Below are 141,292 nucleotides of genomic sequence, written 5' to 3' on the forward strand. Positions count from 1 at the left end.
CTGGCCTGGGATGACAGAGCTATAGAATATATATACAGAGAATATAAATCCATAATTTTGTAGCATGCATGTGGTCCATATCCCCTGGTATTCCCTTTGCGCTGTATTTCCTCAGCTTTCCCATTCTTCAAGAACAAGTAAGTTTGGGCCAGACATTCCCCGATTCAAGCTGTGTGATAATTGAAGTTTGGGAAGGTTCTGGGACCTTAGAGGTATAACATTCTACCTTATTCCTCTTCTACCCCCAGGGAGAAGGGGGATAGCGGACAGAATGAGGGCAATCTCCATTATGGAGCTCAGAAAGAAGTTCCCGGGTTTTGTGGGCGGGAGTGCTTATGTGAAAGGGGTCCATGAATGATTTCTTTCCCTTCTCATTAGGTAGGGAGGGGGAGGAGTAGAGAAGGGGCCAGAAACAGAAAAGAGAACTGCTGTGTGTAGCTTGTGAGGGGGGAGCTCTGGGGGCCCTAATAGTGACAGGCAAGGTATAAATAGCCTGGGCCCTGCGGCTCATGTTCTGTCGGCTGCCTGTGACGAGGTGCTCAGGAATTCCACTCTCCTACTGGCACCCCCCTTCCCTATCTCCAGAATTCTCATTGCCCCATGCCACCTTTGTCCCACGGCCAAAACCAACCACCAGGCATCAGTGTTGACCGTCTACTTTAGAGGCTGAGCTCTCCTGTGGAGAGATGCCCAGCTCCTGGGGACACATGACACATAGCTGGGTCTCACAAGGGAAGTGTGTGTGTTTGTGAGTGTGTGTGTGTGTGTGTGTGTGTGTGTGTAAAAATGGCAGACTTCTGACACCTAACCTGAGGTGCCAGCTCAGGATTCAGCGATGTCTCTGAAGCCCTGATGAAGAAACTGAGGTACAGATCTGAGAAAGGATAGGTTCCTCTCTCTGAGCTGCTAGGGAGAAGAGAAAGGGGTAAAATGGGTTTCCTTGGAGCCAACAGCCCCTTTACAAATCCTAGTGGCTCATAGTCCTGTTTTGGGGCATTACTTGGTGTGTCCCCCAGTCAGTTAAGGTCCTCCATTGAGGTGGGAGGGTTCAGAGGGAGGCCAGTGAGTGGAGAAAGAAGTCTCCTCTCTCCCCCCTCTCATTCCCTCTCTCCAAGAGAGGTCCGTAAGAGGCCCCTGAGGAGTAAGTGAATGGTCTCAGTAGAGCAGGGTACCCAGTGCCAAGGATGGTTCCCAGCACCCTTCTTACCCCCCTTCCCCAGAAACCTGAGCCTGTTGCTCTCCAGGATAAATCGGGGCCTGACTCAGGCCCCAGCCAGCCAGTCCCAGCAGCCTGACCCAGGCGCAGGCTGGTGACTCAGCTCTCAATATAGCCCATGAGCCCAGGCCTCAGGCCTGGCCATGAGGGCTGGAACAGACCGTGCGCAATGCTGGTCCTACGGCCTGCCAAGTGGGGCCGCCTCCCTGAGGAAGGGCCAAGCCAGGCAGGGGCACATAGAGGGGCTTACAGGGGGTTTCATCAGCTGAGCATTTGGGGTAACGCTGGCTGGGGCCATAGGCTGTTTATAGCCCCCTGACTCACCACCCGCTGACCTGTCTCAGAGGACCAGGTTGCCTTTCACTTGGCCCTACTTCTCCCATCAAGGGGCTCATCAGCCACGGACAGTGGCCATAATTAACTTGGGCTAAACAGAGTCAGAGTGAGCGGGTCCAATGGGCCATGTTTGAGAATCCTGTTTTTCTGGAGCCAGGGACATTTCCACAGTCACCCGTTATGAGAGGAGACTGGCCAGGCTCACAGCAGGTCCTTGGATCAATCGGTGATACTGACTGTGGCCCTGACCTGGGTGCCAGGGACGGTGGGGTCGGATGGAAAGATCCATAGACTTTATAACCTTGGGCAGGTAATGTAACTCCTTTGGGTTTCAGTTTTCTCATCTGTGAAATGGAGTTAATGTTGTCATGGCGATTTTTTATGTATGAAGATGAAAGGAGGGAACATGTAAAATGAGCGTGGTGCCTGGCAGCTAATAGGTGATCAGAAAAAAAGTTCGTCTGCTTTCTCTGCTGGTATCTCGGGGACCATCTGGGGTCTGGTGAGTGAGGCCTTCCTCCCAGCTCTGTTTCTATCCCTTGTAGAATCCACCGCCAGGATCTTCACACTCCTCCAGTCTTCCCTTCCGTGATCCCCGAATCCACCTGCCAGAATCAGAACCAGGGTACCTCTGATCTTTAGAACCACCCACCCTGCTCCTTAATAGCAGTTGGTCCTTGACAGGAGTGGCAGGTGGTGTGCTCTAGCACGTGGCCTGGGAAGAGAAAGCCGAGGGGGGCTGTTGTGCTGGGAGAGAGCAGAAAAGCAGCAGTGACGCAGAGGGCAGTAGAGCGGGAGAGGGAGGCCCCTGAAGCTGTTTTGAGTCCTTGGTTCTATCTGTACTCCAGCCTGGGTGCGTGCCTGCCTGGGGCTTCTAGGAGACACCCCTGTAGACTTAAAACAAGCTCAAGTGACTGTTTCACATTCAACCCGGAGAGACCTCTTTGATCTACTCTGGTAACAGTGTATGAATAAGGCTAGGAGTCAAAGCCTAAAGGGATGAAGAGGAGAGCACTCTAAAATGAGCCAACAGGAGCCAAGTGTCCTAAAGGGAAGAGCTCTGTATGCTAAGCAAAAAGGCTAGGGAAAAACGGGACCATTTTCCTAGCTTTGCCCAGGCTCTAGATTTGGGCCTGGGAAGGATCTGATAAAGTCCCGACTGGGGGCCCACTGCCTACCAGACCGTGACCTCCACCTTGACTTCTCATTCCAAGTTAAATCAGTGATCTTTGATGGTAGGTAATCCTCCACTCTTTTTTTTTTTATTTTATTAAAATTTATTGGGGTGACAATGGTTCAGTCTTTTCCAGCCAACTGGTGGCCGGAGTAAAGGGAATAAAAAGCAGGGTTTCACTACACTCACCAGCGAGGGGCCAGTCGCCCCAGGTGAGTTGTGAAAGAATTTCTTCCGTTAGGTTACGACTGAGAACACACAATCTAATTGAGGGCAGTGCTTCTCAAATGTTATTGTGCCTAATAACTGGGGATCTTGTTAAAAGGCGGACTCTGCGTCAGCAGGTCGGAGGTAGGGGCTGAGCTTCTGCCCTGCCGATGCCGATGCTGCTGGTCTCTGGACCCGTGGGAGTAGCTGGGGGGCTACGCACCCCGAGGTCAGCACTGTCGTCACAGAGTAGTCACTTGGAGGCAGAAGGGATGCATGTCACTGCCCTCGATCTGGCTGGGTGCGGCCCTGTTTATAGCACTGGCCCAGGCCTGCCAGGGTGGACTCCCAGTCCAGCCTTGTCACTCCTCTGGGCTGCACACAACTTAAAAATCTCCTAATTCGGGGTGGCCGGTTAGCTCAGTTGGTTAGAGTGCGGTGCTGGTAACACCAAGGTTGCCAGTTCGATCCCTGCATGGGCCACGGTGAGCTGAGCTCTCCTCAAGGGGGAAAAAAAAATTCTCCTAATTCTAAATGTTGTTGCTACTCTCGCTAGGAAAGGCCGGGGAAGAAATGAATTCATTTAGTGCTGTGCAGTGCCCACCACTCTACATGCTCTATAGGTTGTTTTGGATTATTTGGATGAATGAAATAGACTCCTGGTATCAGGGGGAAAGGAGACAGAGGTCCCAGGAAACCAGCCACTGGTCACGGGGGCCATTCTGTCCACTGCGGTGTATGAACACACTTGGGGCCTTTTATATGGAAACATTCATGATCAGAACAACCAATCACAAGGACACTCATAAATTATCCTCATCATTCTGCTTGTCCCCACTGAGACTCACTCTCCATCCTTTGTCCTGCTCTGAACTCCAGGAGGCTGACCTTGAAATGGCACCTGGGCACCTCTGCTCTCTGGCTCCTAATGGGATCAGCCAATGAGAGATACCAACAGGAACCTGGCAGGTGGGAAGAGGGTGGGGGAATACATAAACTCACTTCGCAGAGGCTTTGCCCAGAGCTGCAACCCCCTGTGCCACTGTGTGTGTCTGGGCCGCTTTTCGGGCCTCCAACTCCTGCTTCCTCCCCTTTCCCATCAGGCCTGGTGTGGTGGCCACTCTCCACCGGTGCCTGGGGACTTTGCTATTCCTTACTGGTTCCCCTAGCTGCCTTCTGTACATTGTCCCTTCATTAAACTTTTCAGTTAAAGCTTTTGAGTGTGCCACTGTTTACTGCCAGGACTAAGTGACTGATAAGTCATCTCTGAGAGCGAATCCCTGGAGAAGTCAGGACTAAGCCATGAAGGCTCACACACTGACCTTCTCAGGGCATCCTTTCCACAGGAGACAGGTGTGGGCACAGAGCTTAAGGCAGGTCATTGGGCCCCCCTCGCATAAAGTACCTGGTTCGTTCCGTTTCTCTGTGCTCAGACGAGGTCCTTGAGACAGGGTTAACAGGCCAGACCAATCCGCCTGCGGTTCAGCGGGCAGCACAAGGAGCCAGGCTCATTTCATTTGTAGGGTGAGAAATCGTATTTGGGAGCCAGACCCTTCTGTGAGGGCTTAAGGGGAACCGCTCCGTTCTGCTTGTGTTGTGAGGTATTTGACAAATAAAAAGCCACACAGTTTCACGTAATTAGGTTGAGATTTAATGACAAGGAACCCAGGTTTTTAACAAGGCAGGAGATGGGAGCCAGCCGCTCCCCATAAGCCTTTCCAGCCTGGGTGACTGAGGCTAAGAAGATGGGGACACAGGGGACATCTGGGTGGCTGAGGGCTCTGGCACAGGGTGTTCTGTCCAAAGCTGAGGGTAGTGGCCACTGGGGATCTGCCCCTGCGGCGGGCCCAGGTCTGCCATCACTCCATGAGGCAGAACTCTGTCTCCTGCTGTCGCATGTTGGGTAACACATACAGAGCCACAGCGGCAAGAGCCAAGAACACCATAGGCTTCCACATCCCAAACATGTTCTGTGGGGACCAAAGACAAAGGGTGAGTGCCTTGCTTCCCAAACCCTTCCCTACGCCAGAGAGCCCTGCCTACTGGTGCCAGAGGCTCCTCAGGGCCATCACGGTCCGGTCCCTCTTACCTCAGGGAACCGCCGCGTCTCAGCACCACTAGATACCTGGAGCACCAAGTGCATCACCTGAGGTGAGTGCCTGTTTGCGTGTCCCACAGGACAAGAATGCCCGTTCCTGTGAGCCACACTTCAGAGGATCCAAATGGGTGCAGTGAGGAAGGGCCAGAGGCCATGGCAGAAAAAGGTCAATGTGGGCCTTTGGGGAAAGCAGCAGCACCTCGTTAGCTTCCCGGGGGAGAATGAACTGAGTCAAGAGGATGTGAAGACAGAGGGGGAAGTGAAGAAAGGACACGGCAGAGTGCAGGCAAATACGAGGATCAAGGCAGCCCAGAGCCTTTGCGGAGACCGATGTCGTCGGCTCACGGAAATTCAAGGAAGCTGGACACTGGCCCTGGGAGGCAAATGCCAGGGTCACTGAAACACCCCCAGTCGGTGGGTGTGTTCACTGGCTTCCTGAGCAAGTGCTAATGTGCGCGGAAGCTTCCAGACTCTGCTGACCAGAGCAAACCCTGCTCATTCGGGAGACAACAAAAAGCATCATTTAGGGAACATGAAATCTTGGACAAAAAAATACATGCTTGGGGAAATAGTTCCTTTTTTTTTTGTTTTTGTTACTGTATTACTGGAAAGACAGAATTTGGGTTTTGAGGCGTAAGCTCTGGCATAAAGTAACAAAAGGATGGTTTTAGGTTAGGACAAACAGCCCATTAATGCTAAGAATGCATTTGCTCAGAGAATAATGGATCTAAAAAGAGGATTTTAAGCCAACTAGAAAGAGCAAAGAAAACCTCCCACACTTGTAGAAAGAGTTACTAAAAAGAATATAAGCTATGAAATGGTAAGCAAAACAATGTTGGAGGTGGGTATACAGAGCGATTCATGTAAGAAAATAACAGAAAAGGGAGCTAGAAACAATATTTACATGCTCAGATGCTTCTATCCTAACGTGCCCTACTAAAAATGTCAGGCTGATGCTCCTGAAGGAGGAAAGAGCTGAAACCCATCAATGTGAACTGACTGATGCCCTTTACACAAGGCAGAGGCAAGATTCTAGGGCCGGGCCGGCGTGGGCGTCACAAAGTGGTAAGACGCGGCAGATGCTCCTTTCAGACTGGGTGACTAGCTCAGGAAAATCATGGCTTAGACTTCATCAAGGTGTTTGAAACAGAAACAGACTCACAGATACAGAGAACAAACTGACGGCTGCCAGACGGGAGGGAGGCTGAGGGGAACGGGTGAGAAAGGGGCAGGGATTGGGAAACACACACTGGTAGGTACAAAATAGTCACAGGGATGTAAAGTACAGCACAGAGAATAGTCAGTAATGTCGTAATAACTGTATGGGGCCAGGTGGGTACTAGACTTACTGGGGCAGAAGATCACTTGGCAAGTTAACTGTAAATGTCTAACCACTGTACTGTACACCTGAAACTAATACTGAATATTAACTGTAACTGAAAAAAAAATTTTTTTTCTTGAATCAATATTCTGCCAAATAAACAAAAGAGATGGTTGACTTTTTTTTCCATGATATCATTGGAGAGACTATTAGGAAATAAGAGTAGGATGACAGCACAGTTTGTTGTATGACCGATGAGCTGGATAGAAGAGCCTGGAGAGACGACACTCGAGGCGTGGCCCTCACCTGTAACGTGGATGAAGATATGAAGGTGGGCTTTCCCCCCAAGCATGTGAAGCTGGTAGGGAAAGGGAATAGTTTGAAACTAGAGTCAAGATTTAAAAAACAAAACCACTTCACGGGTTAGATCAATAGTTTATCTCTAATAGGGATGAATGGGAAGTTCTGCCGTGGACCCAAAAAATCAGCTGCAGGTAGAGAATGGGGAGGGGACGCTTAGCAGATGCAATGTGCAACGGGGTTTTATCAACAATCCATGAAATAAGTTAACAATGTGATATTAGTTATCAAAAGAGCTAATGTGAGCTGCAGCTGCATAAAGGCACGTATGGTGTCTTCCTAATTACTGCGAAGCAACCAGGGAAAATTGCCCAAAATGAGGAGAAGGGGAAGCAGGATTGAAACGCTATCTGTTGTCCTCAGACTCCGATTCACAATCTCCTGGCTCTATCACTTAACCTCTGTGCCTTAGTTTTATCACATATCAAATGATAATAATAATAGCTACCTCACAGGGTTGTGGCAAGAATTAAATGAGTCAATATACATATGGCGAATAGAACAGTGCGTGGCACACAGTGTGCTTTATGTAAGTGTACGCTTTGTATTATTTGCAAAGTACTTTTATATACATGAACTTATCTGATCCTCGATGAGGAAGGCAGAGGTTTTATCATCCTTTGCTTACATTCGAAGGAATTAAAGTTCACATTATGCATTTTTCCCAGTGGGACTAAGCTATGAGAAGAAGAGACACACTCAACCAAATTCTCTGAATTTGTCAGCCAGTTTCTACTGTACTACATTGCCTTGATTCCTGGCTGGGGAGCTGCATATTGGGGCGCAGCCAGGCTCTGGGTATAACAGGCTCCCCCGAGAGGACCCTTATCCCGGAGTTCCTTCCTTTCGCTCTGCTTGGGCCTGGCTGAGTTTGAGTTGGTGAAAGGTTATGGCTGAATGCTTTGGGTGCCATTCCAAAGGGACTTAGAATTCTGGAAGTGTACAGGGCAGGAACAGGTACAGGGACAGACTCTTGTCACTAAAGGAGTTAAAGACTGTCTGTGGGGCGTACCTGGAATGCCTGAAAGAAATGAAACAAGAGAAGCATGGAAGAGGAAAAAAAAAGTGAGAAGGGAATAAAGGAAGGAGAGAGGAGGAAATGGTGATAATTTCTGGTGATAAATGCTTCAGCTGCCACTCTGAACCTCTGCATCAGGCCACACTCCATTTACAGGAACATGAGGAGAGGGTGGGGGAGAGGAAATGGCAGGGGGAGCATGAGAAAGGAGCCAAAACAGGCCAAGAGAGGACAGCTTGTGGGTTCTGGAAGGCAGGCAGAACCCTATCTCGGGCCATAAGACCACATTCTGCCTCCTGCATTTGGGACCCTGGTGACAAACCAGATCACACGACGGGCCGACTGGAAGGCGCCCTGCACATCCCGGCATTGGTTCCCCGAGAACACTTGCATCTCTGCTTGGAAGGAACATTTCACCAATACCACACTCTCCCCAGAAAGCCCAGCTTGGGAAGCCAATTACCATAGAATCCAGCCCCCAAAAGGGATAAACACAGAACTGGAAACTATTCCCTGGCATTCTTACTCTGATTTTTCTGGAGACCAGAAGCCCCAAATCAGAGTTCTCAGTAGAAAGTATATAATATAGTAGGGGTTTCAGTTCCATTTCCCCCAAGGTTGAAGGACAAATTGAGGTTGCCCTCATACATATGAGTTTGGGGCGGGGTGGAGGGGTGGGGGGTGTCACAGCTCTCCAGATGTCCTTTCTCACCCAGCAGTGGGGACAGTGATTCCTTGTTTGGCCATCCTGGTTAGTGACAACAGTAAGAGCTTGGCTCTGAGGTTAAACAAAGACAAAGAGTGCCCAGGCCAGCCTTGCAGGCAGCCATCAGTAGTCAGGCCGCTTCAAAAGTAGCAACAGTGCTGGGATCATCCACCTCTTTCTCAGGCAGAAGACAGAAACTCTAATCATGTCAGCGGGAAGCATGGCAACTCCCTGTGTGTTATGAAGACATGCTCCGAGATGTCCCGGGCTTTGCAGCAGCCCAAGGAAAAGCCAGGGCTAAAACTCAGACCCGAGTAGTGGCTGTTAAAAAACGGCAAAAGCAAGAAGCAGCTGAGAGAAAAGGGAAAGAGAAGAGGCCAGGGCAACCTGCACCCTCCCTCTATCCCTCAGAAGGAGAGGACGCAATACCAGTACCTGCGTTAGGACGACGTCTCGGCCCACCAGCACCAGAGCAAAGCCAGTATGACCACCAGGCCTACGAGAGGCAAGGAGAAGATGGGGGCGTTGGGGGCAGGGGATGGCTGCAACATATCAAATGACAAAGAAGCACAAGGAGAGACCAGGAGATGAGAGGGGGCAAAAAAACAGATATAAACACACGAATCCAACAGATAATGAAGATGAGGAAACAAAGGGAAAAGAGAGAGAGATCGAGAGGTTAAACAATTGGTCAGCGAGAGCAGAAGTATTTCTTCTCTGCTCCGTGGGCCTGGGTTTTCCCACTGGTAGCCTCCAGAAGATGCGAAATGGAACGGGTTTAATAGCAGCTTAGGTCCCAGTCAGGTGGTGCGTCCATCTTCCTGGCTCGTCACATCTTGTCGAATCGAGGTGATTTGCACCTAGACCTTTCCCGTAGGTCAGTAACTGAGAAAGTGAGGCGCTGGCGAGTAAAGCTGGGCTCTCCAGATGAGTAGGATGTATACTTTGCCTGGGTCACCCGAGGAAGCGCCAGTCTTCTGCCAGGGCCCCCTGTCCCCTTGTTAGCCCCTCGTTCTGGCTGCTTCCCCCCCAAGTCTCTCAGTGTTCGGCGCTCCGGTCTCTCCAGTTCCCTAGGAGTGTGACGCTGTCGTTGTGAGACAAAGTGAACTAAGACAAGCTAACAGTGGAGAAGGGCTCGTTCTTTCACTGCAATAATCTTCAAGAAGGAAACTGAGTTTGCAGATGGTAGCACATATGCCAGTGGCTTGCTCCCACTTTGCACACCCCCAGTAATGGGCTGCCACAAGGTTAAGAGAGCACTGCATGCTGGATCCTCAGCCAGTGCTGCGACTGAACTGCCAGAAAATTCCAGATACTCTTACAGTCGACTGGGACATCCCACCACAAGACACATATTTTCGTCCCGTGTTTAGAAGGACAGAAAGAACCTGTACTGTAAACTGAGGATTCATTCAGAAAATACTCAAACTCTTCAGGGAACCAGAGCCCCCTGTTAACCTCAACCAGAGCAGGAATTCAGCTGCTACGTACCTGGACAGATGCACCGGTTGTTAAAATACGGAAATATGTTTGTACAGTTGGTAAATTACCCAGGAAACTCCCATCCCAACCTCTCAAGAACCAGCAACTAAAGGGTTAGGGCTCCGGCTGGTGTCCCTGGACTGGTCAATACCCCTGATGTACAGACTGAACTGTTCTATAACTTCTGATCCCCTCAGGCCCCTACGCTCATGCCCTGTAATATACAGAACTCAGTGGGTGACACCAGGCCCCCTCCCCCAACTCCTCACAGCAACAACAAAGGTCAAACTTTACAGGGTACCTTGGGAAAGGAGGACTGAGTGACTGGCCCTGGCTGATGGAAGGTCTCGTATTGCCAGCATCCTTTGTGCAGGGGGAGGGGGAGCGCCCCCTTAGGGAGGGGGAGCGCCCTCCTGACATAGGTAACAAGGGCTACCACATCCATGAAACTAACGACCCCATCTTGGTTTCCAGCATAGCTGGTCTTTGTGAGACAGTTCCCTATTGGTCTAAGCCTGCCATTGCCCAGAGAGAGACCACTCTCCTTATTTCCACCTCCATGTGCTTTCCCCAAGTGATATGCCTCAGAGCTCGCTGGACTCTACTCCTGTACAAGTCCATCCTGGGGCTGCGTCACCCTGAATACTGGGGCACCAAAGCCCAAGAACCCGTTTCCCATCTTGGTCCAACCTTTGGCTGCAGTTACCTTTTTGCTCTCAGAAACTTGGAGGGGGTTGTTTTCCCCTGAAGCTTCGTCCTCCTCATCTTGGCTGTCTTCTTCCTTACCCTCCTGGTCTTCAGACTCTTCAAGTCCCTCCTGGTCTTCGAACTCTTCAAATCCCTCCTCCTCCTCATCTTCTGTAGGCTTCATGTCTATAAGATCTGAGGGCTCAGAAACTAGTTCATCCCTGGACTCTTTCTTCGGTTCCTCTTCAACTTCTTCCCTCTTTTCCTCCTCCATTTCCTCTTTCTTTTCCTCCGTTGTTAGAACATCTAACTCCCCGGGGCTGGCCTTGTAGTACAGCACAACCTCCAGACTCTGTGGGGCGGAGGTGGGGCAAGATGGGCGATGCTACCTGCGATGACCCCGACCCCCGACAATGCTGACATAGCTCAAGAACCTCCCAGGGTGCGGGCAGCATGTCCTTGGGACCAAGTGGGCCCCCTGCACAATGCGAGGGCAGTCACACCCAGACAGAATGATGGCCCACAGTCTGTCTGGACATCAGCCATTCCAGACAGCTCCAGGTTCTCGAGCTCTGCACCTCAACTGCTCTCCCTACTCCTACATAAGTGAGTCTTCCTTCAAGTATGTATACACAGCTGCTTTGAATAAAGTCCTCTTTTCATCGATTTGGTCCTTCTCTTGGGTGTGGGACCCAGGAAGAACAGGGGCCCCAGAAAAGTGGGCTGGGTTAACTGAAGCAGTCATCCAGCCTAGAGGCTGTGGTCCTTTGGGGCTGTAGCTCCAGATGTGAGCATTCTGTATCCCACTCTCCCCTTCACTTCACAGGGAAAGGGAGGACCAGATTGGTACGAAGATGGGACTACTCTAGATACCTCAGAGACCCCAGAAACTTCTCTACAAATCTCTCACCTGGTCGGAGCGGTGGCAGAGATGATTTTTCTTCCCAGGATCTCCTCTACCTTTCTGCTTCTCTGGTTACACAGGTTACTACTCACCTTTCTGGTCTCGCAGTTGCTCTCAGAACTCTCCAGGCTTGGTGTGGTCGACTTTTTAACCCCAATGGCATTCTTGTTCATGTTCTTACTGCCATCCTCTCCCTTGATGTCTTTGGTAACAGAGGACCTCTTCTCTCTGAGCTGGCTGAGCTCTTCCTGGCAGCACTGCAGCTTCCCCTCCAACTGCTCCTGCACGGCCAGGAGCCGGCCCTGCTCATCCATGCTGGCCTGGTACTGCAGCTGCAGCTCCCGCAGCCTGGTCTGCAGTTCTCTGATCTGTTGGCAGTGGAGGGCCCATTACCCACTGGGGCCTGAGCGGTCCGCCTGGGCCCTGCCTGGCACTCACTGCCGCGGCAATTGCCCTGCGAAAGCCCATGAGGGAGTAGATAATAAAGAAAACACAGAACTGTGGAATATGAGCCTCTAAAGCAGGTTTACAAACAGCGCCTGCCTGACTGGAGGCACCTGATCATTTATATCTAATAGGATCACAAAAGGAGGAATTAAATTACGTTTTTACTGTGACCTGTCTGGGGAACGACCACATGGCTGCTCCTTCTGAACCTCAGGCTGTATTCTAATGTGATGTTTGATGAGAACTCTGACTTCCCCAAGCTACTGCTCCACAAGGTACACTCACCTGAGGAACTGTGTTGGACAGATCTGGGAGTGTACCCAGGCACCCGCGACTCCCTGGAAACAGTGGCAAGTCCCAACCCTGCTTCCTAATCCCTGGATCTGTCTCTCCTGACTTCTGGCAGCACATCAGGCTCTCCTTGGTAGGACCCAGTACTAGGCCCTAGGCCCGTGTGCCTACCGCGGTCTAAGCCTCGCCCGTGCACACAGTGACCCCCACTGGACCGTGGACTACTCTGGGCCCCGGACAAGGCCGTCTGTCCCATTGCTAGTAAATGCGGAACCCTCTTCTCGGCTTTAGGAGAGAGCCAAGAGGAGACATGGCCCTGTCCCGGAGGTGCTTACAATCTAGCTGAAGACACAAGATAAATACACAGAAAATAACTAAAGAAAATTGGCAGGTGAGAAAACACAACTCTACAGAAGTGCTTTAGGACACAGAGCAAAAGGGAGACCAGAAGTCGCAAAGGGAAAAAAAAAAAAAAAGAAAAACTATTCAGAGTCTTGATGATTAATGAATGCCAGCACCGTGGGAACCTGAGAAATGTCCATCTCTGCTGCAGCAGACTGCCCGGCCTCCTGAAACGCAGCCCCTGCTCTGTCCGTCTGACCAGGAAGGGGCAGCCATACTGAGTGGGCAGTGAGCTCTCTCCGGAGCCGCTCTGAAATGGCTACGACCTCCTCTGGTCCAGGGACTCCTACAAGGAACCCTGCCTCCCTGATAGTAGTTACCTCCGTGTCGCTTTGGGAGTCAGCAGGGTTCTCACAGCCCTCCATGCACTCCCTGAATTCCTTTTCGCAGGCATCCAGCTCTTCCTTCAGTTCCTTCTGCTTGTCCAGCAGCTTCCCCATCCGCTCGTGCAGCAGGTCGTGTTCCTCCTGGCTGAGCTGGTACATGGCCTGCATGCCTTGCAACTTGACCACCAGCTGGGCGACCATGTCCTCCAAGTGCTGTGGAGGGTGGGGGGAGTAATGGCGGCACCCTGGGGAGCACCTGCCCTCCACCCCACTCTCTTTGCTAGGGCCCTTCCTTGGGGAGGAAAGAATGGCCACAGGATCTGAAGCTGCCCAGGGGGAATACTGTATTCCTCCCCAGCGACGGCACCGTGACTGCGCTGATGAAAAGTCCTGAGTCTCAGACCTCCATCCAGACAGAAGCACCTCCACATTACGTGGGCAGCGTGCCTCATTTATGGCCAGTGAGCTCCCCAGCTCAGCCCTGACCCCACTGCCCACCTCACTTCTGTGACTTCTCTCTTAATAAGCTAAGAACCTTCTTTCCCGGTCTGACCTGTCAGCTGGCTGCTTTTACCTCTATATCTTCAAGCTCAGCCAGTTCATCAGTGCTGCTGGTGACGTAACTCTTGTAAGAGGTGTCAGAGCTACTGCTGCTGCCATAACTCTTCTTATAGGTGACGCTGCTGGCGCTGGTGGTGTGGTCACTCTTCACACAGGTCTCATTGGTAGTGGTGCTGTCATAGCTCCTGAGAAAGTTCTCGTCACTGGCCTGGGTGCTCCTGTAACTCTTGTGGTAGCTCTCGCTGCCGTCAGTGCTGCCATTGTAACTCTTTTGATAGTTCTCGCTGCTGGTGGCCGTGCTACCATAACTCTTGTTGTAGGACTCAAGGCTCATTTTCAGAGAAGGGGACTGGGCTTGGAGCAACTGCATTTCTTCCAGGCAGAGCTGCAAGTCGGCCTGCAGCCTCTTCTGTTCCTCGAGGAGCTGCTTCTGCGCCTGCTGCAGTAGCTCCTGCTTGGTCTGGCTGGCCTCATACATCTCCTGCAGAACCTGCACCTGGGCGATGATCACCTTGGAATGCCGGGAGGGGTGGGGACAGTATGGTTACTTGAACCCCGCCGTCCTCCTAGCCGCACCCCTGCTGGTGCGGACGCCTGAGAGCACACGTTAGAGAACTGCTCATCTGCACTCCAGTCTCACCACAGCCTAGGTCCACGACTTGGCCTGCAGGTAACTGGTGTGTGTCAGTTTCTTGCTCATTGGGGAGAACCTCACCCGGGCAGATAACTCCCAAGATTTCTGGACTCCCATTTCTGCACTCAGGTACATCTCTCTCCTTGGAGCAGTGCTGAGTGGGTCTGGAGAACACTCCGGCTCCCCTACCCTACCCTCTTCTCAGGCAGGTGTACCCATTATCCTCACCTTTCAGACTCAGTCCCCTCCCTCACCCCCAATTCTAAAATCAGCCCTGGCCTTGAATGTGAGCATACAAAGAATTCCTTCCTCAGAAGATGGGGACTTGTCACTACGAGTCTCTGTCCCTCCTGCCCCAGTGGCGAACCTGGCCTCTGGGCACGTTTCCCAGGCCCTCTGGGACTGGTTTCTTGGCTGGTGATGCCCAGGATGAGATCTGATTGGTTAAGGAAATATTTTATACCTGGTTCCGGTCTCTGTGTCATCCAGGCTGAAATCGGATGCCCCTGGAATCTGACCAAATCTCAGTTTGGACTCCTGCTAGTCCCTGGATCTCCCTGTCCAGGCTAACATCTGAATGAATCGATTTTGTCTAAATTGAAACTGTCCACCTGCTTTTCCTTGCTCCCACCGAGACGTCACACCAAATTCATCCCCCAAACCTGAAAGACTTCTGCGGAAATCTCCGCCAGTGAGACCTCAAAGGCATCACCCCCTGGCTAGTGTCTAACCTCCCTGACCGGCTGTGATTGTTGCCAATGTCCCAGTGAAGACAGTGGTGAGTACCAAGAATCCCACATGCTAGCACCTCTGCCCTTGGAAATAAATGGCTCCATATTGGCCTCATGTAGAATTCCAAACGGTTATAGAGTTTGATCACTGAAAAGCATACATCTCAATTATCAACCAGCTCAGGAGAAAAGAATGACGCCTTTAGAGTCAGGTCCAAGGAATCCAAACGAACATGAAAATGACATTATACATCTGGAAAATGAGATGTCGAAGGGATTGAGTCAAACTATCAGGCACTACAGACTTCCGGGTCATCCCGGTTCTAAGTGTTCACAGGGCTTCGGCTGGGCATGCATGTGGGTGAGGTCCTCAGGCCATATCTAAAGCCTCATCTTAACTGAGCCCATGAGTGGTCATGGCTTCAGTCCCATCCTTACTCCTGGCCAAACAGGCCTTCCTCACTCTGACCCTCTGTGCAGCCCCTTTCCCTGCCGTCCTGCTGTCCCCATAACCTTCTCCCTGCCTCTTGCTACAGTTACCTTGTTTCGACCTTTTGAGGATTTAGGCGCTTTGGAACCTTCCAAATTCTCCAACACTTCCCGGAAATGAGAGTCTTTGAAAAGATGCAGCTTTTCATGCAGCTCTAATTGTTCTTTTAATATACTTTCTTGACTCTGTACCAGTTTTTCTTGCTCCTCCTGTATGGCTTGGTAGAACAGCTGCAGTTCACACAGGTCTTGTAACTTTGAAAGCAGCTCCTGACTCTGTGTGGTAGAGTGGAAGGAAGGGGGCAGGAACTGTGGAGGTCACATGGGAAGTCCTCTGCCTACCTCCTGCTAGGGACCCTTCCTTTAGAAATCTGCAGGGTGGGAGGAGGCCTTCTGTGGAGACCTGCTAGTTGACAGTAATGAACTCATAAGTTTGACGGTATTTCGTAGTTTACAGAGTGCTTTCAAGTATATTTTCTCTAGATGGACTAACGAGCTAAATACAAAATGTTGGACAGATTCCAAGGTATAAAATGTATTTTAAGATGCACAACCCTAATCAGCTATATTCCACTTTTTGGTTTGAGGAGCTTGGTGAGAAAGTAAGAAGTGGTTGGTAGATCCCCACCCTTTTCCTTTTTCCCAAGGACAGTCACACCTGGGAAGCTTCTGAAAGCAGCCTGTCCAGGTGGCAGCCACTCCCTGCCTGTGGTTACCTTCTGGAGGAGACCAGATTTGGGTAGCGGGATGGTGAGTCTGTGCAGCTCGTCTTGCAGCTGGCCCTGCTCCTCCTGCATTCTCCTCTGCTCTTCTAGGAGCTCGCACTGCTCCGTCTGCAGCTGCTCCATCTCCTTCTGGCTGGCCTCGTACTTTTCCTGCAGTTCTGTCAGTCTGGACAGCAGTCCATCACACTGTGGGTGGGGTGGAGCATGAGGGGTGATCACCCTGTCAGGTAGTTCTCTGCCTGTGCGGCTGGCAGAGCACTTCCGGGTCCCCTGCTTCTTGCGATTGACCAGGGTCTCCGGCCCTGCACTGGTCATCTCGAGCCACATGGCACCCATACAGGTTGAGACGCTGAGTAGGGGACCCCAGCAGGCTGGTAAGGACTGCTTTTTGGCTGCGCTCTAAATTTCTTCCACTCGTCTCTTCGGAGAGCATTCTGAGTGGGAATGTTATCAATGCCCCTCCCTTCTTCCCCGCCTCCCTTTCCTCTTTTATATACCACTTTCCTACCCTGCTGGGAATTCTAGGTCCTGTTACTCTCATTAGCCTCCATTTGTTTTTATACCTAAGTATGCTCCTTACCAATAAAGACTTAATTTCAATAAAGACTAATTTTTTCCCATTTTTGGTTTTCATCATCATTTTTTAAAAATCTTTAGAAAAGCATGTGCTATTGCTAAATTTGGGTTGAGAAGACTAAATCATCCCATGATTCCAAAAACCCAAATCTTCTAATAGCAGACTAATTTCAGTGTTGTTTGATGACCAGAGAAAAAGCTGGCTCTGGATGCCCGTATGCTCTTCCTCTTCCACTAGGACGAGTTATGAGGAGGAAGCCATGGACCCCCGAGCTCCTACGCTGAACTCCAGCCTAAAACTGACAAGTGGACTGTTGGGGCGGCCCAAATAACACCCCCAAATTCTGTGTCTCCTGAAGGCCTTTCCCTGAGGACACAGCCTGCTGTTGGCTGTGGCAGGAGCTACTGAGTATTCTGGCAGAATGTGGCTTGTTCCACTGTTTTTTGAGAATCTTGTGCCTGTTCTCTATCATGCTTCAACACCTTTCCATTTCCTATCTGCGATCCTGAAAGTGCTCAACACAGGGTCACTGATAACGACTTGCATTTTACACATTATGGAAAAAAGAGAAAATGAGTAAGGAAGGCTTTATTTATCACTACCAGGATTTATCACTAAAAGGAAGTGAGATAAGAGTAGTCTTCTGTTCAGTGAAAAGAGGGTACCATTCAAGCTTAAAGGACTTAACTACTCTGAAGTCACCAAATAAATCCCGGAAGAGCCTAGGTCCTTCTAACACCCAATCAGTGTTCTGGGCACAAGACCATGCCATCTGACAAGAGCATCTGCAGTCTGCCTCAGAAAACTGGACCTTCTCTTTCTAGTTCTAACAATAAAAATTACATATATGGGCCTATGTGCACATTCTTCTCCACGAATGACAAGATATCACTACACATGCAATCATGTGCAAAACTTTCAGGTGTTCAGACTGGCTCCAGATGTACTGATCCTACAAAGCTGTGGCTTGGGTCAAAGTCAAGGCAAACTGTTATAATGTTAACAGCATGGGCTCTGCCTCTGTTTCCTGCCTTGCCACACGCAGCTGTGATTGGACAAGAGCCCACCATTGGGTGGATAGATGACTTTATCACTTGCCCTCTCCTCCTTCCTCCAGAGAAAGTGCCCAGGAGATCTCACCTCTCTTAATCACAATTACCTTATCAGCACATTTTCCCTTGTCCTCTGGGATGGGCGTGGTGGTCTTGAGCTGCTCCAGCTCCTGCTGGCAGAGCAGGAAGTCCTGCTCCAGCTGGTCGTACATGTGCTTCTGCAGCTCCAGCTTATCCTGGCTGCTCTGGTACAGCTGCTTCATCTCCTGAAGCTGGGACTGCATCTCTGTGTTCTGGGGCAGGGGAGGCAGGCCCCACCGTCATCCCAGGAGCCCTGGTGGCTGCACTCTCCTCTCAGATGGGGACTAAGGGGACTCTACCCTGTTCTTTCCAGTGTCAATTTCATCCCATTGGAGGCTCCCTGAGATGGACCAGTCCCTAGCAGGCTCTACACAGGGCCTTCTTGGGCTTCCATTTCTGGGAGTGGGGAAGGGAAAGGGCTTCCTTTTTATAGACTGACTTCCTGATTTAAAATCAAAGGAAGGTGAGAGCATCGTGAGTTTCTGAGGCCACCGTTCTACTTTATATCCCCCTCTCACCAGCAGCTACTCCACAGAACTCCTATCATTCCCACTCGTCCTCTGTACCGGTTCTGTCACAGAAGCTTCTGCCTTGCCACCTTCTCCCTCACCTGAAGCTTCTTTTACCTTCTCACTGCTCTCTTGGAAGCAGTTCGCGATGCCCCTGAGGCGTTGTACCTCTGCGTCGTGGTACTGCAGATTCTCTCGCAGTTGCCGCTGCACGTCCAGCAGCTTATCCTTCTCACACGTGACGGTATGGTACTGGAGCTGGAGCTTATGCAGCCGACACAGTAACTCCTATGATGGAGGGGGGCCTCGGGCAGTACCTTTGGGATCCTCAAGCCACTCACTCTTCCACCTGAGTCATCACAGACACGGACAGTCTAAGAACTGCCTTCTCCCTGCCCTTCACTCACTGGTTGTCCTCTGATCTACCGTAGTGCTCGAGGGCGGCTGGAGGTCACCTGTGGTGCCGCACAGGTGGTGGCCGGAATCATTTTAACTCTCTACTCTTACCCAGTTTCCCAAAGCCTCTTAACACCTACGCTGCCCCTCACCTCTGGTTGCTGTTACCTTCTCACTTTGCGTTTCTACAACTGCGGATTTCATGACTTTGAGCTGCCGGAGCTCGGCCTGAAGTTGGAGTTGCGCCTTCAAGAGCTCAGTCTGCTCATCCTGGCTAGCATCATACTTTTGCTGCAGGGCACAGAGTCTGGTCTTCAGCTCCTCGTTCTGTGGTGGGGAGGATGTGGGTAGAACAAGTTACTCCCAAGAAGCAGCAGACGCCTCTACAGACGAGTTTGGTTCTTTTCCAGACACAGACATCTTGAGGTTCTCCCACAGGTCACTGGTCTGGTTTCTTCTCTAAGGCAGACACTCCATGATGACTACCATTTCTAGAATGCAATGCTATGCGACTTCTCCAGTGGGTCTCCAGGAGACTGTACCCCTGGTTGCAGGGCAAGAGTCAGCAGAGCACAGCCTTACTCTGCGCTCATCCTCCCCGGAAGCTGCGACTCCTCGGAGTCCCTTCTGCCCTCCCCAAACTCCCTTCCCATCAGTGTTTACCTGGGTGGCATGGTGGGAAGTCTGAAACCGAAGCACCTCATTCTGTGCGCACTTGAGCTCCCTCTGCAGCCGCTTCTGCTCCTCCTCACTGGCCTGGCGATGATGCTGTAGCTCTTGCAACTCACAACACAATTGCTTACACTGTGCGGGAAACGGAATGGGAAGGTGGCTCGCCACAGGTACCCCATGCACTCCAAGAACAGGCTTGGGAGAATATTTACATCAGACAACCAAGCAAGACCCCAGAGTCCTATCTCCTGCCACGGCCAATGCCTCTTTCATCAGCCCCGTGTCAAAGGAGATGTTTCTCCCACAGGCCAGAAGGTAAGAGACAAGGAAAGGGGCTGCTTCCCCCTACCTGGTTCCGCATGTCATGCATCTGCTCCTCAGCTCCTTGCAGCTGCTGCCGCAACAGGTGAGTTTCCGAATCAGGCTCTAGGAAATCCATTTCTGAAGTCTGAGACTCAGCTGACAGCATATTCTTTAGTGTTTGGGAGTCCAACCACTTTTCTGTTGCTCTTCGTGTCCTGTAATGCAGAACCCCAGAGCCACGTTTGGGAGAGGGCACTGCCTGGCATCACCCACCACGTGTGCGTGGTCCTGATGCCTTCATTTCAGGCAAAAGACGGTAAGGAGCCTTCTGTTGTGATTTACCTCGCAAAGAAACACGCTTAGAAGAGTACAGAACAAGTCCCAGCTCCTCAGTCTGCAAAGGCCTGCTGGGCTATAAGAGACCCTAACAGTGCTAGTCCAGTGGGTTCGAGGCTGGGCCTGTGTCAAACCAGCTCTACTCTGGAGGCCATTAGACTGAATCAAGTCTGTACGGACAACAAAGGAATCACTTCTGATCTACTTTAGGGCAGAGCAAAGCTGACCTTAATGCCTACAATGGAAGAAAACTAATTTCAGAACTCACGCAAGTCCTACACAACTGGGCTGGATCCCCATGCCTGTTTCTAGGCGGTAGCCCTGTCCTCGGGACACCCTGGGAAGGACCGGTTCTCCAGGAGCGGGACGACGCTCCGCAGCCTGGCATCTGCCTTCACCAGCTCTACTCAGGGCAAAGCCCAGTCTTACAGAGCCCCACCAGCCTCCTGGCTGTACCTCTCACTCTCCAGATCTGCAAGCTGCCCTGTGAGGCTGCTGTTACTCTCCTGCAGAGTCCGGTACTCCTCGTTCAGGAAGTGGTAGCGTTCCCGCAGTTGCTGTAATTCTTCTGCAGAGGACAACAGAGAGAGAGGAGGTCCCAGGGAGGAAGCACTGATGACCAGTCCCCAATATTCCTGCCTAGAAATCTGAGAGCAGAAGGCTGAATAGTTCTGCTTTTACTAAAGACTGAAGGGACCCCACATGCAGAGGCTTGGAAGACAAGGCCCAGAAGATTCCACACTGCAGTGGGTCTTCGTCCTCTTTCGGGAGGCTGCCCTCCTTTTCATCTTCTCAGAAGATCTGCCCTTGTGCCTATCTGCAAAACCCCAACCAAGGCAGAGTCTTGGGATTTTAGGAGATTGTGAGGGTTTAATTGTTTGGTTTATTATATTTAAAGTTTTCATCCAACTGTTTGATTACCTTCCTATTACACTTTTAGTACAAAAAGCTGAGAGATGTGAACTGCCAGGTATCACACCGCCAGTCCTGGCCTTTCAGAGACAACCCAGGCATCCTGAATGTCCATTTACTTCCTTTATCGCCCCACCAAATACACTGGCCTGCAGGTGGTCAAGAAGTCTTTCTGATGATCTTTTATCTGCTGACAGAAGGGCCCATTCTAATCAGACCCACATATCTTCCTCAGGCATCGGCAGAGATCTGGTTGAAATGCCCCAGCACGGGTCCCTAAGTACCAGGTACCAATACTTTTTAATGCTGTGATAGTACAAACAGCCATATCTGTTTTGTTTCTTCAGGATTAAGAATTAGTTCTCTTAGAATACTAATTCTACTGATATTTAAAGGACCCTAACTTGCTCTAATTAGAACACAAGGCCTATCTTACCTGCTGTCAGCTTCAACACCCTGAAATTCACTGCTAATGTTTATTCCAATCAGAAGTCCTTGGAAGACTGCAGATTACCATAGAGGGAAGGAAGGAAACTAATCTTTAATGAAAACCAGCCATGTGCTAAACCTGAGACTTGATGGTTTCAGCCTCGGATTCAGTTAGTGTGTGCGTGCTTTCAACACGCTACGTATTCCATTTAATCCCCTAAATAGCCCTGTAGGGTTTTCTTTTCTTTCTTTCTTTAACATAAACTTTCAATTTTACAATAGTTTTAGATTTACAGAGACGTTGCAAAGATAGTGGAGAATTTTCTGGGAGAGTTCCCACCTAGTTTCCCCTGTTGCTAACATCCGACAATGGGTATTTTTGTCACGTCTAAGGAATCATTTTCCTGTGCCAGGATCTCATCTGGCTGTAAAGTTTTATTAACCAATTTTTACAGCTATGGAAACTGAGGTACAGAGAGATCATAACAAGACTAAGTTCATGCTGCTACTCAGTGGAGCTGAGACACTGAACGAGGTCTATGTAACACAAGTCCAGGCCTCTGCACTGGGCTGGCTGCCCTCTCCCGGCACCACCAGTCCAAAGGCTCTTCTGAGAAGCTTCTTACAGCTGGGAAAACCTGCAGTTCTTTGATTCCTTGTTGATTTACCTCGGCTTGACCTTGCCTAATGTAGGGCCTCCCATTATACCCAGATCATCAATCTAGCCTCAGAATAAAAGCATACTCTCTGATGTCATGAATCCTAGCAACTAGCTGGGAGACGCACTGTCTGAAAGCAGAGTTCTGAGCTTTTGAATACCTCATGTATTACTAGAAATAACCTCCCTTCCTCTCCAGCTGTCTTGTGCTCTGATTTGTTGCCCCCTAAAGCTTCTACTTTGGGGAGGGCTAAAGGAGCCTAAGCATTAGCATGCTGGGGCCTGGGAGCAGCACTGGAAGGGTCCCCCCACCCCACTCCAAAAGCAGTCTAGGCAAAGCGCCATGATGCCAGAGCAGCAAGAAGAGTTTCCCAAGGTGACAGGCCCCTGTACACCCATCTCAGAACTGGAGATCTCTAGTCTTTCCCAGGAAGGGCTTTAGCAGAATCAAATCCACTAATGCCGAAGGCTCTCTGAGGAAGAATTCTCAGGGTACATCTCCTTGGTGCTTTTCCTTACACCACGATTGACTGGTTGTGTGATATCTGGGTAAGTTTTTCTCCCTTATAGTCTTGAGTTCAACCGGGAGGTTTTTCCTAGAGGTTCCTAATTCATGATTTAAGACCCCTTTCCACCATCTTCTTGCACACCATCTCCCTCTGCTTGACTTTACTGACAGACCAGGAAGAGGGCCTGTGCTCATACCTTGCATCTCAGAGAAATCGGAGAGACTGGATGGGTCAGAGTTCTTCATTTCCATTTCTGCACGGAGGGAGGTGATCTCCAACTCGTACTCGCCCCGAATGCGCTCCATGTCATCGAGTTCATTCTGCAGCCGGCAGAGGTCCTCCTGCAGAGATGCTAAATCACTGTCGTGTTCAGTCGCAGAATCCTCCGCTGCTTGTCGCAGAGTGTGGATCTCCGTCCGGGCCAAATGCAGCTCCTGTTCCATTGCCTTAAGTTCACTTTCTTTCTCACGTTCTAACAGGGAAATCTCCTCCCGTAGAGACCGCAGCTCACCTGCAAAGCGCAAAGGTTGGGATGGTTAAAAGGATTAAGTGAAGTAATGTACCATGTTCTAGAGGCACAAAGGTAAAGGCAGACTTATTTCTCATCTGGAAACTCCGAACAACCTAGTCTCTACCCCACCAGAGAAGTATAGCTTCACTTGGTATGGAATAAAGGGAAGAAATATCTAAGAAGGGAACAGAGAGTGAATCTGTGTAGTAAGGTAAGTAAAAATGTAGATTTTGCGACTTGGCACCAAAAGCAACAAGTTAGGTTACTGCAAACAAAAGTATTAAATGTTTGTAAGGAATCGCCTGACAGTTAAAGACCAAATTTAACTTACAGTATTTTACTAATGCCCCAGCCCCAAGTCTTTCCAAAAACTACCTCGCTAAAAAAATTTACAGTCGGTCTGCGAGGTGAGAAATTATAGAACCTCAAAACTTCCATGAACTGCCTAAGGTTAAGTACTGGCCCCCAAACAATGTATATTTAGAGTTCACAGCTGAAATTCAAATGTAGGTTCATCGCATTATAACCAAACATGGCAAAATAAACGTCGATCAATGAGGGATTGTTTAAATTGATGAGTTAAGTGGAACATCAGCATTCATTTAAACGAAAGTGGCAGATTTATAGAGAAGACATGAAAAAGTTTCCATAACATAATAACTAGAAAGAAAAATGAGGAGCGGCTCAGTTGGTTAGAGCGCAGTGCTCAAAACACCAATGTCACTGGTTTGATTCCCACATGGGCCAGTGAGCTGCGCCCTCCACAACTACAGTGAAAATAACAGCTTGACTTGGAACTGATGGGTCCTGGAAAAACACATTGTTCCCCAAGAAAAATTTAAAAGAAAAAAGAGAAAGAAAAGAAAAAGAAAAATGAGCTATAAAATGTATGGTATTATCTTATATTTGCAAAAAAAAAAATTATATACATAACACAAATATGCAAAGACATAGAAAAAAGATCTGGAAAGATCCATGTGCCAAACCATAAAGAGCAGTTAGTTCCTTCTGAGGAGCAAGATAGCATGAGATGGGAGAACATCACATATACCGGTGCTCTTTGAATTTTCACAAGCCTATATTTTATAATAGATTTTAATTTACAAAAGAAATGTTTCAGGGCTCTCACTATCTGTGGAGCATCTCAGGGTTTCTGAATATGGGTAGCCATCTGGGATCAGGAGAACCTAAAAGTGGAAAGAGAGTAAAAGGCACTGACACCAACAGAGAATTCAAAATTTGGAAGCCAGGATTAGGGAATTAATGAGGATTGGACTGGGTCAGGACCTTCCACCGAACCCTTTGCAAGTCACACTGTCCTTATCTCTCTCCCAGAACTCCTGCTCGTTCTGCTCACCATTCAGAATTCAACTTTCCCTAGTCGACCCCCGACCCCCTCCTCAAAAAACCAAGCACGTCTTCTATTAAATGCTCTCAAAGCACCTTGTAGTTTGCACTGCAGGCGTGTGTGCGTATGTGTGTGTGTGTAAAACATTGGTCTCTACCTCACTTGGTTATAAGCTCCATGAACGCAGGGAACGTGTCTGTTTTGCTCACTTTATAGCTCCAGGATTTGTCAATACCTGGCATAATGCAGGTTGATAAATATCTGCTGTATTCGTAAATGAGGCAGGGGTTTATGTATTCAACAAACTTTTATTGAGTACTATGGATACAGAATCACGTGTTTGGGTATTTTAAAAAAATTAGAACAGAACACAGATGTTTGAGAGAGAAAAATCTGGACGTACTGCAGATATAAATGCTGAGTGGGCAGGGTGTCTCGGGGAGGCAGAGGGGAAGGTCTCCTGCCCTACTTTCCCAAGGGCACATGTGCAGCTCCGGGCGTCTTTTGCCAGTCTTTCCTTCTCTAGAATGACCCCAGCTGTCTCCTCTCTGGTCTACTCAACAGTATTCATTGATCATCACCTCTATGCCAAGCCCCAAGCATCGCCTCACTTAGATTCTCTGACTTCTTTCCTATTTGCAAGGAACAAAGTCCTTGCTCAATCCACTACTGAACAGCACAGAAGTGGTCTGCTTCTTGGAGCTTACAGTCCTGTTGGGGAGACACAGAGGTCGTATCACATTAAGATAAAGGCCCTAGGGTTTTTGTGGGGGGCTGACCATTCTCCACTTCCCTAATATGCCTTTGTTGTTCTGGTTCAAATCTCCCTTTGGTTGTCCTCTGGGGTCTAGCCCTAAAAAAATGACACGCTCAGATCCTTTGGGGAATGGAGAAAGGTCTCTCTCCTCCGAAAAAAACTCTTAATTAGGATCACAGAGGGGCAGGACCCGCCGAGGGGCGGGGCTTGGAGACCTGAGGGCGGGGCTTATCCCGAAACTGAGCCCGGTGGACAGTGGCTGGGAGTTAGTAGGGCGGGTTCCGAAGAGCTGGCGCCGGTTGAGTGGGGCTGGGACCGTCGGGGCGAGTCCAAGGGCCCAGGAATCGGGCTGGAGGGCAGAAGAGTCGGTTCTCACTTACAGGTTATGGCCTCCATCTCGTCGGCCCCCCGTAAGCTCTCAATGGGGGGGCCTCCCTCCTCCGGCCGGTCCGGCCCCGGAGGGGCTGTGGCGGCCCGAACCGCCTCGCAACACCAGCTGCCTCTGGGGCCGCGCGCGCTCCGTCTTGGCGGAAACGGGCAACGCGCGTGCGTGTTTATTCCCGCGAGATGGGGAATTGGGGGAACCTTCACCATACCTTCAGCCTGGATGAGATCTAATGCTAGAAACAATCCTACTGAGTAGGGAATCGCTCTAGAATTTTTTTTTCCCACGCTGTTGCCTACCTGCATCTCTACTTAAAGTCCCCGACTTCCCTCTTATTTGAAAGGAAGCATGTCCCTTCTCCAAGTAAAAGCCTTTTTCTGTTCTAACTGGATCATTCCCTTTATCATACAAACATGATCTAGTGTATCCTATCCCCCAAAAACCCAACCCCCCAAAAAACTTATTCCTTGACTTTATTTCCTTCCTTTTCCCTTATTTCTCTGTTTCTCTTCAAAACATGACTGCTGGAATTATCTGTACTCACCCCCTGTCACCTCCCCTTTCCTTTTCAATCCCAACCCAATCAGGCTTCTATCTTCACTGAAATAGCCCTCCATCTTGCCAAATCCAATGGCCTTCTTACTTGACTTAGCAACTTTTGACACAGTTGATCATTATCTCCTTGAAGCACTTTCTGTTCTTGGCTTCCATGGCCTTAAATGCGTCAGTAGTTCCTCCTATCTCAGTCTCTTTTGTTCATTTCTTCTTCTATACTGGACCTTTAAATACTGGAGTGACCCCTGGGCTGGACCCTTTTCTCTCCTCCATGTGATTTCATGGTGATCTCCCATAGATTCAAACTCCATCTATGCTAATGACTCCCAAATTTACATCTCCAATTTCTCCGCTGGTTCTAGATTCATTATGTCCAACTTAACATATTTACTTGGATGTCAATGACCATTTCAAACTCGACATGTAGAAAACATGTCTTAAATGCTTCCCCTAGCTCCCAAACTTGTTCATTGCCATGTCTTCCCCATCCCAGTAAATGACACCACCAACCATCCAGTGTCCCAAGGCATTCATCTTTCATGTCTCTCTTATCCCCCATCCAATTCATCAGAAATCCTGAGGGCTCAACCTTCAAAAAACCTAGTGTGAATCATCTCCATTTCCACTGCTCTAATCCAAGCAACTATCACCTCTTCACTGAACTGTTACAATAACTTGCTGACCAGACTCACTGTGTTGACTCTGTTCCCTCCATCCAATTTCCACACAGTGGCCAAAGTGCTCTTTTTAAACATGTGAAGCAGATCACATCACCCCAGCCCTGGCTAAGACCCTCCCATGTCTTTGCACTATACTTAAAATAAAAACCAAACCTCTCAGGCCTGCCAAGACCTTTGTCCTGGCTTCTGCCTGCCTCTCAGAACTCTCTCCTACCAGGTCCTCCACATGCACTTTGCTTCAGCCACAAGGGCCTCTGTTCTGTCCTTCAAATACAGTGGTACCTCAGTTTTCAAACGTAATCCGTTCCGGAAGACCATTCGAGTTCTGAAACGTTCGAAAACAGCTGACAGCTAGGCCTCAGGATCTTGCACTCAGCAGAAGCTGCATGACATGTTCAACTTCCGAGGCATGTTCAAACACCGAAGCATTTACTTCCGGGTTTACGACATTTGTAAACCAAAATGTTCATCAATGGAGATGTTGGAAAACCGAGATACTACTCTACATGAAACTCATTCTTGCCTCTGAGGTTTTGCAGTTGCTATTCCTTCTGCCTGATGTGTTCTTCCCTCAGATCTTTCTCATTATTCAGGTCTTAGTGCAAATGTTATCTTCTCAAAGAGGATTTTTGTAACTACCCTATCAAAAATAAACTCCCATCTCAGCCTATCTCTCTAGCATCTTGTTATATTGTATTTATTGTCACCTGAATTTGTGTTGTTAATTTTCTGCCTCTCCTCATTAGAAAGTGTCCTTTCTTAGGATCTGGTCTCTTGTTCATAGCTGGTCCTCCATAAATGGTTAATAAACAAATAAATGAGTTCCATTTTACAGATAAGGAACGAAGTCTCGGAAAGCTAAAAGTGACTTGCCCAAGAACAGAAGCTTGTTACGTGGCAGAGCTGGGCCCAAGAGTCTAGATTTTCTGCGGCCAATGCTCACACACTTTGCCCTGTGCAACACCTCTCCTCCATTTGTGCTCACCCTACCCCCTGTCTACTTCTGCATCTACCTTTGTGTACATCTTCTTTCCCTCTTTTTCCCTTCCCCTCCTCGACCTTTGCTTGTTCCTCTACAGACCTGCTTCCTGGCCTTCCTTTTTTCTCCATTTAGACTTTTCTTTTGGCTTGATCTCTGTTCTCCCTGGAGAGTCCCTGCTGTTTTCTAGGACAGCTCCCCTAAACCGTCCGGAAGCCCACAGAAGTAACAAAAGCTGTCTCTTTATTTGGTGGTGCAGTGGAATGTGGGACGCATGCCTTGATGCTTCCCAGAGACAAAGGGAATGTGGGCGTTAGAAGAAAGGGATTTGGGGGCCACAAGCTCAGTCCTAGGGAGCAAGAGAAGTGTTCTCATCTGCCTCACTTAAAAGATGCAGAGTCCCCTCCAGTCACTTCTCATTGGCTCACCGCTTTTCCCATGGTGACCTTGGAGGGACAGGAAAAAGCAATCTGGTTTGGAATTCAGTCCTGATCACCTACCCCTGGCACTGACCAGGAGAACCAAGGAAAAGGGATGCAAGTGTGAAGGGAGGCAGCTGAAGGAGAGAAAAAGGAGAGACTTAATCACGGAGAGAAGAGGTGAAATGAGAGGGCAAGAAAGGGAAAGGGAGGACAGAAGAGCCAGGCAGAGATGCAAAAAGAAAGGAAATTAGGTTAAGAGGAGAATAGAGAGACAAGGAGAAAGGGCAAGAACAGAAGAGAAAAAAAGAGGAGAAAGAACTGAATTAGGTTATGTTTGCTATGCTTCAGCCAAACCATCAGGACAGAAGTAGTTGGATGGCCATCGCCTCTCCAGCTTGAAGGCTGGGATTTACCTTGGAGTTGCTGGATCTGCTTGGTGAACACTTCTGCCTGCTGGGCGCTGGCCAGCCGTTCATCCTCCAAGAGCCCTGCATGGAGAGAGGGCCAGCATCAGGCCTGGGATGGTGAGCATAGAGCATTTGGGCGCAGCCCTCAGGCCCCAGCATGGACACTCACCCTGCAGCTCCAGGGAGTCGTCCTCATGCTGCCCTGCCAGTTCCCGGGTCTCCTCCAGCTCTGTCACCAGCTGCAGCACCTGAGCCCTCAGCTCCTCCAGCTCTGTCTCCGTGAGGCTCAGGCCCCGGTGCTTCCCAACTGATAGGGAACCTACACTGCCACCTTTCTGAACTTGATCTTCTTCTTCTTCCACCTCTTCCTCCTCCTCCTCCTCCTCCTCTTCCTCCTCATAGAGAGCTGGGAGTAACACTTCCCCTAGGAGAGACACCCATCCCGCCAGGGGGTCAGAGCCAACTTCCTTTCCACAGTCCTCCGAGGGCCCTCAAACTCACTGTCCCCGGGCAGAGATGGCATACTAGTGCCACCTGGTGTCCCCCAAAGAGCCCCTGGGGAGGACCTGCACTCCTGAGTCCTCAGGTGTGAGGGTCATATTTGGAGGTAGCCCATTCCCCCGCCCAGGCCCTTTCTGGACCAGTGCTGCACCTGGTGGCCTCCTATTACTGCCTTTGGGGAAACTGAGCAGCTCAGTGCTGGCTCAGCCATGTGAAGTTTGCATAAGAATACCCACTCCTTCCAGTCCTGGTCTCTGGGGCGTGGGACAAGTAGTCAAGAAAAGATTCAGACACTGGACGTGTCTTTAGGCCAAATGGGGCAAGAGTTACAGTCGGGGTCTTTGTAGAGAGTTCAAAAACTGTCCAGGTAGCTTGTGAGAAATTAGCCTTTCCGTAATAAGATCGCATTGCCTGTCAGTAGGCAAACAAAGAAAACAGCTAAATGAAGCGAGTCTCAATGTTTTACTGGACAAACGGGGGCCCTTTTAAATGTGCTCTATCGAATAGCCTTTTTGAAATTTTCCACAAGGCCCACCTTCCTTTTCCCTGCTGAGTGTGTGTGTGTGGGGGGGGGGGGGCGCGGGTTTCCTCTCCCCTCCCTGAGTGTTATGAGGCCTTTCCCGCGGCTGATCAATGTACAGAGTAGTTTTCAGGGCGGAAGTCTGAGGTACTTGTGCGTAAAGTCTGAGGTACTTGTGTGCCATTTTAATGCATTAAGAAACTGGGGTGTGCTGGTCCCCAGCCTCTGGTTGGCAAGCACCCCCTCCTTTGCTGCAATGCAGTTCCTCCAAATAGCAAAAATCTTGTCTGGGTGGTGATTGTTGGCTTTGTTTTAAAATTCTGAATCCCTGGTCTTACTTTCTCCGATAACAGCAGCCTAAGGTTCATCTGGGACCCCTTGCATTTTCTGTTCCCTTTGGGGGAACAGGGTTGCCCACACTGAGGGTGCACAGGGGTCTGAGGACACTTCACAGGAAGTCATGGAAAAACGGACCAGCATCCTTTTAGGGGCCTGGTGTTGGCAACAACTACCAAGGTGCATGGGTGTGGTGGGGTCACAGGAGTGTTGGGAGGTTGGCCTTCTCACCTGTCCCCCTCCCAGGCAATCTCTCTCAGGCAGTATGCGACCCTAGAGCACCAAAGGCACAAGGCTTGCATATAAAGTTAGTGGTGGTGACACCAGGAAGACAATTCACATGCTCACTTCTCTGCTTTTCAAAAGAAGAGACAGGTTGGGATCTGGGTCGAGAGGCAGTGAGAACAAACCCCCTGCAGAAAGGCTGCTTCAAAGCTCTGTCCAACCAGGCCTTTCTCTGTCTGGCAGCTTCCCCAGGACACAACCTGGTTAGCTTGTGATTAAGGCCCCAAAGGGAGGCGCTGGGCACCTCCCTCAAATCCTCAACCCTGAGGAGGGGTGGAGGGGCCTCAGGTGAACTGGGGAAAGGGCCCAGAGTTCTGGGGATCAGAGGGAGGAGGGAAGAGGGGGAGAGAAAGAAAGCTTTCTGGGAAAACTCACCCTCCATAGCTTGCATCCCCCGCCTCTCCAAGGACCCCCAGCGTTGGCCTTTCTTCCTCTCACAGCCCTCGGATACCTCGTAGGAGCCCAGAGTGGTTACTGTGGGTCCTGTGAGCAGGGAGAGAGGAGGGATTGTGGGATGCCAGGGGCGGCTGGGGGCTGGCATGCCTTCTAGCCCTTTGGAGCCCTGAGGGTTTCAATCCTGGTGGACGTGCTCGGCTCACTCCGCCCAGCACCGCGACTCTGCTCCTTCAGCCGCCCCTCGCGCTGGGCCTGCGGGGACCCCGCCCTGCGCGGCCCAACCTCCTCAGCAGCCTCCGTTCAAGGCTCCTCTCCCTTGCACAGACGGAAGGGGCGTGTGTCTCTTTAGCCTAGAGGGGACAGGAGGAGAGGGGAAAGGATGGGAGAGAGGGCAGAAGCTAGTAAAGAAGCGGCTGAAAGGGTGAGGTGGTGCGTGGAAGGGGAGGCAGGTGGCGATGGGCAGGAGGCGCCGTGGGAAGGGGTCTGGGCCAGAGCCGCTCCCCTCCCCTCCATTCTCTCCCTGGACCTCGCCCGCCCCACCCTCGCCCTGCGCTAAGAAGCCTTCGGGGGTGCAGGGGCTGGAGCCCCCTGGGCTGGAGAGACGTGATGGAGAGGGCTCAGGGAAAGAACTGCCAGAGAGGATGCTGCCGGTGGCGGAAGACTCAGCGGGAAAGATGGAGACCGGGCCCGGGTGAGGGGCGGGACGGAGGGAGGGAGATTTAGGAGGGGAAGGTGGGCGCAGCGGAGGGAGGGAAGACGTGGGGGTCTGCAGGGAGGAAAGATGGAGAAGAGGAAGGCGCGGCGGGGGAGAGGTGAGGGAGGGGCGGCTCTGACCTGGGCAGCTCCAGCCCTCGGCTCCCGCGCCGGCCTCGGCGCCCGCCTCCATGGCCTCTCGCGCTGCCGCCGCCGCCGCCGCCGGGAGCAGACGCCGCAGCAGCGAGGCCGGGACCCGGAGCCTGGCGCGCAGGGCTGGGGGGGCGGGCCGAGGGGGCGGGGCCTGGCCGGGCCACCTGACGCCGCCGCCGCCCGCGGTCCGCCGCCGCCTGGAAGCCCGCTCCGCTGCGCGACCGGGTGCGGGCAGGCGGGAGCGGGAAGGGTGAGGGAGCGCGTCCCAGGACGCTCGTGGCCTCGCCGAGCGAGTGGGGCGAGCGGGCCGAGGCTCGTCGGGACTTGAGGTCTCCCCAAGAGGTAGACACAAGATCCCTTGCTCTGGTGATGGGTCCTTCCTGGAGTCGACTGCGCACGAGGACCCGTCTGCGCCATTTGTCAGGTCCCCGTCCCTCTCAGTGGTGGAAGAAAAGGTCAAAGATGGACAAATGCTCCCGGCCTGTTCCTTCCAAACGCGTAGACACGCTCACATCACTCAAGACCCATGCCCCCACCTCCGTTGTTAGCGCTGACCCCCTTTCGCCGCCCCAGCGCGGCGCAGTGGCCTCTCGCTCCCCAGAGCTGCATGAGAAATGGACCAGGGAAGCCAAGGCCGGAATACATGAAATGCGGGTCCTTGATCTCTCTGCTTTCCTGACGCCTCCACCAAGCCAGAACCAGGGACCCTCAGGAGCGCCCGCTCCATGGCCCCACGCAGCCTTGGCTGCCTGGAGACCTCCTCACTCCACCACTCGGCCTTCCCAACTGGCCCTACACCCCGTGGGCTGCAAGCCACGACCCCCACCCACCCTGCCGGTGCAGCCGTCTCAGAGTGCGTACTGCTGATTTTCACTCTGGCAAAAGGGAGAGGTGGAAGCCCAGAGAGCTGGTTTCACTTATTCAGTCATTCACTCAAGGAATGTCTACCAGGAGCCCAAGGCAGTTGTTCTCACATCTTTGCAGGAAAGAAGTGGTGACACACTTGGGAACCTGGGCATCCCAGCAGATGCAGAAAAGTACCAGGAGATTCCCAAGCCAGGGACACACACCAATTCCTTCTCTTGCATACCTACTCACAAAGTCATGGGTACCTATTATCTGTGTCCACCCCCCATCTCCCACCTTCACAAGCCCCCCATAATACTCAGGAAAGAAGTCCTCCTTTGGCTGGGCATCCCCTACTTATCCTTCACCCCTTCATCGGGGTCACCTGTGGGCAGCCTTCTCTGACATCCCTGTGAGATGCCCCTGCTCGCTCCACCCTGCCCTCCTGCCCTCTAGGGCAGTGCCAGTCACTCTGGGTTGTCAAGGTCAGGTGTTTACTCTTCTGTTTGCCCACTTTCTGGAAGGTTGGGGAGTATCTTAGTCATTTTTTTCTTTTTATCTCTAGCATCTGGCAAAGTACCTGACACATAGAATAAATGAGTAAAGGTAAATCTCCCAACTATGCAGTTAATAGTGTCTTATCATTTAACATGATTTCACACTTAGGGAGTTAAATGTTACCTAATAATGATGATGTTGCCCTATAAGTCTCTCTCTCTCTCTCTCTCTCTCTCTCTCTCTCTCTCTCTCTCTCTCTCTCTCTCTCTCCCTCTCTTTCTCCTCTCCTTTTTTTCTCCCCCTCATACCTCCAGCCTGGTGTGCTCTGAGAGATGACGAGCACAGGTCAAGGAGGTTTCATTTGCTCCCCAGATGACAGGATTTCACTCCCGGTCCTGTGGTCAAGGTGACCCAGTCATGGGGAAAGGCTGTTGAACAAGACCACTCAGACCCGTTCCAGAGGGTCTGCTGCATCTATCAGGCTTGTCTAGACTTGGTGAGCAGGGCAATTGTCAGAGATGGTGGAAAGAGGCTGGCATTGGGAGGGTGGGGGTGCAGAGAGCTCTGGGGACTGATAGAGCCTAATGCTGGAAGCTCAGTGGCTATTTGTTCTGCCACAGCACAGCTGTGGTTCTGGCTCAGCCAGTATGGTCAGTGAGCAGTTGACCTTGATTGCTAACTTTTTGGCTGATGGAGGGAGGGGCAGGGGAGGACATTGTCAACTGTGACGTCCGGGGGTCCAACCTGTCCTCGGGGAGCTCTGATCCTGGGCATTAAGACTAATCTCTCCTTGGCTTCCGGGGTGCAGGTCACTATTCACCCTTCATTGGGTAAGTATTCAGGGGAGACCTGAGCCAATCTATTCTCAAGACCCAAATTTGGGCCATCCCTGGCCAGACCAGCACTGGGTTGAGGGTGGGGTGAAGTTAGGAGGCAGGAGGAAAGGGCACAGCAGGTGTAGGTAAGTGGCCTGGGGCCCTGGGCTGCAGCTCAGAAGGGGCGGAAGTGGTTGGAATGCCAGCCAGGTAATCAGCTTAGGGGGATGATGTGCACTAATCCTCAAAATCCCTGGACTCAGGACTCAGCCTCCCTCCTAATCCCTTCCCACAGATCATCCTCTCTGAGGATTGATGTGGCCATTTATCCCCATTTACCCTTATTTCTAACTGCCTAGATCCCTTCATTAAAAAGAAAGAAAATGTGGAGCTTTTAAACATGCAGAAAAGTACAGGACAGAGAATAACATAACAAATACCCATGCACACACTGCTGAAATCCAACAACTGTTCATGTTTTGCCACATCTGGTTCAGAGATAGCCTTTCGATTTATGGTTTTACAGTTTTGCTCCATATGTACGCATCCACAAGCAATACGGAAGATTGATTTGTGTGCTTAAAAACCTATCTAAATGGTGTTCTTTCGTATACATTTTTATGTAAACTTTCTTTTTTCTCAACTTTTTTTTTTTTTTTTTCATGTATCCATGTTGTTTCATGTAGCTCCTCCAATTTGTGAATTTTAACTACGGAATACTATTTCATTGTTTGAATATACCACAATTTATTTATCCATTCTTCTGCTGATGGGCATTTACAATGTTTCCAGTTTTCTGTATTATAAACAATGCTGCCACAGACAGTGATATGCATGCCTCTTTGGCATATATGTAAGCACTTCTCTAAGGTGGATACCTAGAAATAGCATTTTTTGGTCATAGAATATGTGTTTAACATTGCTAGGTAAACTGTACTAGTTATTGCCAAATTGCTGTATCAGGAAGCTGGACCAATTTACACTCTACTTACAGTGGCTTTCGATGCTTGTTTAGATTCACTAACACATTTATAAATTTCTCTTTTCACCATTGTTCTTGGAGTCCACGCCTTCCTTCTTATGAAGTATATCCTTCGGTGGCATTTCAGTGAAACTGTTTGAGTGGTAAACAGTCTCAGTCTTTGTGTTAATCTGTCCTTATGTCACGCCATTTAAATGGAAATTTAGTGGGCATAGAATTTGTGGTTGACAGTTTTTTTCTTGGTCTTTTGAAAATGTTTTATTTTTTTGTATAAAATTTTGTGGCTAATACGAAGTCCGCTTCCAATATAATTGTTAACTTTGTAGGCAATGATGACTTTTTCTTTTTTTTCTGGTTGCTTTTAAGAGTTTTCTCTTCCTCTTCAGTAGTCTACAGTTTCACCACAATGTATTTATAAACTCAGGACTCTTCAACCTGAGGACTCTGTCTTTCTTCCATTTTGGAAAATCCTCAACCATTATCTGTTAGAATATTATGTTCCCCCATTCTTCAGGAACTCCTATTTTATATATATATATAATGGTATGAAAGGCAAAATACACACACACACACACACACATATATATATACACATTATTCTTTCTCTCATGTTTTTAAATTATTCTTTCATATTTTCTATTTCATCACTTTCCCCTCACCACCCCCGTTTTGAATGATTTTTATTACCGCTGTCTTCCAAGTCACTAATTCTCTTTCCAGTTGGGTCTAGTCTACTGTTTAATGGATCACTGAGTCTTTAATTTCAATGGTATGTTTTTCATTTCTTAATGTTTTATAGCCCTCCAATAAACTGCTTTTTTCATCATACAATATTTTTATTATGGTATATTTTCTTATCTTTAGTCTTTAATGCTTTTAAGTATTCTTATATACTTGTTTTTCACATTGTTCTATTATGCACAGTTTTTGGAGTGTTAAGTCTCCTGTTTGCTGTATCTGCTGACTCCTCCTTACGGTGGATTGCTTCCTTGTCTAGTTTATAATATTTCATTGTGAGCTCTTCTTCAGCAGGTGTTTTCGTTTGTGTTTCTGTTTTTTAGTGAGAATCGCATATACCCTTGGTTATGAAAACATTCTTACAGAACACTTCTTTGCTTCTGTGGGGGCTGTGTGATATTTTCCTAGGGATTTCAAGGGTCCTAAACCAGGATTATATTTAATTTCTCTGCTCGAGGAGCAGCACCATGCAAAAAATATCAATCCAGATGCAGTACAAGCTTTGTTCAGACTTGGCACTTCAGTCTCTCAGGGTTGACTTGTATTTCTTTCCTTTTTCTCGGCTTCCTTGGACTGTGTGTGTCATTTTTCGTTTTCTTTCCACGGACAAGGTAGATCTTTGATGTTCTGAGCTTTATGCAGGAAGTTCAGCTCCTTGTCTCTGGTGGGCTGAAGCCACATATCCTATAACCAGAAGCATTAAAATACAGCTCTAGGTTCCTGGGCATATATCTGCATCTGAAACCCACCATGGGCCACTGTGACAGCCTCTTCTTTTCCTTTTGGCTTTGTAGTCCTTCTTTCATGACATCTGGGAATTTTTCTTTTTTTTTTTTTTAAATCAACGCTCCCATTATTTTGTTTAACCCTTCCATTTTTTTGTTTTTAAGATTTTGTTTTTTTATTGGGGAAGGGGAACAGGACTTTATTGGGGAAGGGAACAGTGTGTATTTTCCAGGGCTTTTTTGTTATTGTTGGGGAATAGTAGTGTGTTTTTCCCAGGACTCATCAGCTCCATCCAAGTCAAGTTGTTGTCCTTTCAATCTTAGTTGTGGAGGGCGCAGCTCAGCTCCAGGTCCAGTTGCCGTTGCTAGTTGCAGGGGACGTAGCCCACCATACCTTGTGGGAGTCAAACCGGCAAACTTGTGGTTGAGAGGACGCTCTCCAAACAACTGAGCCATCTGGCCACCTGGAAGCTGAGCGGCAGTTCGTTGACTTCATTCTAGTTGCAGAGGGTGCAGCTCGCTGGCCCATGTGGAAATCGAACCTGCAGCCCCGTTGCCCAGAGCTCGCGCTCTAACCAACTGAGCCACCCATCCACCCAATTTCCTTTTTTAAAATAAATTTTTGCTATTGTCTATATTTTAATGTTTAAATTCTATTTTGTGCACCATTTCTGTGTGTGTTTTCCCCAGTGCCGGGTGAGATGATAGCTACATTAGTTCAGTCCTTCATGTTGTCAGGAGCTCTTCTCTACATTCTCTGTCTTTAGTATTATTCCTAACAACGCCTATGTCTGTAAGGTGCATAAAGGCTTGCAAAGGGCTTTCACATAGTTCCTGACTTAATCCTCTCAACAAATCTGAGAAATACATATCATTGTTCCCATTTCACTGAGAGGAAAACTGTCACTCAGAATTGTAACTTTAATCCTAGCATTTGAATTTTGAATCCAGCCCATTTCATAGCTTGGTTTTTAGGTGGAGAGCTTGTCTTCTCCTGACCTTCAGCTCAGACCTACCCCCACTCCAAATTGACCTGATCTCTTGGTGTTTATCTGAGTCCCTCTGAGAGGCTCTTTGTGCCTAACACAATGCAACCTTGGGTTCAGCTCCTGATACTATGCCAGTCTCCTCCTCCTGCTTGGTTTGGCTTCAGTGGAAATAATGGGATATACACAGGCTACAGGCAATTTGTTCCCAGGGTCCTTTATTGACTCACCTCTAGGCCATCTCTTTGCTTCTATTCTAGAAAGGGCAGGCAGTGTATATGTGCTAATGGGAACAGAAAGAAAAAATCCAGCAAAAGCAGGGCTCGTCCGGGATTTGAACCCGGGACCTCTCGCACCCTAAGCGAGAATCATACCCCTAGACCAACGAGCCAGTTATAGCTATGCATTTCCAGATGTGCCTTCCCTACCACATCAGCTTCAGCCATAGTATGCGGTTTCTAGAGGCAGCCTCTCTTCTCTTTCCAGGCTGGCTCCCCGCCCAGGCTGGCTGCACTCCCTAGGCCTCGCCCCTCCCCTCGGCTCTCTCCTGCTCCTCCCCCGTCTACTGCGGGAGCCAGATACCCTGTGTTTCAGGCAGGGCCCCTTCTTTCTCTGGATGAACCAGTTCTCCCCCAGGGCTACCACGCAGAATTCCTGAGGATGCTGCTGGGGAAAGGTGGAAGGCAAGCCAGTTTCCAGCAGCCTCCACTTTCCAGGGGAACCCCAGGGCTGAGGGAGGCTGTCTGGCAGATATCTCCTGCACCCAGTGAAGAACCCCACTTCTTTCTTACCTCATGATCAGGTCACCAGAAAAAAATCCTCCAGATCCATAAGCCTCCCACGTGTGGATGTACAAGGCTCTCCCAGATCCCTTTCACCAGGAGACATTTGCTAAATTACTCAGTTTCTTCATCTGTCAGTTGGAGAAGTAACACCTAACGTGTCTGCTTTACTGGGTAATTTGAGGATCCCGTGAGACAATGTGAAAACACTCTGCAAACTGTAAAGTGCTGTGCAAAGGAAGGGGGTTATTATGATGGCCACATGAGGGCAGGGGAAATCCACAGGAAACCTGTCACTTATTGCTCGCTATGTGTGGGTCAATGTGTTGTGCTTTAGAGTTTATTTAACCTTATAAAAGCCTTGTGAGATAGGTGTCATCCCCATTATAGGAAAAAGAAATGTGCCTATATTCAGCTCATAAAAGGAGCATTTATCTGACTGCAAAGCCTGTTTTAAATGCAGTGCACACTGCTACTCAGACTTTCTAGAAAATCAGAAATAGAAATACATCCTGTAAATCCCTTCACTCCCTCCCCGACCCCAGCCTGCACTGTTCCACCTGCCCAGGGAGGCCACAGGGGAAAACTTGCCAACAGGCTAAGGGTGGCCTGGGTAGAGTTTCCTTGGGTTGGGAGTTTCCCAAATGAAAGTGACAGGGGAGGTCACGCCTCAGAAACTGGGGCCTTGTAGGAGGCCCCTTGGAGGGCCCATGGGCGGGCCAGGCTCTCTCTTTTGTGCTTTCACTGTACCACATCCATCACACCCCAGGGACCCTTGCTTGCTTCCAGGAAAAACACCGTCCATAAGCCTGGGAGACCCAGAGGGCAGAGACCTGTTTTATTGACCTTTGGGTCCTGCCCTGTGTCCAGCACTTGGCAGTCCTGTTGACAATATAAACAATTTCCAAACATTTCTGTGTACCGGGCCTTGTGTTAGCGTTTTACCAGACGAAATCTCATTTCATCCTCACAACTGTGGGTGTAGACACCACTTAGCAAATGTTGGTGGAATGAATGAATGAGACAAAGAAAGTCAGGAGTGTGCACAACATATTGCTAGTGCAACAGATATTCAGGTGAGTCCTCGTCGCCTGGCTTGAGGTAGAAACCAGAAAGCCTGAAGAAACCCTCCCATCCTCTGTCCTTCTAAGCAGGCTTCCTAATGAAGCAATCCCTGTCTTGGATGAGCAGGAAGAATGTCCCCACTTTAGAGAATGAATTGGCCAGCATTCCTTTGTACCCACGGGATAAAATTTCATTATCTCCACCCAGCAGCATCTAGACCAGACAATTGGCTCTGCGAACAAATCGAGGCCAGAGAGAAAGGCAATAGCTCATCTAGTCTAAAGCCAGAGAGACTTTTTTGGGTAGCTGTCCTGCAGCTCTGAACTGGCTTATAAATAAAAGCACACTCGAGGCGTCATTCCATTACCTCAGCAGACATTCCCTAAATTGTTCCTCTTGGTGGGTGTGCCAGGAGTGAGGTTGCTCCCAGCGAGGGCTCCTAGGGGGATTTTGCTGAGAATGTTTCAGGGCTGAGGCTGAGGCTGGGCCCCAGCCAGTGCTTCACTCTGGGGGTGCTGTAGGAATTTGAGGCAGGATCATTCTTCTCTGTTCGGCCTGTCTGGAGCAGTGCCCTGCCCACCAAATACCAGTAATCCTTCCTCTGCTAATGAATGTGTCAGCCATACATCCCCTGCAACCGCCACCACCACCATCACCACACTTCCAAATGTCTCCAGGATGGTGGGGTCAAGGAAGGGGAGTACTGCCCTGGTGGAAATCCATTGGCACCTACCATGCATTTTTTCCCCCAGGCTAAAATTACTGTGGCCTTCCTCTAGACAGTAGGGTTCAGGCTCGCAATGGCTCATTTGTTTCTGTGTTTAAAAAGCCACAGATGGAATTCTCTGGGGAGAATCGTGGCTCTACGTCTGAGACTCTCTTCTCTTCCTTCTCAGGCAGGAAGGTGGTTTTCAGTTGGTCAAATTCTTGAATGATTCCTCATTTTCACAAGAGCATCTCAACCTTTCCCTTATCTCATCACTTATAGGGAAACCATTACAGGTCAGTATTTAACAGACAACTTGTCATAACGTATTCATCTCACGCTCGCTGTCAGCATGTTAACATAGACGATGAAGAGACTGAACTTGTTAAAGGTTTTGCTTACCTTCCTTCAGTCATCAGTTGAAATGGAGACTGCAGCCAAGAAATCAAGAGAAGGCTGAGACTCAGAGGGGATGCAAGAGTCTCAAGAGCAAAGGAAAGATCAAGAGCAAAGATGTGTCATTAGCGACCAAGGCTAAGTTCATCCACACCCTCGTAGTCCCAATGACTATGCTTGGATGTGAAAGCTGCACAGTGAAGAGGGCTGATAGGGAAAAAATGATTTATTTGAAATATGGTGTTGGAGGAGAGCTCTACCGATACCCTGGACCGCCAGAAAACAGTGTTCTAGAGCAAATTAAGCCTGAAGCATTGCTGGAGGCAAGAATGACAAAACTGAAACTGTCTTACTTTGGGCACATTGTGAAAAGGCTGGGTTCTTTGGAAAAGACCCCGATGCTGGGAAAAACAGAAGGCAGCAGGAAAAGAGAAGGACCACGTATGAGATGCATTGACTCCGGAAAAGAAGCCACAGGTATGAGTCTATGAGCAGGGCTGTGAGGACGGGACGTTGAGGATGTCACTCATTTGTAGGGTCACCAGGAGTCGGAGCCGACTCAAGGGCACGTACCACACACATACACCAAAAACACAGCAAAAAAATGAACTCTGGTTGCCTCTGGAGAAGAAAACTGGGTGGCTGGGGAAGAAACTTATCTTTCACTGTATATTCATTTGTACTCTTTAAATTTTGAGCCCTGGGTATGTATACATATGTATATAATCTACTCAAAAACAGAAATTAAATATTAAAAAAAAAAAAACAAGCAGAGGGAAGCACTGATTAGAGAGGATAAGGGCAAATGCATGTCAAGCCTCCAGAGAGCTGAAATGTCCTCTGGATCAGAGCAGCCCGGCACAGCTCGTATTGGCCCCCAATCCTGGTGGCTCTGTTATGTCCATATTGAGGGGTAACAGACAGTTGTAGACCCAGTCTTGTGAAACTGGTTGTGTCTACTCAGGAAAGTTGTTGAAGACATTGTTTATTATGTCACACCAATGTCTCCTTTATGAAGTCCCTGGGGAGGCATTATTGTTTGTCATAATCCCAACAACAGTTGGTTTGCGTTCACTTTCTGGACACTGAATTATGTACATGACTAGATGCTAGAAAGCACGAATGTATGGTCCATCCATAGTGACCTCACAGGGTGGTCCTATTTCAGTGTCATTCCTGACTCTTGAACTGTTGTTCCTCTTTCTTCTTTTGCTCCTACATTTGATGCATACTTTCCTGTTGTGTCCCTTATATTCCTACAAGCCTCCTTTAAGCTATTTCTGGAAAAGGTGGGGGCTTAAATGAATGAACACCTAGAAAATGGGGAGGAGGGACCAGAAACTCTTCAGAAAATATCCTTTTTCTAGGACTTTCCTTTTTTTCTGGGCAATTAGAATGACTGGAAAAACAACTTTTATCTCCACTGTTTTCCATTCAGCTCTGGGCATTTATAAACTTAAATCAAAATCAATGTTCTCAACCAGAGGGTTAGGAGAGCAGCGGGAGATTTTGTCTCTCAGGGGACTTTTGTGTCTGGAGACATTTTTGGTTATGACGACTGGGGTAGGTGGTGCTATTGGCATCTAGAGGGTAGAAAGACCAGGGATCTTGTTAGACATCCTACACTGCACAGGACAGCACCTACAACAAACAGTTGTCCAATCCAGTATGTCAATAGTGCCGAGGTTCGGAAGCCCTGGTCTCAATACACCTGACGTGATCTTCCATAAAGCCTTAGTGTATTATCATGTTCCTGATTAATAAAGTGACTTTAAATCTGAAACGGGCACTATATGTATTACATGTACTTAAAATGTCTCCTGTTTTTCTATCATTACTTTCCTCCTTCATTCCATGCTCCCGTCCCCCTACTCCATGGCTTCAATGACTCTGGAAATCTTTTGTCCCTTTGCTGAGGTGCCAGTGAGACTCTCTACTTGGGTCAGGCTGTTTTCGGCATCTGCCCCCTCTCAGCTGGGGCTGGTTGCCCCTAACCTGGGCCCATTGCCCCTACTTCCGAAGTGGGGTGGAATTGGGTGAGAAGGGACAGTCTGGGAAGGGGTCAAGACAGTGCTGGCAGAGGCCAAAGATGCAGCCACTCGGCCTGGATAGTGGAGTAAGATGGCCTGGGGTATCTTTTACCCACAGCGGTTGGGATGGGAGCCCAAGCCCAGGAGCTGCCCTTGCAGGCTCCTGTCAGAACCATTGGCAGAGGTGGGCACCTCAGCAGAGCCCTGCAGACAGCTGAGGCTGACTCACTGCGCTCAGCCCAGGCTAAGCCCTGCCCAGGGGTAAGTACTTTAAACACTGCCTTCGGGGGTGGCCCCTGGTCCTGGTCGCTAAGGGCCTGCCCAGGGCAAGGGATGAACTGACCCCCGCAATCTAGGGGAGGCCAAGTGGCTTCGTCATTCCTGGACCCTCCGCTGGATCTCACCAGGAATCTCTGCCCAGAATCCTACCTGTGGGTGAGTGTCTGTGTGGAGTGTGTGCGTGTGTGCATGTGTGTGTGTAAATGTCAGTCTTTCAGAAACAGCTGACAACTCTCCATCTAGCGTTTGTAGCTCAGGATTCAAGGGATATAGATTTTAGTCCTAAGGTGTGGCCTTTTGGGAGGTTACAATGAAAAGCCTGAATTGTTTGCCCAGCTCCTTTCCCTTGGTGGGATTGAACTCAAACCCCTTCTTTGCTGCTGAGGGCATCAGCCCATCTCTCCAGCTTTCCCACCTCCCATTCTTGCCTCCTGTCAGGTTCCTTGGAGATCCCTGCCTGCATAGCTCAGCAGTCAGCCTAGGATTTGAGGGGAGTTTATATGCAGATTTGAAGACTTCCCCCTTCTGCAGCCCACTCTTTCATTCCGGGAAGACCACCTTCGAGTTTCAGCTCCTCTGGAGTCCCAGGCTGTTCCCTGACTTCAAGCCAATAAAGGCTGGGGCATTCTGCTCGAGTTCCTTCTAGCTGTCCCTTGTCATTCAGGCTGAAGCGTGCAGTCTGGAAGAAATCCATTTTAACGTAGACGGTTCCTTTCATCCCAGGGTTGAGTCATTTCGGTTTCTGCCTGCTTTGGGGTACTTCATAGTGCTTTCAAGTAGTTCCCCCCACCCCCATGTTTTGTCCAGAGTTTATCATTTCTACCTGTTTGATACACACTCCTTACCCTGTCACTACTGGGCCATCCTCTCACTTTTAACTTATCTATATTTAAAGTGTCACTTTATATATTTACAGCCTAGTGAGGTGGGGAAGAAGATACGGCCATAGGGTGAAGTGTCGTGTGGAGTGTAAGTGCAGGTGGACCCTCCAGCCGAGCTGGCATCTCTGCGGTGAGCTTCATAGAGGGGTCTTGGCAGGTTAGGCTGCGAATCTGGGCAGCTTGGATGAGCAGACAGGAGGAAGACCATGGCAGCTTGGGTGCTGCTGAGCTAAGGGCAGGGACTAGCACAAACATGGTGTGAGGGCTGGCCCGGTGGCTCAGGCGGTTAGAGCTCCATGCTCCTAACTCCGAAGACTGCCGGTTCAATTCCCACATGGGCCAGTGGGCTCTCAACCACAAGGTTGCCAGTTCGACTCCCCCAAGGGATGGTGGTCTGTGCCCTTTCCACAAAGGGGTAGATGGGGTGCAGACACCTGTAGGGATGGAGTGGTGCCAGAAGCCAGACGGAGATGAGTGCCCTCGGAAGCTCCATTGAAAGGGGAAATAAAACAGTGGTGGAAGCATCTTTATTAAATACGAATAAGCCTTTCCCAGGCCCCAGTGAGTGGACTCGTTCATTCCAGCACCAGTATTTCACACCCAGATTCTCTGAGCCCAATCTTTTATCCTCTGAAGAACATAACAATTCATTTTGGGGGACATAAAAGGAGGTTTACGTGGGGGCTAGGGGATCTTTAATCCCAAACTTTGGTCTTAGGAGGTTTAGGATTAAGAAGCCCCAAAGTGGCTTTGAAGGAGGTGCTCTTGGTGGGGTGGGAGAGTGGTGGGGGGAGGATAATCTCTAAGAGGGATCAAAGGGGCGGGGGACATCCATAAGCAACCTGTCAGGGGAGGAGGAGTTTTATCTGCTCAAGAACATCTCAGTGGGGCCGTGGGCTGGGCCTTCCGCCTCCAGGCAGCCTTCGTGGGTTTTGTCTTCATTGCAGGAATGCCACTCAATGCCACGCTGCACTACAGAAAGTTGCGGCAGCCACTCAACTACATTCTGGTCAACGTGTCCCGGGGGGGTTCCTCTTCTGCGTCTTCTGGCTTCACTGTCTTCATGGCCAGCTATCAGGGATGCATTTTTGGCCGCTGTGTCTGTGCTTTGGGAGACTTCCTGGGCTCTACGGCAGGTACTGCAGGAGAAGGGAGTTGGGGGCAGAAAAAGGACAGTGTGCCAGGATTGGAACCAGGGACCTGGCTGTTGGGTTAGAGTGGGTCCCGAAAGAGGAATATGGGGGAAAGAAGTGTGGTGCTCTTTTACATATTGGGGAGCAAAGCAGCCCAGACTACAAGTTTGACCAGCTGAGTCTCAAACTCTACTCCGTCAGTCCAACCTGCCCTCCTGTGCTTGTCTATACTCCACTCCACCTGCCCAACTAGTGGGCTGTCTACCCCATCACCCTCATATTTCACCGCTGGTCTGGTGAAAGGCTGGTCCCTGGCTTTCCTGGCCTTTGAGCTTTACACTGTCATCTGTAAACCCTTCGGCAGCTTCCGCTTCAGCTCCAAGCACGCACGGATGGTGGTCCTGGCCGCCTGGACCATTGGTATCGGCGTCTCCATCCCACCCTTCTCTGGCTAGAGCCGGCTGAGAGCACAGGCAATGGTACTGACTTAGCTAAGAGCTCAGGTTGGCGTGGGTGGAGAGTTGGGTATAAACTTTTAGTCTTTGATCTCTACTTTTTAAAGAGCTGGTGGAGTAGGTGAGGGAGAGGGCTGTGGGTGACGAGTGCAGAAGTTTACTCTGTAGTTGGAATTGCTCTAACCTTGGCTGGTGAGGACAGAAAACGCTCGCTGCCCACTCGTTGGGCATCCTCTGGGTTCCAGGAATCTCAGCCCCCATTCCACTAATCCTTGAGGTGAGCCCCGCAGCGAGCAGGTGCTTGTCCAGTGGGTGAGTCCCCGGTCCCTCCCAGGTTTGCCCCTGAGGGCCTGCAGTGTTCCGGTGGCCCCGATTGGTACACCATGAGCACCAAATATGGCAGCGAGGACTGTACCTGGTTCCTCTTCATCTTCTGCGTCACTGCGCCCCTCCCTCCTCTGCTGCTCCTACTGTCAGCTACTGGGGACCCTCAGAGCTGTGAGTGGCTTTTGTGAGGGTCGGAGAGGCGGGGTCAGGGGGCTATAGGTGAGACAGACGAGTGTGTGAGTGTTGTAGAACATGACATCTGGAAATGCCATAGACAGGTAGAGGGATCTAAAAGCAAAGGAGGAAGTGGAGGCTGGGAGAACAGTGAAATGGAATGAAGAAGAAGGTGGAGTCATCCCTGCTCAAGTATGGGTGCCAGGAGATGCATATGACTCCTTCCAATGTCGCAGACGAGAAGGACGCCTCCATCCTGCCTTCCTCAAGGAGGGAGAGCCAGGGGGACTAGGCCAGAAGCTGGGGCAGAAGAGAGGCCATTGGAGCAGATGCCGCCAGGTAGAAAAGCGTCCAGAGATCTGAGAGTCAGGGCCAAGAAGAAGAGGACATGTTTTCTGTGCTCCGCCCAGGTTGCCGCCGAGCAGCAGCAGTAACTTTGACCCAGAAGGCTGAGCAGGTGAGCCACATGGGGGTGGGGACAGTGGGATCCTTTTGTCTCTGGTATGTGCCCTATGCTGCCCTGACCATGTCTATGGTCAATAGCCATCCCCACGGGCTGGACTTACGGCTTGTCACCATTCCTGCCTCTTCTCCAAGAGTGCTTGCGTCTACAATGCCATCATCTACTGCTTCATGAACAAGCAGGTGAAGCTCCTGTTTACATTCCTATGAGACCCTAGTCCATGAGACCTGGTTCTTCTCACCAGTGACGTGTAACTCGGAACACCCTGAACTCTACTTAAAGGGTTAGGGGTGAACAAGGGAAGCCACAGAAACTCTCAGTAGGTGGGAAGCTGAGCACAGGGAGGAGGGTGTGGCCGAGACAAGACAGAACTCAGGGAGGACAGAACTCGAGCCATAAATATTGAGTTGCTCCAAAGGGCCAGATGAGAAGTGGAAAGGTTTTGTTTTGTTGAAAAACTTGAAGATCAATTGTTCCCGTATGTCTAGTCCTTCCAATTCCGGAGTTCTTAGTCCTTTCCTGTCCAACTTCTAGCCTGCAGCAAACACCAAGCACGGAAATCTCATCACATTCATAAATCTCTAAAGCAGCTTATGAGGGTACCAGGTGGCCTCCTACCCCACATCCTGAATCTGAGCTAAAAAAAAAAACACACACACACACACAAAAACCTCAGACAAATCTAGGCGAGTTCCTCTATTTTAGGGCAAACACTCTGCTTTGAGAATTATTTTGTTTCTTCAATTCCCGAGATGGATTCAAAATCAGTGGGGAATCTGGATGGAAACAGAATTTGCAGTGCTCTTCCCACTGGGAGCACTGTCCAGGAACGGGGGTAGGTGGGCGGGCAGGCCTACTTTGGGGCTGCCTGCTGGGCTCCCAGGGGACAGGCTGCTTTGTGAGATTTCCGCACAGTGACGCCTCTAAGGTAGCCAGATGTGCAGGGATTAGGAATATAGACCAGAAGCAAGTAGTCCTAGACTGGAATCTAGCTCTTGCTCAGGATTGGGAAGGTATACTTAACAGAACCTGAGATCCTGAGTATTAGGCATCATTTGAGACTTTGGGGATACAAAACATGAGATTTTTTCCCCCCACACTTCCTGATGTTATCTCCTCTGTACTGTCCCACCAAAGGGGCTGTCTTCACTTCTGCCCTTTCCCTCCAGTTCCCAGCTTGCATCACAGAGATGGCGTGTGGGGAGTTCATGACCGATGAGCCTGACATGTCCAGCTCCCAGAAAACAGAAGTTTCTACTCTCTCTTCGAGCCAGTTTTGGCCGATTTGCAGCAACTAGGATTTTACATTTAAGGAAATTTCTACCTTCTCTGCTAACAATGCAGAAAACAGATGGGGAGTGATGGCAATTTGGGGAGTCAATTTTCCATTTTCCTATTATTCCCTCCCTACCCACAAAGCTCCTGTTCCAGCTGGGTCCAGCTGGACACCCTAAACCCATTTCAACAACCACCAGTTTCCACTCCTAAGTGGCATGGTTCACAGCACTTGGAAAACTCATCTCTACATACAGGGCAAACCTAAACACTGAGTTTTCAGTGTATGGATAGCAATTATTTTCTTTTTTGGTAACATTTTTTTTTTCCTACTAGGGATCTCTTCTGAGACGATACATTCTAAATTAGGACAAACTTACAAAAATACCTTAGAAAGGGGAGACATAAAGAAAGAAACAAATAAAATCTTCAGTAGGATCCAAATGAGTTTGAAATTTTACGCTATTTCTGCCAAGACTCGCGGTGGCTTTGGCAGGGAGACCCGTCTGTGAGCCCCTGCACCAGCACGACTGATTCCAGGTGTGTCCTCTCCCCCTCCTCTCCTATTTGCCTAAACCCATGTACGTCTTATGCTGTGCATTTACTGAAGTTAACAGTTTAATTCCCTTCATGTTCTCAAAATGAAATCGCACATCTTAATACCATTTATAAACTACAGTCAAAGTGTTCAAAAACTTGTTTTACCTCCCACTTTATATTCCTCTCTCTACCCCATGAAAGAGAGCCTTTTTGAAATAAAAACTAAGATAAATGTTGTGTGTACGTTCAGCAGTGGCTTGTTTTTGGTATCAGATAATTATGTAATGTGGAGTTAGTACACATGGCCCAAGGAAAGAGAAAAGGGTTACAGCTGTAGTGAGGATGCTGAAAGATTTCAAGAACAGGAAGAAAAGAGTAACCAATTTGGGAGAAGGCTGCAACGTCTCCGGGTTGGGGAGGGGGTACGGTAAACCATCTAGGAAAGCTCCTTTTGACATTTTATAGCACCCATAATTCTAAGCAGGAGTTCCATTTCTTAAGAGAATAAAAGCCGTACATACCCCACAACGAATGTAAACAGTTTTATTTAGAAACAGATAGGTACCTGTTTGCATTATAGAATATAAAACTTGGTTTACACTCTATAAAAAATACCCAATATCCAAATTCCAGAGAGCTCGTGTTCACAGGACACACGATGTGGCTGAGCAGTTACTGTCCACCAGCCCCAACCTTAAGTTAAACGAAAAACACAACCCAGGGGGATCATCAGAGATTAGAGTACAATGCTTGCTGCGGAACACCGAGCGTCCAGAGGTTGCTGTTTTAGCAGATGAAGGTTTGCTTTCTAAGTGTGTGGCGTTAGCATAAGGCCTGGGTTCTCTGCCCCTAGTAAGCTGGGACGCTCTCCTGCTGCAGTCACTAACAAAGCCAGGGTTGGTGGCATTATTAGCTACCTCTGGTCTCCTTAATGATAAAAATGGGGAATCTGGAGGGCAGAGCATTTCCGTCCCCCTGTACTGGGGTTAAACATAAGAGTGTATCTACTCTCAAGAGCTCACTGTGAAGGCTGGGGTGAAGTTACACAGCATCTGGCCACGTAGCCCACCTCAACGACCATGGAAGACCAAAGGGTACACCTAGGTTCAGATTATAATCATCACCCAGCACCACCTGAATAGTATCCAGAAAGATATATGAAATACTAAAGGTTAGATATACATATATTTATCTTAGTAACCTGAGGGCTAAAAAAAATTAGAATATGATAAATTCTCTCAAAAGAGGTCCATATGTAAGAAAGGGACCAAAAAAGACAGAGTTTGTGTTATGTAAAATATGGGTAAAGTGAGTTGGGAACAGAGGGTGGTTTCTTCAGCTCTTTCGACAATGTCCCTTTCTTTGATAAGGATTAGCAATCTGTTGATCCAAGATGAGAAGCTTTTATTTTGGCAGTGGGGAGAGGGGGCGGTGGGGGAATAGGGCGTGACAGGTCAAAGGCAGGAAGGGTGAGCAATGGTCCTCAAACCCAAGAGCCCTCTCCGCAGGCCCTCCAATGTCTGAGTCTGAGCTCAGGCTCTCCAGCTGGCACGGACACAGGCCTGGTAGTAAGTGGTTAGCATTCTGAGGTATGAGGATCCCTGGTAAATTCAGCAGCACGTGGTTTTTGGAAACCAGCCCACAAAAGAAGAACACTGCAACCAAGCTCCTAACTAATACTGCTATTTAACCACTGTCTGAAAGAGAAAGAGAAAAATTAAATCCCCACTAATTGGGAGGTTCTAAGTGTTCATATGAGGTGGGCCAAGCAATCTTCTCTTTATTTTATCTTAGGGTTTCTTAAGAAAATCCTCCCTCAGTGATCAGCTCTCTCGTTAAAGGCACTTTCAATGACACGATTGTAAAGGAGTACATTTTAACTGCAGTGAAACCAAAATTAACTCCTCCAACACCTGGGGCGACGGGAGCCAAATGGGGCACGTACAGTGAGTGACTCAACAGGCAAGACAGTCCTGAGCACTTCAGCAGACGCACACCCCACAAAAAGCGAGTGCCCTGAAAACACTTGTATTTTCCCTTTCATTTTCCGGCTGTTTCTATGTATAGCTCTGTGAAAAGATCACACTCACGACTTGATTTTCAAGACACTGGCCCTAACTCTTCCTACCACAGCTGTGCTTGACAAAATTAGCAAACAGCTAGTCCTACAGGGAAGGGGAAAAGGATGAATGAAATCAAGCTGAGCCACGCTTTCTCAGGGCGCACGGGCCTGCCCTTGCCCGGGCAACGCCAATGTCAGTCGCTGGCACCAGAGCAACTGAAAGGAGGCTATGGCCCCTACCCCACCATCGCCGAAATGTACTTTTCAACAGGCAAGGTTAAGTGTTTTCTCTCTAGATATAAATTGTGGGGTATTTTGCTTTTTCCTTTTTTTCTCTCCTGAACATTTCTTACGGATCTCAGTCTTAAAAAAATGAGTTCAGTCAGAATGATAAAAACTACATGGTAAGGGTCGAGAAAGAGTGAAGGGCGAACTTTCGCCTCCAAGTATGAGTTGAGGACCTCGATCCTTCATATCATACTCCCAACCAGAGAACAAATACAAAAATAAACACACCATGTTATACATAATACAAAGTGTAAATCTACAAACACAAGTGTACTAATTAGAGTTGTTCCTCAGAAGCACGGTTCTCCTCCAGTCCCTCAGAGAGGAGAAGGATGGGGACGGGATGGTTCTCGTTACGCCTTTTCACGGTTTAAAAAGTTTGTAAGAACAGTCTCAGTAGCGCAAACAATTTCATGTGAAACCAGAGGCTGTAAAAATAAATTACTTTCGAGAAACGTGGGTTCCTCTGTCTGCAGCTCAGAACTCATCATGTCGTACTAAGGCCTCACCAAAATCTGTGGCCTGGCTGCCCACAAATAAATCATACTTGTCAACAATCTCCTCCTTGGTAAGTTTGCCATCCTGAAATAGAAAGAACAGCGAATTGAGGCAAAATATATTTCCCATTCCAAATTCAGAAACACTGCTCTAGAATAACACTGGTTAGTCAAGATCTAAGGTTCTAATTCCCAAGCAGTTAAATGTGAACTCAACCTTCTCCTCCACACCCCCCACCTCGCACACACACACACACAGAGGGGCAAAAAATAGCATTTAATACCGTTTTCTTATCAAGAAAGTTAAAAGTGGAAGGATGGGAATAATATAGATTAACTCAATGCTAGAGATAACAGGTTTATTCTTGAGGAGAAAATGCCCCCTTTCAAGCAAAATGTGGGGCGTCTCCTAAATGTGGATAGAGAAAGTCAACAAGAACTGGGTAAAATACTCCGTCGTGAATCAAGTCATTGCCTGACAGGGACGACAAAATCTGCTAATACGAAACGTGGTCCTCACTGCCACAATGCCCTAGCTAGTAATCAGATTCCAGACACAACCCCAGATGAAGGCTCAGACACTCGGCTCAAAAACTATCCAGGCCAGGTTCCCAAGGGACTACATGCGTTTCCTTTTCTCACCTCAGGACACAGCACCTGGCTACCGTAGCGACTGCGCAAGAACTCACAACCGACTGACTCTTAAAAAGGCTCCATAAGAAACTGCTTTTGAAACCGAAGATTAGCCTGGTAAAAGAATGCTCAGAATACTACAAATCTCCAAATTTAGACTGATATTCAGACTATTCTAAGCAAAGCATTCAAATCTCTGAAAAAGATGACAGGGCTTAGGGCTAACACGACTTTTTTAATGAAACAAATGCCTCAGATAATTGATGAAGGACAATTTTAACAGGTTCCAGAGAAAAGTTGATTTATAACCTACTATAAAGGACATAAATTTTAAAAAGCCTATTTAAGGAGGAAACCACCATCTTTGAGTAGGCAAAATGAGCTTGTAACAGATAAAAGAACCAAGAAATTAACAAAGAAAAAAAGGACAAAATTTCTTGGGGATCTAAACACATAACAGGACGCACGCAGGGCACAGGCTGCACACACAGGCTCTTTTCGGAAGCCTAAGTTCCTCCAGTGCCATGTGCACTGGGCGAAGGAATGAGATCACACAGTTAGTGCTGCCCTCTAAGTTTTCAACTGCCAACTTTTGGTCCGTGCAGAACTTAAGACTAATTAAGACCTTAAATGTCCATGTACCGTACTAGGAATTAGGCAATGCCCTAGAGTGATTGCCATCACTGCTGGGTTGTTTGGGCCTGGCCAGACTTACCTTGTTTTGGTCTGACTCATACACTAGGTGCCTGGCTTCCGCCTCTGCGTGATCATAGTCTGAGGGGAGGATCCAGTCTTTGGTCTCTTCTTTGTCCATCTTCCCATCACGGTTCTTATCTCGAAACTCAACAAACTGTTCTCTCTCTGTCTTGACCCAATCTGGCTCATCAGCATTTCCATCATGGCTATACATGTCACCTGTGTGCACAGACATACATAGGAAAGATGGGTTTGCCTTTTTCCAAAGACTGCCTCATGCTCAGCTGACCTAATCTTCTTTCCTCATCCATCTGTTTGGAACCCAATAGCAGTTACAAGGATAATTTAGGTCAGAGAGATCTTAGAAAGCAACAGATTTTTTCTAAAACTTATTGATCTTGCAACAATATTTCCAGATGTTGATTTTGAGTGATACGAGAGCTGAGAGTGCTTATCTCTTAAAAAAAAAAAAAGTGGAGAAATTAAGGGAGATGAGAAGCATCAAGTGAGATACAGACTAACTTTTATAAGATAGATGTTCCCTACGTTCCATTGGTTTTAGAAAGGTGGTGCTTTAAATTCTCAAGGAAGCTTGAGAAGTGTATGTTAGAAGCCAAAACTGTCTACCAACAAATTACTTAAGTATATTTTAGACTGTATCTCTAAAAATGATGGGTATTTTCTATATAGCCATACATAAACCCATTACTGTATTTTACAAAGTCAACTTTTTTAGGGTATTATCTAATATCCAGTCCAAATTTGAATTTCCTAACGTTGGTTTGTTAAAATTATTTATATGAATGATGGTGGGTAAGAAGTTACATTATAGCATTGCAATTTTACGAGATTTATTTAAGAGTTAATGTACTTTAAAATATTTACAGATTATTCTACATAACTGTTTAAATTTCTATTTAAGTAGTTTAGATGCCAACTTTAAAATGTGTAAGGGAATACTGCTGGTCAAAATTTTTCAAGGAATTACATGAGTGAAAAAGTCTGAAAACTTCCAAGTTATACTACATCTAAGTGTAGGTACATTTCATGTAAGGTATGGGAACACACCTAATATAAGCCTAAATAGTTACTAAGTAAAAGTAGTTCTTCAGTTGTGAGAAAGGTCATTTGTATGTCTGGACCCACAAAATGAAGGCCACCCCAGTGGCCCAGCCCATGCCACACATCTAAACCTAAATCAGCCCACACCTAACTGCCAAGGAATCACAATCCTCCAGCTTACCTGACCCTACAAAATAAGACCTGCTAACCTCATGAACAATTCCCACCCTCTTAGCCAACCTTGCCCTGTTTTCATGTTGCCTCTTCCAACACTCTGTAAAACTCGCTCTTGCCCAAAATCCCTTGGGAAAAGGCTCCCCTGCTTGTGAAGCTCTGCACTCCCCCAATATGAGGACTGTTTTCCCTTGAATAAAGGACATCAAACTGTTCATTAATTTATTTTTGTCATCTGACAGATGGGCCTGTCATTTTTCTGAATTTAAGGGTTACGAGTAGAAATAGTCCTTCTGCCTTAAACATAAAAGTTCCTCAGAGTAGGACTTGATAATGTTTTCCCCCACGATACACCACATTCAGAAAATGTAGTATCTGTACGATCCATTGGGCCAGCACCTTGCCCCAGTTGTCCCAAGGGTCAAGGAGACCTTTCACAGAGAATGAACAAATGTGTGCTGAAGTGATTAAAAGACATACTTTTAATAGAAGCGAGACCGTACAACCTAATGTAAATGCATTTGAAAGCTAGATGAGTAGAGAGGATAAGAACAATACAATGTAATTTTCTATTTAAAAAAGATTCAATCTATATCATGATATTAAAGAATTATTAATATTTTTGAGATTGTTAAAAGTTTTTAGAGATACATATGTACCTTAAGAGATACATACTCAAATGTTTACAGATGAAATGAAATGATGATTGGGATTTACTTTAAAATAACAGAAGTGGCAAGGACGTGGATGCGAATTTACAAGGATTGACGAAGGGCTGAAGGCTGATGGGACTGGGCACAGGAACCTGGGGATTCACTACATGTTTCTACATAATTTTGCGTATGCTTGTGATGCTCTATAATAAATTTAGAGAATAAAAAAAATTCAACAGTAGAAGTCTGGGAACTTCTTATTAATGCTGAATGTGAGAGGCAAAGACCATTTGTTTCTTTAGGATCTTTCCTGAAAAGGACGGAAACTACTGTGTTTCCCCGAAAATAAGACCTAACCGGAAAATAAGCCCTAGCATGATTTTTCAGGATGACATCCCCTGAACATAAGCCCTAATGCATCTTTTGGAGCAAAAATTAATATAAGACCCAGTCTTATTTTTGGGGAAACACGGCAGCACATCCATCCTTAGCAACTGGAAGCTGCTGGGAGATTTTTAGTTTTACAAAGCCCAGCATCCAGGTGTGAAAGTGTTTGCATTAGTTATGATTTGCAAAAGTAAGCAACACATACAGTTAACAGTTTCAGTAGTTTCAAGATACAATTCCTCAGCCCTTGCATTTTTGGGATGTGGAGGGAGACAGAAATATCTCCTTATTTGGCCTCAATGCTTGGTAAATGATGGTACTTACCAGTTATAAAACTTAATTCCTCTCCTCAGGAGGTTCAAATGAGTCCCTCCGTTTTAGCAGCGGTGATAAAATGGCAAAAGCCAAGAACGAACGATAAAAAAATATTTAAAAGTAGAAAATGTCAACTATGAAATGTGCTCAGTATATGCACCCAGGCATTTATTTCCACTGTGCTGATGAATTCCACTGAAAAAAAGTAATTCTGGAAAAAAACCTTATATTCCATTACTCACCCCACTTTCTTTAAAAAAATTCAAAGTACATCACTGAGTCAGAAAAAAGTTAAATTTTCAAGGAGTAATTCAACTGGAATAACTCTTGAAAATAGCAGGTATAATTAGACAAAATCTGAGTAATAGAATGATTTGTTCAATGCAGTTTAAGTGATAAGTGATAAAAGCTGGGTTTAAGACTCTCTTTCATGCTTAAACATTTTAGGTAAAGGTCAGAGGACTGAAAACAAACTGGCTTATGAAACACAAAACCAGTGGTGTAGTAGAATTAAGTTACTATGAGTAAATATAAGAATGTGAAATATAAAATTATCTGGCATCTTTCAGATGGAATGACATATAATTATCTTCTACCTCTTCTTTACTTATTTTTAGTTTCCATCACAGTAATTGTGAAGCAATTTGCTGAACTACTCGGTAGAGAGCTCATTTTTTTAAGGCAATGGAGAAATCGTGAAACTATTCTGATAATAAAAACATCTTTACTTGGGGAAAAACTAGCCTTGAAGGTGCAGTGCCCAAATAAATTGTTTAAACAAGACAACTACAAGGAAAAATGGCAGAAAAGGAGAGACTTAAAAAAACAAAAACAAGAGAAAACTAGTCAGAGAACCCAGATGGAAAATACAAATAGAACATACCAAGTTTCCCCAAACATAAGACCTAGCCGGACCATCAGCTCTAATGTGTCTTTTGGAGCAAAAATTAATACAAGACCCGGTATTATATTATTTATATATTATATTATACCTGGTCTTATATTATAGTAAAATAAGACCAGGTCTTATACTAATTTTTGCTCCAAAATACGCATTAGGGCTGATAGTCTGGGTAAGTCTTATTTTCGGGGAAACACGGTAGTGATAAGGCTGTAAGGGGAATCAAATCCTGGTCACTTATTCACACTCACCTTGCTCTTTTATTCTAGCCCCTATCTTCTTCTCCTGGGTTTCCTAATGCCAGTGTAGGCTCCCTGCAAATTTTACTTTCGCTTCCATAGGGCATGCGAGATGCACTATATCAGTGCTGTCCAATATGGTAGCCACTGGCCACATGTGGCTACTGAGGACTTAACATGTGGCTGGTCTGAACTGAGATACGCTATAAGTGTAAAATACCCTTTTAAAGACAGTATGAAAAACAAAAACTCTTAAGAATTTGTAGTAACATTGAAATTATAGTATCGTATAGATATTAGGTTAAATATACATTGTTGAAATTAATTTCATCTGTTTCTTTTTATTTACTTTTTGATGTGGCTATTAAAAAGTTAAAATGACATGTGGCTCACATTTATATTTTGAATGGACAGTGCAGCTACAGATACTTTCTCACAACCCGCTTATTCCTCACACTGGCCTGGCTTACTGATGTGTTTGTTGAGAGCTGACCCATGAGGTAAATTGTTTCTATGGATAAACGTATCTTTCAAAGCTTCTTAGCCTCTTTTAAGAAAAATGCTAGAAACAAACTTACCAATATACTCTTCTAGATCAATGAAACCATCAGAATTCTTATCTATATCCTCCATTGTTTCCTAGACAGAAGAGAATAAGAGGAGACTGGTAAGGTTAGCATCTGGATGAATTAGTTTTGACAATTATTTAGCATCATTAAAACACACACACACACACACACGCACACCCCTGTATATGTATTTATGTGCATGTGTGTACGTATGGTTAAACCATAGGAAATTGTTTTCATAGTTGAAAAATGGTAAAATATTATCAGTGTTTTATGCTCCAACCTAAAATAACTATGTATCTTCTTGGAGGAATATGACCACTGCTTCATCGCGGCACCAAGCCCATGATTACCTGGTACTCCCAGTCACGCTGGCGTCATACCAGCAGATGAGACCAGTGACCGCGAGTACGTCTACAGCTGCCTGTGTGGTATCAGTAACTGCCTTCTGTGAGAATTCTTCAATATCACTGTTATTATTCAGCGTCTGATTACTGGTCATGGGATATTTTAAAAAGTAGGATTTTCTCTCATGTTACAATCTGAAGCCATTAGTGAAATGGCAAAATACATTATCTGATGGTAAATACTATCATACTAAAAAGAAAGCCTAAGACCCCTAAGATAAGTGACTTGATCAAAGTCACAGAAAAACAGAGTGACACAGCCTAGACTCAACCTGGACAGCAAATCATTCTTCCAAATGCAGAGGAAAGGCTAAAGAGGAAAGACAGCATAAACAACAAAGAGAGAACCTGAGGCTCTGTTGAGAACCTTTGCTCTCGCCCACCTGTACTACTATGTCCTTCATGTAGTCGTATTCCTCAGGGTGTAGGAAAGCTGTGAATTCCTCCTTTGTGGCAATGAGGTCTCCGTCCTTGTCCGCCATTTTAAACCTCCGCTCATCTCTAACCATCATCTGTTTATAGTTAAATCCATCATCAGGGTCTGGATCATCTAGAAAACAAAAATTCAGGTTAAATCTTAACAGACTTCCAGAAAATATGAAAATGTGTAGGCCAGGAAATCAATTTGTAAGAAAGATAAACCAAGAAATGAAGAAATAACTTTTGATTACACAGGTAAAATTGCAGCAGTACAGACATTCCATTTTGGTAATCAATGACCCCAAAGTCAGGTCCAAGTTGAATGCAAATGTTTACCATTCAACATGGAACCCTGGTTCCTGCACTATGAAACCCATTACGTAATGCTTCATTGGTACTGGTGTTAAGGGTGCTTGAGGGCTCAAGTTTCCAGTTATATCTGAGGGGCAGCAGTGTTTCTAAAGGCATACTGTATGGGTTTGAACCCAAACTCTACCCCTTTCTACCTGTGTAACCTCGGGCAAGTGCTTCATTTGTCAAATGGAGATGACAACACTGCCTGCCTCAAAGGACTGTTACGAGGTTTAAATGATCAGGCAAATCTAAGTATTAAATGATCAGGCAAATCTAAGTATTAAATGATCAGGCAAATCTAAGGTTTAAATGATCAGGTAAATCTAAGTACCAGTGCCTGGTATATAGTTGGCCTTCAATAAAGGTTAACTATTGCTATTTTTATTAAACATTAGGCTCCCATTAAGAAGCTAGATATCAAAAGGCTTCTATCCTATTACAGGCCACTTGGATTCAAGCAGCAGAACATCACCACTTTGAAAGTAAGACACTACGTTAAAGGTAAGGAATAACTGTTCCTGTGATATACTGACCAAATGAAAAAAAGATACGGTACTAGTTTTATAAAAAGACCCAGAGGATCCCTTTAACAACATCACACTGCTGACTTTTGACACTGTAGTTCAACCTTTGTATACTTTAAGCAGAGTTTAAAAAAAAAGAACTATGCTCTGAGAGTTGAGCAGCTCGAAGCTTCACTCTTTGTTGAGTATCAAAATTCAGTAAGACAGTTAAAAAAAAAATTTCAGTAAGACAGCTTATTGAATCAGGAGGCTTTGAGAACCCTACGTGTGTATATTCAAAGCATAGTAGGTTGAAGATAGAAACTAATGTCTCAGTACCAACTACGTAACATATACAAGAAAGGTAAGAGAAGACCACTTATACATTAAGACTGGATTCTTAGCTAAAAGCCCTTCTCTCCTCCTTAGGGCAAAACATGGTGCCTGGAATCAAGGAGCCTGCTAGCATGCACATACATATGTATAAGGATGGAAAAGGGAGCTGTAAGCTTTATCTTCCGTGACCAGCTCACGTGCCTACCCTCACTGCTCGGACATGGATCCTAAGCCCCAGTCTGCTGTGCTAGCCGGCCTGCTCACAGCCTCAGGGCGGCCTGGCATCTACTTCTGGTAGAGGCACAGCGATCTTTGTTTTTCATATTTTACTGTGGCAGAGACAGTGTTACCGGTCCTTTTGTGGAAAGCAGATTCATTATGACAGATTTTAATTAAAAGCTAAGATGCCTGATACCTGAACTCTAACCTGAATCCAGAACACCCTCAGAAAACACTCCTCAGCACTTCTGGGAGACAACCCATTATCCCCTGGGTGCTGTCCACCCACACGCCTCCAGGAAAAGATGCCTTATAAAGACATCGCTTCTCCAGCCAGGGCTTCAGCTTACGTGGTCTCAGTCAGTAGAAATACCCATTACATTGAATCATTTGTCCAGTGAGGCAGCAGAGTTCTCAACAGATTTTTATGCACGTAAATCATACAGAGTTTAAGATTCATTCGGGGCAGCGAGTGCCTCGGTCTGAGCTGAGATTTATTAACACACCATTCTGTTTAGATCACCAATAGCTTATCCTTTATTTTGTATTTATAATTAATTCCAAATAAATCAGGAGGGTGTTGAGTCCCCAGCCAGAGAGCAAGAAGCACAAATGCCTCTCCATCTGCACTGACTTTTTAATACATGTGTTCTTAATTGGGTGAGGATATGTTTGGACTTGGCTAGGTGTCAAGCTCGGAGAGAGACTGCTACTTTAGTCTTAGGAATGAGAACAAGCCTGACACATAAATAAAAGTATCTCACTAGAAATGCATGCAGTCTTGTAATTAACACCGACAGCTGGCTATCCAATGGGGGAAACAGACATTATATACTCACTGCCTGCTAGTCAGTGGTGGAAAACGCCCACTTCAACTCAGAAATTTGCCTCATTTCCGGGAGAAAAAGGCAAGAAGTAACATTTATACATTCTTGTCTCAAATTGTGACCACGTACAACAGAGGACTCTCACTAACAGGAACACCCTAAGTCGTCCGCTCTGTAAGAGCGCCACCTAGCATCCACCAGCAGGCAAGTGTACTAAGCACAGGAAAATTACTAACAGGTGGCCCAAGCACACAAGCTACCAAATCAACAGAAAACAATCAAAGTCACATTTGTTTGCCTTGAAGCATTTGCAAAGCAGGCTGATAAACTCATGTGCCAGAGAAAACAAATGGGAACTTTTCAATTCTAAACTTCAGTAAGCAGACATACTGAAATAGTTAAATTTTATCAAGGTAACCATGATATCTGATCTTTATTTTAGCAAGAAAAGACTAATTAGACTCCTATTCGCACCAGTTACAAAGGAATCTAATTCGGTTTGAGATTCAGGTCCAACACTTTAATGTGACCATGTCAAGAGAAATCTCAAAGCCTCTTGCTCTGCATTGTTGGAACAATGCAGCCTTTTAAACAAGATCTACTCCAAAACAGTCTCTCTGAAGGATGACAGAAAGAAATAATGGTAAAATATATCTGAAATGCTAAAGATGTAGAAGATGTCAGAACTTCGAAAACCAAAATTAAAAAAAAATATACAATGCACAAATTTAAAATGAAAGGGAAATCAGCTCAGCATTGAACGATTTAAGATAAGCAGTTTCTTCCTTTGCTTCTGTGCATGACCCATTTGTTTCTTTGACTCAAGACCATGGTCTCTGCCAGGCTGACATCTTGCCCCTTACCCAGGTAAGTGCCATAAGTCACGTTTCTGTACTCATCCCAGGAGATTAAGCCGTCTTGATTCATATCAAACTCCTGCCACTGGTTTTCAACATTGTCATATATGTATTTCTTCTGGGCGTGCTTAATCCAGGATTTCAGCTCCCCCTCCGTCACAAACCCATCTTTATCCGCGTCTATTTTATCTACAATCATTCTACAAGACAAAACAGTTACGTTTCAAGGTGCCGGCTCCACAAGGCTTTTTCCCCCAGATATCAGGGACCTACCTAAAGCGTAGCCGTAGGTGGCATTTTTATACTCCTCCCAGGAAACGAGGCCGTCCTCATTGAGGTCATGCCCCTTCCACTGTCGCTCTACATCCTCGTAAATCCAGCGCTTTTGTGCAAACTTAATCCAGTCTTTGAGCTCATCCACAGTGACAAACCCGTCCTTGTCGCCATCTATTTTACTTACAATCTTTCTGTAGAAAATGCAGAGAAATCCAGCAAGAGGTTAAAAGGACAAGGCTCTGGACTTATTTAGCCAGGTGTTGCCCAGGGTTAAAGCACGGACATAAAAACTGTCTCCAAAACAAAACTGCCAGACAGGCAACTGAAAATTTTTCTCTTGAGTGGCTCGTTACCGGTCTGCAGCGAGCCATTTGGATAAAGGCAAGCACATTCCATGGCTGGTGCACTTGGATCCAGAAGCAAACCCAGCCTATCCTTTTGGAGGTAGGTTTCAGCCGATGGTCAGGATTCAGGAGTGAATATCCATTCCTATCTGGATTCTCCATCTTTATATCAAACAACATGCAAATCTTTACATTTTTCTTTATTGCTTTTAGGAGAATCTCAATTCCTTGGTAAATAATCACAACCACTGGCATGGTTTTATAAAAACTCAAAAATTTAAAGCAGACTTTGAGAAATTCAGCTGCTTTAAAATAAAGATCACACTTTTGTTAAAAATATATCAAAAATAGTTCTGAAATAACTTACACCTCAAGTCAAGATTAAAAAAAAAACAACAGGTTTACAAAGACAGAAGCATGCTTATCCTAAAGAATGGCTAGTAGCTTTTTATATACTATATTGAATTGGATTTTTACATATAACCACAAAAATAGAGAACTCTTAGAAAATGATGTAGGGAGAATGCATAGCTCTGAGTATGAGACTTTTAATAAGCTGAGAGGGTTAGAGTGCAGATGATAAAGCAAACTACAAAGCTGAAGAACCAATATACTTCACCCTTCATGAGCTCCTATTTTCTAGATCTGTGACTTTAAGGATTTCAAAATATGGGCATGATATGAAACCTGCTGAAAGATGCAGTCACCTATTCATAGAGGCTAAGACAACACATGTAAAGTCACACAAGTAAGTGGCCAGTTTGAAATAGGACCTTTAACTGAAAACTTTGAACAGAATTGAAATCGTGGCACATCCCTATGCTCTATTAATTGCAGGACTGAAAAAGTAAATAATGTCTTTTCCCAGTTTGTGTTCATTTTATGAATACAGTGGCAAGTGATTAGAATCACAGAGTATGAGCGACACTATGAAAAGAGATTACTCTTGATGTTGATACGGTGTTTGGCATAACTTAAATCCTGTAATTAACAAGTGTTTTCCTTCGGAGAATGTGTAATTTGTAGCTTTTGATCTACAATGCTAATAGAAAAAGTAAAGCAGTAAGATGCCATCTTTTAAATCTCCTCCTCCTCCTCTATCTAGATGGACACAGGACAAAAATAAATTTTTTTTTGCAACTTTAACCCTGTAGAGTTTTAATAATATTAAATTAAGTTATACCAGTATTAAAAACTTCTGAATTATCTGTAATGAGATCCAGTTTGTGTCCAAATTGTATTGGCTGCCAATAGTGCCACCGTACTATTAAGAAAAGAAAGGCAAGGTATCAGAACCCCTCTCATTCCCAAAAGGAAATGTTTAATTATTATAAATAGTTTAAAGAGAAGGATCACTCGGATTTAGAAAAAGGCATATGACTATTCAAGATGGGTTTTTCTCAACGAAGTTGGTTGAACGCCATTCTATTTATTCCAACAGAAATATCCCAAACGATTTAACCCAGAGGTTGGCAACCTTTTTCTGAAAGGGACAGATAGTAAATATTTTTGACTTTGTGGGCCACATACGGTTTGTCGCATTTTTAAAAACCATTAAAAAATATAGCCATTCTTCTTTCGCTGGCTGTCCAGCCTGTAGGCAGTTGTGAAAGTACACTGGAAGTGGGCACATCCTGTTTCAGGCATGAAGCTCTAAACTCTGATCTTTAAAACTAATGGTGTTGTATTCCTATGACATTGGAGAACCCCATAGATGCAGATATGACGCCACTAAATAAGCATTTATTCCACGAGAGACACAATGCACTTAGTGGACCTTGTGTTATTTCTGCTAAGAGGTAACACATGACTGTACATTTCAAGAGGCATAAAGCAAACCCTCTGGTTTTTTAAAGAACCTGGCTCAATAAGTGGGCTCCATTAGGGTTCATAATATTCCCAAAATTTTCAGCATGCAAAATTTTATATATATTCATGTGTGCACTTTTCTGAGGAAGTCTTTAGCTTCCATTAGACTCCCACAGGGGCTGGGCCTGTGACCCAAAAAAAGGAAGATGAACTGCTCTAATTAATTTCTACAGCAAATATCAAGGGTGAGAACGTTTTTATATTAAGGAACACCACATCAAAATAAATAAATCCTCATTGAAGGACATATAAATGAAAATTAAGTATACTGAGACTTCTTTCGGAGGGGAGAACCTGAGAATACACACAAGAAAAAAATGTTCTATGTGTCAACGTTCTTAATAAGGGACTAAAAACTATTCATTAAAATTGTTTTAAGATGCTTCCTGTGGTCTTTTAGATATTATTACTAAAGATTTAAAAATAGTAGTAATTTTTTATAACTACAGCTATGAACAAGGATCTCGTCTCTTAATAATCACTTGCCTTCTGGAATAGATGGAAAAGAGGGGGAATCTGTTCTTTCCAACCTCTGATGTACCAAAACAATGTTTAGAAATGCCACAGTTAAATGTTTTAAGAAGTTCACCTGGAATTTCTGCTTCCGATAGTATGTTGCCTTGTAAGTTGGGATATCTGTCATTATCTCCAAAATATGGGAGAAGCAAATAGTACTTGGTTCATTCATACATTCCACGAAAAACTTTATTTTTAACCATCTTATTCTAATTGAATATGGAGTCTGCTCATGTGTTGAACTTTTGATATTTACTGATGACAGAAAGGAGCATCTCTCTACTGAAAACTGCTAGCGGAGCTATTCCGCTACCTGCACTGAGCTAGAACATTCTGACTGACACCAAATCCAAGGTCCTTCATTATTTAAGAGTAATTCTGCAAAAGAGCTTTGCAGACCAAAATGTGGGCTGGCCATGCACATTATTAATAGGCAGACATGAAGACTAAGAGCACTCGTGCAGCTCTATTTTCAGCCTGGAATGTTAGCAGCTATAAGATTAAGATGGAAAGTGAGCATGGTCGCTCCAAGTTAAAAAAGCAACCTAACAGAAAACTGACTCTTTAATATATTTGTTTTCACTATCTACTTTCAAGTGTTTTAAGATAGTTTCTCATTCTACATAGCAAAATCTTTTGATTATTTCTGTCAGTGTTTAAAAATAAAATATGGTACACATCTGTGAGCAGATATCCCAATGAAAGAATAAAATGAATTTATCCCTCAAGTATCACTGAAAGCAAAACCTATAATATCTTCTAATCCTAACACTATCCATGACAGCAAAATATTTTGGGAAATTTCTATGTGGTACAATCTTCCAAGAGATTTGAAAATCTCTTGAATATAGTTCAGAATGTTGCACCAACAGGGGTCATTGAGGAGAAAATGTCCACTAAATTAACCTGCATTTTTTCTTTAAAAGCAAAGCTTTAGGAGAGATAAAAGACATTCTCAGATTCTCAGTTAAAAATTATCAACTGGGACTCTACCAATTCAATGCTTTAGGTAGAAGACACCTGCTGAGAATGCCACAGAACCTGACCACGGCCCAGCTGTTACTGAAACAGGAATTCACACTCTGATGTTAAGACGTTTACTTTACAATCTTCTAAAAGGCAAGGTTGGTTTGCTTTGGCATTTGTTTTTAATTAAGCAAATATCTGAGAATGAAAACAAGAGGGTGAAGGACATTCTTGGAAATCATAAACTTTAGTCCAGGGATCTAATTTGCAGTTTATTATCCATTCAAAGACTTGGCTTGGGAAACAATGAATAGGTCACGGATAGTTTTTAAAAATTAAAAGGGGCAGGGATGAGAATCTCCTCTTTCCCCCAACAACGTAACGTTCCTTTGGGATCAAGATGATGCAGCTCAAAATGGTTCCTTTAATATTTGGTACGTTCATGCAAAAATGACTTTGCTTTGTAGAATGAGGTAAAACTGCTATTCAATGGAGAAATGTAAGAAAGCAAGTGCTGAAATCAAATTTTAGTGGTAGCAATTACGTGATTAGCTTTCAGGAGATGGAGTTCCACAAAGCTTTCCTGGGTGATTGAGCCAGAAGAGAAAAAAAGAATGAGCTGATTTATAAAGAAATGTCATTGCCCTCACTAGCCCCCCGAGAATTGCCACCTTACCCAAGCCTTTCCTTGCTCTCTTCCGGTGTCAGCTGGTCGAAGGTCTTTGCTTCTTCAGCACCCAGGAAGGCATCATGGTCATAATCAAAGCTCTGGGCATCGTTGTGAACCTTGTCGCTGAGCTGAGGTTCGTGGTGGACGCGGTCCTTCTTCTCTGTGGGCTTGCTCAAGGCCAGGGCAGTGCACAGGGAGAGGCACACAAGAAACTGCCGCAGCTCCATGGTCAGCAGACCTTACAGAAAGGGAAGGCAGTTAACTCATGAGGCAGTTAACTCATGAATAATCAAACAAGAAATTAAAAGCTCACATCCAGTGAAATTAGTAATTTGATATTATCCCAATTATTACTTAACCCACAAAATAAGTATGGGAGAATATTAGACTTTCCAGTTTTATGGGGAGAAATTTCCACCAATTTCCTTCATCTGATTGTAGGCCGACAAGGAATTATAGTTAAAACATCCACCTTGTAAGTAGTCTCCCTTTAAAAAACACCAAAGTAGAACTTTAATCCTATTGCCCAAGTTTGTAAGACTCACAAGTGAAAGGACCAAGATTTAAATCCAGGCCTACTGACTCCAAATACTTCACGAGTACTCGTTATACACCAGTGGTCTGGTCTTCAAACCTGGTTATTAGAATCACGTAGGAAGCTTTGAAATAGTTTTCCCTACTGAATTAGAACCTCTGACGTCGACTCCAGGTATTTGTAGTTTTAAATGCTTCTCAGGTGATTCTGGTGATCATCAGAGTAGGAGCCACTGAAATATGTGAGCAGGGTCCTTGGCCTATAGCATCAAGCCACCTCCCACAGGCTCAATCTTAAATCACTTTAAAGATCAAAACATTCAGAGGTACAGTGATGGATAACAACTGCTTTATCATTCCTCCATATGTGTTTCCCAAACTTTCCCAGGCAGAAGGGCCACCTGGAGTATCATGTATAAACTATAACATATATACACAAAAATGGTGTAGAAGGACAAACATCTGTCTGGAAACAGTGGTAACCCCCACACTCAGGGGAGAAGAGATGACGCTGGATGGTGAGGCTGGTGTGGAGTGAACTTTAAAACTGTACTCTGTGGTGTTGTCTACTTCTTATAAATGAGCACACACTTCATGTATATTACCTTTTCTGTATTACTTTTTAAACACTATTATAAAATTTTTTTCAGTATTAGGTAACAAAGCAAACATTTTCAAGTCATTTCTCCAAAATGAATAAGGAGACTGAAAGAAAAACATCTATTCTTAAGACACAAACCCTATTTTTAAAGTAAAACATACCGCTGTAAAATAACACTCCAGCCTACCCTCAATAACTCAACTGATCAATCAAATCAGTGGAAAAATGAAGAGAAAATCGGAGATTTAGTGGCTTTCTTGAACATCAAAGTGAATATGCCTTATTTTAAGGCAAAATGAAACTTCCATCTCAAATTACTAATAATTCTTTAGACAAAACTCTTGAGACAAGGAACAAATTGTACGTTGTTGATATTTTGTGATATATCCAAAAAATATGTATAATGTTAGAGGCTTATAGAATAAAGTAAAATCAAGACTCATTTGCAACAGAGAATTTTTCTTATGTCTATTAATAAGCAGACGTCACATTTAGAAAGATTTTATAAATGATTAACTACATCCCTAGAATACTGGAACAGTTCTTGCATAATACCCAACAACTCTTGCAAACCTCAAATGTTACAATATACCTCAAATGTTACAATATGAATAAATGCTTAAGCCCACTAACACTATCAGGGCCTGGAAAGGATACAGTACAAAGTTCTGATACATGTGACATACAGAAATGTAACAGATTGATTCATTGTTACTAGAGGGAAATTTACACTTAGGTTTGAGGCTTAACATCTTGATACAAGGACAAGGGAAGAATTCCAGAGTAAAAGCCAAGTGATCTGGCTTTATCATTGATCCATCTCTCTTTCCTTCCCCTCTCTCAATTACACTTTCAATCCCAACCCTCTATAGGCTCCTCCATTCTGTCCATCAATACTTCTCACAATCGGTCTCTACAATCCAAATCAGTCTTTCCCAGACCACTTGCTCTTCCCTTTCCTTCACCCATACAGTCTCTAGGAGTTGTCTCTGTTGCTGTCTCTGCTTCCTCACCGCCTACTGTCACCCTGAAATCTACCTACCACTGATGAAACTACCTAAAAGGGTCATTAAGGACCATCTGATCAACAAAGCCAATGGTCCTACCTTCATTGCTGCAGTGGGCAATGAAAAACCTGCACTTTAATTGTGTGTGTGTTGCCAAAAAAATGTACACACATTTTAAGAAAGGAGAACTGTATCAAAATTATAATACTCAATATATACTGATAACAAAAGATGAATACAAGTCACTTTTGATTTCTGCAATTACCAGAGGTGCTGAAAGTGGTTACTATCGGAGTCAAGACTACTGATTACGGCGAACTACTGCTTGAGCAACATTGACCAAAGTGTCCACTTATATACCTTTTTCTGGCACCCCGGTAATATGTACTCTTTGTGCCCACATGTAAATATACCAACTCTTGGCTAATAATAGAAACGTTAACAAAAGGCCTCTTGTTTCATGATTACAAACACTAAAAAAGGACTGTACTAGATTTACCTAAACCCATACACATATAAAAATGTTTCAGTGGAAACAAAGGATATCCCCCAAGACAGGATTTTATGTGGGAAGACGTGAGGAGTACAAAACCACTTTTTACACAAGACACCTGAAGAACTACATTAGTGCAGTTATTTCTGAAGTGTCTTTCTCTTTTCAACCAAACTGAAATCAAATGATAGAAAGTTAAATGACCCTTCTCTTTATCCTTTCCCCATCATCACAACTATACATCAATGGAAAACAAGGTATTAGGAAAACATATGATATACATAAATGAAAGATTGGTTGCATGAGCTTTTACCATGTGATCTAGAAAGTAAATCAGTGGTTGCGAAAAATGCATCTCTCCATCTCCCATTTCTTAAATGACCTATCAGCTGCTCTAAAATTCTGCCCCTGCCCCACCAAAGGTAACATCTAATATTTGTCTTAAAAAAAAAAAAACTAGACTTGCACTACCTATGACAAGAACAGTAGCTACTAGCCACATGTGACTACTAAGCATTTGAAATGTGGCTGGTGTGAATTAAGATGTGGTAATAAGTGTTATACTTTATTATTGAACAAGTGGTATTTTGTATGTATTGGATTAAATAATTAAAATTAATTTCACTTGTTTTAAATTTTCACATGAAAATTTAAAATTACACATGTGGCTTGTATTGTGTTTCTATTGGGTAGCACCATGTTAGAGACACAAAAGGGTTAGAACAGAAAAGATATCAAATAACTATCGTCCTTTTGCAATATGTCACCAAAAACTGTCTTCTGCAAAATTATTTTCACAAATTGTTCCAGTAAATTTATAAGAAGAGATTAATGGCATAAGCTTAAATTTCTTTCAACAACAATGGGCCTTAAGAATCAGTTTATTTAGGGCTGGCCCGGTGGCTCAGGTGGTTGGAGCACTGTGCTCCTAACGCCCAGGTCGCCGGTTCGATCCGCCAACCGCCAACTGGCACCCGACTGCCTCAGCTGGGGCCAGAGGTGAGCACAAGTCTCCTAATACCAGCATGGGCCAGGGAGCTGTGTCCTACACAACTAGACTGAGAAACAACGGCTGGAGGGCAGAAGAAGGCGGGGGGAAAAAAAGAATCAGTTTATTTTATCCATTCAAAAATTGCCTCGAAAGCTCTAAATTCTTGCCATTTCTCCCCTTCAAGTTATCTTTTTGTAAAACTCCACTGATCACAGAACACTCAAGAGAAATTGTTTCAGGGAAATGTAGGTGCCTGAATGCAATTCAGCTTCTCAAGCACATTAGCACGGAGTGATCCTACAGTTATTCTGGTTGACCAAAGACCCGTTGCTCAATGTTAACAAGTGGGAGAAATGGGTGTGGTGATAAAATTCCAGTTCTCTGAGCTGGACAGTCAGGAAAAAAGGCATTCATTCCTCTCTAATGCAGCAAAAGCAGGATCTCACTGCTTCTGTGTCTACTTCAGTTGTGGACTGGGGGGAACAGTCTGATAGTCACTTAACTACACGAAATTAAAGCCATTTAGTTATCTATCTGACATTTTGCACTTACCAACTCTGCTACGAGTACCAATAATGAATTGTCACATTAAAGTAATAATGTCATCCTTCATGATTTGATAAAAGGTATGATGACAAACCATTTATTCAATGTTTCCCTAGTGATGGAGTAAATTTACATTAGTTCATTAATACATTCTAATTATTTGTGTGACTGAGGACATACATTTATAAGACAGCTGAGTATATAAAAGAGCAAAATTTGGCTGCAGAAGAAAAGCTTTGAGAATGAGGAAGTATTACTCAGGCTTCATTAGTTCTGTAACCAAAGCAACCCAGTACAAACTTGAAATTTTTGTGGCTACAGAGTGAAAATGTTTGTTTAAGAAAAAAAGTTCTAGAAATTCTGGGAGGGACAAAAGTCTCCTTTTGGCTGATGAAACTTTAATGAATCATTAATTGCCATAGGAATGCTATGCAAAATGTAGGGACAAGGGCCTTGGTTTCTAGTTGTAATTTTGCTGTGCACGTGTAGCATGGATAAAGTCCTAGAGAATTTGGTAGTTATTTTAGCTCAACCTCCCTTCAGTGCCAGATGTCTATAAATAATTTTTAAATGCTAGATGAAAAGACTTATCTCCTGTTATCGCTCCAGCTGGAAGTGATCTGTACCCATTCCTCTAAACTTGTATAAAACTTGTTTCTACCACTCCACAATAGTGATCAGAGGCTACTTCAAGTTGTCTCCTTACCTCCCCTACAGATCATACATTTTTGGAAAGCAGGAATCGTGGCTAATATAAATCAATATCCCTTTACAGTTCCTAATACAGTGTCTTACATTTCTTATATACCAATGTAGTCCACTAGATTAGTTGGACGGTACTTGGCAGCAACGTAGTTCCTGCCTGTGGATGCTCCCAACCCCCAACTCCCCTTACCGGATGTGGCCATCAGCCAGCAACAGGCAAATTGTTATTTCAGCGGTCTTAACTCATACATAAATTGCAACACCAACAACATCCATATTTAATGAGAGTTCATAGAGAGAGGACCTAGGATCTTATGGCCTAGCAAGCATCTCCAACAGTTATCCCTTGGCTACATCTCTGTCCTTCCAACACCCCTGGCACAGAAACTGTGTTACTATCAATGTACTGATGACCTACACTGGTGCAATGTACGTAAAATACCAGCAGTAAGTATCTTTTGACACATCACTGGATGGATGGTAGCAAACAATGATTATATTGAGAGTGATGATGATGAGCTGATTTCAAGGTTGTATATCCGAGTAGTACCATCCATTCAGACATACCCAATTCATTTTTGTCAGCTCCCGGTTCTCCCAGTAGACTCTCAAGTGGATCCTATTGAAGACCCTTGATCACTGTAAAACTCAGATTAGGCCTAAGCAAATTCATCCTCTCTACACACAAATATAATTTACAGGTTGCCTCTGGACCCTCATTTGCATTATCCAGTACTACATAAATTCTTCAGTGACGCAGTGACGGTTGTCATTTGGTACTTGGTTCACTGAACCTACTGAAGGAGGTCAAACGTGGTTTGTCTTGTGTCAACTTCCATTCTATGGCAAAGACTAATTTATCAGAGGGGACACAGTTCTCTACCTCCCAGCGACAAAAACAAACCAGAAGCAACCTTACTTATGATTCATTCATGTTGACTTTATTGTCCATGCCAGGAAGTGAATGAAATTCAATTCTCAAAGAATTCTGGGAGTTTTTACACTTAGGAATTGAGATCGAAGGCCCTCAAATTTTATCAGGAGACCCAAGGAGCTTTCGCCTGGATGCACAAGCAGCTTTCGAAACTGCAAACCTCACTACTATAGTCTTCATCAGGGCAGCTATAGTTTCTTTGGGGGCGTGCTAAAAATCAGAACCAGGGTCAGGGGCTAGGAGCAACAAAAGAGGGTGACAATACAATTCCCTAGTAAAGCTTTGAAAACTATTTTCCGTCGCTGACTTAAGCATGCAGCTATACACGGAAGCTCCAAACAGTCGGCTTCTCTTTAAAAAGAGAAACTTACAGAAACTTTGTTTTAAAAAAATCACTTAGTGTCTCTATGCTTTCTACTCCCGCCCCCCCCCCCCCCGTTTCTTCTACACCCTAAAAGTCAGCGAACGCGACTTTTTTGGCAGATGCACCGTGCTCTAGGGATGTGGCCTCGGGGCGGGGCTGGCCGACACGAGCAGGCCCGTGAGGAGGAGGTGGCAGGGAGCTGTTATAATTACACTACCCGACTGCCCTCCGACCTTCAGGAGGTAAACAAGAATGACCCTCTAGTCCGAGGGACTGGATGAGTGGCCAGGCCCAGGGACCGAGGACGAGAACGTCCGCAAGCCAGGCGCAAAACAGAAACCCGCAGGACGTAAAGCCGGGAGCCGGGCTTCGCCGGGACCCGAGCCGCTTCCCAGAGCGCGCGGGAAGGACAGCGGCGGCCTTCAACCCAGGCTGCGCGCTGAGGGCCAACGGGGTCGTGAGCAGGCTCAGGCCCCAGGTCCCCGAACTACTAGCAGAAACACAGGCCGGGAACGAGGGAGATCCATGCCGCGCCGGGAGCGAAGACTGAGGACAAAAGGAGAGCTAACGAGGAGGAGGCTCTGGAGACAAGGCCGAGCACCGCCATACTTACCCTTCCCGGTAGCGCCCACAGCCCAGGCTGCCGCAGCAGCAGCTCACCCACCGGCTCCGCTCACGCGCACAAGCACCTCCCAACCGGAAGCGACTCCGCACCCCGCCCCTCTCCGCCTCACCGGGCGGCTTCCCAGCCAATCAGCAACAAACCCGCTACTCGCGCAGATCTTCGCTGGACAGCCATTGGTCGCACGATCGCGTAGCCCCCATTGGCTGGAAAGCGCCACGTCCCCGAGCGCGCCTAGTTGCGTGGGCGAATTCCCGCCCAACTCTGGTCCCGGGTCCTGTTGGGATGGCGGGCCCCAGCCCCCTACTCGGGGCGGCTGTGGGCGAGGCAGCCTGGCTGCCACGTCCTGGTTCAGGGCGCGTGACTGTGTCTTGCAGGGCTTCTTGGATTACTCCGCTAGTTATCTTCATGCCCTTGGCACCTTCATAATCTGGCTGCAGCATGAAGGAAAAATGGGCCACATGCGAAGCTGGACAAGCTCAGGGGAGGCCTGCTTGGCAGGCCCTATAAACTCGGACCAAAAGTAATCACAAAGTATGGTATGAACATAAAAATTCCTAACTAAAAGGGGGTCATGGTGGGTAGTTAAGTTGTAGGCCTGTAGCTTCCTTGACAAAGGTCTGTCTTTACCTTAAGTGAGCCTATTATCTGTTTGCATCTAAGATAACATACCCTTTAAATGTCAGAGTAATCTTTTCCAGACCTCTCAAGGCACAACCACAAGCACCAGAGCATGAGACCACTGAGCCCCTCATTATGCTGTTCCCCGCATGCCATCACTATGGGCAGTAAATGTTACTAGCCATCCTGTACCCACCAACGTAAAGGAAGTCCGTGTTGCTCCATTTTGCCTTTTTATCCAATCCCATAGATTTCCCCCACTTTGCTTTCTCCTGACCCCTTAATCTACCACCACTGAATTTCATCTAACCCTCTTTTTATTCTAATATATTAAAATACGACGCGCAACTGCAATTCTCCAGAGCGTTTTCTTAATCTGTTGAGATCTTGCTTCCAGCAATTGTCGTCATTTTGGCTCAGATAAACTCATAAAAATTCTCTACAGGTTTGGATGTTTCTTACCTCGACAGTATCAATCACTAACTGCATGGAACAACCCCAACTTCTTTCCCTTCAGCCCTAGCGCCATGGTGGAGTAGCCTACAGCAGGCTCTTTACTCTTTGGCTTCAGTGTATCTTTCCACTTGACCTCCCACCAGCCCCTCTCATACATCTTGCTCTCTGGCCACCATCATCTTGGTGTTCCCTAATAGCCTGCCTTTCACCTGTCTATGGTCTTTCATCATCAATTGACCTCCTATACCTGGAGTAAGTGCATTTTCCAGATTTTCTGCCAATAGAAGTTCCAGTTTATAGAAATTCTGGTTCAGATGTTAGCTCTTTAAGTTTTTCCTGACCCCATTAGGCATAATAATTCCTCCCTTATTTGTCTTCGTAGTACTTTGTATATTCAATATAGTTTGCCAAATCTTGGTATAAAACACGGCTTTCCATATGTCCTTCTCCAGACTAAGCTCCAGGTTAGAGATCTGCCTTATTCATTTTTGTATCTACAGCTTTGAGCTTACTGCTGAGTTCAAAGTAAATGCTTAAATAGTGTTAAGAGAACAGAATGCATGTCCCTGATTTAAGAGGAACACAGAAAATTATTCACTTATTTATTTTCATGTCATAAAATTAAAACAAATATTAAATGGGGACTACTATGTTTGCAACACAAATGGAATATAAACCTGTGTTTTTAGCACATAAAGCTTCTATATTTTAAAATCCAATTATAATGATGTTAACTTCATTTTTTAAAAATTTTTATTGGGGAACAGTGTGTTTTTTCAGGACCCATCGCCTTCAAGTCAAGCCGTTGTTTTCACTCTAGTGGTGGAGGGGCAGCTCACTGGCCCATGTGGGAATTGAACCGGCAACATTGGTGTTATGAGCAATGCCCTCTAACCAACTGAGCCAACCGGCCGCCCAATAATGTCAACTTCAAAAGTCTGACATCAGGCATCCCAGCTCTGCTCATATGATGCTACTGAACATTCACTCCACAAATGAGTATATTATTCCCTGTGTGCCCGATACTGTTCTAGGTACTGGGGATACAGCAGTGAACAAAATGGACTAAACTCTCTCACAGTGCTCATATGCTGGTATGTAGCCAATTAACAGGACAAAAAAGCAAAATATGTAGAATGAGAGGTGGTAACAGGTTCTAAGGAATAAAATAAGGCAGAAGGGAGAAAAGGGAATGTTGGGACTATGAGAAGTGGTGTTGCAATCTTAGAAAGGGTGGCCAGGGAAGGCTCATGAAGAAAGCGATATGGGAGTCAACATTTGAAAGTGGTGAAGAACATTCCAGAAAAAGGGAACAAGGGCAAAGGCTGTGAGCTGAAACATGCTTAGAGTGTTTGACAAGCAGCAGGAAGCCAGTGTGGCTGGAGTATAACAACAGAGGAGAGGAGAGGACATGAGGTCATAATAGCAGCAGGGACAGGGGTAAGAGGGAGAGGGGCACTGTGGGGCCTTTGGACCATTGTAAGGACTTTGGCTATGAATGAGATAGCGTGGAAGAGATTGGCTATTTACCAAACTGTTTCCTCTTCAGCCTGTGAATATAGCTGGACTACATTTCCCAACTTCCCTTGCAGTGTGGCCATGGGACTGAGTTCTGGCCAAAGGAAGAAAGGCAGAAGTGATGTCCACGACTTCCAGTACTGGCCATACAAACCTTCCGTGTGTGATTCTTCAAGCTCTTTCTCTTTCTGTGGCCACCCTAGAAGTTATGTAGTGCAGTTGGCAGAGTCACAAGATGGAAAGAACCCAGGTTCCCGTTAAAGAGCCACTCACTGAACAGGAACACCCTTTTTAGACTTTGTGAGTGAGAAATGGTCTTCTACTGGTTATTTTATGCCACTGATATATTGAGGTTTGTCTCTTACAGAACTAGCATTACCCTAATAAAGGTGGGCAGCCATTGAAGGTTCTGAACAGAGAAATGACATAGTCTAAGATTTCTAAAGGGTCATATTACACTGAAGAGGTTGAGGTTAGAAGCAAGGATTCCACTTACAAGCTTTTGCAACAACCCAGGTGATGATGAAGATGGCTTGGTCCAGGGTGGTAGCAGTGGAAATAGTGAGAAGAGTCAGATTCTGCCTATATTTTGAGAATAGTTTAAAAGGATTTCCTGATGGATTGGAAATGGGGTGGAGAAAACGCTAGGAATCAAGGATGACTCCAAGGTTTTGAGCAACTAGAAAACCAGGACAGAGAAGACTTTGGGGGAACAAGTTTTGAGGGATAATATTGAAAGATTAGTTTTAGATATGTTGAGGTGCCTATTAGACATTCAAATGGAGATATTAAGTAGGTAGTTGGATATATATCTCTGGAGTTTGCAGCGGTCTGGAGTACAGATATATATTTGGGAGCAATTAGTATATATGTGATATGAAAACCATGAGTTTTCATTAGAAGAGAACCGAGGACCGAGTCTTGGAAATTTCTAATGTTCAGAGATGGTGGAGGGGTGTTGATGAGAATGAATCGGCAAATGAGACTCAAAAGAAAAGCCAGTGAAGGAGGAGGAAGGCCAGGAGCGTGCAGTGTTCTCGAATCCAGGTGAAGAAACTGTTTCAAGGAGAAAGGAGTAGTCACATATGTCACATGCTGCTAACGGTGAGATGTTGGCCAGTGGCTTTGCAATGTGGGGATCAGGCTTGCTGGGGTAGTGGGTGCACAAACCTACTGGAGTTGTTCAAGAAAGAATGGGAAGAAATTGGAGTGGAAACCCTTTCAAAGAGTTTACCATATAGGAGTGGAGAAAATGGAGCGGCAGCGGCAGAAGGGCCAAGAGAGGTTTTGTTTTATTTTGTTCGGTTTTTAAATGGAACAAATAACAGTATGTTTAGAAGAAATACCAGCTTTCTGATTGCTGGTGGGAAGGATTTAGGAGCGAGGATCAAACTGATGACGTAGGAAAACGAACGGAGAGTTGCTGGAGCAATGTCCTTGAGTAGGTGAGATGGGAGGAGATCCAGCACACAAGGGGAAGAGTTGGACTTTGCTTAGAGGGGAGACAGTTCTTCCATAACAACAAGGAGAGAAACTAGATCTGTGGGTCTGGTTCCAGGTAAGTGGTAGACGTGGTGGTGAGAGCTTGGAGTTCTCTTTCAATTGTTACTATGTTCTCAGTGCAATGGAAAGCTGGGTCATTAGGAGGCACTGGGCTGGAGGAGAGCGAAGATGTGAAACAGCCATTCAGCAGAGAGAATAGATAAGGAAAACACAGTATGACCTCCAGGAGACATTAAGGACCCTCCGTAGGCTTGTGATTATGACTCTGAGGTGGGACTGGTGAGGATCTCATGCGGTTTTCTCCAGGCAAGTTTAGCGGCATGGTGCAGGCATTGAGCGAGTGGAGAATTGGACTCAGCCATGTGAACAGAATAAAGAATAAAGACTCAAAGGGGTTGAGGTGCTGAGGGAGGGGCATATTTCAGAATGGGGTGGTGTGTGTAAGTTTTCATGAGCAGCTAAACTCAGGTATATAGTTGGAAAAGGGCCTATTCGTAGTATTAATGTGTTTGGAGCTGGGTCCAGTTTACAGAATTTTCATGTTGCCTTTCATGTCGGTGCTGAGGTGCGTGTAAGGGCGTGATGATAATGGTTCATCACAGAATCTAGGCTGTCAGGAAGGAAAATGAGGACATGAGGAGAGTGGGGGACAGTGAAAACCCAGAAGGAGTAATAAATTGTAGGATCGGTGGGGTGGAAGGATTACTGGACTCAGAGGGAAAGATAGGAGGTGGGATAGCTGGAGAATGGGAATAATGGGGTCGGTACAGTTATGAATGACAAACTCTAGGGTAAAATCAGGGGAGTCAGTGGCTGAGGATGGTGAAGGCTGGGACCATTGGGCAGTGGTTCAAGGAACAGCGATCAGGATATGGGAAGGACCATCTATGTGGATATCGAAATCACCAAGAATTAGGACCTAACTCATCCTTGGAAAGCATGACAGTGATCTAGGAGCTTACTTTTTAGCCCTCCAATATTTTCAGTCTGAAAAACACTTTGGTGAAGAAAAAGACTCTCCTAGGAAATCTTAGATCAAAGCAAAAAGTCCAAAACGCTTTCAAGTTGGAAGATTGGGCATCCTTTCTGAAATACTCACAGTCTGGTTTTTATTGAATGTGAAATATTGCACATATTAAACAAAGAGGCCAGCCCATGGATCATTGGACAGACACTCCTTAGTGACTCTCTTGATTTACAATTTATGAACCTCTGATTTTACCTGTGCTTTGATCTTGTATCTCCTCTCTTTGGAACCGATCATTTAATAAGCACTAACAAGGTATGTCAACATTTCAAGGGGGTGTCATATGCAAAAGAAATTGAGCCAGTGTTTGTAGGACTGAAACAGCAACAAACTTAGAAAGTTTGAACCCAAAAGAGAAATTCCCCCTATCTCACACACCTTGCCTGACTTTCTCCTGCAGGAATCTTTCTGCAGCCTCAAACCCAAACCTTCACTTGGAACACAAGGACTAGGAAGTCCAAGTTAAGGAATAGGCTAAGGAAGAAGGGCCAAAACTTGAATCAGAAAAGAGGAACTAACAAGAAAAACTGGCAACAAGGGAAATTTATGGAGAGGCCCTTGGGTGGAAATCATTTCTGACCCTTCATACTTATCCAGAGTAGTCTGAGCAGAGAAGAAAAGACATTTCTTGTTTTGGTATATGGCCTTACTTTCAAGTTTTAAATTAGATAAATAGAAGCTGGGTGAGGCATCTCTCAGAGGTGTATTTCTTCTCCTGTCCTCTTCAGCTTTTCTCCAAAGTCTCTTCTGTTTCCTTCTCTTACCACCTCTCTGTATCACCCTTCTTCTCTGACTTCCTCCCTCTACCTTCTTCTTCATCTCCATTTTGTTCTCTTCCACCTCTCCTCTGGTCCTGCATTCCTTTCCTTCCTTCTCTCCATCTCTTGGTCCTGACCCTTCTGAGATCACCGCTTTTTGTGCCTGCCTGGTGGCCTGGAGGTGAGGTGTGGTGAGGTGTGGTGGTGAGGTCACGGAAGTTACATGCTGGAATATTGCTTCTCCTCCGGAAGTGATGCTCCCAGATGGTTCTCCAAGGAAAGGCTCTGCTATCAGCCTGAGACGAATCTAGTGTTTCCTTAGTTGCAGCTTTCTCCTCCCCTCCATCCAGATAGTCCCTCAGAAAGCTGAATGCTGCACGGTGGTGTTGGCGAGGGCTGCTTAGTTCCTCCGCAGTGTGAAAGGGTGGCTCACATAGAATTTCCTGTTAGTGTCAGACAGAAAAATATTCAATAAGATACAACATGCCTAAAAAGCTCTTGTGCGGGCACATAGACATTTAGGTTAATTTTTAAAATTGCCAACAATTACTAACATAGTTTGAAGAGTTAGTGGTTTATTAATAATATTTCACTTTAGAAAACATAAACCACTCTATCTTCTTTAGGGACCTCTCTCTGGTCAGACAGGCACATAGGAAGTAGTTAACGAATGTTTGTTAAATGAATACATGGATGTGCCTTGGAGCATGGAGAGATAAGGGCTTAGCCCACCCCACCTCACCCCTCCTGGCCTAGCTCCTTCTCACTCTGCAGCAGATGGTTGGGGTTCCCCAAGAGCTCTGGAAAGGAAAAAGGAGAAGCCATGGAAACTGCAGAGACCGCCCTCATGTCTCCACCCGGCAGGGAGAAAGCGGCTCTAGTGACAACAGTAGCATCTTAGTCTCTATTCCCTCAAAGCCACTTTGCAGGAACTCCTAGGGGCCCCTGGGGTCTCCCGAGGTGCCATACCTAGGGTTTCACTCAGCCCAGTTGGAGGTAGAGAAGAACAGGGCAGGAGAAAAGAGGGCTGAAGGGGTTGTGGCTGGCACCCCCCCCACACACTCCCCCATAGCTTCCTGGAAGCACCCTTAGGACCCTAGGATCTGAACCCAGGCCTGAGGTCAAATTCCAGGCCTGTCCCATGGAGGCCACCAGACTAATCCCATGACCGTACCTATGAACGAGGCCAGCTGTGGCCCTGTGGAAGCTGCCAGAGTGCTGAGGAGTGAGAGGGGCTGCGGCCCAGAGGGGTTCTCTCTTTCCCACTCTCCATAGGTGAAGGAAGCCCTCCAACTGAGGTCGCGGGTGCACGGGATGCTGTCTTCCGTGGGAGTGCTTTTTTCTAGGTCAAGAGGGAATGCATTTGTTTGTACTTTAGTTCACAGAGCACACTCACAGATTATGGCCAACATTTATGGGTGCTTATAACGGGCCAGGCACTGTTCCAAACAATTACACGCATTAAAACTCATTGAATCCGCACAACAACCCTGAGAGGTCAGCCCATTTTAAGGATGAGGAATCTGAGGCCCAGTGAGGTTAAGGAACTTATCCATGGTCATATAATGAGGAGGCAGAGACAGGACTGAAAGCCAGGCAGCCTGGCTCCAGAGCCCATGTTTTTACCACTACATCGTGTGAAGGAGGCAGAGCCAGCAAAAGGAGGGAACCTACGTGGCTTGGAAAGGTTAACTGAGTGAGTTTCCCCAGGACATTCAGCTAGCTGAACTGGCAGTGGCCTTGAACCCAGATGGCCTTAAGCCAGAGCCTCTACTTAGTCCACTTGGCTTCAGCTACTCAAAGGGTGGCTCATAGCCCAGCAGACTTGGCATCACCACAGAACATGTTAGCAATGTACAGCTTTAAGTCCTGCCAGACCCAATGAATCAGAATCTGCATTTTAACCAGAGCCCCCAGGGGACTGTCCGCACATACATTCAAGTTTGGGAAGCGCTGCAATAGGCCAAACGACCGCTTATTTGGGGCGAGGGGAGGAAGTTGAAAGGTTCAGCCATACAGGTAAGCTTTGGGATGCTGGTTTTTTCACATGTAGCTCTCTCTTTTCATCCAAAAGTTCCAAGAGGTTGGGGTGTGACTGCTCTCCCAAACTGAAAGGGTATTTACATGGCCAAAGAGAAAGGAGGGTTTTTTTTTTCAGCTTCAAGGAAAGAGAAGTGTCCTGAGGACATTCCAGGATGATTAATTAAAATCATCTTGGAAGTGGTGGTTCCTGTGACACCTGATACCCTGCGACTCTGAAATTCTAGCTGTTCTCTCAAGTCCCAGAAATAAGTTTGAAATATTCTCTACTTCTGTTTTCCTCAACCCTAACCTGTGTGTGTGTGTGTGTGTGTGTGTGTGTGTGTGTGTGTGATTGAATGTATGTGTAAAAACAGAAACGAATCACAGTTATATTATCAGTCACATAACATGAGAAAGCATTCATAGACTTGGAGAAAATGTGGGCCAGCGTCAGCTTCCCTCACCATTTAGAACGAGGGCTGTGAACTGGCAGCCTCCAGGCTGAATTTGGCCTGCAGATATGTTTTGTTTGCCCACTAACTGTTGGCTTATACTGGGCTGTAATTTTTTATGGGTCGGGGATACGTCACATAAAAATCCAGAGTTTTGGCTTCTCTTGAAAAATTAGAGTATCTAGCCTGTGTTCAACACTAGGCCTGTGTTCTAGCATGGAAATAATCAATTGAAACTTTCACTTTCTCATTGCCACTGTCCCCACTATTCCCTATTGTCTCCCCAAAGTTGAAACCAGTGTCAGCCCAGCCGTTGTTTTTACTTATAATAGAGTTGAAAGAAAAGGCAACCATTTCTTACATTTATGACATCTAGACTTTTTCCACATGTATACTACCTGCAGACATTTAAGTTTGTAATCCCTAGTTTGGATGAAAGTTGGCAGAGCTCCCCCTGGGATCTACATGCTCCTCTGAATTTCTAAATATAACATGGTATTCCAACTGCCTCCTGAACCAATTTGGAGGAAAAATGTATCACTGGTGTGGTGCACGGATATTTACTGAGCTCTTATTGTGTTCCCAGCCCGGTGCTTGCCACTGTGGATAATTCAGAGGCATGAAAAAAATTTAGTATTGGTTGAAGAAACAAGATTGAAACCTATGAAACAATTAGGCAATAACAAAAGAGAGCTTACGACCAAGGCAAGATTCATCTGGCCAAGAAGGTGCGTGCGAAGACAGGTACCTAGAAGGATTAGTGGGATTTGGAGTAGGGGAGAGGGCGGAAGAGGTGTGAATAAGGCCTGGGGAAGGATAGCTAAGGTGTGACTAGAGCAGATTTGGGCAGGAGAAGGAGATGAGGCAGAGGGCTCCTATTAGAGGAGAAAGTGATCAGGCAAGATGGGTTAGAGGGGGGAGGTGTGTATAGTCATGCATGCCAAAATGAGTGGATTTGGGGTAAACTAGAACGTGGAAATAAACAGGGAACCGGCTGCTGTTTCCACAATGTGTCATGCTCTCTCACACAGACTCTGTCTTTTGGCAGAATGCCCTGCCTCATCCACTTTAGCCAGACCACGTGTCCTCATTCTCTATGACCAGGTTCAAACCCTAGGCCTCTAGGACAGCTTCCTGGGAGGAGTGAGGTGCCCCCATCTTTGTGTCCCTGTGACAACTCAGGCATGGGCTTTAAATGTGCCTGAAAGAAGAGGTGGTATAATTTGGGGGATTTATCCGTCTGATTCCACCAAATTATAATCCCCTTGAAGGGAGTACTGCGTCTTTCTTCATTGGGACTCCAAAACCTTCAACAGCGTTTGGCACTTACCAAGTGCTCAGTGCGTGTTTCTGAATGAGCAAATGAATGAATGAGCTAGAAGATTGCTCCAGAAGTCCAGGCAAGAGGTGATAAGGTGGACTAGGGTAGGATTTGTGGGGGCAGAAATGAAGTAAAGATATAAGAAACATTTCAAAGAAAAATGTTTAGGATTTGGTGCCAATTGACTATGGTTGCCAAAGAGCCTAGAGGAAGTAAAACTAAGATAGGAGAGGACATCTTGACAGCTACGGGAGCTGAAGGGAATCATGTTCCTGTATCTGCAGAGCAGAAAGTTCTCCGAGACAGGAGATACCGGTGCCCTGTGCCCTCTGTTACCTGAGCTGTCCTTTTTGGCCTTGGTCTTTTTGCTGCTCCTGGAACTCCAGCCATTTCAGGATCAAGGAAATGAAGGTCAAAAGGAAAAAAAAATAGAACATGAAATTCTCATTTTAAATCTTGTTTCTAGTTATATTTTTCCTGATGCAAAAGCTTTGGAGGCAGATATAAATCTGAAAAGGGCCAGCTGTAGTTATATTGGACGGATGTGACCCATATTAAAGTACCAGAAGGAAAAATAGGGAAGGGGGAGGCGGGATGGGCTGCAGGGGGGGTGGGGAGCAGAACCCATGCTGCTGATTTTGCTGAGAAGGAGTGGGTGTGACTCCATTTGTTTGGTCCTGTGTCTCAGCCATTTATTTTATTTGTCATAAGTTGCGTATTGCTGCCAATGTGCAAAAACTGATATAATTGCAACCAGACTAGCGCCTGCCTGAATGAGGAGAAAAGTAATCACACTCAGGGCTTCGTTCTGGGGAACTAAAGAGAAGAAACTAACTATCTCTACAAAGCAATTATTGAGATAACAGCAGAACAAAATTAATTTTTCTCTGCTTCTCACATCCCTCTGCTCTGTTCTGTACGTGACAGCCCAGACTACGTTGCCATAGCTTCCGGCTGGTCTATCCACACCTACTCTCTCGCTCTTCAAATCAATGGTCACTGCAACAGCCAGCATGACCTTCTGAACTTGTAAATTGGATCACATCACATCCCAGTTTAAAATGGTGCTAAGCCTCCCATTACACTTAAAATCTAAATTCATTTGCACGGCTTCCCAGACCTTTCTTGGCTCGGTCTCTGTCCACTTCTACTTAGGCCATTTTACCACCACCCTGCTTCCTCACTGGCCTTCCTTCCTTGTCTCTAAACTTAACAAGCTTCTTCCTCAGGGTGGAGCCTCAGTCTTACATTCATTTGTTCCCTTAACCTGCTTTCTCCACCCTTTATCTGGCTAGTGCCTCGTTCTCCTTCAGGTCTTAGTCTCCTCTGACTTTCTGGAAATATTAAAAGCTGTCTGTGCCAGGGACTGCTAATAGGCCCCCAGAATCCCTTCTTCCCTTCTCCCTTGGAGGCAGAATATCTAATTCTGTGTTGGGCACATGGTTATGCAGAGTAGAAAATGGAAAAATCCCAGCTTCCCTTGCAGCTGGATGTGGTCATGTGACTGAATTGCGGCCGATGAATGAATATAAACAGAAGCTGTTCTTCAAATAGTAACTTAAAAATGTTACATTTTTTAACATTTTGAGACAAACAGTTGTTTCAACTTGCCCTATTAGAGTCCAGTGCTTTCCAGTTCAGCAGTATAACATCTTACCCAGAAACTTCTTAATTACCGATCTCTATATGATATGCAGAATGACAACCCCAATATAAATTCTGTAACAGTGGGCAACTAAGTTTTTTTCTTGTGTCAATGCTTTTCTACTTCCAGCCCAATGTAGACTTAATAGTAAAAATTGATATTTATTAAGAGTTTACTTACATCTGCCTCTAAATCTGCTGAGGAGCATGTCAAGCACTTAATGCATTTGAGCTCATTTAATCCTGACAATATCTGGATGAGGTTGGAACTATCATAATTTTCATTGTACAGATCTGAAAACTGAGGCCCAGAAGAGTTAAGCAATGTGCCCATGGGCTCACAGTCGGAGCAGTGACATGGACCTAGTTCTTTGTGAACCTTTACACTCTACAAGAAAGTACCTCTTCTGACTACTGGTTTTCAGTTTACTCAGAAAGAAACCTTTCTTTTCCTTGTTCTGTCTCTGGACTGCTTTCCCTGTTGTGACAAAAATCTCTCTGATACCTAGTTTTTATCTTCTGGTGATATTTACTAATTCGTTTCTGTTCCTTCTTTTCTTTTAAGCCACAAATAAAGTTTACTAGGACCCCATGTCCCACTTAATCTTTGCTCTCTGGTTGTGGTGCCCAGGGGTGTAAGTCTCTTAAATCCTGTCTCTCTCATACCAACCAGTTTTAAGACTCAAGCCCTGAGTCATCTGTATGTTCAGGGACATTTCCTCAGGCACAAAGAGAGTCCTGTACAATGGAGCTTTCCAGAACAGACAATCCATTGAGAAAATGGCCACAGACGCTGCATAAAGTCCAGGCAGAGACCAGGTGAGTGGGTGAAGGAACCCAAGAAGTAGACAATGTTTTAAACAACGTTTTGGTTATTTCTATGTAGGATTAGGAACCGGATTAGAAATTAGGTTTTACTTTCCCACCAGTGTTGCTAACTTATTATCAGAGAGTTACTTTTCATTCCTCCCATGGAGTCAAGCGCACTATGCTTGCTATGTGGAGAAGGAGACTAAAGCAGAGAATCGGGAAAAGGTTGCCCTGAGTCCAGGGGAAACACTGGGTACTGAGTACCAGGATTCCAAGCCCCTCCCTTCGCTATGCTCATGAACTTGGTTTTGGGACCCAGACTACCTGCATAGCAGGAAGGGATGTAAGGCTGGCCTGATTTAAGTCATGTACCTGAAGAGCTTGTGCTGGTGCAAGTCGGCAAAAATCTGAGACAGGGCCTCACTCTCCCCCACGGCCATCAGCCGCATGAGGCTCTCGCTGGGCTGGGAGGCTTGGAGTTTCTCCTCTACTAACTAGATGGAGAAAAACAGCAAAGTCAGTGGTTCAGGCCACAGGATATGTGCGTTTTCATAATATCATGGTCCAGACACTAAAGTGTTAGAACTCGAACTTTCATTGGGCAGCCATGTCAGCTGCTCAGAGAGGCAATTCTGAGGTCATGTCTGTTTGTTTATAGCCCCTGTATATTATAAATATCCTTTGGTGCCTTAAGGATAATATTGTCATTGAATACTTTAGACGTAATTTAGTAGATAACTTATTAACATATCTTAATATGTTATTGAATAGCCTATTGATATAAACTTTAATAAAGCTTATGCTACTTGGTTTTATATTTAAATGTAAGGGCATCAAATATTTATTATAGGAATTTAATGAATGCTTAAAAAATTAATTTAAGAAAAATCTTGTATTGAGCTGCTTTTCACATCTGAGTAAAATTGCTTTTTGCTGTTACGTGTGATATCCCAAAGATATTCCAGCTGTGCAAGCTGCTCATAGTCATTCATTTATTCAATCACTTGTTCAATATTTATTGAATGTCAACTATGTGCCAGGTTCTGGGGATACAGCAACAAAGAAGACAAATTAAAAATCCCTGCCTTCATGGAGTTTATATTGTAGCTCAAGTCAGTCTTATGTCACACTGGAAGGCCTGGGGCAAAATCACCCAGGAAGCTTCACTGGTGAATTCTATTAAATAGTTACAGAAGCCGTAATACCCATTCTTCACAGACTCAGAAAATAGAGGAGGAGGGAACACTTCCCAAATCATTCAATGAGGCTAGGATTACTCTAATACTGAAGCTAGGATATCACAAGAAAAACTACAGATCAATATTTGTAATGAAATAGACATAAAATTCTTAATAAAATGCTGGAAAACCAAATCCTGTATTATTTAAAAGGGATAATATACATACATACCATAATCAAGTGGAATTTATTGCAAGAACATAAGGTTGGTTTAACATCTAAAAATCAATGAATGTAATATATTATCTCACTGAAATAAAGGGCAAACCACATGGTCGTCTCAATAAATTCAGAAAAAAATTTGGCAAAATCCAATACCCATTCATAATACAAACTCTTAAACAAAGAATAGAAGGGTGCTTTCTTCACCTGAGGAAAATTCGACAGTTAGCATAATACTTAATGAAAGACAATGCTTTTCTCCTAAGATTGGGAGCATGGCAAGGATACCTGCTTTTGCAACTTGTAAAGGTTAAAACATGTACTAAAGGTTCTAGCTAAGACAATAAGCAATAAACAAACAAAATGACCCAGATTAGAAATGAAGTAAAACTGTTTTTATTTGCAGATGACCATATATATATGTGTGTGTGTGTATATATATATATATATATATATATATATATGTAATTCAAAGGAATCCACAAAAACTACTATATCTAATGAACAAGATTAATATACAAAAATCAGTTGTGTTTCTATATACTATCAATGAATGATGCAAACATAAAATTAAGAAAACATAATTCCATTCACACTAATATCAACAATAAAATACTTAGGAATAAATTTAACAAAAGAATGTACAAACAAAGCTGCAAAAACATTGCTAACAGAAATGACAGAAGATCAAAATGAATGGAAAGATATTCTATATCCATGTATTGAAAGACTCAATATTATCAAGATAGCAATTCTCCCTAAGTTGATGTATAAATTCAACATGTCCTTATCAAAATCCCAGCAGGCTATTTTATAGAAATTGACAAGGTGATCCTAAAATTTATATGGAAATTCAAAGGATCGAGAATAGCCAAGACAATTGTGAAAAGGACAAAATTGGAAGACGTACATCACCCAATTTCAAAACTTACTATTAAGCTACATTAATCAAGACATTGTGGTATTGGTACAAGAAATGGCAAACAGATCAACAGAACAGAATTGAGAATCCAGAAATAAATCCTTACATCTGTGGTCAATTGATTTTTGACAAAGGTGTCCAAGACAATTCAATGAGGAAAGGATAGTTTTTTCAACAAATGGTGCTGGGACAATTGTATATCCACTAGAAAAAAAGGAAGAACGAACGAACGAAAGAATGAAAGAAAGAAAGAAAGAAAGAAAGAAAGAAAGAAAGAAAGAAAGAAAGAAAGAAAGAAAGAAAGAAAGAAAAAAAGAAAGAAAGAAAGAAAGAGTAGACCCTTACCTCACACTACATACAAATACTAACTCAAAATGTATTATAGACCTAAATGGAAAAGCTAAATCTATAAAACTTCTAGGAGAAAACATAGAATAAAATATTTGTGATTTTGGGTTGAACAGAGTTCTTAGAAATAACACCAAAAGCCTGATCCATAAAAGAAAAAAATTAATAAGTTGCACTTCATCAAAAGACACTTGATCCTCAAAAAACACCAGTAAGAAAATGAAAAGACAATTCACAGACTTGGAGAAAATATTTGCAAATCATATATCTGATACAGGACTTGTATGCAGAAAATACTAAGAACTCTTACAACTCAATAAAAAGACAAAACCCAACTTAAAAACAGGAAAAAGATTTGAACAGGCATTTAACCAAAGAAGATATATAAATGACTAATAAGCCCATGAAAAGTTGTTCAACATCATTAGCCATTCAGGAAGTCCAAATTAAAACCACCAGAATGTCTTTAATCAAAAACATAATACCCGTGTTGGTGAGGATGTGGAGAAACTGAAACACTCATGCGTTGCTCGCGGGAATATAAAATGGTGCAGCCTCTTTGGGAAACAAAAACTTTAAAAGTTCAACATAAATTCACATGACCTAGCAAATTCATTCCTGGGAATCTACCCAAGACAAATGAAAACATATGTTTACACAAATATTCATGGCAGCATTATTCATAAAAGCCAAAGAAACTGGAAACAGTCCAAATGTCCATCAACTGCTGAATGGATAAACAAAATGTGGCATATTTATACAATGGAATACTAGTCAACAATTAAAAGGAATGAATTATTGATAGTCTGTGACTGCCACAAAGTAGGCCCCACGCTACGATATGGGTGAAACTGAAAATCACTACGCTGAATGGAAAAAAGCCAGACACAAAAGACTATATACAGTAGGATTTCATTTATGTGAAATGTGTAAGAAATATGAACTTATTGAAACTGAAAACAGATCAAAGGCTTCCTAGGCAGGAAATAGGAACAGGGAATGACTGCAAATGGGCACAACGGAATTCTTTAGGGTGATAGAAATGTTCTAAACCTGGATTGTGGTGATGGTTGCACGACTCCACACATTTACTGAAAGTGTTGAACTGTACACAGTGAGTGAATTTTATGGTTGTAAATTGTACCTCAATAAAGCTGATTAGCAAAGGCCCAAGGTAAGGATTGCCTTCACAGGGTGCTCACATACCAGTTCACCTATGCCCTACAGCTCAGCTCGGACCTTGGCTGGAGGCAGCAATAGTGCCAACTTACCTTAGAGTCTCCCGCGGGGCTGCAGGTGTTCTTGGGTACCAGACAGTGGGTGACAAGAATCCGAGGGTCTTTGGTGGTGATGGACAGGCCCTTCTGCAGAATTTGAACCAGTCGGATCCAGAAGTGGAAGACAGTCTCGGGATGGTCAGGGTGGAGCCTTAGGTAATAGATCTTCTCTGTCACCGTCCTCAACTGCAGGATGCGATGAAGGCGGTCACAGATCTGAAGCTCCACAAGCTTCAGTGGGAGAACCCTGAAGCCACAGGGAAGACAAACACTGACGACCCCTTGCTTCTGAGCCGACCCTATCTTTCTTTTTGTTTTTTTTAAAGGTTTTATTGGGGAAGGGGAACAGGACTTTATTGGGAAACAGTGTGTACTTCCAGGCCTTTTTCCCAAGTCAGGTTATTGTCCTTTCAGTCTTAGTTGTGGAGGGCGCAGTTCAGCTCCAGGTCCCGTTGCTAGTTGCAGGGGGCGCGGCCCACCATCCCTTGCGGGACTCGAGGAATTGAAGTGGCAACCTTGTGGTTGAGAGCCCACTGGCCCATGTGGGAATCGAACCGGCAGACTTCGGAGTTAGGAGCATGGAGCTCTAACCGCCTGAGCCACTGGGCCGTCCCCGACCCTATCTTTCTTAAAACAAGGAATGTCTCCTTCAGGACGGAGCCTTTTGTGGTTAGGAGAAAGAGTGCTTAGCAGAGTGTTTCTCAAACTTTGGGGAGATCAGAATCACCTGGAGATCTTGTTTAAAATGCAGACACCTGAAGATAGCCCCCAAAACTCAGATTCGGTAAGTCTGGGATGTGCTCCTGGAATCTGCATTTTAACCTCTACCCATCCTGCCATGATTTTCGTGCTGGTGTCCCAGGATCCCACTGGAGAGAGAGGCAGCCTAGGAGTATGGTAGCTGGGGTCATTGGGTTTTTCAATTTCCTTCCTGATGGCACCCAGACAGCTGTCCTCCTCTGCCACAGAGCTGGCCCCACTGTTCAGCTCGTCCATTCATTGACCCTATTTCTTTAATTACTCTTCCCAAAGGAGCTAAAGTACTGGAGCTGGCTTCGGGTCGAATACTTGTCAGCTGGGGCTAGGCTATACTTGCTATAGGTACAGCAGACCATCATAGGGAGGTTTATCACGGAGGCAACTGGAGAAATGAAGGGTTCCCCTGGACTTCTGGGAATATCTAGAGATTCTTGAATATCCTACAGATCACTTTAAGAGATTTAAACACCAAAAGGGGCTATTTCATCCCAGATAAATATGATGTCACTATATGTTACAGTTCTAAGTGACACTTAGTTCCACTCATTGTACTGGTAGGAAAACTTGAGATGAAATAAGTAACTTACGACTCAAACATTATTTGAGCCTAGCTAGTTGCACGCCAAGACTGGCACCTGCAGCTCCCAACCAGCGCTCCGTGTCAGATCTCCCTGCTTCCTTGCCCCTCAGCCAAAAGCAGAGAGATCGCCTAAGAATTCAGCGGGGTGAGTGCAGCGAGAAGGCAAGTGAGCATGCAGACAGCCCCTCACTCCGGTTCACACCACGCCTCCCTGTACCCCACCTCACCTAGAATGCTTCCCGGGTGCTCCCTGTCTGGAGTTGCTGTTGTCTAAAAAAGATGAATGCCGCTGCTGGTGACGTCTCTGCTTTCTCTTGCGTTCAGTCACAACGCAGCCTTCGCTCGGGGTCCACCCCTTCCCCCAGCTTGTCCGATGGGTTTTGCTTACCTCTTCAGGATGATGTTTGGGGCTTCAGACGGTCTGTTCCATGTCTGGCTCTGCCCCTGGTGCCATTTGACGTGGGCCACCAGGAGAATGTTGGGAAGGGGCAGGCAGGGCACGGAGGAGGTTACCCCAAGGGCCATGGTGTTGCAGGCTTTGCAGAGGTCCACCCAGTTCCTGCCCTTTTTGACCTGCAAAGCGGCCCCGCAGGCACAGCTTGAGCATTTGGCAGAAGCAGCAGAATGTGTCAGCCGAGAGTTGCTCAATAAACGCCCTTCCTATTCCCATGGTGGGCAGCATAATTCTTTGGGGAGGGGCTGTCCTGTGCACTGCAGGACGTGTAGCAGAATCCTTGGCCTCCGCCCACTGGGTGCCATTAGCAATCTCACCCCCACCCCTCAAAGTTGTGACAACCAAATATCTCCAGACACTGCCAGATTTCCCCTGGTTTTGGAGGGCAAAATTATGGCTAGTTGAGAACCACTGTTTTAACCTATATTGGTTAAATAACCGTAATAGTATTTATACCACCTACTATTAGCAATTGCCCACAAGAACTGTAACCCAGGAGTTCCCTGACATGTGTCACGTGTCTGTGAATCTTTCCCAGACTCTTTCCTGGCTTTTCTCTGAAACACGTACTCTTTGGCCCTTCTTTGAAAGGCCCTATCTCCTGAACCTTCCCTGAACTGTAAATCCCCTTGCAACTCCCAAGTTTTGTTTATTCTGGGCTCCATCTGGCCTGAGGAGAGCCCAGGTGGGGAAACAAAACTGCACCAAGTGCCTGATGTACGAAGGCCTTTGCCTCCTGTGTTTGCACGTCAGCCTCAGGTCCGTCTGACCCCTTTTCCAATAGAGGCAACTTGGATTCAGGGGACTCACTCACTTGCAGTGATGCCTCCTGATGAGAAAGCATTGGACTGGACTCTGAGCCCAGGTCTCTCCGGGTGCCCACTTCCTGTCCTCTGACCAATCAGCATTCCTATTCCGAACCCTCACAGGGCATCTTGTGTCACTGCCTCTTTGTTAATCTGCTTTGAGCTGACAGCCTGGAGAAGGACGTCAGCTGAGGGATTCGAGTACCAAATCCTCCACTCAGAGCGGAGCAAAGTCAGGGTTCAATGGGGGTGGCCTTGCATTCCAGGCCCCACTGACTTCCCCTTGCTCAGGAGAGTCCAATCAGGGACGGACTCTCCTGGTTCCACTTTGGGAACTGGTTTATAAGAATCAAGGAGTGCCATTCTAGCGACCCGAGTACCTGGACAAAGTTGCTTTCAAACACCGCTGAGTCAGGAAACAGGTTGAATTCTGGAGAGTGAACCATCTGGCAGAGCAGTCCCTCCTCCACACCCAGGTCCACTCCAGGGTTTGGTTCCCCATCCACAGGCATGAGGCCCCTGAATTCTTTCCAGGCATTCAGGGCAGGGAAGGTTGGATAGGATCTTGTGACTTTTACTGCCTTCTTCGAGTTCCACCAAGTCTTTCCATGTGGAACTGATGACATATCCGCACATACTCAGGGGCCTGCTGCACATTTGGCCTGGGATCTCTCTCTGGCCCCTTGGCCTTGGGCAGCTGGCCAAGGCCTGGGACCACCAATCAGCTCACAATGATGAATGGATGACATCATGAAAAACCAGGGCAGCCTGCAGGAAAGGGAAATGCAGAGGAGCCTCCCTTTTCCTCCAGAGTGCTTTGCTGGCTCATTTGTGCCCTGACATTCTCCAGCCCTTCTCGGGACCTGAGGACAGGGATCCCCTAAAACTTGCTGATAAGATAGTGAGCCAGATAGAAAGCAAGGAAGGAAGGCGGTTGGGAAGCTCCTACCACGGCTAAGAGGAATACACTGTCCCTGCTTTTCACCTGTCCCTTACTCTTAATGCAATCCCCCTGCCAAAGACTTTTAAGGGTTGTTTATTTAAAACCCAGCCTTCTCTCTCTTTTGCACATGTGTCCTCCCTCCCCACCCCCGCCATGTATCTACAGTAGCCTTTTCTGGTTGGAAGGAGTTGCAGGACTACGCTGTGCTCTGCTGCAGCTGGCTGGTTACTTCTGCAGGCTTATGTCCCTTAGGAAGTCAAACTGTAGGAGCAGAAGAAGTAATTATTTTCTTACCCAGAGGCTGGCTTTGTGAGGGTGCCAGCTGGGAGAAACAGAACCCTGGTGAGCACCACTGCTGGTTCGAGAAGCCATTAACAGTCTCCGGAGTGACAGTGTCCCTCATTCCTGAGCCAGAAGAAGAAAGAGCCCAGATGCTGGGGTGGCTGGATCAGGGGCAAAGAACCAAGCACACTGATCACCATGCAAGTTGATTTCAGGGAGAAGTCAGATTCCAATTTGGACAAAACTCCCGAATTTATTAAATAATGTATTAACCATCAAGGTCAAATGTGATCAATTTAGAAAAGCAATTTGGCAACCAATATATGCAATGTACAAGCTTGGAGATTTATTTTGATTTATTATCACGTCATGGAGAAGGCTGATAGGTCATGAGGTCATCTGATTCCATAAGCTCCTCACTTAGTCATTTCTACGTATTGTGTTCCTGCTCCAACCCCTGTAAGAGCTCCATGGTTGGTAAAGAACTTCTGCACTCACGTTCCTCATTTTTGTTTTTTTTAAAACCATGTGGAGAAAATATCCTCCATGGTAACATTCTCTAAGGATGGCGGTCAGAGACCACCCCCTGTGGTTTACATTTCCCTGGAAGCAACACATAGTACAAAAGTGATGGCAAGTAATACACTGATATGATGCTTTACACAGTTAAAGCTTACCCGCAACAGTAAACCTTACTGGCTCTTTGATGTATTGGTTTAGATACATTTGGCCATTGAGACATTCAAAAGTCCCCTTCAACTGGGAAAATGAATTTTTCTCTTTTCCATATACGCCTGTTGAGCCCACTTCTGTGGTGTGTGGAGGAAGGCTTTAGCACCCAGTCTAGAAAGCTAATTGTGAGGAAGCAAAATGCTAAACAGTGATACAAATGGTGCTTTAAGATGTCTACCCCTCTTCTTTTAGGAGGCTAACCAGTATCGTCAAAGTCCAGAGGACAGTATTCAGGAGAAGGTCACTATTCCAGTATAGTGGTTCTCAACCCTGTCAGACCCAAGTTCCCTTTTCATGATGAATATTTTGTAACACCCCTTTTACCATTCTGAAATAAAATTCGGTGATTATAACTCATATATATATATATATATATATACATATATATATATATGTATATATTAAAAGTCGGTATGCTTCTCCAACTGAATTATAATGGGGGAAATCTATAATTAAAAAATATATTCCAATATGTAAGTGCTTTCTGCCCCCACCAAACTCAAAAACTAGCACACTGAATCTTTTTAAAAACCACTTGACAGATGCTTACTTGTTTATCCCAATATCCATTCTCTCCATTCCTTTGGTAATAGAATTTCTGAATGGGCACAAGTTTCTAGAATAAAGGTTACATTTCCTGGCCTCTCTTACAGCTAGGTAAGGGCATATGGCTATGTTTTGGCAAAAGAGATATAAGCTCGTGTTAGGTGCAATTTCTGTGAGGAATCATCATAGGAAGGGGGCATGCTCCTTTCCACTCCTTAATTTTTCCTTTTGGCTACAGTACAGACTTGATGGCTGGAGCTTAAGCAGCCCTATTGGGTCATGAAACAGCATGCTAAGGATTGTAGCATAGCCAGATAAAAAGGCTCCCATTTCTTAATGATCATAAAACTATCATACTGGTCCTGGACTGTGTACCTCCAGACTTCTCGTAAGTGTGAGAGAAATAAATTTGGATTTTCTGTGATATTAAGCCAGACTTAAAACTAACTGATACAACTACATAAATCTCCTAACCACTCTTCTGGACCAATGGTATAGGAAATGATGGTTCTATTTATTAATAAGTATAAGCAGTGAAGAAATTAGGGTTAATTTATGAGACATTAGGACCTTAAGACATTAGGACCAAGATTGACAAACATAGCTTCTGGAAAGTTGTATAACTACATACACTAATAATATCAGAAACTCATTGCTTTCGTCTTCCTGTGAATTCAGTGATGTTGATGCTGCAACACTTGTTGCCTTTTACATGTTTGGTGATGAGCACTTTGGTGACGGTCTCCTCAACTATGTTGACTGTCCTTTGGTTTGAAGCTAAAGTCACTTTGGCAGAGTCAGGTATCATTTCAAAGGTAGCTCAGGAATGACCAGTTGGAACTGGACCCCGGTGTTGTGTTTAAAGCTTATGCAGTTTTGGAGACTTAAAAATACAAAGACTGGAGGGAGGGGAGAATCAGGAGTTAAATTGTTTAATGGGGACAGAGTTTCAGTTTGGAAGGATGACGTCTTGGAGAAGGGTGGTGGTAATGGTTGCACAACAATGTAAATGTACATCGTGCCCCTGAAATGTAAACCTAAAAAATGGTTAAAATAGTACATTTTACATTATGCATATTTTACCACAAAAAAAAAAATGCTAGAACATAAAAAATAAAATAAAAAAATACCACAAAAGTATGATACAAAATTGCTAGCTATCCTCCTAAGGCCTTGGAAGTGCCCAGTAAACAAGGGACCTGAAACATAAGCTTTATTACCTTCCGGGTAAATCTGTCCCATTTACATCTATGTCACTATTTGTTTTTAAAACTTCATTACATAAGCAGTACATGTGCTTTGTAGAACATTAGAAAATACAGACAAGTTCGAAAAACAAACAGCATATTCCTAAACCCCAGAAAACATCACTGTAACAACCTGTGTGTGTGTACCAAAATGAGAGCATACTCTAAAAATTATTTTATGACCTTTTAATAACCTATTTTATTTGGTCAACACGTGCTACCTTTGTGTTTTGGTATACTTTCATCTCATCTTATCCCGTTTAATTTCCAGGCCATACAAAATTTCTCCAATTATTTTTATAGCTAGTTTATCCAAATCAGTATCCAATCCAAGACCACTCATCCATCTATGTTAATTGTAATCTAGCACAGTCCCTTTTTTTAGGACACTTACGAGTGGAAATAATTAAGTCAGTTGTCCTACAGAATGCCCCACATTCTGGATTTGTCTGGTTACTTCCTTGTGGTATTTAGCTTGCTTCTCTAGGAACTATATTTCCCGTGAAATAGAAGTCATATCTAAAGGACTGATGGATTCAGGTAAGCATTTTTAGAATTAAAATAGTCACTATCTCTAAGTGACTATGGGCTCTATGTAAGATACTGCTCTCCTCTCCCAAAGAATGTCAACAGGAAAATGCATATAAAGAATACATATGAGAAGAAAAATGATTCCAGGAAATAGAATAAAGTCTTTGAGAGAATCTTCTCTGTACTCTCAAGGAAATTAAATATAATATGGGACCCTGTGAACCAAACAAAAAATCAGAGATACCAAAATTAGATGAAAAGAGAACCTGAAAAGGTAAGGAAAGAAACAGAAGAAACACCCATTAAATATCTGAAAGTTGCATTAGAAGCCACAAGAAGAAGAGTTGTCATGACAGAAACCTGGGTCGGTGACCTGGATAACAGGCTTAAGACTGTCACACAACATGATAAAGAAGGACAAAGAGATGAAGTGACTAGAAATAAAATGATAAACATATAAGACATCTATGTTGATCCAACATATAGCTAGAGTCCCTGATGAAGAGGTAACATGTGGAATTGAAAAAGTAGTCAAAAACATAAAAGGAAAAGCCATTTCTGAAACAAAAAGACTCAATTTGGCAAATGAACAGGATTTACTATATTCCAGGTAAACTGAGCAAAGAAATCATTGAGACCAGAACAAGTCTTGTAAAGTTCTTAAATATTAGGAATAATAAAAGCACTCTACTACTAAAACATCCAGATAGAGGAAGCAGGCAATTTACCACGGGGAATAAAATAAGACCAGCCTCAGACTTCTTTTTAGCAGTTCTAGATGGCATAAAGCAATAGAGAACAATGTAGAAAGAATGTTGAGGAGGAAAGATTGTGACCCAATAATTCCACAAATGTCTCAAAATTCATTCAAGTGTGAAGGTAGCAAAAATAATATTAACGCTAAGTACACTAGAATAGATAAATCCATAAGCTGGTTCTTAGAAAAAGAAAAATTAGACAAACCACTAGCTAACAGTTTAATTTTTAAAAAGGAAGACATAAAACATAAAATTTGAAATAAGAAAACATAAATACGTTCAAATAACAAGGATTTACTTCTGGGTAAAAGTAGTGGCATGAAGCTATATTACTTATAGTCTAGGTTGTCAAAAGACCCCAAAATACAGTGACTTAAAATAGAAGTCTCTCTTACTTAGCTATCCAAAGGTAAGAAGTCCAGAGCTGCTAGAGTCTCTGCCATACTCAACCTGTGGCTTCCATCTCTGGGTTCCAAGTCTGCTCCAGCTCCTGCCATCATGCTTGCATCCTAGCCAGTGAGAAGCAGGAAAGGGAAGGGGACTACACACTCATTCCTTTTAAGGGCATGGCCTGAAAATGGCATAATCACTTTTGCTCACATCCTATTGGTTGGAATTCAGTCACATGGCCACACCCAGCTACAAGGGAAGCTGGGAAATGAAGCTTTTAGCTGGGTGGCCATGAGCCCAGCTTGCACTGGGGAATTCTATTATTTATTATTTAAGGATGAAGGATATCAATGGATAATCAGCAGCCTCTGCAAAGAAGCCATGTCACAGAATTACTCCCTCTGACATCCACAGTGAATACAGAATAATTTTTTCCTTAAACAGGAAAGATTTAACTAGTGACAAACTAATAAGAAAAGAGGTTAAGTGGTGGCCAAAGAATACAGAGAACAGAAAATCTGGGTATGGCCTGATAATAGAGAAAGCAAGCTAGTTAATATAATTGTGTCTTCCACAAATTAACATATCACCACCACCACCACCATCACCACCACCACCACGACCACCACCACCAAACTGAGAGAGGCAGCCTGAGGAAGTGAGTAATCAGCTCAGGGAAAACAGCAGGAAGAAAAATCTTCAAGAGGAGAAGCCCCTATTTATTTCAGCATTGTCTCAGCAGAGGCAGAAAAGCTCAGCTGGGTTCACCATTTTTGAGATCTTCAGGCCGAGCTGACAAAGATTACTCCATGAGAACACGATACACCCTCCACTAGAGAAGAAGACATTTAAAAACTGTCAGGAGATGGCACAGTCCAGGTTCTTACCAAACGGACAGACCACAAGAGACTAGAGATGACAAGTGAGTTGGAGTGAAGGAAAGACAGACAGGATGTCACAGTGGGACTGGGGAGAGCGGAAAAGAGCCTGAGGAGCAGGCGATGACACCACTGGCGTTGTACTGGGGTGCGGAGATGCTGTCGGGGCTTGCTTCCCTGAGAGCTAGGGAGAAACTGTGGGGCCCGCAGAGCAAAGGAGCCTCCAGGAGCACACTCCAGGAGCAGTGTGAGGCGGGAGAAAGTGGAGATGGCCAAAGGAGGTTAAAAAGTATCATCAAAGTCCATAGGGCGGTATCTGGGAGAAGGTCAACACCCCAATACCGTGGTTCTCAACTCTGTCAGACCCAAGTCCCCTTTTCATGACGAATATTTTGTAACATCTCTTTTACCATTCTGAAACAAAATTCAGTGATTATAATGCATATATATATAACTGATATGTTGCCCCAGCTGACATATAAAGGAGAAAAACTATAATTAAAATATATATATTCCAATATGTACTTGCTTGTGCATGACTGTATTAGAAGTCATAATGAAATATAATCGGAACTTTGTGCCCAGAATGCAGTAGTTACAAAAAAAGCCCCGTAAAGGTGTATTGAATTGGCTACTGAAAAAAAGTAAAACTCCACTATAGATTTATAAGTGGGGTCCCAAAAAGTCAATCGCGTTGGGGTTGCCTTATTGTAAAGTTAAATCCCTGGGGTTGGCTTGCTCAGCCGTGGGGCTGGGAGGTGCAGCTCCAATTCATTGGAGTCTCAGCTGTGATGTGGCGCCACCTTGTGGCAGTTGTCCGCTCTGCTTACATAGGCGTGTGAAAGAATCTGGGTCTCCAGGCTGCCCTGGCCCCTTGGCTTAGAACCTAGACTGGACTGAGCAAGCTACCAAAGGTCTCAGTGATGACGGCTGACAGGAATGGGCACGAGGGGGACTGACTCCTTCCTGTGAGAAGAGACCAAGAAGCCATTGCTTTGCTGCACTTTGAGAATCACCATCTGCCCAAAGCGTATGCCAAGTTGTTCTGGACTTTTCTCATCTCTGAAATGTGAGTATAGTTCGTAATAATAACTCTCACACACAATTATGAAAATCACCTTAGATTGTAGACGTGAAGACACTTAAAAATGCAAAGTATTTACAAATGGCATGTCCTGAGCCGAGTGTGTGACAGTCACATACCACTAATTACCACCTTCTTCTTGCATCGAGATATGGTCCTTAAATGGTAGTGAGGGAGGGATGAATGTGACAGGAATTCCTTTCCTTCTTTGTGCACAGCAACGTGCTTAACTGGAGACTTTAGGGGGCTAAAAACCAACTCAGGAAAAACAGACTATCTATGAATGTTTCTTTGTGTGTCACGGACAGGTGGTGTGTTTCTGGTTACTATTTCAACTATTAACATTCAAAAACATCGTTTTATTTTGGGATAATTAAAATTTTTAGTTATATTTTAATTAAAAAAATCCATATCCCCAAAATAATCCATATCCTCAATACAATAATTAATTGATTTATCCTAAATCAGGCAGGAATCGGAGACAGAGAGAAAACCAGAATGGCTACCTCTCAGAATATCTCTAAATTGTTCTATGTCTGGTTGTTTCAAGTTATAGCTCCTGTAAGTGGTCTTAGCCTTACTACATCTAACTTTCATTTTAAACGCTCATTTTATGAAGCTTTACTACTCTTGGTGGTTGTTTCCCTCTTTTGAAACCAGTCTTGGATTTCTTAAGATTGACCCGTGGGCTTTTATTTATTTATTTTTAAAGCATGGTTAGGCTTTATTGTCACAACGGGTATAGGACCACTGCGATGAAATTTTGCAGCAGGGGAAAGAGATTGGGCTCAATTCTGAATGCAGCCTGGGCAAGTGGGGATTCATAGCCAATGAGCAGGATAGGGCCGGTGGATGGAAAATTACTAAGAGGAAACATCAAGGGTAAGGGGGATTCTGGCTAACCCAACCTAACAGGAATCTTGCTGGAGCTGAGACCCCTTGTGTATTGTTTTGTTTTCTAAAACAATAGCCTGTGGTTCTGATAGGTCATTAGTGAATCCCTTGGTATCCCCAGGATCCAGGTCAAGACCCTCATTTCTACGTATTCAGTGTCCGCAGGTTCTCTGTTTCCTCTACATGCTGTCTCATCAACACAACTAGAGTCTTCAATGACCAGCTGTTTATTATTTTTCTTAAGATTTATAAGGACATTCGTAAAGCTTTCATCTCACCCCCACCACACATTTTAAGTGGGTCTGCTTTGCTATTATTCCTTGACATTTCCTCTGAACTCCATTTCAGAAACGGGAAGATGCATTCCTACGTTGTTTGGGGGCTTGTTCTTGCAAATGTCATGTTCTGGTGGGCTCTAATTGACGCTGGGTAACCATGTTTTGTTTCTTTTTTTTTTTAAATGGTGTCTTTATTGCCCATTAAAAGGTTTACCAATCCCTTATGTGGTGTTATTTTCTTCTAAGAAATAGTCTCTGGGAAATCGATTTCAGTGACAAATCCATTCAGCAAAGGTTGTAGTTTCTTCCTTTGTTTGGGGGGGAGGAACACTGTGGGGCAACCAGCACCGTCTCTGGCAGAAATGGATTTATTTAACAACCTTTAACTGGGTGTCTAGTGGGACCCAAGTACTGGAAGCTACAGAAACAAACAAGACGCCGATGGCTGCCACATCTGCCTCCACAGCCTCCACTTTCCTGGGAACAGCACTTCAATTAGACTGCATGGTTGTAAACACAGGAAGTGAGGAAGTGACAGGCAAACATAAGCCGAGGGGAATTTATTGGAAGACTGTTGGGGCGGGGGCTTGGGCTTCTCCACAGCAACTGAAAGTGAAGGGAACCAGGCTTGGGGGATGGGCAGGAACCAAAACAGAAGCAATAAGCTGGATGGAAGCCCAGCAAGTGTCACACAGCCAGAGCTGCCTGGTCAGGATGCTGCCCCCACTGCCACACTTTCGTGGGATGAGTGACATCCCTGTTCAAGATCTAAAATTCAGGAGGGAGCATCCAGTTAGCTAGTGGACCTGAGGGGAAGGGGAGGGATGGTTAGCGGAACTAGGAAAGAGAGGGTTGACTAGAACAGGCCACCATGAGAGGAGCAGTTAACGGACACACCGCAGCCAGGCTTAAGCGATGACAAGGGAGAGAATAATTGTCTTCACCCCATTTTCCTCTCACCCTCCGATCTCCTGTGTGGACATCCCAGTGGCCAAAGCCACCTGGAAACCATCAGTCTCTTCGAAGTTCAGCTTCTAGATGTCACTCACCAGCACCAACAATTGATTGCAACATGCCAAAAGGAAGTTTGTTTTATTTTTATTAGAGGCAGGAAGAAACCCACAAACACTGGGTATTCTCTCAGCTCAGATGTTTTTTTCGGACCTAACCTAGCCCCGGGCACAGGCCAGGGCCGCCATGTTCCTTCTCGCTCCCTCACTCTGTTTCCTATAGTGTGAACCATAGGAAAGCAGGTCCGCCAGCCTTGATATGTAGACTGGGCAACTCAAACGTCATTAATGGCCATTCTGTGTCTCCAAAACAGGGATTGATAGCTCTCCCATCCCCTCCCAAAGGCAGGCAACTTGCTCATGTGTCTTGTTCTCTCTAACACACCCATCATTGAGCTCAGATTGGCACCTACCAGGAGCGTGATAAATGCTTACTGAATGATGTAGTATTTTCCAGGTAAATATTCCCCACTTGTCCAGAGGTTGGCCAAAATCCCTGCCCTGTCCCTGATATCACAGACACTGTGTCTTCCAGTTTGCTTTCATTAGGTCCTGGGTAAAAAGAATTAAACCCATCGGGACTTCCGGTGCTGGGTGGTCACCGTCTTCCTTACCAGAAGCCATGTCTTCATTAGCAACCAAAGTGTGCACAGCCCAGGGTGAGTCTTCATAGCTTTACACTAGCATAGGGAGTGGGGCGGTAAACACTCAATTTCTTGCTTGAGGTAAGTGAGGCAACACAAAGGCTTCTCCCAGTTGGTCACCAACATTCTCAGGACTTTTTTCACTTGGGCTTGGAGCAGCCTTGCCTCTGTTTTCCCCTCTCCGTTTGAAAGAGGAAGTTGGATTTCTCCCCAGGGCCTTTCCTCTAGACTGGCTTTCTTAGCTTTGCTTGGCTGCCTTGAGATTTTCACTGAGCAGATGGGACGTTTTGCCCAATGATTTTTCCCAAGGAGTGAGCTCCTGCTCTTAAGCAGCCCTTCCCCAGTGTGGAGCACCTCCCCACCCCCCAACACAACCCACAACAATTAGGAGCTCACTCGGAGGTTTATGTGTCAAAGTACAGAAGCACCTTGCTACAAACACCATCTTACCTCTGCCATGGTCACCTGGCCCACAGTGGGAAAACAGCTTTATAGGAGGTTGTAACCCATGCACAGACGTTTGGCTAGGTGTCAGGGTCCCAACAAGTTCTCTCCTAGGGAACTGGCTGCGGGAGCCTGCAGGAAGCACTCATCTGGATTCTCTTGTTCCCAGAGGCTGTGGCTCAAGGTGGCCCTCATGGGTATAGTCAAGTTGACTGGAGATGCCACTGGGGAGGGTGTCTTGTTGTAGCTGTTGGAATCGTAGATTTCAATGGCAGTGTCGGTGTTTCTGTTGGAACCCAGGAATTTCGGGGTCATTGAAAGCAATGAAAGAAAAGGAAAGCACTGTTAAAAATCTCATTTAAAAACTTCTTTTGAATTATGTCTTTTCCAGCATGAGTGCCTTGAACACAAATGTGAATGTGGAAACGACTGGCAGTGACAATACATACACATGGTATGATGTAGCTAAGAATGACTTGAGTGGAGAAAGCCAGGCAGGAGAGAAGCTGGAGTGAAGTCCTGCTCTACTGAAGTGGAACAGACACTCCCCCAAACGGCTTTCATGGGTTGAAAACCTAAAGTGTTGTGACTCAAAGACAAAAATCTAAACCCACCAGGATCTGCCCAATCCCCACCATAACCTGCCCGGAGTCAGCATAAATAAGTGCAAAGAAAACATTAAGACGTTCTCCAAAACAATAACATCTTCTTAAAAATCACAACCACTTGGTATCTAGAAAAACCCACTGACCCTACCCACGGTTCCAGCTGCCTGCAGTGCACGGAGGACCCACCTGTCTGCTGTGAGCTGGGACTTTCCTGAGAAATCGAAGAGACTGCCACTGGTCTGCTCAGCTGCTAACAGCATGCGGTTTTCGCTGGGCTGGGAGGACGATGGGAGGCTATTTGCAGGCTGCACGGAGAAATTAACAGTCAGATGACCAGATTGGCTCCCTGATAGTTCTTGACCTCTTCAGGCCAGAACTTGAAGGAACTCACATGAGTCTTCCCGCTTAGCTCTGGGAACCTGTTCCTTAACCATGAAGCCCCAGAATCTCAGACCAAAAATGGGGCTCCCGGCAGGATCACTTCCTCTCTCTGATGGGCTGCTGGGGCTACTCCACCCAGAGCGCCACATCTGGACTTTCCAAACCAGAGCAGTAGCATTATAAAAGCTGACTTCCGAAGTCAGTGATGGCATACCTAAAGTACAAAACTTAAATGAGAGAAGGAAAGTGTTTAGAGTCTGAAATCTCAAGAGTTTAGGAAATCTAATTTATCAAGCTTTTCCTTCCTGTGCTTCTACCCTAAGCAGGTGCTGGGAAGGCCTTCTGTGTGTCAGAATAAAGATTTTAAAAAAAACCTTAAATAAACTGAAAGGGAAAAGCAAATTCTTGGGGGAAATACTTTCAAAAACTTGTGATGAAAGGGTTAAAATTCAGGCCGTCCAGGTGGCTCAGGTGGTTGGAGCTCAGTGCTCCTAATGCTGAAGGCTGCCAGTTGGATTCCCACATGGGCCAGTGGGCTCTCAACCACAAGGTTGCTGGTTCAATTCCTCAACTCCCACAAGGGATGGTGGGCTGTGCTCCCTGCAACTAACAACGGCAACTGGACCGGGAGCTGAGCTGCGCCTTTCAACTAAGATCGAAAGGACAACAACTTGACTTGGAAAATGTCCTGGAAGTACACACTGTTCCCCAATAAAGTCCTGTTCCCCTTCCCCCAAGAAAATCTTTAAAAAAAAAAAAGGGTTAAAATTCTTGATGCATAAAAAGCTTTATTTTATAAATCAATTTAGAAAAACACAAGGCTGCTGACAGAAAAATGGCCAAAGAACACAATAGACAGTGCAAAAAGAAAAAAAAAAAGTAACAATGTTTAAATTCATTGGAAATCAGAGATACCACTTTTTAACCTATCATTATTAGAAAATTTATTAAAATTCATACTTTTCAATTATGATAAGGATACAGTGACACAGACATGCTTATATTATTAGAGAGAGTATAATTTGATGTGAACTTTCTGGAAATAACCTTGCAATATGTATCAAGAGCTTTAAAAATGTACGTACCCTTTGAATTCCACTTCTAAAAATCTACTCTGAGAAAACAATCAAAACTGTAGGCAATGCATATAAATGATGGTCTTAGCATCATTTACAATAATGAGAATTTAGAAACAACTCTAAATGTGTTATATTCGAGGAATGGTGAAGTAAATTTTCATTCATTCATACAACTGAATGGCATGAAATTATCAAAACCATGTGTGCAAAGACCTTCTAAAAGAAGTGGAAAAATGCTTACGATATAATGTAAATGAAAAGAAAGCAACATTCAGAAATTCACACACACACATTTTAAGAAAGGAAAAAAACGATTAAAATTGTAATAATATATACCAATAACAAAAGATGAATACAAGTCATGTTTGAGTTCTGCAATTACAAGAGGTACTAAAAATGGTTACCATCAGCATCCAGACACTTATGATTAATATATATAGATAGATAGGTAGATAAAATGTCTTCAAAAATGTAAATTAAAAATTAAAAGAGTAGAAGAAAAAATTTTAATTAAAAAAATTAATTTAAAATGAAAGAGAAGCTTGGAGCACCTGTGCTTCTTACATGTGCGTGAGACACTGGGCTGGCCAAGACCTGCATCCATCCTTTTTGTGGGTTCCCCCAAATAGACAAGCTCATTGGCAATAGGAACGCCATGTTGCCATTCTTCATGTCCTCTGCATTATCTAACTTTAAAAGGATGTGCTAGTAAGAAAAAGCTGAGTGGCACTGAAATTGTATTCCTCCATCCTAGGGTAGAAGCCAAAGTGATTGCTTGGAGCTGAAGAGAAATGGGAGTGATTTTTCTGATTTTGTTCTGAGCATTATTCTTTTATAAAACTGAGGGGAAAAAAAGTGCAAAGGAATTTTTTAATGAGTTGAATAGTTTATCGTTCTTTTTTAGGAAAACTAAATTAATTTGCTTTTTATGTTTGTAGAGCTCGATTTGGTGTATGCATCACTGACCTTTGAAAATGAAGTCTGCTCGTCCCCCCATGACACAGTCGCCATCAATCCTAAGGAAGGGCTGTGCCTCTGATACCCCCGCCCCCACTCTCTACAGATCTTGGTAGGACGGCCCCACTTACTGTCGTTTCGGTGGAGTTGCTGGATATCTTGGGAACCAGGCAGTGACTGAACTGGATTCTTGGGTCTTTGGTGGTGATGGACAGACCTTTCTGCAGAATTTTCACCAAGCGGATCCAGAATTGAAACACAGCCTCTGGGTGTTTTTCGTGGAGCTTCAGGTAGTAGGTCTTTTCAGTCACTGTTCTAACTCTCAGGATGCGCTGGAGCCGGTCATAGATTTTCAGCTCCACATACTTCAGGGGAAGAATCCTGGACACAATCAGGAAATTTGCAGAATGGAGGAGCTCAAGATTTGAATCAACCTCGCTGATGCCTACCTAGAGCTTGGCTCAACTTCACCTGGTTCCCACCTCTGCTCAGGGGATGCCCAAAGGAGAGAGCGTGTGGTCAGAGAGTGGGAATGATTACTAAGACCGACTCTTCTCTGATGTTCAGGGTTTTAGTTGTTAAAGAATCTGCCCAAGTGAATAACAATGGATGACTTTTGGTGTATAATACCTCATGTTATTCTCCTTTGATGGAGGAAAGATAAATATTATGAATTCCATTTTACAGATTTTGAAACTGAGGCTCAGAGACGCTAAGTGATTTGCCCAAGTTTGGCTCTCCTTAAGTAGGAACTGGAACTAAGTTTTTCTGACTCCCTTTCCAGGTCCCCTTCTGCCCTCTGTATCCTGATTAACTGTGTTGAAAGAGGCTGAAGGAGTAAGGAGAAGGATGAGTGTCTCCTATACATCCACTATTTTTTTTTTTCAATCTCAACACCTCATAATCCCATTTGACTTTTGTACCCATCACCTTCTTTTTTTTTTTTTTTGAAACCCCCTAAGTCTAAATTGACAAAATGAAAAAAGAATCCAAGATCCTCAAAAACTAGGCTGAGGCAGGGACTGGTGCTGCACCCACAACATCAAGCACAGTGCTTGTGACATGTGGATACTAAATAAATATTTGTCCCATGAATGAATGAATGCGGTCCTGCATAGTTTACACACCAAGGAACACTGTCCTTTCTTTTCATCTGAAGTCCGCCTGCAAAACCATGCAGTCAGTCACCCCACCCCTTCCGGTACCTCCCTGAGGCCTTTCTTTACCTCCTGAGAGTGATGACCGGTGCACAGCCAGGTCTTCTCCAGGTGGAAAATGGACCCTGGGGCCAGGTGACATTGGCCATGAGGAGGACGTTGGGGAGTGGCAAGGACGGCACCGAGGAGGTCACCCCAAGGATCACAATGGTTGACGCTTCACGGACATCCATCCAGTTCCCAAGCTTAGTGACCTAGAAGTCAGACCCAGGTATATGGGTCAAAGACGCAGACAACAAGGGTGGAAGGACACAGGGGCTAGAAAGGGGCACTTCAAGTTGGTGATGAACCGGGAGCACCGGTGCTTCTGACACGTGTGTGGGACACTGGCCAGGACCTGCGTCCATCCTCTTTGTGGGTCCCCCCAAATAGACAAGCTCGTTGGCAATAGGAAAACCATGTTGCCCTTCTTCATGTCCTCTGCATTATCGAACTTGAAAAGGATGCACTAGTATTAGGTTGGTGCAAAAGTAATTGCGGTTTCAAAGGTTAAAAATAATTGCAAAAACCGCAATAACTTTTGCAGCAACCTAATAAGAAAAAGCTGAGTGGCACTGCAACTGTATTCCTCCATCCTAGGGTAGAAGAAGCCAGCACAGGTTACTAATGGTCTGGAAGGGAGATTGTGCGAAGAAAGTTCCAGAAGGGGAGGAGAGTGAGGAAAGAGTTGTGGAATGGGGAAGACCCAGGCAGCCCAACTTGAGGGATGTTTGCTTCCTCCAAGATGAGGGAGAACCTGGCTTGTTGCTGGGTCTTGAATGTAACAAGGACCTGTTCTCTTGCAGCGCCTGGGGGTCGTGGCAGGACAGGGAGACTGGATGCCTGGCACAGTTGGGAGCAGTATCCCAGCTAAGACACCCCCACTCATGCTCCAGGTTAGGCAGAGAAGCATCTGTGAGGAACCACAGAGACCAGGGTAAGGAATATCCGAGAGGCGACCCCTAGGTCCCCAAGACCAGAGGGCTTTCTCCAAATGTTCCGGACTTTGTAAGACCATCAGGACCGTTTCGCAGCCTGTGAGGGAACTGGGGGCAAGGGGAAAGCTCCAGGAAGGATGGAAATTTAAGTTCCCACACACCTGACCGGACGGTGCTCCAAGAAAAGTGAATTTTGATTTTCTAAAAGTAGACATTTCTCAGAGCCCTTGCTGTGGAATGAAACTCCTATCCATGACACAGCAGAGCGCTGCACACACTGAGAGTAAGTGCTAAATAAATGCTTGTGGGTGGTGCTGATGGCAGTGATGGTGAGGGGAGGGGAGAGCAGAGGAGAGAGGGAGCAGCGGAACTACGGGGGCCGAATCGTTTCGAGTGAACTGGAACTCTGCTGTGGGTCAACTGCAGCAGGCAGGCTTCCCCACCCCTGGCACAGCCGGAGTTTCCTTACTGTCCATCCAGAGAATTGAAACAGTTTCAACATTAGGCTGAAGAGAACACACTAGGAGAATAAACCTGTTGCCAAAACATCACACCCAAATAGAAATGTCCAGAATTTGGGATCCCGAGTCTGAATTTTCCACGTTACTGCTCCTTCTCCACCGAGTGTGTCAGGAATGAGCACACCCCTGCAGGTTGCCAGCGGATCACCCCACCATGCAGCTCCCTGGGGACCATGGAGCACCCAGAGCTGTGAACAAACTCTCTGAAATCTGGGGGCTTCAGCAGAGAGTAGCTCACTGCTCTGTGAAGAGATCTCCCCATTAAGCCCAGTACCCACCTCAAATGTTCCCCCTCTTTCTCCTGTAACTCCTAACGATTTTGGACTCCATCGAATGGATTCTTGACTGCAGTCCCGTCCTGTGCCTTCCAGCCTCCTGCCTTCACCCGGGTACTTGAAGTCCCTCTGCCTGGAATGCCCTCTCCTGCTCTTACACTTAACAACCTCTCAGCAATACCTCAAAGAATGGCTTGAGACCCCACCTTCTGGAAAGACTTCTTCAACTGCCAAAGTCCAGAAAGTGCTGTGAGCTCCCTAGCCCCGCCCTCTCTACTCACGCTTTAGGCATCAGCTGGTCCAAACCATTCCTAGGCAGTTACTATTTTATAGCACGTTCTCAAAACCTACAGGTTCCTAAGCTTCTTGGCCAGGGACACTCTCTGATCCCTCTTTGCTTTTCCTTCCCCCCCTCGCCCCCCCACACACAGCTTGCTGACGAACTGGTTATGCCATACCTGCAAAGGAGCACAGGTGCACAGATTCCAGGCAGACCACTAGGGGGAGGAGGGCGGCAACCTTGGGAAGATATCCTATGTAGTGAAGTGACGGACCCACACTCCCAGCGGCTCCATGCTTCCCAGGCCACAAATTCTCACTCCCATCGGTCATATCACCACCCTTTTGGGGATCGTAGAATCTAGGTAAGGACAATTTATCCAGGGGCCTTGCTCTCCAAAACACCTGTTTCTAAACGGTCTGAGAGAGAGGAGGTTGGATTTCAGAGCCGGCATTCTTACAGTCACTTTCACCTCCTCTAACCAGCCAGTTTGGACTAGGGGCTCCCGGAGGGTATCTATGGACCCTTCCTGAATAATGAGGTCTGCTGTCTCCTTTTGCAGGGTATATATACGTCTTTTCCTTAAAGCATATATGACCTGCAGGGAACCCCATCATGATATAAGTACAAACACGTGAACCTGAGACCCAGACCCTCTTGTTTTTCTAACTGGAGTGGCTTTCTCCTCCCCAGGGCTTTAAAAGGCCACAGCATTTTTGGACCAACCCCTGGGAACAGATTTTCGAAAGGGACAGAGAGCTGGCTCTGAGCTGCACAAGGGTACCTGGAGAAAGTTGCTTTCAAACACCACCGAGTCAGAGAACAAGTTGAATTCTGGAGAGTGGATCAGTTTACAAAGAAGGCCATCTTCCACCCCAAGTTCCACTCCAGGGCCTGGTTCCCTGACCTCAGGTGGGAGGCCCCTAATTTTACTCATTGGTTCTTGGGAAGAATGGGCTGGGAACCATCCCTGGGGCTCCACGCAGACCCAGCCCCACTCCAAGGTGTTGGTGTGACCACTGCCCCCCACCCCCGCTCCACAGCTCCACCTCCCCTCATGACTTACAGGCTGTCCTCTAGTCCAGGAGGGCCTGCCGGCTCACAATGGCAGGAATGACATCAAGGCATGTGATGGCAACAACAGGAAAGGAAAAAAGAAGAGGAAAGAAAGGAGGAGGGAGGAACAGGGTTTTTCTCTCCCTTTGCCACTCGCCACAAACTCGCAGGAATGGAGCATATTCCATTTTCCACTCAATCCCCCCCCAGACATGTGGAAAATGACGCCTTCCAAGATTATGCCAAGACGGCAGTGAGCTGGCCAGAGCAGCAAGGAAGGCCCTCAGGAAATCCACAGCCTTCGCTCCTCCGCCCACAGTGAGGCTTCCCACAGACTTTCTCTGTAAGTGTGACTTGTACCCACATACGAATTACCTCAGGGGTGAAACAGCTCATTATTGACACATTGTGCTGCATTTTGAAGAGTCCTTGAAAGAGAAAAAAAGTCATGATGTTGCAAAAAGGGCTGCCTCCTGGGAATCAACCACCAATTAGTTCAATGATTTCGTTAAAGTCACTGAGTTTCCTTGTTTCCTCTGTAGTAAAATGAAAAGATGGCACCAGAGTTAAGGCCTCAAGCTAATAATCCATAGGGACTTAAAACTTGCACTTGCAGTTTTCTAAATATGCTGTGCGTAGGCTCATCTCCATGCCCTTGCTCACTGTTCACTCTGCTGGGAAGCTCCTAACTTGACCACCTATTCGTTTTTAAAAATTCAGATCCTCTAAGAAACTTTTCCTTAACAGCCACCTCCTGCCTGCAAATAACTTCACGTACCCACTGTCCTGTACATATATTTCTGTCATAGAACCATGAAACATTATTTATCTGTTCACATGCTTCTCCCCCTACTATCTTATGTATGTTATCTGAGGGAGGTAATTATGAGATCTTAGTCAATGCCTGGTACCAAGTAGGCGCTGTAAGCAATGTATCAGTCAGGAGAGGCCAAGTTATGCTGCAGTAACAAAAGACCCCAAACCAAAGGGCTTAACACAGCAGAGGTTTCTTTCTCTGCATGTTCATCAGGGGTCACTTGAGGGCTCTGCTCCACGGCAGGCCCACTCCAGGACCTACACCAATGGAACAGTTCCATTTGGAGCATTGCTGCTCACGGGGGTGGAGGGAGAAAGAGAGTTTTAGAGGTTTTTCAATCAGTGCTTACGCACATATGCTCCAACCAAGAATTGATACGAGTCACTTCTACTCACAACTCACTGGCCAGAACTAATTTGTGGCCCCATCCAACCACAAAAGTGTCAGGAAGTGCAATTCTATCACGTGCCTGGAAGGCAAGGGCAGAAATATTTGGAGAACATTACTGATGGCCACTAATGACATTCTAGTCAATAATCATTCATCTCACTCTCTCTCCTTCAGGTGGAATACAGTCACATGTCTCCCCCAAAGAAGGCAACTCAAGAATTCCCTTTAGACACAATATCAAGTTCAAATTCAAGAATCTGAGTGATGCACAATAGTTTCTATACCAGTTTCAGATATGGCTTGAGATGGAGATCTGTAAACTAAAAAAACAAGCCATGTGCCCCCACACGTCTAACCTATAATGGTGAAACAGAGACAGAATAAATGCAATAAGGGGCAAGACTGGGAGACACAGCAGACTAATGATTGTGTTGTTCCACTGAGCAGGTGTGATGAAAGCAAACGCAATTCCCTTGATTAGGCCCCCGTTCTGCTTCCCAGGAGGCCATCCTTAGGCAATTGTTTTAAGCAACTGAGATTTTAGAGTTGTTGCTGCAATATAACCTAACCTAATATGCCCTTGACTGATACTGAGATTGGCCTCTAGGGGGCAGTGTTGCATACTATACAAAACAACAAAACCCTAGTATATGAGACATTAACTTATTTGGAAGGCAGCAAAGAGCTCTTCTTGGAAGCTGGATGGTAAGCCATGTTATCTAGTAGCAGAGTATTTGGTAAAACTGTTGCCTGCAGTAACTTAGAAGACATACTTTAATCTAATTTATCTAGTACGTTGGGAGAGAGTCAAAACAGAATTTTAGCAGCATGAATTGAATACTGTTGCCATTGACAAAGCATTGCAAGATGAGATAAGAGAGAAACTGGCCAGCTCACAAGCAGGCATAAGGGATCTAGAAAAACTACAGAAACAGTGAACTTGCAGGGTTCATAGGAGCAGCTGCTTCTCATTCTTAACCGGTAATAGATAAAATTGAGAAATGTTTGGAATGACAAACACCAATTCAAATTCAGCTGTGTAGGTAGGGTGACTGTCCTGGTTTGCCCAGAACTGTCCCAGTTTTAGCACCCCAAGTTCTGCATCCCAGGAAATCCCCCATCAGGCAAACAGAGACACTTGGTCATCTTACTCATAGGAAAGATCAAAACTATGGTATGGCTATCACATCTGTTGAAACCTCCCAGCAGGTTAAATTGTCTTGGAACAAAGACCTCCTTAAGGTTGTAGCCCCCAGTAAACCATTTCGATTAAACTGCTTGGGAAAGGGACTTAAGGTTCAGCTCTCTAGTTGAAAGTTCAACACACTCTCAAATTAGTCGGAGAGGCATCTGAATGAGAAAATGTATCAAATTTAAGAAATACATCTAGAAAAGGACAGCTATAGGTACATGAAACTGCCTGAAATCAAAGATAAAAAACTATATTTCTGAGTACTATGCTACCAAAAGATGAGTCACATAAACCCAGCTGACCACAAAGGACCAGGGACCAGAAGGTTGGAAGTTGGAAATACTTGATAAATAGCACTAACGACTACCACCGGACAATAAATGTTGCCCAAATCACTGGCTTCTAGGGTAGTGGCGCTTAAAAACACTCAGGAGGCAAGACTGGTTTAGCAGGGGATACCATGCTACATTCTTACCCTTTGACAAAAGTAAACTCACCATATATAAAATGATGTACAACACCAAGATGAGAGTGTGAATAGACAGACAGACCTCATTTTATTGTACTTTGCAGATATCAAGTTTTCATCATCGAGGCAAGACCCTCTACCAGCAAAAAGAGTACGATCTTGCTGAAAGCTCAGACTGTTAGTATTTTTTAGCAATAAAGTATTTTTTCATTAAGGTATATATATTTTTAGACATACTGTTATTGAACATTTAGTAGATTACAGTATAGTGCACACAGAACTTTTATGTATACTGGGAAACCAAAAAATTCGACTCGCTTCATTGTGATTTTCACTTTATTGCAATGGTCTGGAACCCAACCCGCTCTGAGGCGTGCCTTATTATCACAGGCAGAGGAGGGAATAAGCTTCAACATGGCGCATTGGATGGAGGCTTGGTGGATGCCAGAAAAAAGAAAAACCCTCCATTTCTGTGGAAAGGCCAAGCTGCTAAGATCTGGGAACAAACAGAAACAATCATTTATGAGATATGGACATTTTACCAGCTGATCTGGAGAACAATCTGAACTGAGTAGTCATTCTGGTAGATAAAAGTACAGAAGAAAAAAGCCAAGGCCTACTGGACTGATAGCCCTCTTTCCCCGAGACTGAAGGTGAAAGGGCTGGAAGAAATAATCATTTTTCTTTTTCTTTAGAGGCGGGCCGTCAAGAGGGGACTGTAACGGTCTTGATCAAGGCTCAGACAACTGGTGGATGCAGGGCAGACCCAACTGCCCCTGACTCCAAATTCAGAGAGTCATTTAATTTGTTTTGTAAACAAAGTGTTTTCAGCATTTTCTGCTCCACAGTTTTAAGATGTCAAACTTCAGATCTATGAATGAAGACCCTTCCCAAACCACTAATTTCAAGGGCAGAAGTCAACATGACACATGGTGGAAATATATATACAACTTTATTTCATTAGAAAAATTCACTGAAGCCACATGGTGGCGATAATGCCCATCTCCTGAGCAGGCTTTGTCACCCTACTGCCCCCTTCAGATCCATCTAGACACATACACACTCAGTTGGAGGCAGGACTTAAGACTTAAAAATGGAAAACAATGAGAACTAAACACTGAACACTCCATCTTCCCCCTCCCGACAGCCAACCAACACACCTCTTCAACTGTTACCCACACACAGAGATCACATGAATGAGAAGCTCAACACCAAAGAAACTGACCATAAGACACCCAAGTCCAAACGGATTCTTGGCAGATGTTTAGGAAGGAGGGTTGAAAACATCATCATCTCCCAACAGCTGAAGTTGCAGCATGAGTCCTCATCTAAGAGAGGTCGGAGCCACATTGTCAAGGACAGCAAAACATACAGCAGACTCTGGGGAAAAGCGTGAGATCACTTCATCCCAAAACTATAGGCAACCCACTCACACCTGTGTATTAAAACAGGCTCTTGTTTCCAGAGCAAGAAGCACCCAGATGGAGGAGGGGCCCTTTCAAGGCCCTTTCAAGAGCCTCGGCTGTGATAACACTGAGGCTGAGTTTGCTTGCCCGGGAACTGGGACACCTGGCTGGAAGGGTTAGGCCAGTGCTCCAAGGTTACAGCCGGTGGAGGGAGGTCTTCTCACACCCTTCTGGATGGATGTTCTGGAAGGCCCTTGGGGGCACGGTGCTGGCTAGCTGATCTCTGGTGGTCCAGGAGCCTCCAGGCGATGGGGTCTCCAGTAAGCCCCCCAGGGACTCCATCAGTCTAGTGAAGATGGAAAGCAGGGCCAGCGCCACCCCTAACAGATAGAGGTTCAACATGTGCTTCATGGCTGAAAGGATCCCACTCCTTTGTACAGCAGTGGAGCTGCCTTCTGCTTCTGGAAGGTTTGTGGCTCCTGAGGAAAGAGAAACAAGGTTGGTCTACACACTTTTGGGATAAGCATGCATCTGGCCCTGAGCGTTCTGTCCTCCCATGGAGAGGCCCAGCCAGCCATGGACAGGGACCCGTGGATGTTCTTCCACATCAGAAGCTCAAGTATATTTACACTGTAAACCCCACAGCTGCAGAGCCAGTCTTGTTTCTAGGACTAATTCAAGAGCATGCCTTAAACTTTCTAATTCTTTTTAAAGTGAAAACTTACTTCTCCTACTAGGTACAAAGCACTCCCTGCGCCGCAATCCAGGGACCTGAAACATTCCTGAAGTGAAGACCAAGTCTTTTTGGGGGGCTGGGCGGGTAGTGGGAATATAAGAACATGCCCGTGAGTAAGCAACTTGCTTCGAAGTCTCCCTTACATCTCAGGTTCAAGTTAATCATAAACTTTATGAATGTCAAAATAATTCTAAGGGTCAAATTTATCAAGTTCATTTACATAACAAATATACCCTGATTACCGACAATGTCTGAAGCACCCTGGAGGGTAATCGGGCCACACAGGTCCCTGTGGACAAGAACCCTGTCCTCTTGGGGCTTAGAGTCCAGGGGACACAGGCAAGAAAACAGGCAGTTATTAGGCACACAAGTCAAGTGCAATGATAGGAAGGAGACACTAAGAATGATTTGGGAGAGCAAGGCATGGAGCGTAACCCAGAACTGGCGAGGATGGAGTGGGCCATGAGGATCCTGATCAGGACCACTCCTGGAGAAGGAAAGGCTGGGGCGGCTGCGTGGGGGCCCGAGAGGGGGCGGAACGAGGAGGGAAGCTCCAGGAGGCGCAGCCACAGCCGGGGAAGGAAAGGCCGACCCAGCACGAAACTCAGGAAATGGAGCCAGGAGTGGGGAAGCCCAGAGGGCCGCTCACCTCCAGGAGTAGCCGGGAGTGGCCGCTCGCTGTCACAGCGGGTCGTGCAGGAGTAGGCAAGAAAGTCGGCCAAGGAGAGCGCGAAATCGCACACCAGACTGCACTCGGAAGGCAAAAGCTCGGTCCGCAGAAGAGCACGGAGCAAGGCCGTGCGCGCCGCCCACTTATAGCCGTGGCGCAGCTGAACATGCGCACGCGCACTCGGGCCGTACGCACGCGCTCTGCAGCACGTTCGCGGCCCCGCCCCCAGGCGAGGGCGGTCTGGGGTCTCGGGCGGGCTCCAGTGCTGGTGATCGGGGCTGTTTCAAAAAAGACACACCATGCGTCTCTGAGTCAGTGAGGTCAGCAGTGGGACAAGGCGTGTGTTACCTTTGACTACATTTGCCTGATGCAGGAAACTTTGGAAGGAATCGGAAAGTTCATTCCCCCCCATACCAAATGGGTAAAAAACATACCTGAGGTGCCCCAACCCAAGGGCCCTCATATTGGATGGGATGAAATCCGGGCAGCGGAGGATGGCTTCTTCACCGGAGAGTTCAACAAAGCACAGATTGGCCAAGGGCATCAGACCCCACCCCACCCTCTATCCCCAGTTTTCTCCATTCCAGGCACTGAAGAGCTGACTTCGCAGAAGTTTCACTTTCCAGAGATAACAAGATAGCACACACCACCCCCACCCTTCGTCCAAGACCTGAGGTTTAATTTAATTAAGCACATTCTGAATTCTATGAGCTTGTCAACGTTGTTTAAGGAAATGTGAAATACTCATCTGGCCCTGGTGTCTGTGCTTAACTGCACGTGGACGTCACTTTACACTTATTGGCCCAGGTTTCGTCATATAAAAGTGGCCACTAGGAGATTTTTAAGGATGCCTTCAGATTGAACCACAGAGCTACCGGTGGCAGGCTCCCAGTCCAGCCATATGCCCAGATTTGGACGCTGGGAAACCTTACTAAGGAATCATCTCCCTCCCAACCCAAATAAATGCAGATGTTCTGTTGTGAGAGCACCCGATGGAGCATCTCAGAAAGTAGAGTCCTGCGGAGACACTGGGAGTGGGGAGCCCCTGGGAAGGAACATCCACGCTGTGGAAGGGAAGGCTGTGGTGGCTTCAGTGCCTGCCTCCTGGGGAGCAGGAGGGGAGAGAGCCAAAGTTGGGAGTCAGGTGACTCTAGGCGGGTCCACTGAGCTCTAGGACTGCAGGTTCCATGCCAAGGCTAACGTGCCCGCGCGGGATGGGTAAGAACTGGGAATATCCCTCTGCGGCTCTGCGGAAAAGGGACTGAACAAGCGGGAAGGGAGGGGCCCAATCCCACTACGACCTTTCACCTACTTTCCTGGCTTTGTCATCTGTCGGGGAGGATTAGATGGGGAAGCAGGAAAGGAGAAAGCTGGGGATGGAGACGTGTTGGCAGGCAGGCAAGCACTTTGAAATTAATTTTTCTACTCAGCCTGCAGGAATTTTTGGTCCTTCATTACACTACAGTTTTGTCTGTTTTTGTGCTTGACTCTGATTCTTTTCTCACACGATCAGGCCAGGCTCAAGTTCTGAAATCACTGTCAGACGTCCCAAATGTACTTTGGTTTCCTCAACTGTTACATGGGATAATAAAAGTCCTTACCTGGAAATTAAATGAGTTAATCCACATAAAGCCTGAGAATTGCCCCGACACAGAGAAAACATGTCTTAAGTGTTATCTGTGCCATCAACTACAAAACTCCCAACGAGGGACTCTGCTCATTGCCCCCTATGTTCAGTGAGTGAGAGCAGGGGTTCCACAATAACCCTTTGGGCTCTGCTTATTGTAAGCTCTAAATTTTTATTTTCACACAGCTCAAAGGAAGAGATGGGCCCCTCTCCAACATATTCACTGCCGTTGTCTAAAGGTCAAGCCACATGGAAACGACCAGGGTTTGGGTGAATATAGGTCTGTGCTTTCCCATCTATCAACTACAAACATTACTGACCGTCATCTCAGGGTAGGTACTGGGCCCACTTATACCAGGATTCTTGTCCTGTCTCCACCTGGGCCAAGTTAATGCATCCTTTTCAGCCTAAATTTCCTAATCTGTAAAATGAGGAAAATAATATATAAAACAGAGTTGAGAGGATTAGAAATAACGCGTGCAAAGTATGTGTTACATAAATGCTCAATAAGTAGTACCTATTGTTTTGCTAAAAAGCATAAAGGCAGGTTCTTGCCCCAAGGAAGCTTGTCACCTGGTTGGGTAAACAAGACCTAAAAAAGATAACTAGCAACCCAAGGTATAGTAGGGTAGTGGTTGGAAACTCATCAGACTGAAGTTTGAACCCTGCTCTGCCATTTGCTAGCTATTATCCTTGAGCTCTGCTTGCCTTGGTTTCTTCATTTATAAAATGGGAGTAATAATAGTTCTTGCCTACTAAGATTATTATGAAGATTAAATTAAATAATGGGTGTAAAGCACTTAGTATAGGTAAAGGGCAAAATAAATAGTTATTAATCTAATTAGCTCCTAAAGTAGACTATGATAAATGTACTACAGTGCTTGGGAGCCCAGAAATGGAGAAAGACAAGAGAACTGGTATACTCCATATAGAAATATAAAGTAAGAACATACAAAGAGTGCTTTGCTTGGGGACCTGGAATTTTACTATTCACCACGAGTGAAGGGAAAAGTGGAAAGGAAATAAGCTTTTGCTAGAGCAGCATCCACTTCATTGAGAGTGGAATAGATGTTGCAGGCAGCCCATCAGCACTGTGCCCCCAGAGCACCCAGTTTCCATAAGCACCTAGATTAAAGAAAAAGCAGATGAGCAAGTCTGGGCCAAACACTTGGTCAAGGAGATTAAGTTTATACATTTGACAGTGAGAAAGTACATTAAGAATAACTGAGGCCAATGATTTTTCACACTGTGCTCTCTAGAAACTCTTCCGTATTTTGATGAGAGCACGGGTTGGAGGCAGGCACGAAGAGAAGGCTCCAGCTGAGCTTTGCAGTTTTACCTATGTAACATATTGAGCTTCTTTATAAGAATTAAACCAAGGATGTCAGAGCCAAAACATTTTATTTAAAACCACCAATTTATATACAGAGGGTGCCAAAAAAATATATACACATTTTAGGAAAGGAAAAAACTGTATTAAAATTGTAATACTCAATATACACTGGTAACAAAAGACGAACACAAGTCACGGTGGACTTCTTTTACAAGAGATGCTCAAAGAACAATTACAAGAGATGCTCAAAGTGGTTACCATCAGTGTCCAGACACTTCTGATTACGGTGGACAACTGCTTGAGCAACGTTGACCAAAGTGTCCATTTGTATCGCTGCGCATGCTGTTTCAATTTCTTGCTGAAGTTCCGCCAGTGTAGCCGGTTTTCTACGGTACACCACATCCTTTAAGGTCCCCCATAGGTAGAAGTCAAGGGGTGTTAAGTCAGGAGAACGTGGGGGAAACTCAACCACACCTCTTCGTCCTATCCATTGTCCTGCCAAATTCTCATCGAGGTAAGCTCTCACATCTCGGTGGAAGTGCGGTGGGGCGCCGTCTTGTTGGAAGTAAAATCGATCATTCCCAAAAAGTGTACGAATTGCAGGTAAAATGGATGTGCGTAGCATGTCTAGGTACATTTGACCAGTAACGGTACCTTCAAAAAAAAATGGCCCAATTAGTCCCCTTAATGACAGTCCACACCACACGTTGAGGCCCGGTACATTGACTTCTTCTTCCACATGAATGTGTGGATTTTCTGGAGCCCAAAACACACAATTATGTCGGTTCACTGTTCCATTCAATTTAAACTGTGCTTCACCAGACCAAACCATTTTGCCCATGAACTCCTCATCCTCTCGTACCATGTTTTGGAACCACTCACAATACTGCACCCTTCGATCAGGGTCGTCTTCGTTCAGTGCATGTAATAATCTTGGGATGAAAACTTTCCCTTTTGCTGTTTTAAGAATGCGTCGTATGCTTGTTCTGCTAACTCCTGTCTCACGTGCACATTGTTTGGTAGACTTCTGTGGCGAGCGTGTAAACTGTTCCAACACCATCGCAGAAGAAGCAGGACTTGTTGCTGTGCGAGGTCTCCCGGATCTTCCCAGGTGTACATCACATACCGTACCGTGCATCTCAAACTTATCACGGATGCGTGCAATTGTGAGGCGTGTTGGAGGCTCTGTTGCATACTCACGCCTCCACTGTCGTTGTACTTCCGCAACCTTCTCGAATTTCAAATACCACTTCAGAATGGTCTTGCGTTCCTCGAATGACAACCGTGCTTCCGCCATTTTCTTTGACTGTCCTGCCTGTCGCATAGTGACACTAACATTCATTTGATTAATGTCATCTTTTGAGAGATGTCATACTACACATTGCTTCATGTCTGAAAGGATCCCACTCTTACACAGCAGTGGAGCTGCCTTCTGCTTCTTGAAGGTCTGTTGGCTGAGGAAAGAGAAGCAAGGTTAGTCTACATGCTTTTGAGATATGCATGCATCTGGCCCAGAGTGTTCTGTCTTCCCATGGAGCTAAGGGAGAGGCCCAGCCAGCCAGGGACACAGGGACCCGTGGATGTTCTTCCACAGCAGAAGCTCAAGTATATTTACACTGTAAACTCCTGGGTGCAGAGCCAGTCTTGCTTGTTGGACTAATTCAAGAGCATGCCTTAAAACCTTTACTTCTTTTAATGTAAAAACTTATTTCTCCCACTAGATATAAAGCAGTCCCTGGGTCACAGTCCAGGGACCAGTAACATTCCTAACGTGAAGACCAAGACTTTTTGGGGGGCTGGGGGGTTGTGAGAATAGAAGAACACGACCTTCTGTAAGCAACTTGCTTGCAAGTTTCACTCACATCTCAGGTTGGAGTTAATCATAACTTTATGAATGTCAAAATAATTCTTAGGGTCAAAATCATCAAGTTCACTTACATAACAAATATATCCTGCGTATTAACAATGTGTCAGGCACCCAGAAGGGTAATCATGCCTCAGGGGGCACTGTAGACAAGAACCCTGCCACTTGGGGCTTAGAGTCTAGGGGTGACAGGCAAGAAAACAGGCTGTTACTACACACACAAGCCAAGCGCAGTGATACGAAGGAGATACTAAGAATGATTTGGACGCCTAACCCAGAACTGGCGAGGATGGAGTGGGCCACGTGGATCCTGATCAGGGCCACTCCTGGAGAAAGCAAGGCTGGGGCGGCTAAGTGGGGACCCGGGAGGGGGCGGTGCGAGGAGGGAAGCTCCAGGAGGCGCAGCCACAGCGGGGGAAGGAAAGGCCGACCCAGCACGGAGCCCGGGAAATGCGGCCGGGAGCTGGGGAAGCCCAGAGGGCCGCTCACCTCCAGGAGTAGCCGGGAGTGGCCGCTCGCTGTGACAGCGGGTCGTGCAGGAGTCGGGACGAAAGTCGGCCAAGGAGAGGGCGAAATCCCAACCCAGACAGCACTCAGGAGACAAAAGCTCAGGCCGCAGACAGGCGCACAGAAAGGATGCCTGCACCGCCCACTTTTGGCCGTGGCTCAGCCGAGCACGCGCACGCGCTTTCGGGCCCGCACGCACGCGCTCTGCAGCACGTTCGCGGCCCCGCCCCCAGGCGAGGGCTGTCTAGGGTCTCGGTTGGTCCCTAGTGCTAGTGGTCAGAGCTGTTTCAAAAAACACCGGCGGCTCTGAGTCAGTAGAGTCAGCAGTGGGACAAGGCGTGTGTTACCTTTGACTACATTTGCCTGATGCAGGAAATTTTGGAAGGAATCAGCAAGTTCATTCCCCCCCATACCAAATCCGTAAAAAACATACCTGGGGTGCCCCAATCCAGGAGCCCTCATCTTGAATGGGATGAAATCCGGGCAGCGGAGGATGGGTTCTTCACCAGAGATTTCAACAAAGCACAGATTGGCCAAGGGCATCAGACCCCCATCCCATCCTGTATCCCCAGTTTTCTCCATTCCAGGCACTGATGAGGTGACTTTCCAGAAGTTTCACTTTCTAGAGATAACAAGATTCCATAAGCTACCCCACTCTTCATTCCAAGTCTTGAGGATGGGAGTGAGTGGTGTCTAAAGGTCAGGCCACACGCAGACAACCAGGGTTTGGGTGAATATAGCCCTGTGCTTTCCCATCTATCACTACAAACATTACTGACCAGAATCTCGGGGTAGGTACTGGGCCTATATCAGGATTCTTGTCCTGTCTCCACCTTGCCAAATTAATTCATCCCTTTCAGCCTAAATTTACTAAGCTGTCAAGTGGGGGAAATAATATATAAAACAAAGTTGTGGGGAATAGAAATAATGCATGCAAAGTATGTATTAATAGTAGATGCTCAATAAATAGTAGCTATTGTTTTACTAAAGAGTATAAAGTCAAGTTCTTGTCCTAGGAAGCTTGTCACCTGGTTGGATAAACAAGAACTAAACAAGATAACTAGCAACTCAAGGTGTGGTAGGGTACTGACTGGAAATTCATCAGACTGCAGCCTGAATTCTGCTCTGCAATTTGCTATTATCCTTGACCTCTACTTACCTTGGTTTCTTCATTTATAAAATGGGAGTAATGATAGTTCTTGCCTACTAAGATTATTATGAAGATTAAATTAAATAATGGATATAAGGCACTTAGTACAGATTAAGGGCAAAATAAATGGTTATTAATCTAATTAGCTCCTAAAGTAGACTATAATAAATGTATTACAATGCTTAGGAGCCCAGAAATGGAGGACGGAACTGGTGGCACAGAAATATAAAATAAGAACATACCGTGCGGTGGCAGTGCTTTGCTTGGGGATCTGGAATTTTACCATTCTGGAAAATCTGGGATTTTACCATAAGTGAAGGGAAAGTGGAAAGCAAATGAGCATTCACCAAGTAAGTGACACGTGCCAAGCATTTTGCTAAATGCATCACATCCATTATTGAACTTAATTCTCATAACAACCCTGGGAGGTAGGCATTATTACCTCCTTTCTTTGTCAAACATACTTTTCCATCAAAGGAAAAAGAGACTCCCCTTCGGCTAGTCTTGTATTCATCCTTCCTATCTCAATTCAAACAAACTTCCTCTGGGCACACTTTGGTGACTCTCAGTCGCTTGCTATACACTCCAGTTTAACACGATATACATTTCCCTCCCTATTTCTTACCTTATACGTAGTTGTATTAATGTCTGCTTCTCCTCAAAAGCCTGAAAACATCAATGTGAGGAATATCTGGTGTGGTTTCTTTTTTTAAGTCATCCCAGGACCTAGCACCACATAGTAGGCTTTCAATAAATACTTGTCAATTGAAGGAGTAAATGAAAAAGTGATTATCTTACCCATCAGCTTCTATGAGTGCCCACTGTTCCTCCAAGGAAGGGTGGGTGTGACCCCAAGACAAACCCTCTTTACGTTCTACCTCCTCCGTGAGAACTGCTATCCAGGGAAAGCTCTTTATGAGCCATGCTCTGGTCCCCAAACCCCTCAAAAGAAGTGATTCTATAATTGGCCCATACAGAAGTACCATACTAAGAATAGAGCAGCTTCACAATTTGATGTTATGATCCAGGGTCCATTTAAAGAATGTCTTCCTACATAGCTGGTGAATAAAAATTGGTGCAATCTGTGTGGAAATCAATTTGGCATATCTATAAAAATAAAAGAATGCACATGCCCTTTCACCTAGAATTCCACTTCCAGGAATGATCATTGCAGACAAACTACTACATGCGGGAATGGAGTATGCAGAGGCAATCACTGCAGCACTGTTTGTAATAGCAGAAGACTGGGAAAAAACAGAACAGCTTACCAGTAGGGGACTGGTTAAGTAAATGACTGGTACTAGGACTGCACATTCATACACTGGGTTACCATAAAGCCAGCCAAAGAATCAGCCGTTTCGTACATACAAACATGCTCTCCACAATATGTAACACGCTCTCCACAATAAGAAGCAAACTGTATAGTGTGCTACAGTTTGTGTTAAAACAAATTCATAAGATAAGACATACAAAATGAGATACCACTTTCTACACACTAAGATTGCTATTTATTTTTTTAAGAAAATATCCATTGGTGTGGATATGGAGAAAATAGAACCCTTACACATTGCTGTTGGAAATATAAAATGGTGCAGCTACTGGGAAATATAGTTTGACAGTTCCTCAAAAAATGAGACATAGAGTTACCATATGACCCAGAAAGTCCACTCCTAAGTATATACCTAAGTGAATTGAAAACATATGCTCACACAAAAACTTGTACACAAATGTTCATTGCAGTTTTATTCAAAATAGCCAAAAAAGTAGAAACAGCCCAAATGTATGTCAACTGCTGATAGACAAAGAAAATGTGATACAATGAAATATTGTTTGGCTACAAAAAATGAAATACTAATACAGAGGGTGTCAGAAATAGCATACATATTTTAAGAAAGAAAAAAACTGTACTAAAATTGTAATACTCAATATATACTAATAACAAAAGATGAATACAAGTCACGTTGGACTTCTGCATTATAAGGGGTGCTCAAAGTGGTTACCACCAGCGTCCAGACACTTCTGATTACGGCAAAGTACTGCGTGGGCAACATTGACGAGAGTGTCCATTTGTATCGCTGCACATGCTGTTTCAATTTCTTGCTGAAGTTCCGCCAGTGTAGCCGGTTTTCTACGGTACACCACATCCTTTAAGGTCCCCCATAGGTAGAAGTCAAGGGGTGTTAAGTCAGGAGAACATGGGGGAAACTCAACCACACCTCTTCGTCCTATCCATTGTCCTGCCAAATTCTCATCGAGGTAAGCTCTCACATCTCGGTGGAAGTGCGGTGGGGCGCCGTCTTGTTGGAAGTAAAATCGATCATTCCCAAAAAGTGTACGAATTGCAGGTAAAATGGATGTGCGTAGCATGTCTAGGTACACTTGACCAGTAACGGTACCTTCAAAAAAAAATGGCCCAATTAGTCCCCTTAATGACAGTCCACACCACACGTTGAGGCCCGGTACATTGACTTCTTCTTCCACATGAATGTGTGGATTTTCTGGAGCCCAAAACACACAATTATGTCGGTTCACTGTTCCATTCAATTTAAACTGTGCTTCACCAGACCAAACCATTTTGCCCATGAACTCCTCATCCTCTCGTACCATGTTTTGGAACCACTCACAATACTGCACCCTTCGATCAGGGTCGTCTTCGTTCAGTGCATGTAATAATCTTGGGATGAAAACTTTCCCTTTTGCTGTTTTAAGAATGCGTCGTATACCTGTGCTGCTAACTCCTGTCTCACGTGCACATTGTTTGGTAGACTTCTGTGGCGAGCGTGTAAACTGTTCCAACACCATCGCAGAAGAAGCAGGACTTGTTGCTGTGCGAGGTCTCCCGGATCTTCCCAGGTGTACATCACACACCGTACCGTGCATCTCAAACTTATCAAGAATGCGTGCAATTGTTAGACTTGTTGGAGGTTCTGTTGCATACTCACGCCTCCATTGTCTTTGTACCTCCACAACATTCTCCAATTTCAAATACCACTTCAGAATGGCCTTGCGCTCCTTGAATGACAACCGTGCTTCAGCCATTTTCTTTGAATACCTGCCTGTAGAATGGTGACACTTACATTCATTTGATTAACTCCATCTTTTGAGTAAATGTCATACTACACATTGCCTCATGGCTGAAAGCATTCCACTCCTTTGAGGAAAGTAGAGCTACCTTCTGCTTCTTGAAAGCCTGTGGATGCTGAGGAGAGAGAAGTAAGGTTAGTCTACAGGCTTTTGGAATATGCATGAATCTGGCCCTGAGCCTTCTGTCTTCCCATGGAGCTAAGGGAGAGGTCTAACCAGCCAGGGGGACAGGGACCCATGGATGTTCTTCCACAGCAGAAGCTCCAGTAAAGTAAAAACTTACTTCTCCTGCTAGGTATAAAGCAATCCCTGTGCCACAGTCCAGGGACCAGAAACATTCCTGAAGTGAAGATCATCTTTTTGGGGGTGGGCCGGGGAGTGGGAATATAAAAACATGTCCTTGAGCAAGCAACTTGCCTGCAAGTCTCGCTCACATCTCAGGTTGGAGTTAATCATAATTTTATGAATGTGAGAATAATTCTTGGGGTCAAATCTATCAAGTTCATTTACATAACAAATATACCCTGATTACCAACAATGTCTAAAGCACCCAGAAGGGTAATCAGGCCACACAGGGCCCTGTAGACAAGAACCCTGCCACTTGGGGCTTAGAGTCCAGGGGACACAGGCAAGAAAACAGGCAGTTACTACACACACCAGCCAAGCGCAGTGATACGAAGGAGATACTAAGAATGATTTGGACGCCTAACCCAGAACTGGCGAGGATGGAGTGGGCCACGTGGATCCTGATCAGGGCCACTCCTGGAAAAAGAAAGGCTGGGGCGCCTGCGTGGGGACCGAGAAGGGACAGAAGGAGGTGGCAAGCTCCAGGAGGCGCAGCCACAGCCGGGGAAGGAAAGGCCGACCCAGCACGGAGCCCGGGAAATGCGGCCGGGAGCTGGGGAAGCCCAGAGGGCCGCTCACCTCCAGGAGCAGCCGGGAGTGGCCGCTCGCTGTGACAGCGGGTCGTGCAGGAGTAGGCAAGAAAGTTGGTCAAGGAGAGGGCGAGGTCGCAAACTAGACTGTACTCTGAAGACAAAAGCTCAGCCTGCAGCTAGGTGCAGGCAAGGCCGTGGGCACCGCCCACATTTGGCGGCAGCTCCCGCGCACGCGCTCGCGGATTCGGTCCGTATACACCGGCTCAGCTGCAGGCCGGCGGCCCCGCCTCCCGGCGAGGGCGGGCTGGGGTCTCTGGCCCTCTCTTGGGCTGGTGGTCCGAGCTGTTTCAAAAACCAGGCACCACGCGTCTCTGAGTCAGTGACGTCAGCAGTGGGACAAGGCGTGTGTTACCTTTGACTACATTTGCCTGATGCAGGAAACTTTGGAAGGAATCGGAAAGTTCATTCCCTCCCATACCAAATGGGTAAAAAACATACCTGAGGTGCCCCAACCCAAGGGCCCTCATATTGGATGGGATGAAATCCGGGCAGCGGAGGATGGCTTCTTCACCGGAGAGTTCAACAAAGCACAGATTGGCCAAGGGCATCAGACCCCACCCCACCCTCTATCCCCAGTTTTCTCCATTCCAGGCACTGAAGAGCTGACTTCGCAGAAGTTTCACTTTCCAGAAATAACAAGATAGTACACAGCACCCCCACCCTCAATCCAAGTCCTGAGGTTTAATTTAATTAAACACATTCTGAATTCTGTGAGCTTGTCAACGTTGTTTAAGGAAATGTGAAATACTCATCTGGCCCTGGTGTCTGTGCTTAACTGCACGTGGACGTCACTTTACACTTTTTGACCCAGGTTTCGTCATATAAAAGTGGCCACTAGGAGATTTTTAAGGATGCCTTCAGATTGAACCAAAGAGCTACCGGTGGCAGGCTCCCAGTCCAGCCATATGCCCAGATTTGGACGCTGGGAAACCTTACTAAGGAATCATCTCCCTCCCAACCCAAATAAATGCAGATGTTCTGTTGTGAGAGCACCCGATGGAGCATCTCAGAAAGTAGAGTCCTGCGGAGACACTGGGAGTGGGGAGCCCCTGGGAAGGAACATCCACGCTGTGGAAGGGAAGGCTGTGGTGGCTTCAGTGCCTGCCTCCTGGGGAGCAGGAGGGGAGAGAGCCAAAGTTGGGAGTCAGGTGACTCTAGGCGGGTCCACTGAGCTCTAGGACTGCAGGTTCCATGCCAGGCTAACGTGCCCGCGCGGGATGGGTAAGAACTGGGAATATCCCTCTGCGGCTCTGCGGAAAAGGGACTGAACAAGCGGGAAGGGAGGGGCCCAATCCCACTACGACCTTTCACCTACTTTCCTGGCTCTGTCATCTGTCGGGGAGGATCAGATGGGGAGGCGGGAAAGGAGAAAGCTGGGGATGGAGACGTGTTGGCAGGCAGGCAAGCACTTTGAAATTAATTTTTCTACTCAGCCTGCAGGAATTTTTGGTCCTTCATTACACTACAGTTTTGTCTGTATTTGTGCTTGACTCTGATTCTTTTCTCACACGATCAGGCCAGGCTCAAGTTCTGAAATCACTGTCAGACGTCCCAAATGTACTTTGGTTTCCTCAACTGTTACATGGGATAATAAAAAATCCTTACCTGGAAATTAAATGAGTTAATCCACATAAAGCCTGAGAATTGCCCCGACACAGAGAAAACATGCCTTAAGTGTTATCTGTGCCATCAACTACAAAACTCCCAACGAGGGACTCTGCTCATTGCCCCCTATGTTCAGTGAGTGAGAGCAGGGGTTCCACAATAACCCTTTGGGCTCTGCTTATTGTAAGCTCTAAATTTTTATTTTCACACAGCTCAAAGGAAGAGATGGGCCCCTCTCCAACATATTCACTGCCGTTGTCTAAAGGTCAAGCCACATGGAAACGACCAGGGTTTGGGTGAATATAGGTCTGTGCTTTCCCATCTATCAACTACAAACATTACTGACCGTCATCTTGGGGTAGGTACTGGGCCCACTTATACCAGGATTCTTGTCCTGTCTCCACCTGGGCCAAGTTAATTCATCCCTTTTAGCCTAAATTTCCTAATCTGTAAAATGAGGAAAATAATATATAAAACAGAGTTGAGAGGATTAGAAATAACGCGTGCAAAGTATGTGTTACATAAATGCTCAATAAGTAGTAACTATTGTTTTGCTAAAAAGCATAAAGGCAGGTTCTTGCCCCAAGGAAGCTTGTCACCTGGTTGGGTAAACAAGACCTAAAAAAGATAACTAGCAACCCAAGGTATAGTAGGGTAGTGGTTGGAAACTCATCAGACTGAAGTTTGAACCCTGCTCTGCCATTTGCTAGCTATTATCCTTGAGCTCTGCTTGCCTTGGTTTCTTCATTTATAAAATGGGAGTAATAATAGTTCTTGCCTACTAAGATTATTATGAAGATTAAATTAAATAATGGGTGTAAAGCACTTAGTATAGATTAAGGGCAAAATAAATAGTTATTAATCTAATTAGCTCCTAAAGTAGACTATGATAAATGTACTACAGTGCTTAGGAGCCCAGAAATGGAGGAAGAGAACTGGTGGTAGAGAAATACAAAATAAAAACATACCGTACGGTGGCAGTGCTTTGCTTGGGGATCTGGAATTTTACCATTCGCCATGAGTGAAGGGAAAAGTGGAAAGCAAATGAGCATTCACCAAGTAAGTGACACGTGCCAAGCATTTTGCTAAATGCATCACATCCATTATTGAACTTAATTCTCATAACAACCCTGGGAGGTAGGCATTATTACCTCCTTTCTTTGTCAAACATACTTTTCCATCAAAGGAAAAAGAGACTCCCCTTCGGCTAGTTTTGAATTCATCCTTCATATCTCAATTCAAACAAACTTCCTCTGGGAACACTTTGGTGACTCTCAGACACTTGCTATATACTCCAGTAACACGATATAACTTCCTATTCGTTACCTTATACGTAGTTGTATTAATGTCTGCTTCTCCTCAAAAGCCTGAAAACATCAATGTGAGGAGTATCTGGTGTGGTTTCTTTTTTTAAGTGGTCCCAGGACCTAGCACCACATAGTAGGCTTTCAACAAATACTTGTTGATTGAAGGAATAAATGAAAAAGTGATTATCTTACCCATCATCTTCTATGAGTGCCCACTGTTCTTCCAAGGAAGGGTGGGTTTGGTCTCAAGACAAACCCTCTTTATGTTCTTCCTCCTCCTTGAGAACTGCTATCTAAGGAAAGCTCTTTATGAGCCATGCCCTTGTCCCCCAGCTGCTCCAAAGAAGTGCTTCCATAGTTGGCCCATTCAGAACTACCATACTAAGAATACAGCAGCTTGGGGCCGCCCGGTGGCTCAGGTGGTTAGAGCTCTGTGCTCCTAACTCCGAAGGCTACCGGTTCGATTCCCACATGGGCCAGTGGGCTCTCAACCACAAGGTTGGCAGTTCAATTCCTGGAGTCCTGCTGGGGATGGTGGGCTCCGCCCCCTGCAACTAAGATTTAACAAGGCACCTTGAGCTGAGCTGCTTCCTGGATGGCTCAGTTGGTTGGAGCGCGTCCTCTCAACTACAAGGTTCCTGGTTTGACTTCCGCAAGGGATGGTGGGTTGCGCCCCCTGCAACTAGCAATGGCAACTGGACCTGGAGCTGAGCTGCGCCCTCCACAACTAAGATTGAAAGGACAACAACTTTCCTTGAAAAAAGGAGTCCTGAAAGTACACACTATTCCCCAATAAAGTCCTATTCCCCTTCCCCAATAAAATCTTAAAAAAAAAAAAATACAGCAGCTTCACAGTTTGATGATAAAAATCATCAATTTTAAATGATCCAGGGTCCATTTAAAGAATGTCTTCCTACATAGCTGGTGAATAAACATTGGTGCAATCTGTGTGGAAATCAATCTGGCATATCTATAAAAATAAAAGAATGCACATGCCCTTTCACCTAGAATTCCACTTCCAGGAATGATCATTGCAGACAAACTACTACATGCGGGAATGGAGTATGTAGAGGCAATCACTGCAGCACTGTTTGTAATAGCAGAAGACTGGGAAAAAAACAGAACAGCTTACCAGTAGGGGACTGGTTAAGTAAATGACCGGTACTAGGACTACACACCCATACAATGGGTTACCATAAAGCCAGCCAAAGAATCAGCCATTTCGTACATACAAACATGCTCTCCACAATGTAGTAAGTAGAAGCAGCAAACTGTATAGTGTGCTACAGTTTGTGTTAAAACAAATTCATAAGATAAGACATACAAAATGAGATACCACTTTCTACACTCTAAGATTGCTATTTATTTTTTTAAGAAAATATCCATTGGTGAGGATATGGAGAAAATAGAACCTTTACACATTGCTGTTGGAAATGTAAAATGGTGCAGCTACTGGGAAATATAGTTTGAGAGTTCCTCAAAAAGTGAAACATAGAGTTACCACACTACCCAGAAAGTCCACTCCTAAGTATATACCTAAGTGAATTGAAAACATATGTTCACATAAAAACTTGTACATAAATGTTCATTGCAGTTTTATTCAAAATAGCCAAAAAAGTAGAAACAGCCCAAATGTATATCAACCACTGGATAATATATGGATACACATATATTGATAAACACAATGTGGTACAATGAAATGTTATTTGGCTATAAGAAATGAAATACATGGGACAATATGGATAAACCTTGAAAACATCATGTTAAGTGAAAGAAGCCAGACAGAAAAGATCACATATTGTATGATCCCCTTTATATGAAATGTCCAGAACAGGCAAATCAAAGGGATAGACAGTAAGTTAGTGGTTGCCAGGGGCTGGAGGGAGTGGACAATGATTGGGAAGTGACAGCCAATGGGTGCAAGGTTTCTTTTTGAGATGATGAAAATGTTCTAAAATTAGACAATGGGATAGTTGCACAACTCTGTAAATATACTCTAAATCACTGAATTGTACACTGTAAAAGGGTGAATTTTGGTATGTCAATTATATTTGAATAAAACCATCAGTCTTTAAGAAGGAAAGCAAATTAAAGACATCTTCAGATGACAAAAATAGAGAGTTAACCACTAAAGACCCTTACTAAGGAACCTTTTGAAGCATGTACCTAAGAAGAAACTGAATCTAGAAGATCCAAGAAAAAAAGGTGACAAACATTTACAAAACATATGGATTAATCTAAACAAATTATGACTACTCAAAACTATTTTTAATCATAATGATTACTTTGGGGAAGTAAAAGTAAGAAAATGAACTGAAAAAACTGGTAAACATTTAAGATGGGAGTGGTGAGTAGAGAAAGCCGAACAAGTCTTCTTATTTGGGAGGAAGGTAGATATTGATTAATTTTAGATATTTTAAGTCTCTATTAAAATGTTAAGGGGAGCTCTTCTTCTTCCTTTCCATCCTGAGAAATTCAGTCATCAAGCCGTTATCTTGAGAGCAGGTGTCTGCAGTGAAAAGGTGGACCAGTAGCCTAGAGTGAAATGTCTCTCTTTTTGGGCAGGTGGGGTAGAAGAAAATGATTTAATATAAAATATATTCATTTTTTAATTTTATTGAGGTTAGTGAATTAATTTTTTGTTTAAGTATAGTTGCTATACATTATTATATTAGTTTCAGGTGTACAATAAAGCGATTGGAGGTTTTTATACATTACAATGTGATCACCCCACTAATTCTTTTTTTTCCATTTTAATTATTATCTTTTTATATATTTATTTATTCATTAAAAATTTTTTTTCAATTATAGTTGACCTTTTGTGGAATGTCACTTTTATTCTCTGCTGTATCCTCAGTGTCTGGAATACATTCAATAAATATTTGTTGAATGAATGGATATATGAATGAATGGCTCAGTCTCTCATTTCCTTATGGACCCTGATCAAATGTCATTCCTCAGGGAGGCCTTCCTCAGTATCCTACATAAAGCAACACCCCACACTGCATCTCCCTTACTCTGCTTCATTTTTACTTCATAGTATTTGACACCAACAAACCTATTTTGTATTTATTCATTAATCAGCTATCTTCCCCCACTAGAAGGTAGCTCCATGCTTGGATTATTTTGTCAATATTATATACCTAAACCCAGAACCGTGCCTGGCATATAGTAGGTACTCAACGAAAACTTATTGAACGAATGAACGAATGAATGAATGAATGAAAAGTTTTGCGTATCTGAGATATTTCATATTTGAAAAAAAGAACAGCTGCTTAGTGATTGATTCTATTGTATTTGTTGTGCAACACATTTTAACAATGATCCTGCCTGGGTATACTCATCATATGAGCTTTTTTTTCATTTCCCCCCCAAATTTTATCCCATGCACATCTGTTACAATCAGAGAAAAAAATGAAAATTTACTAATGTTTTGTAAACTAATTTGCTTGTGCAACACTGTGACAACAGATGCAATGAAGGGGTAACAGCCACGTGAGTTTGGATGGGGAAATTGGGTCAAGAGCAGTGGCAACTGTGAGAAGTGAGAGTGGAGTGCGAGGGCTATGACAGCACAAAGCATCCAAGGAAGGTGCTGGTGAAAGGGAGAGCCAGCCCTGAAGGATGGGCAGAGGCCCCCAAGGCAAACAGTAGCTTCTTCATCCCCTACCTGGGCCACGGGCCTTAATTCTGAGGCTGGTTCTGGTGCTAACTAACCACTGACCTGGGGCAAGTTGCTTCTTCAGGTCTCAGTTTCTTCATCTGTGAAATGCAGGGCTGAGGGAAATGAGCTCTTTCTAAGCCCTTCCACCTCAGAGGTGTGTGGTTCTAGAACCTGTACTAAGCAGCTGTAGCATGGGCAAGCAGGGTGAGTGTGTGTGTGTGTGAGTCCTGAAGGAACAATAGACCTCTGTCCCCAAGTTCCATTTGGGAAATGCTGGATGAACACTACAGAATAGAAAAGGCAGTATTCAAAAACTAATGGGCCATGTAAGTTAACCATGATAAATACATAGGGAGTGACGGGCAAGATATACTCTTAAATGTTAACATTGATGTTAACATTATTTTTCACTAGGCAGGACACTTTTGTTCATTCGTCACAATAGGCGCAGTGCTTGGGGCCTATCGCGTTTTCAACAACTCTCAAAAATATTTGAGATATAGAAAACAAAATCCCTGGGCTTCAAAAAAACGTTTAAAGGCAAAAATTACTACACATTTATTCAAAGGTTTACCAAATGTGACACTATATCAACTAGACAATCTCAACTCAACTTGATAACTTTTCATGTGGGAATAGTTTAATGTGATGACGGCATCCCATAGTAAGTGTATCTAGGGCCTGTGGAAGTTCTAGAAGTGGGTGGCTTGTGGAGTAGGGACTCATTTTATAGTTTCCTATAGTTTCCCTTTTTCCGTTATGAGTATGTGTTGTATGAAAAAGAAAAAAAATTCAATGAATGTTTTAAAAAAGCATGTTAATGAAAAAGCTTAGGAAAGATTTGGACTGAAGAAGCCCGTTTCCTTGTCTCAGTAAAAGCTTGTAGACTCTCTAGTCCTCTGTTTTCTGTAGGTAATAAGAATCAAAAAGAAAACTCACTCAAAATGTGTATTTAAGAGAGTTTTCTCTTTCCATGCTGTCCACCAAGTTATGTCCATCCAACAATTTAGAATAAACCCGGGTGTTGACACTTTGTTCTCCTTCCATCATGGAATCATAAAATATTTAGTGCTAAGACCTAGAGAAAGCCTTCCTTTCTGCTGTCTTCTATCCTGGTGATCACAGTGGGATCTCTGAGAGTGGGGGAGCCCAGGCCAGCTGTGACCAAGCCAGGTCTGGTGTGAGCTTTGTGCTGCTTGGCAAGTGGCTGCGGAGCTGCAGGAGGAGGCAGGTGTCTTGCTGTCTTCTCAGGGAGGTGGAAATTGGTGTAGAGGGCTTGGGAGGCAATGGGGTTCTCCTGATTTCTGTGCTGTTTTCATTCTTAATTACAACTCTTACTTCCCCCTCTTCTGGGTGAGGCTACACACCCATGCCCTATAATTACATACACGTGGACACATGCTCATTCTCCTTCTTCCTGGCTGCTGGCACCTTTTCCCCAGACACAGATGCCCAGACATTTCAGCTGCCAGCTGACTAACTCCATGGCTGTGCTCCAAGTTGGCTAATGGAGGGCAGGGGGCTGCCCTCCTGCCTCTGATCCCAGCCAAGCAGGGCAGAAGCTGCTGCAGGGAAAGACTGTTCAATCAGAAGCATCCCCTCCCCTTCTGAGCCCTGCCCCACCGACCCCCCCCTGCCAGATCCCAAAAGACAGCTAAAAAGCTCTGGGTATCTCAAGCTCCTGGCTTTCTCATCTGGCCCTGGAAACTTCCCCGGTCCCCAACCTCTGGTTCTTTTTCATGTTGAAGTACCACTTCCTGATGTCATAGCATTCAACATTTATGCCTCTCAATTGATAAGCAGGTTTCGTCCAGAGAACCTCCTGTACTAGTCTTAAAAATTATTATAAGCATTTTACTTATTCATTTATTTCCACTGTTAGATTGTAAACCTTTTGAGAGAAGTGTTATTTTAAGATTTTAAAATATATTATATCCTCAGTCTGTGCCTTGTACAAACCAGTTGCTCAGTAGTTATCTGTTGATCTGTCTCTTGTCACTCACAAGCACTAAAGATCAGTAAGCCCCGTGAGCTCACTAAACCCTTTAGCTAGACTGAGCCTGAAGCCTTTCTGCCCATCCCACTCACATTACCAAACTCAGGTTCAACCACTGCCCAATGGACAAATCTCTTCCCCTCTGCATCCATGAAAACAAACTGACTAAGCTGCATAATACTCGAACATTCCTTCCATGGATTAGATTCTATAACTTTGTGCTTTTATGGTGTCCTGGCAGCATCCTGTCCTCAGGCTGCTGTAATAAATTCATGTAGCTGTCCCTTGCCTCTTCTCTCTCTGCAGAATAGGAGGAAGTCAAGGAGAAGAAGAGAGGAATATGGAGGACCTCCTTTCATAGCAAAGAAAACAGCAGCTTTGGGTCTCACTCAGAATGGCGGCTACCCAAAAGAATGAGCTTGGCGCATTATGCTAAGTGCAGAGCCCCGGAAGGCTCTGAGGGTGTATGTACATCAGCGCAGGTGTGTGTACATCAGGGCAGGTGTATGTACACTAGGAGCCTTGGCACTGTAAGTGGCTCCGAATCTGTTAGTGTCCTCATATTCAGTGTGACTGCTGGTGGCCTGGAGTGCCCGGGCACGTGGCTTTCACAGACTCCTGCTGCAGTTCACTTAGTCAGGGGGCATGTGACTTTCAGTGTTCTTGTGTACCTGAAACTGTGTGCTGGGATCATCACAGCAGGAAGTTCAAGTTCTTTGAGTGAATCACTTAGTCAACAGTAGATATGGGCTGCCTGCAACTCCCTTACTTCTGCCAAGCCAAGAAAGAAGGGAAGTTGTTGTCTGCCCCCCTAGATCCCAGAAGCCAGCACACCTGAACATTTCCTTCCCACAAAAAGGGCATCCTGTAAAAGTCACTCTATCTCAAAAACAAAAACAAAAACAAAAATGTCCCCCTATCTCCCGAGGATGAGGCTTCGTTGGTGAGGCCTCTTGTGGAAAGTCCATCTAGTCAAAGTCATTCCACAATCTAGAGACGACACAAGGGCCTAGAACTAACCCGGCAGTTGCTAAGCCCCCAGGCGACATCCCCTGGTTGACCAAGGACAGGGCATTTGCACATCCGGGACAGGACTGAGAAAGTAGCTGCTATCATCAGAGCCCAGAATTCAACTTGCCTCGCTCCCGAAGTGGGGCGTCCTGACAGAGCTGTGTGGACAGTGTTGCCCTCCTCCTTCCAGAGCCCTCTCCCCAGGGCTGCTGTCCACCTGCCAGAGTTGGATTTTCTTCTCAGAGGGTGGGCTCACCTTCTATCTATCCCCGTCCCAGGAAAACCACATTTTTGCTTCCAAAGTAGGAAGCTCACCAGTGTATACTGATTTCTCTGGCTGTTTTCCTCACCTTGGGACATCTGATCATCCTGACAGGTCACGCGGCAATCCCTCTCCTACCTCCTCTTGCTTGTCTGCTGCTGAGCTCTTTGCGTGTCCTGATCAAGTCCCCCTTCTCACATACCTGAAGTCACTTGTCCTTAGATGGTCCCCAGTGCTCTCTTGCGAAACTAAAATGCTGAGTTCCAGGAGAGGCTTCTCTCCAGGCGCCCCCACCCAACCATTCATTCATTCGTTCTGCATTTATTTGGCACTGACATTTTTCTATTAAAGAGTTTATGTGTTTCTTATCAATTTTCCGAGTTCTTGATATATTTAGGAGTTGAATCGTTTCCTATCGTAGTTATGAAAATATTTCCTTATCTACTTGCTTTAAATTTTGTTGATGATTATTTTCATCTTTCTTACACTCATTTATTCCACGACTAAGTATTAAATGTCACCAAGTATAACCACTGGGTAAGGCATTTTGGAGACTGAACTACTTGCCTTTAGGAACTTTCCCCCTCCTACCCTTCAATTATTCAACTTACAAGATACACTTGATAGTATAGTCGTACTTTTAGTTGATAAGACTCTGGGTTTTATCACTTAAATTTGTATATAGTTCACTTATAAAATTTAAAAAATATATACATATATGATATACAGTTATAATAACTCACCTAACATTGGTAAAACTCACACAAAATTGACATATAGACACTTGTTAACATCCATTGATTAAATCACAGTCAGAAATAAAACTGCCAGGCCTCGTTTTGAATGATCAGTGACTGCTTTCTTTCCTCTGTATAAAAGCCCACTTGGGGGGGCAGCTGGTTAGCTCAGTTAGTTAGAGCGAGTGCTCTTAACAACAAGGTTGCCAGTTCGATCCCCACATGGGCCACTGTGGGCTGCGCCCTCCACAACTAGATCGAAACAACTACTTGACTTGGAGCTGATGGGTCCTGGAAAAACACACTTAAAAAATTTTTTTTAAAAATAAATAAGCAAAAGTTCACTTGGGGACCCAACACACAATATAAAGTAGCTGGAGATGGTAGAATCAGAGCTTGGGGAGCAGCCTGGAGAATCTTGGAGGGGAGCGTCACCACACTCCACCAACTTGCTGTCCCCGCTGTCCCCACTCTCCCGCCGAGAAGAGATACAGTGATGGAACTGGATTTCTTGCTGTGGTATTTCAGGGTTAAGAGCAGCAGTTTCCAGGTCAATCGGACGTGAGTTGAAACTCAACTCCAGTACTTACTGACTGGAATGACCTTGGACAAGTTACTTAATCTGCCTGGGGCTCAGTTTTCTCTCAGTGGAAGGGTGATGGCTAACCCCAGAAGATTGTTTTGAAGATTGAATGGAGTTATGTAGGCAAAGCATTTGGCACAGTGTTTGGCCTTGACATGCTCAACAGATGCTAGTGTTAGTTTATTATTATTATTACACTAATATTATTATCCTTATGTTACGTGCCAGAAGCTGTCCTGCGTGCCGAGGATGCTGCAATGAACGGGACAGACAAGGTCCCTGCGCTAGTACATCGCGAGTGCTCTAGCACCCTGATTCAACTCCCACACCCACAGTTGGTCAAATGAGCAGGAGATCCAACGCCAAACTCAGCCTCAATTACACACGTGGCCTTGTTTTATCCCTTTTTGCACTGCCTTCTTGAGAAAAGTCACGTTAAATGAAGAAAAATCTTAAGACTGTAAGTCCTTTGAGGGCAAAAATTTAACTTAATTTCTTGTTCCACCTAATAGCACAACAATACATGTTTGGGAAATCAGTGAGTTGTAATAATCCCTTATATATGTGAAGGGCTGTCAGTTGTCAAAGCACTTTCATGCTTATTTCATCCTGGACAACAACCTGGTAAGTTAGGGAAACAGATGGCATTTTTTAAAAAAATTGCATGACACAGAAGTGTCAATAAAATGAACATAGAAGTTGTGATACTTAGAAGAGTCTATAAAACCAGAATTCAATTAGATATCTCCTTTGTTTAGCTTTTTATTATGAAGAATTCAGACCATACACAAAAGTACACAGAAGAGCAGAATAGTTTCTATGTGTCCCCAGACAGGCCTTCCAGGGGTTGAGGATATCTGAGGCCAGACCAGGGGTGAGCTGAGAGCAGAGATCCATGGAAGGCACAAGCCTTAGAAGAGAAACTGAGGCAGCCGGTTGGCTCAGTGGTTAGAGCACAGTGTTCATAACACCAAGGTCGTCGGTTCTATTCCCACATGGGCCAGTGAGCTGGGCCCTCCACAACTAGGTTGAAAAAAATGACTTGACATGAAACTGATGAGTCCTGGAAAAACACACTGTTCCCCAATTTAAAAAAAAATTAAAAAGAAGAAAAAGAAGAGAAGCTTTCCCATCAGTATTACCCAAGATGTGACTCTGGGGACAGGCTATACCCTGGGTTCCCCAAAGGCAGAGGTTCTCACTCTTCTCACACCAAGGACTCTTTTAATTAGTTTTCATCCATGAATCTGTTTTGATTTTGTCCCCCAAATAAATTTGCCTATCAGAGATTCTGATTAACAACTGGGAACTAATAATTAGTTATTCATTCACGTCAACATTTACTGTCTGCCACGTTTGTGCTATTAGGTGGTGATAAAACCTGAAGGAATTGCATTCTCCATTCTGAAGCAGCCTAAATTTAATTGAAATAATTTTAGTCAAAAATTAAATCACCCTTTTAAATCACCCTTTGACATTTCAGTTAGCCTAGCAACCCTACTGAGAAGGAGTGTGTGGGTTACATCAGGCTTTTTGAAATATTAAAAATAGCCCTGGGGACCTTTTTAGAGTGAATAGGGCTGATTTCCTAATTCTGAAGGGTGAGCAGAGAGCAAAGTCTTTTGTTTTCCAATCCTGTGAGCCCTACACAAAGATCACAGACTCTACAATTCAGATAAAATAAAAGCAAGATTTAGTGCCACTTCCCATAGACCGTCAGACCCAGAGGCAGGAACAAAACAAAATAAAGCAAATAAGAGAATAACAAGGGTTGACAACGTCGTGGAGAAATTGGAACCTTCATAAACTTTTGGTGGGAATGGAACTGATGTTTTTGTTTCAGGGAAAAAATATTTGCTCGTTTCTCAAGAAGTTAAATGCAGAGTTACTATATGGCCCAGCAATTGTGCACTTTAAAAGGGTGAAATTTATTGTATGTGAATTGTACCTCAATAATAATAATTTAAATAGTCTCCAACCCATCTGTGCTCTATCCACACCTTGCCTATGCCCAAAGGCTACCACTTTTTTAAAAAAAATTTTTATTGGGGAACGGTGTGTTTCTCCAGGGCCCATCCGCTCCAAGTCGTTGTCCTTCAATCTAGTTGCAGAGGGCACAGCTCAGCTCTAAGTCCAGTTGCCGTTTTCAATCTTTAGTTGCAGACGGCTCAGCCCACCATCACATGTGGGAATTGAACAGGCAACCTTGTTGTTGAGAGCTCACACTCTAACCAACTGAGCCATCTGGCCACCCCTCCGGAAGCTCAGCAGCAGCTCATTGTCTTTAGTCTTAGTTGCAGGGGGTGCAGCTCACTGGCCGATGTGGGAATCTAACCAGCAACCCTGTTGTTCAGAGCTCACGCTGTAACCCACTGAGCCATGTGGCCACCCCAAAAGCTACCACTTTTAATAGTCCCTGGTGCATCCTTCCAAAGAAAAGCTACATATCTGTAGCTATAGATGGATGGGTGGATGGATGGATGGATGGATAGATAGATAGATATTCTTTTTGCAATTTTAAAATTTCATACAAAGGAATATTATTCTGGACATTTTAGATAAAGGACCATGCAATATATGGTCTCCTGTGTCTGGCTTCTTTCACTTAACATGTTTTCAGGGTTCATCCATGTTGTAGTATATGTAAGAATTTCATTTCTTTTTATGTCCAAATAATATTCCATTGCATAGATATACCACATTTTGTTCATCCGTTCTTCAGTTGATGGACATTTGGGTTGTTTCCTCTCTTTGGCTATTATGAATAGTGCTGCTATGAATATTTGTGCACAGGTTTTTATACAAACATATGTTTTCAATTCTCTTAGGCATATAACTGAGTGGAATTGCTGGGTTACATGGTAGCTCTATGTTTAATATTTTAAGGAAAGACCAAACTGTTTTCCAAAGTGGCTGAATCATTTTACAACCCTATTAGCAAAGTGTAAGAGTTCCAATTTTTCCACATTCTTGTCAAGACTTTTTATTGTTTTTCTTTTTTATTTTAGCTATTCTAGTGGTTGTGAAGTGGTATCTCATTATGGTTTTGATTTTCATTTTCTAATGACTAACGATACTGAGCCTCTTTTCATATGTATACTGGCTATTTGTATATCTTCTTTGGAGAAGTATCTATTCAACTTTTTTGCCCACTTTTAAATTGGGTTAATTGTCTTTTTATTGTTGAGTTGTAAGAGTTCTTTATATATTCTGGATGCATATCCTTTACCAGATACATGGGTTGTAAATATTTTCTCCCATTCCATGAGTGTTCTTACTTTTAAATGCTGGTTTGGCTAGGTATAAGTTCTAGTTTGCTAGTCATTTGCTCTTAGACATTCAAAGATATTATTCCTCTGACATCTAGCTTGCATTAATGATAGCTAGTAAGGATTCATGTCATTCATTGCTTCTGGACAATTCTCAGCCACTGTCTCTTAGACTATTGCCTTTCTTTATTCTCTCTAGTTTCTCCTTACAGAACACCAATTTGATGATCGTTAGTCCTACTCATGCTGATCATCATGTCTCTTAATTTTTCCTTCATATTTTCCATTTTCCTGTCCCTCTCTGCTGCAGTGGGTGTAATTTTTTTTTAGATTTTTTTCTTTCTTTTTTTTTTAGTTCATTAATTTTGTCTTCCATTCTATCGAATCTGCTGTTTAACTTGCCCATTTAGTTTTTAATTTTCATTATTATGGCTTTCATTTTTAGATGTTCAATTTGATTTGTTTTTCAAATCGCCATCTTTTTTGATAGCATAGGGTCCTTTTCTCATGTTTTCAGTTTCTTCTCATTTTTCTTTAAACATTTTTAAAAATTCTTTTTTACTCTGTACCTGATAATTCTAGTATCCGAAATGGAAAGGGTCCTATGCAGCTGTTTTTTGGGTATGTTGGTATTTGCTCATGGAAGCTCTTTTCTTTGTTTGTTGTTGTTGTTTTGTATTTGAGCTTTACTTGTCCAAACTTTTTATGTAGGATCCCTATGAAGCCTGGGGTGAGGGGTAGCTCCTCCAGAGAAGCTTTGTGCAAAGCTTCTTCAATCGATTCTTAATTTTTTGCTAAAGTTTCCTCTTGTGTTTTCCCGGCACATGGATAGTATACATTTTATTCTCAAATTCACTGGAAGCACAGGATTGCAAATTCTCATTGGAAACTTTTTTACGTCTCTAATGCAGACAGAGACAGACACATATCTCTGATCCCTCCCTTCGCTGATGGCCAGATTTCTTCTGACTCACCCTTTCTCGAGAGGACAGCCTTGAGGACCCCAGCTCTGTGCCAGGCTTTGGTTATCAGATTAGGCAGCACCCACAGGACGGCTTCAGGGTCCACATACAACAGCTCTAGTTTTCAGGGTTCTCTTTGTCTTTTGCTTTATGTATTGGCTTGTTTGTTGACCCTGTAGATTTCCCTTTCTTTTTTTTCCCTTCAAGCTCTGCTATACATTTAAAAGAACATTTTTGTTATGTTTTAGGTATTTGATGTGGGAAGATTGTGCATTATCTAGTTCTTATACCTAAAATAGAACTCCCAGGGGAAAAAATGCACAGGTAAACACACTCATGATTTCCAGTGTCCACAGACCCACTGAAACCCTTTCTGGATCCGTGTGCTCCAGAAGATAAGTTGATCAGATAGATAATGGAATTCCTACTGCTGTTAGATATCAGAGGTATGACCTCCCTGGGTGACCTAGAACTTTGACCCAATCAGAATGCATCACCCTTAAGAGGGGTTTGAAGACATGAAATCAGTGCCAAATTTTTCAAGTGGTCAGGAAGACAGATTAGAGACAAAGATCCTCAGGAAATATTTGCTGACCAAATGATGAACATGTAACTAAGTCATTATGACATAATTCAATTATCCTCCCAGCAGCTTTAGGAGGTGGGTACTATTATGATCTTACTTTATAGATAAGGAACTGAGGCACAGAGAAATTAAATAACTTTTTAATAAGCAATGGAACTGGAATTCAAACGCAGGCAGTGTAGCCCCGGAGTGCATGTGCTACGTTATTAGGGCCATGGTGCCTCTGCGGGGACGTAGGTTCCACAGAGCATGTCCTAGGAAGCCTCTGGGCCGTACCTGTGCTCCTCTCAATACTGAGACAATCTGGTCTTTCTTTATCTGGTGAACTCCTTTTTACCTTCTCAGACTCAGCTGAGACTTTTGGTGCCTCCAGAAGCATCAGTCCTGTAGTTTGGACAATGGCAATAAGGACAGAGAGGAGGGAAGAAGCTATGATGTTTGTAAAAAATCAATAGACCTTGACAACAGGAAGCAAACAAGGAGACAGACAGACATGTCTGGCCTGCGGCTCTGGGGGACTGAAATGAAACCTTCTGTGCCAGGGGCTGTAGGAGGGTGTACGTGGGAGGGCTGATTACATCATGTTTTAGGAGTTTCAGTAAACACTCTTTGCATCCTAGTTCCTCGCTTGCCTTGGATTAGGACTTGTTTTATCTAGAAGGGGAACAGAAGTGATTGGTGGGAAGTGTGCTGTAGTCTACTCAGTATGATTTGGGTGGCGATTACAAAACCCGCCTGACCAAATGTATTTTCCTTTTGGTCTGAAATCTCCAGCCTTTGGGACAAAATGCTGTCTGACGATAGGCACCTTTTATAACCATATACTGAGTTCACGCCATGAGCCAGGCAGGCCCTGTGCTAAGTGTGATCCATCTTTTGTCTATTTGAATCTTCATTTTAATGCTAAGAAACAGGGGCAATAATAATTATTATACATTTTACAGTTGAGGCAATTGGCTCCTGAGAAACAACGGGAACTCACCTAGGGGAACACAGCTCAAAAAACAAAAAAACCACCAACCAAACAAACAAATAAACAAACAAAATAAACGTCAAACTCCGGACTGAAATTCGAGTTAGGAATCC

The 141,292-nt window shown here is 45.1% G+C and overlaps 8 protein-coding genes and 1 non-coding gene across 17 annotated transcripts; 1 reads left to right on the forward strand and 8 right to left on the reverse strand.

Annotated features, from left to right (window-relative positions):
• Positions 1-4,567: 4,567 nt before the first annotated feature.
• CCDC136 (coiled-coil domain containing 136) lies at positions 4,568-31,589 on the reverse strand. 7 transcript variants are annotated; one of them, XM_033099124.1, is made up of 18 exons: positions 31,466-31,587; positions 30,611-30,718; positions 28,763-29,017; positions 28,600-28,674; positions 22,746-23,060; positions 20,498-20,609; positions 19,752-19,920; positions 19,394-19,534; positions 18,899-19,057; positions 18,452-18,622; positions 17,852-18,037; positions 16,107-16,301; positions 15,442-15,666; positions 13,550-14,047; positions 12,970-13,188; positions 11,602-11,877; positions 10,625-10,957; positions 4,569-4,903 (listed from the first exon to the last, which is right to left on the reverse strand). In XM_033099124.1, exons 1-18 carry the CDS (start codon positions 31,515-31,517, stop codon positions 4,793-4,795), a joined length of 3,600 nt encoding a protein of 1,199 aa, XP_032955015.1. In that variant the 5' UTR covers positions 31,518-31,587; the 3' UTR covers positions 4,569-4,792. The 7 variants fall into 7 exon arrangements, with proteins under 7 accessions (XP_032955013.1, XP_032955014.1, XP_032955015.1 ...); XM_033099120.1 differs by lacking the exons at positions 4,569-4,903; positions 10,625-10,957; positions 11,602-11,877 and having other exon boundaries at positions 12,572-13,188; positions 13,550-13,760; positions 13,803-14,047; positions 30,611-30,981; positions 31,466-31,589; XM_033099121.1 differs by lacking the exons at positions 4,569-4,903; positions 10,625-10,957; positions 11,602-11,877; positions 17,852-18,037 and having other exon boundaries at positions 12,573-13,188; positions 30,611-30,981; positions 31,466-31,589.
• On the forward strand, positions 31,516-47,056 carry OPN1SW (opsin 1, short wave sensitive). The gene is given in 9 exon segments (XM_033098665.1): positions 31,516-31,727; positions 44,045-44,100; positions 44,103-44,334; positions 44,623-44,799; positions 45,129-45,242; positions 45,244-45,296; positions 45,706-45,879; positions 45,882-45,940; positions 46,928-47,056. Coding segments are annotated over 9 exon segments (1,206 nt in total).
• TRNAP-AGG (transfer RNA proline (anticodon AGG)) lies at positions 37,387-37,458 on the reverse strand. Its single transcript has one exon. It is a non-coding gene; the product is annotated as a tRNA-Pro (tRNA).
• Positions 44,208-71,526, reverse strand: CALU (calumenin). Of its 3 annotated transcripts, XM_033098732.1 has the most exons (8): positions 71,402-71,526; positions 64,620-64,851; positions 60,246-60,439; positions 56,840-57,006; positions 56,059-56,119; positions 51,769-51,968; positions 50,369-50,505; positions 44,208-44,345 (listed from the first exon to the last, which is right to left on the reverse strand). In XM_033098732.1, exons 2-7 carry the CDS (start codon positions 64,838-64,840, stop codon positions 50,401-50,403), a joined length of 948 nt encoding a protein of 315 aa, XP_032954623.1. In that variant the 5' UTR covers positions 64,841-64,851; positions 71,402-71,526; the 3' UTR covers positions 44,208-44,345; positions 50,369-50,400. The 3 variants fall into 3 exon arrangements, with proteins under 3 accessions (XP_032954623.1, XP_032954621.1, XP_032954620.1); XM_033098730.1 differs by lacking the exons at positions 44,208-44,345; positions 60,246-60,439 and adding an exon at positions 59,979-60,172 and having other exon boundaries at positions 48,096-50,505; XM_033098729.1 differs by lacking the exon at positions 44,208-44,345 and having other exon boundaries at positions 48,096-50,505.
• A 3,341-nt stretch (positions 71,527-74,867) lies between these two features.
• GARIN1B (golgi associated RAB2 interactor 1B) lies at positions 74,868-95,650 on the reverse strand. The gene is made up of 9 exons (XM_033098618.1): positions 95,524-95,650; positions 91,327-91,437; positions 90,470-90,857; positions 89,218-89,402; positions 87,485-87,737; positions 83,915-84,036; positions 81,425-81,462; positions 78,468-78,635; positions 74,868-77,736 (listed from the first exon to the last, which is right to left on the reverse strand). Exons 3-9 carry the CDS (start codon positions 90,713-90,715, stop codon positions 77,723-77,725), a joined length of 1,026 nt encoding a protein of 341 aa, XP_032954509.1. The 5' UTR covers positions 90,716-90,857; positions 91,327-91,437; positions 95,524-95,650; the 3' UTR covers positions 74,868-77,722.
• A 5,186-nt stretch (positions 95,651-100,836) lies between these two features.
• GARIN1A (golgi associated RAB2 interactor 1A) lies at positions 100,837-107,922 on the reverse strand. The gene is made up of 5 exons (XM_033099236.1): positions 107,770-107,922; positions 105,002-105,186; positions 103,907-104,156; positions 101,545-101,663; positions 100,837-101,036 (listed from the first exon to the last, which is right to left on the reverse strand). Exons 1-5 carry the CDS (start codon positions 107,920-107,922, stop codon positions 100,838-100,840), a joined length of 906 nt encoding a protein of 301 aa, XP_032955127.1. The 3' UTR covers position 100,837.
• Positions 107,923-111,842: 3,920 nt separating this feature from the next.
• On the reverse strand, positions 111,843-113,881 carry HILPDA (hypoxia inducible lipid droplet associated). The gene is given in 3 exon segments (XM_033099211.1): positions 111,843-112,573; positions 112,576-112,794; positions 113,701-113,881. Coding segments are annotated over 2 exon segments (189 nt in total). The 5' UTR covers positions 112,727-112,794; positions 113,701-113,881; the 3' UTR covers positions 111,843-112,535.
• Positions 113,882-116,744: 2,863 nt separating this feature from the next.
• On the reverse strand, positions 116,745-119,197 carry LOC117018281 (uncharacterized). Its single transcript, XM_033099209.1, has 2 exons — positions 119,035-119,197; positions 116,745-118,135 (listed from the first exon to the last, which is right to left on the reverse strand). The coding sequence occupies exon 2, from the start codon at positions 118,021-118,023 to the stop codon at positions 116,914-116,916; it is 1,110 nt and encodes a 369-aa protein (XP_032955100.1). The 5' UTR covers positions 118,024-118,135; positions 119,035-119,197; the 3' UTR covers positions 116,745-116,913.
• A 2,966-nt stretch (positions 119,198-122,163) lies between these two features.
• On the reverse strand, positions 122,164-124,359 carry LOC117018282 (uncharacterized). The gene is made up of 2 exons (XM_033099210.1): positions 124,211-124,359; positions 122,164-123,401 (listed from the first exon to the last, which is right to left on the reverse strand). The coding sequence occupies exon 2, from the start codon at positions 123,239-123,241 to the stop codon at positions 122,177-122,179; it is 1,065 nt and encodes a 354-aa protein (XP_032955101.1). The 5' UTR covers positions 123,242-123,401; positions 124,211-124,359; the 3' UTR covers positions 122,164-122,176.
• Positions 124,360-141,292: the final 16,933 nt, after the last annotated feature.

This window comes from Rhinolophus ferrumequinum, chromosome 26 (assembly GCF_004115265.2).
Source record: "Rhinolophus ferrumequinum isolate MPI-CBG mRhiFer1 chromosome 26, mRhiFer1_v1.p, whole genome shotgun sequence".
Lineage (NCBI taxonomy): Eukaryota > Metazoa > Chordata > Mammalia > Chiroptera > Rhinolophidae > Rhinolophus > Rhinolophus ferrumequinum.

Coding starts and splice junctions, on each gene's coding strand:
- LOC117018281 (XM_033099209.1), bottom strand. CDS start 118,023: ATGAATGTTAGTGTCACTATGCGACAGGCAGGACAGTCAAAGAAAATG.
- CALU (XM_033098732.1), bottom strand. CDS start 64,840: ATGGAGCTGCGGCAGTTTCTTGTGTGCCTCTCCCTGTGCACTGCCCTG. Junction 60,440..64,619: donor GAGAGCAAGGAAAGGCTTGG/GTAAGGTGGCAA, acceptor CATTTTCTACAG/AAAGATTGTAAGTAAAATAG. Junction 50,506..51,768: donor ATGAGTCAGACCAAAACAAG/GTAAGTCTGGCC, acceptor TTTCTATTTCAG/GATGGCAAACTTACCAAGGA.
- LOC117018282 (XM_033099210.1), bottom strand. CDS start 123,241: ATGGCTGAAGCACGGTTGTCATTCAAGGAGCGCAAGGCCATTCTGAAG.
- CCDC136 (XM_033099124.1), bottom strand. CDS start 31,517: ATGGAGGCGGGCGCCGAGGCCGGCGCGGGAGCCGAGGGCTGGAGCTGC. Junction 13,189..13,549: donor CTGAGCTTGAAGATATAGAG/GTAAAAGCAGCC, acceptor CACCCTCCACAG/CACTTGGAGGACATGGTCGC. Junction 11,878..12,969: donor ACTCCCAAAGCGACACGGAG/GTAACTACTATC, acceptor CACTGCCAACAG/ATCAGAGAACTGCAGACCAG.
- GARIN1A (XM_033099236.1), bottom strand. CDS start 107,922: ATGAGTAAAATTAGGGGCCTCCCACCTGAGGTCAGGGAACCAGGCCCT. Junction 105,187..107,769: donor TTGAAAGCAACTTTCTCCAG/GTACCCTTGTGC, acceptor TCTGACTTCTAG/GTCACTAAGCTTGGGAACTG. Junction 104,157..105,001: donor CCGGTCATCACTCTCAGGAG/GTAAAGAAAGGC, acceptor GATTGTGTCCAG/GATTCTTCCCCTGAAGTATG.
- GARIN1B (XM_033098618.1), bottom strand. CDS start 90,715: ATGTCATCAGTTCCACATGGAAAGACTTGGTGGAACTCGAAGAAGGCA. Junction 89,403..90,469: donor TTGAAAGCAACTTTGTCCAG/GTACTCGGGTCG, acceptor GCCGCTTTGCAG/GTCAAAAAGGGCAGGAACTG. Junction 87,738..89,217: donor CCAAACATCATCCTGAAGAG/GTAAGCAAAACC, acceptor CTGTGGCTTCAG/GGTTCTCCCACTGAAGCTTG.